Genomic DNA, 144,179 nt, shown 5'->3' with positions numbered 1-144,179 from the left:
AACAAGGGGAGTGGTGATAGTCCATTTACGTCACACCATTTTAGATCTTGAGCAGCCTGCTTGTAAGTCCTAGGCTCAAAAACAAATGAAATGGCTATGAAAAAATCTCAACGAGAAGTGATAATTGATCATATGACAAAAGAGGTTGTGGTAAAGGAGATGGTGGTTATGAAAGGTATGCCTTAAGAGTTTCTTGAGGAGGATTCAACGATAAGGTATCAACTAGTTCAACAAATAGGCATTGGTAGAATAGGAGATGTATTTGGTTTAGAATTCTTATATTGATTAAATGGAAAAATATCTTCATGAGAAACAACATCACGTGATACCATGGTGGAATAGGATTCAAGGTAAAAGACCTTAGGATAACCAATGGATATATAGGGCTTAGCACGTGGTGTAAATTCATAGCATGGTTCAGTATGAGTGGAAACATAGCATAGGCATCAAAAAACTCTAAGGTGAGTATACCAAGGGAGCTGCACAAAAATATTTTCTTAGGGTGTTTTTCCAAAGAGAACAGGTATAGGGGTTTGGTTAATTAAGTATGAAACTGTAAGAACACAATCTCCCCAAAATTTGATAGGTAAATTGGCTTGGAAAAAATCTCAAACAGCATTGAGTAGGTGTCTATGTTTTCTCTTAGCAACTCCATTTTGTTATAGAGTTGCAATACTATTTTGGTGTATAATCCCATGTGAATGAAAGAAAGTCCCCATGCTAAACTCAAGATAATTGTTACTACTAATGCATTTGATTTTGGTTTCAAATTGGGTCTGAACCAAATTGATAAAAGGCACAACAATGGTTAAAAAATATTGGGCACCAGTAATTGATGGAGTCTGATATCCACCTCATATGTCATAACAAATTAATTCAAAACGTGTAGAGGTAGATATTGTGCTAGTGGGAAATGAAAGTCTAGTTTATTTTGCAAGAGGACAAATAGAACAATGCTGAACATTGAAATAGAAAGGTTGGGTATTACATTATTGAGAAAAGATAAACATTTATTTGAGAGGTGACCTAATTGCTTATGCCAAACTTCATAAGAAGATGGAGATGAGATGTAACAGAATTACAAATATTGGAACCCTTAGTAATTTATTCCTTGAAAGCAAAGTAGTATAAGCCATTATGTTTTTCACCCACTCCAATCATCATTTTCAAAGATAGGTCCTAAAAAACATAACGATGATGCATAAAGGTTAATGAGCAATTGAGCGAGGAGGTGCATTTACTAATGGATATAAGATTGAAATGAAATGAAGGAACACACAAAACATCATAAAGAATAATGGAAAGAGATAAATGAACAGTCTCAATATGGATGACTTAGCATAGGTCCCATTTGACAATTTAATGTTGCTATTATCATTCTTGGATGGTGACATGGAATCTAATAGAGAGGGACAATGTACCATGTGATTTATTGCACCACTGTCAAGGATCCAAAGAACTTTGGAGGATGTCAAGTTAAGAGAAATACCTATTAGATTGACACTAGGACTTTCATTACTTCCTTGTGCCATGTTGTTTGTCTTGATGTCGTTTCAGCAAATTCAAAAGTTGGCAATGTTGTTCTTGAGTAAGAGAGAAATTTCCAAAAGCACTTGTAGATTGACTAGCATTAATTGAAGGTTTCTTCTTGAATGTTTTAGTTTGATGGCTCACACCTTGCTGGTTTTTCTTGTAAAAACTATGACTGGGTGGGTATCCCTTGATTTTGTAGCATTCTTCAATGGTATGCCCTTGTCATCCACAATAATCACATCTACAATCCCGTTTGTTGTTCTTTTGATTCTTCTTGGACCCTTATTTTCATGATCATTATTGTTATAAGTCTTTGCAGCCAAAGTAGTAGGTTCAGAGACTTGAACACTAGTTGTTGCAACATCGTGTTGCCTTTCTTCTTGTAGTACTAAAAAAAAAGCTTTTTTGATGGCTGGCAAGGGATCATGTGGAGTATTTGACCACGTATTGTGGAGTAGGACTCATTAAATCCCATTGAGAACTGCATGGTCTTCTCTTGATCTTGGTATTGTTAGAGTATTTTCATGGCTCAGCAACCACATTCAAGTATAGATCTTAGTGTTGCAATCTCATCCCAAAAACTTAGTGGCTCAGTTGGTAGGTTCTCTGACTCATCGGGGTAAAGACATGGGATCAAATCTCGCTGCCACCAGGGGTTGGGGGTTAAGGGAAAGGATATGGACTACCCCTTGTTGTGTAGCCCCATGAAGCAAAAAAAAAATCTCATCCCAAAATAATCTTGGTACATGATTCAATAGCCTTCATTTTTACATCAATGGTCCATCTTCTTGATATATAATGGGAGGGATCATCTTGATGTTTACATGACCAAGTACCCTCAATGCCTGGCTACATAAATTCAAAGTTTTTTGCAATTTCAATTAATCATCAAATTATTTTTTGAGTAAAAAATAATCATGTGCTTCTTTTTTCCAAACACACTAATTTTATATTTAACTATTGTTTCAAACAAAAGAGGATCTTCATCAATACTACAACTCAGTTGTTGCAATACCTCACCATAAAACATGGAAAATATAGGTGGAATCTTATACACAAGGGCAAAATAATTTAATATATCTAATTGCACTAGTAATGTTGGGATGCTCTGTGTTGCTACAAAATTCAACTTTCATCTTATCATATCATCTATCAACAACAACCCTCTCAAAATGCAAAAGAAATCTTGATAAATCATACTTGATGTTGTGATATTTTTTGGGAAAATTGTATATTAGTGCCCTGTACTTTTGACCTAGTCTCACTTTGGTCCCCAAACTTTAAAACGTGCCAACTCAGGACCTAAACTTTCAAAATGCACCAATTTAATACCTATTGTTAACCAGCTGTTAAGTGACATGTAAAAGAATACAAATTCCCTTCGAGTGCCATCTAATTTTATTTATTTACCAGTTTTTTGCATTGGTTCTAATATGTGAAAGATGATGCCAGAAAAGGAAATATTATTGGAAAATTGTTCTTTTCACTAGTTCTAATATGTAAAAGAAAACTCCCTCTTGTTGTTCCAATAGAGAAAAATGTTTGAGAAAAGAGAGAAGATGGAGAAAAGAGTAAACAAGTAGAAGAGCATATTACTATTGTAATACCATGTTTGTATTCTTGTTCTGAAGAAGAAGAAGAAGAAGAAGTGTGTTAGAGAATAGAATGGCTGTGTCATCCAGCCCCTTAAAGTTCTATTTATATTACGGCAACAAAATTACAAGAGAAAAAATTACAAGTGTCCCAGTAGTCGATTATTAGGAAACCTCTTCGTCACGACTATTAAGAACAATATACTAATAGTAATCAACTACTAAGGACAGTTTACTCGTTGTAGTCAACTACAATGGACAATATGCTGTTAATAGTCGACTACTAAGAAAAGGACTACAAGCTAGGTACCACCACAAGTTATTTGGTAATGGATGGCTTAACATATTAGAACAATATACTAATAGTAATCAACTACAATAGACAATATCTACTAAGAAAAGGACAATTGCACCTAAATCATTTGCACTCTCATATTTTTGCATCAGTACAAATTCATTTGCATTGCAGCCAAATACAGCCTTCACATATGGGCCCAAAAACGATCAAAATGACAACTATAGCAAATGAACTATTTTATGTTATTTATTACAATAAATATATAGGGGTGAGCAAGAAAAACCGAAAAAAATGAAAAATTGAATCAAACCAACAAAACTGAACGAAAGTTCTGGTTAACCGAACCAGTCATTTCAGTTTCGACTAACCAATATAAAAAACCAGCAGTTAACCAAATCGACTGGTATACATATATTTCTATATATTTTATTATATATTTATATATTTTTTATAATATATATTATAAATATAAAAAACCAAAAAATCAATAAATCGAACGATAGTTAACCAAACCAATTAATCGATTGACTTCAACTAGGTTTCGCTTAGCAGTTTTTTCAAAAACTATTAATACCGATTCTGTTTCAAAAATAGGCCCACAGTTCAGTTACCGTGAAAACCCCTATAAATATCAACTCTAAGTTTTCCGAAATTACTCTAAACATACCTAAAGTTGTTATCTGGCAATCATAGATACCAAAACTCTATTAGATAGCATGTGGGGCCATGTTATATTCAGACTTTGATAAATGAAAATCCAACCATTTAAAAAACTCTCCTTGTTATTGGCACACTATTGTAGACTTTGCAGTTTAGTTGATTAGTTGCTTGGATGGTTTATTTATTTCTGAAAGAATATTGGATGGTTTATTTAAATTAGTTGCAGGACATTGGGCTTGGATAAAATTAATGGTGGTTGAAACTCAAACAGATTGAAGACAATAGAGTCTATAAAATATTCGGTGATTATATGTAAACATGAAAGAATGGAGGCAATAGTGGTTGAAACTCAAACAAATTGAAGACAATAGAGTCCATACAATATTTGGTAGTCCACCGACTGGAGCATACTTGGTATTTAAGGATCAATGTATATATAAAATACTGAGGATGTTTATGTTATTTTGTATTTATCATTTTGGCTGTGTTTGGTTGCAATGCAAATAACTTTGTAATGATGCAAAATTATAATAGTATCAATGATGAGTGTCAATTCTGATTTATTCTTTTTTTTGTTTGATATCAGTTTAAATGAAGTAAATTAAGACCTGAAACAGAATAAAGCAAAATCCAAAACAAAATGAAGAGAGTGAAAATACAATGTTTAAAATACCATGGTTTTTAAAACTGGACCGAACCAAAAAAACTGGGAATTGGTCAGGTGACCGGTTCTGTTTTCCCCAAAAACTGGATTTTCCCCTAAAATCGTTGATTTTGGTCAGCGAACCACTGAATTGGGCGGTTAACCGTTTTGATCGTTTTTTTTAATTTTTTTATTTTTTGTCAGAACGGGCCGAGCTTTCGATTTGAATGGTCGGACCGTTCGACCCAGTAACCGGACCCCTCATCGATTCAGTCACTAAGTCGGATTTAAAAACCATACAAGGTTTTGCATTGAACATATTTATATTCACATTCTTCCAAAATGGAGTCTTAGGCTGCGTTTGGAAACGATGCAAATAAGTGTGAATGCAAATATGTAGAGTATAAAACGGTTCATATAAATTGCAAATTTGGGTTAGTTTTGCACTGACAAATTTTCCTTCTTACTAAACATACTTTTAGTTATAATGGATGCAAACACGAATTCCAATAAAACATATGCCTTTTTTTTATCAAAAGTCCACTTGAATGCAAATTTATTTATTTTTTCTATTGATATACTTTTACATCTTATTGTCGATGTAAATATGCCTTGAAAAAACGTATTTTCTTACCATTTGTCAATATGTAAATGTAATGTTGCCAAAGACAAACAAAAATAAACCAGAATACAAATTTAACCTCAACCAGAATTTACACTCCATTTGCATGTTTACACATGCAGCCTTAAGTTTTTTTTTTTTTTTTTTTTTTAATTCCGCTGAAGGGATAATTTTCATTTTCAAATTTGAGCTGGGCGTTCATTAATGTTATTGTAGGGCATGGTATCAGTAATCATCAATAGATCCTATCATGGAGATTTTAGTCTGGCTGAAGTCAACTAATAGCGTGTCATAAATTGCAAAAGTAATCTTGAATTCTTGATGCTTCAAGGTCTTCATGAACTTTTAGAATCAATGTGCCTACCACTACAAGTTCACTCATCATTCCATTTCACCGTAATTCCAATACTACTTCTTTGATATGACCTTTAATCTCTATTGGCTACAGGTTAGGATTTTCATATAAGCTTATAAAATCTCAAGAAATTTTCTTTTCTCCATTAGATTCTATTTTCAGGAATTATTTTCTCATTTGGCTACAGTTTATAGCTTATTAGCACCATTATATGATATGTTTTTATGAAAATTTTAATCATTAAATCACATATCTAAATCAAATAAACTCCCAAACAAATAAATTTTTTTCATAAAATAACATTTTGATAATTTCAAACTGCTATAATCCGAAAAAAGTGGCACCTTTATAAGTAAATATGGTATTATATGAGCACGACTTATACATTAGTTAAATATATTGATGAATCGAAGTATTGTGATTTCACAATAATATTTAATTTTAAGGCCCTGTTCATTTTTCGGTAAGTTATTTATTTGGGTAAATGTAATTACTTAGATAAGTTTTTCCTGAGAAACATTTACCCATGTTCTTTTATTTCTTAGGTAAATAAGGTAATGACTATTTTAGCCATAAAAATTCATTATAAAAAATGTCATTTTTGTTCTATTCTAGTGTTAGCAACTTTCCCCCTAGGTGGGAAAGTTATTTATCCACCTAGGTGATACCTAGGAAAATAAACTTTCCCTAATCCCCATGTAAACTTGAAAAATGAATATGAGATTCTTGATCAATGGGAACCAAAATCTCATTGACCAACTAGGGAACTAGATTACCTTCCACACCATGCTTCACATTAGTGAATGGGTATGATTGTTCAATTGGATTGAAAATCTCTTATAGTTTGCCCAATTGTTATCCTCATGCTTATCACATTATAACTTATTGTCAAAACCAAAACAACAGATATCCATTTTAGTAAATAAAATTATTAAATAAATAAAAATAAAAATTAAATGTTAAATTTCTTTCACCCCTTCTTTGGTTCATTTGCATCTAAATCCCCAATTAATGTCCTAACATGCAAAAACTATGTAAACAAAAATGAACAATTATACAATATAATCTTATTATTTTTTAGGGATAAATAGCTCCTCCTAGTCTACTAGTAGCCCTCCCCCCCCCCAATAAACCGCATTCTGCCCATGGATTTGGCATCGATCCACGATACACCCACCTGTACGGTAGAGCTATGATTTCTGGGTGTAGACTAAATAGTAAAAACCTCTATTTTTTTATTAATTTTTAATCTTTTCTGCAACTTTGAAGAAAAAAACTTGAAAATGGGGTATAGGCGAAGGTAGTAGGTTCTAGTCTTACATAGAGGAGAGAGACTTATAAGGAATCAAAGATTTTCTTGGTTGTGAGTGATTTAAGGAGTCAGTCATCCAGTGTCACTTTTAAAGGTAAAACACAAACCCATGATCTCATCAAAAAGTGAGTAAAATTGTTGACCTTTAAAAACAAAAAGCTAATCACTTTAATATGATATGCTTCTACAAGGGGTGTAAGTTGGGGATGGGGGATCAAATCCCATTCCACTTGGGTTGGGCGTTCTGGGGATCCCAGTTTGAAAAAAAAGTAGAAATACAAATATGTAGAGTGTAAAACCTTGAATTCTTTTTTTATAAATAATCCAGCAAAGAACATGTTTGGAAATAACTTTAAAATTAGTTGGGCCCATCTATAATTTTCCTCTGAATGCATCTAATCAACGAATTGTATTTGGGTTATTTTTTGATGTTCTCTGTATTTTTTTTCAGTCTTTTTTTTGTATTTTCTATTTTTCTGTTTTTCTTTTGCATTTTCCTCTTTTTCTTTGTTATGAAATTTTCTGTATTTTTGTTGTTTTTTCTAAATTTCCTTTGTACATTTTTTAGTGTTTTTGTAAATTTCAGTGATTTTTTTACGTGTTTTCCTCTATCTATTTGTTGTATTTTGTGTAATTTTCTCTTTTCTGTATGTCGTTGTATTTTCCTTTTTTTCTTCATTTTTTGTTGCATTTCCCTGTATTTTCTGTAATTTTTTACATTTTTTATTTTTTGTGTTGTATTTTATCTTCATTTTTCTGTAAAATGGTCTCATAAAATGATACAAGGACAGTTTGGGGATCTAAAAACGTTTTAAACAAGCATATGGCAGCCACATTAATATCTTTTCAAAAATTAATTGATGGAATGCTAATAACTAGGGAGACAGTTAGAGCTATGAATGGGCCGGGTCTGGTTTCGGACAGGGTGAATCAGTCCCAGACCGCTCCCTAAACCAATTATTAATTGGGATAATTAGGTCTGACCCGATTAGACCCAATACTTGACACATATAATTACACATGATAATAACAACTTAATTATAACTTCATTTTTGATAAAATAAGCTTAATAAAAATGATAGTTAAATAGTAAATTGTTTATTCTGTGAAAAAAAAAACAAAGTGTTTTAACCAAAATTATCTTATGTGCTCTCTATAAATTTACCTTTTTAAGCATAAAATATAATAAACATTACAATAAGGAACCATGAGCTGAACCGTAAGGATCAGTCCTGACCTAATTATTAATTGGGACACATACCACAAAACCAGAACCGATACAATCGGTTTGGTGGGTTCAATTCTATTGGCTAATCCCAACCCATTGATAGCTCTAGGCAGAATGCTAGAATTTGAAACTTCAGATGGGTCTCTGTTGCAAATGAAGGTTTAGAGAACTATAAGCAATGACATTACCCAAACATAGCCTATAAGCTATGTTTCCTGATGTTCAGCTGTAGCGCCCTATTGGAAAAATTTGGGCCATTTGAGAGCTTCCTCTGCTTGACACATTATCCATTCATTTCCTTGTTTATGTATTGGACTAAGAGAATAGTGAGTGTAATTACTTTTTCACCCACACATTCATAGTGAGTTGTCATTGTGCAGAAAGTTTCAAAACAGCTTAAGCTGATTTTTCTAAACAGCCAAAGTTTTTCCATCTTGTTGGGAGCCTTATTGGTAGCACATCAGGTTTTAGATTAAGGGGTAGTGACAGGGTGGGGTCCACATAAAGGCTGTCTACTAAAGTAGACCTTCAAATGACATATTGGGAGACGATTTGGGCTTTCTAGATTTTTCAGCAAACATAGCTTATAGGCTGTAAGTGTGGGGCTTACCTCCGAAAAGTAGAAACCATTGTGCTTTGGCCCTCCCAAACAGGACTGAATATCTTTTCAGGAAAAATCTCATGACAACAATAAACAAAGTGAAGGAAAAAGAGAAGAAAAGGCTAAAAAGAGAAATATTATAAAACTGTTTTTAGTGGTAGAAACAAAAAGAAAAATGTAGTACGTGGCCCGCTGTAATCATTGTGTAGAAAGATATTGTATTAGTTATTAAAGATTATTAGTATAAATATAGTAAATTTGTAAAAAAAAAACTCAAATTAACAAAAAAAAATTACTCCACCAATAAAAAGACTATGCCCAACCGACAGAAATACTCTTCTCATCAACCCACATTAACATTAGCTTACTGAGGTAAAAAATATAGAAAAGAAACTATAGGTACGAGGAAGAAAATGAAGTATTCCACTTGGGGTTTTGATTATCTCAATACGAAATTAAAGTACATGTAGAATTAAGAATAATATATATTTTTATTTTAAATGTTTATTTTTTTATTTTGTGGGTGTTTATGGATATATCATTTACTTGTAATTTTTCATTTTAAATGTTTATTTATACCTTTTTACTTTAAATGTTTCCTGTTTTTGTTATTTGGTTGAACTTTAATTTAAGGTCGAGGAAGCACTTACCCAGGTAAGTGCATTTACCAATAACCATTTTAGTCATAAAAATATATTATTACAAGGGGCATTTTTGTCCCATTCAAGTGTTGGCAATTTTCTCAAGGTGGAAAAATTATTTACCAATACCCACCTAGGAAATGGGCATCAATTAATGGAGCAAGTGGTACCCAGGAAAATAAACTTTCCTTAGTCTCCACATAAATCTAAAAAAAGAACATGGGATACTTGGTCAATGGGAATCAAAATCCCATTGACCAACTTTCCCCTCTCTCAAAATCCAAAAAAAGAATACCTCTTAAACGTTTTTTACTCTCCACCTCAGATTAATACCCATTAAAGTGTGACACATTAGCATTTGGTTTCAAGAAATGCTGGGGCATTGGGAGAAACAAGAATTTTATGTTTCCCCAAATGCCCCATGCACAAAAATCAAAGCATTTCTTTTTTCTACCATTTGTTTGATAAACATTAAAACCAAACAGTTGTTTCATTTTGTTTCATATGCAATAAATGTCAACGCCTATGTGGCATTGATGTGGTCGCATTTTTTCAATAAATACCCATAGAACTAAACACAACCTATGCCCAACTGGCAGAAATACTCTTCTCATCAATTCTCATAAACATTAGTACTGAGGTCAAAAATATAGAAAAGAAACTATAGGTACAAGGGAGAAAATGAAGTATTCCACTTGGGGTTTTGATTATCTCGATATGAAATTACATGTAGAATTAAGAATAATATATATTAAACATCATCATTTAAGCCATATTCTAATCATATGGGTTCATTTTGCCATTACATTCTATATAATGCCATATCCATTACAATTGTGAATGCTTAATTCAATTCTTACTACTTTGTACTTAGCCTTTTTAGCCCATTCAACTTGTAATAGATCATCTCTTCTTACATTGTACATGATCTTCTATGCCATATTCATATACTAATGGTAACCCAAATTAACAAAGGGTGATGGGTAGAAAACAATGTGGTATATTCCTTGTAAAATAGCAAATTAAAATAACTTCTATTAGTTCTACCTCTTAGTTATATAAATGCAACTTATATGAGAAATAAGTTGTATCTCTTACATTTTCTAAACTTCTATTATACCTATTTTAAGACAATAAAGTATAAAATGGTTCAAGATAATCAACCAATCTGTCAATTGCATATATTTGCTACATTAAAATCTGATAGAAGTGATCAATTACAAGGGGTCAGAAGAATCCAAACAGCAGACGGAAAGGATTTAGATGGAAGTAATAAATGATTTAAGGACCCATAATTTGATGATAAACATGACACTAAATGGAACAAGATTCATGTAAATGACCCCATATAATTATGACAAGTCTTCAGAGGATGATAACGTTTTTAGAACATTTTTAATTCTTATAATAATTTATAGCTTTTAAAATATCCATATTATATTATTTTTCAAAATTTATTTCATGTCATATACAGTTCTGACAATGTAAGTATAACCATGCCAGATCCATGGATATGTGTATATGCAGAGACAAAATACAAGATCCACTCCATTAGTAAGGGCCCACACCCATCACCCCAATTTATATTATAGACTAGAGAGTTGTCAAAACTGTGGGCCCTCTCTTGACTCCAGCCCTGTGTACATGTGATGAGTTTAAACTGCAACCAGACGTTCTCTAGCCCCCAACCAAGCTACTCCAAATGGTGGCAAGTACAGCTGTACAGGTGATGAGTTAGAGAGCAAAGCTACTCTTGTGATAACATTCCTAACCCAGACTAATTAGGGTTTTGGATTTGTAATCTTTAGTTTAAAACTTTGGCTCAGTTTGTAAAGAATATAAATACAAATATAAATACAAATTACACAATTTGTTGATGCGGAGGAGTGCAAATAGGCAGACTGTAAATTCTGGTTTACTTTTTTGTTTCAGTCCCTGCAATTTGATAACCCTCCTCACAACCTACCCTTGGGATTGCTGACGTATAAAGCGCAGTGTGTGGTTTTCCACTCACACTGTTATTGACTTTGTAAAAGTGTGTCATGAGTGCTCTGCACAATACAAACAGCACAAATGAAAAACAGATGGGCAAACAAAGGGTTGAGCCAAACCCCAAAGTTTTGTCCCTTGCTATTGAGGGTGATAGGTGGTGGGTCCCATTTTAATAGATGCCCCCTTCAAATGAAGTTTTCCTTTTTTTTCTTTATTTGTTATTATTATTTTTCTTTTGAATTACACCCGAATGAAATATCTTGACTCCAACAATGCGGGCAGCCAGGCACATGTAGAGAAAATCTCCATGTCCTTTTATTAATAGCTGAACTTGCTGAACTGAATGAATTATGGTTTTTGAACCCCCGTTGATTTGGATGGTCGGACTGTTCGGTCTAAGAACTATTCAGACAATTGGTTTTGTTTTATTCTAAATTTGGTTTTTGGTCAAAATTGCTGAATTAGTAAGTTGAACTGTCGATCCATCGATCCGTTTATTGGTTTTTTATCAAAAATCATTGAATCGGTAAATCAAACCTGATAATCAATCCGTTGACTCATAAACCGACGACTAAAATGGTTTTATTTTTGGGTCATTTTTTTAAACCATGGAATGAATTGTTTCTGTCTTTTATTAACTAAATCACTAAATAGGTTGTGAGCTTTTTCTAATGGTTGGAACTGAGTTTCTTTGTGTTGCTTACTATACCCTCAAATTTTTTATTATTTAACTATTTTATTCATCAAAAAGTACAGCAATAAGTCATTCAGTTCAGCCATTTTTGACTGTTCAATAATTGTTAAATTGACAAGCTGAATAAAATAGTTTCGATAAAATATACAAAAGGTAAATTAATCAACCAGACAAGCTATTCAGCAACTGAGGAGCTTGCCCCTATTATTCCACTCAGGATCTGCTGAGAATACTTGTATAATGGGCAATATATCCAATCAAGAGTGAAAAATGCTAGTGTTTCATAATTCATAGACAGAGGACCCACTTATGATGTGGGCCCATATGCCTACGTGGACCCATTTAAAAAATAAATAAAAAAAACTAGCGTGTTTTACTGTAACTGGTTACATGGCCCGGTATTCAGAACAAATCTGGACTCCTATTATTAGACAAATTGAGTTCAGCCCGTTCAGCAATTATATTAATTTCCTATGAGGAATCATTGACCAACTTTTTTAATTTTTTTTCTTTGTTTTCCAAAATTTTGAAACCAATGTGAACCGACTTGAAAACCGGTTCACAATAAACCAATTTGAAAAGATCTTGACATTAGGCTGGCCCACATTTTGATTGGCCCAGAAAATCTCAGGCTAACCATCCTCTGAAGTCTGAAATCTCCACTAGGCCAGGCCCAGCTGAACCTAAATTTGGGTTGGACTGAGCTGGCCCGCCAGAATATCCTCTCTGTCTCCTCCCCAGTCCCCATACTTACATGACACCGTCACCACGATGTAACGAAAGGCCAAGGACCGGTTAGTCCTCAAAACCATGATAACTCCAAAGAAAATTGGAACCCCAGTCCTAGTAGCGGTATTAATACACAGAGGAAGAAAACCCTAGAATTTGGGCTGTCTAATCAGTGGGTCCCACTCGAGAGAACTTAACTTCATCATTAGATTGCAATCGTCGGATTCGCACTGGAAATCCATCAGCACACTTGATATTAAAAGGCCCATTGAACTAAATAAGACACGGCCCGCAACCAATAACTTCTCACCATCATCTCCGTAACAGGAAAAGTAAATGCAGCATGCCAGAATTTATGTCATGTAGATTATAAGAGGCTCTATTTCCCAAGTGTTAAGAACTGCTGCTGGCGTCATAGTATCGGAACCACCTTCCCGGTGGGACCCGCAACCATGATCCGCGGAGTACCAAATCATTACGACCTATGCCCCCAACCAGCCCCCCACTACACTACACATCAAGAACCACAAATAAGTGCATAAATTCCCACGAGTTGGCAAGTCAACGATTCAGATCGTATCAATACACCACTGCGTTATGCTCGATCAACGGTCAAGATGATGTGTTCGCTTTCAGGGCATGATTTGGATCCGACTCGACCGTGGGGAAGTGGTACCCTATTTTTTAATGGTGAGACATGAAGCAGGTGAGCGAGTGTAATATCCGTGGAATAAACAAAACGAAGAGGGAAAGGAGATTATTAGGTACGTCTGGTGTCAGTAATTAGAAGGCTCCTGGCCATGGACGGTGGTGCCTGTTACCTCGAAAACCACGCCCGAGGAGTGGGTCCCACTCGGCATGGCGGAAAAAGCGTGACTTGTGGAGAAAACCGCAGGAGTCCCATACAGTGGATCGCGTCAGCGACGCTAGCCCCTTCCGACCGTCCGATTCCCTCCCCACACCATCAAATCCACGTGGTGGGACCCAGCCCCTGACAATTCAGATATTGACGTTTCACGAGCGTGAGTGAAGTCAATGTTGTCCAATGATGAAGTGCCACGTCTGCAGTCATTTGACGACCTAATCCCGCTAAATCCCGGTAAATCCCAATGGTCAACGGAAAAGCTAATTACCGCCACGTGTCGGGTCGTACGTGATCTATAATCTCGCCACGCCCGTCTTTAATCTTCCCTTCATGCTTGCAAAACAATGGCGGAGTTCCGTGAAATTTAGCAGTGTTCCGTTGAATTAACAGAGGGGCAATTCAGTCATTTTATGCAAATTCTTACCTTTGTTATTTATCTGAAGTCAAGATCTCTCTCTCGCTCTAACCTCGCAGTCTTTCTCCCAAATCTCTCTCTCTCTCTCTCAGACACATTCTTTCTCTCTCTAAGAAGTAAGAACTCTGGAAGGGAGGGGGAGGAAGGAAGTAAGAGGATGGATTTAAGCATGGTGTCGTACGGTCACATGGAGAGCGGCAAACCCGAGAGGGAGAATGGAGGAGGTGACGAGGGTGGAATGAGGCCGGTCGAGACGAACCGACGGTTCGTGGGTGAACCAGTGATGGAGCAGGTTAGCAGCAGTAATGGAAGGATGATGGGTTCCGTGGGAAGGGCTATTAGGTACAAGGAATGTCAGAGGAACCACTCGGCGTCGATCGGTGGCCACACCTACGATGGGTGTGGGGAGTTCATGGCGGCGGGTGAGGAAGGGAGCAAGGAGTCTATGAGGTGCGCAGCATGTGGTTGCCACAGGAGCTTTCACCGGAAAGAATTTCCCGGTGGGTGCACGGCCGAGTTCCAGCAGCGGTACCTGCATCACATCCAGTCTCCTCCGCCACCGCCACCGATGGTGCTGTACAATCATGTAGGACCCGCACAGAATCCTGGGTGGGAGAGACCGAAGATGGGTGGTGGTGGAGGGGGAGGTGGTGGGTTTCCTCCTATTCCAGCATTTCCAGTGCCAGTGCACCAACGTGTGCCTGTTGTTGGTGGTATGGGAGCTGTTGACATGAGGAATCTGCAGTATCAGCAGTATCAGCAGCAGCAGAGCGATCAAGATCGACGGTCGGAGACGCCGGAGGAAGGCGAGGTGCAGATGGGGTCGTCGGTGAAGAACAAGAGGTTCAGGACCAAGTTTACGCAGGAGCAGAAGGATAAGATGTTGGAGTTTGCGGAGAAGCTTGGATGGAGAATACAGAAGCATGATGACGTGGCGCTCAACCAGTTCTGCTCGGAGGTTGGAGTGAAGCGTCACGTGCTCAAGGTTTGGATGCATAACAACAAGAATGCGCAGCGCAAGAGAGAGAATTCAGCCACACCAGCAGCTGGAGTTGCCGCTGCCGCTGCAACAGAACTCATCGGCGTCTGAGAGCTAATCGATAAAACCAACCAACCTCTTTCGCTTGCTTTGTTTATTAAATGATAAATAAATATTTAGAGATGGTTTCGTGTTTGTGTATTCCTGTCATTCTAACAAAACATTCTCCCATCTATTCTAAACATCTCTCTCGCTCTCTCTCTCTGAAGCTCTTCAAACTCAGGTAGGTCTGTCTGTATCAGTTAATGTTGTTGTTTTTATAGTATCAGAAGCTTAACTAAGTACATGGCGGACTAAACTAAACTTGTGTTCTTTTTATGATAATTTGTTTGCTATAAGAAAAAGAAACAACGACAGCAGTAACAGTGCATTTGTTTCAATTTCAAGTAGCTAGGTGGACTTTTGTTTGGATCACGTAAGGAAAAAGCTCCAGCAGGAATAAAGGCATTCTAATGGGGTCCCATTTTTGGTTCTCGAGCTTTGTATTTCTCATGTTCTTTGTTCTGTCTTCATTTCTCTAGAGCTAATGAGACTAAACTTTCGATGGATTCTGGTTGATTCGGTTCTGATTCAAGGGAAAGCAGATGGGACCCATTTGCAGATCGATATGGACCCAAACAAGCTGGTTCGGTGGAAATTCAGGCCTGATTCCATCACTGGGTCTGCTTCAGATCCATCGTAATCAAGGGATGTAAGAAGAAATTTTAGAATTGAACTCTGGAGAGAAAGATCCATGTTTCAGACAAACAACCATGGCAGTTTGCGTTTAGGGAATAATACCTGGTAATTGTCCTAGAGTGTAACTACCACCACTGTCAGTAGTAGGCCTAATTGCAAAGAGATCTGTCACCATTTCAAGCAAGACAACGATCTGCAACGTTCCAAAAGAACAATTCTGGGCGTTTCAGAAGGAGAAGAATAAGACCCAAGGATGTTAACTCAGCTTAATTTGCATGTAATAACAACCACCACCATCACCACCTCTGGTCGTATTAGTTTAACTTTGCTGGATTAAGACTTAAGAGAACCAACTATATACAGAACGGAATGTTAATAAAGAATTGGAATTATATCATCTTAGCTTGTGATTCCCAAAAGTGAAATCGTTTCTAATATTTTATTGAATTCTGGTAATGATTCCATTTAAATTATTTCATACATTATGGTTAGAAAAGTGAATTGAGATGATTTCATTCATGCGTTTCTGAAAAGTGATGAAAACCCAGGCTTCAAAAAAAAAAAAAGTGAAAACTCAAGTTGGATGATAAAAAGAAAACTAGGGTTTAAGGGAAACAACACTCACATTTTTTCGGATTCTCTTAAACTTACCCTATCTCAGGAGTCCTTCGATATTTTTATGTATGATTACCATAGTACCCCTCTTTTCATCCTGGTCTTTAAACAAAAGAACCTGCAACCATTCGTTTGTAGGGGATTTACAGTCAGCTTCAGTCTGGTTTGGAGAATATTTCGGACGAAATAAAACCATTTTCAGGATAAAAATTGAGTTAGACCAAACCATTTTATTAGTCTGGTTTCTAAAATTTAAAAATCTGAATCAAAACCTTAAACAAATTTTAAAACTTTTCCAATCAGTTTTAAAGTTCATATCAAACCAAAGTTCAGTTTCGTGGTATAGACCAAATAATAAACGAGTCCGAATCTCCTGCCCACAAGAGCTCTGTCCACGTCTACCCACATAACATCTAGACCTGTTCATGGGTCGGGTGGTCGACGGGCCGACCCAGCCCCCAGACGGGCTTGAACAAATGTTTGAGCCTGTGGGCTGACCTTGAACCAAAAAGTCTGGCTGCAATAAATTCGAGCCGGACTCGGGATTTGCCAAAATAGCCCGACCCGAGCCAACCTATAGGTTAAACCCAAAAAACCCTAACCTTATATATCCTAACCCCTCTCTTCTCACTCGTCTCTTTCTCTTAGTCTTAGCTGAACCCCAATTCTCTCTTCTCTTGGTTTCTCAAATTTCTTTCTCCCTCAGCCAAACAATATCACAATTGGTAGAGAAGGCTGATAGAATACCAAGCTTCATCTGCTCCTCCCTCACTCTGTTGAACGAGATCGTTGTCACAAGATCGCCACCGGTAGAAAATAGTGATGCATAGCAAGGTTCGTCCGCTCTTCCCTCACTCTATCAAACAAGACATTGCTGCCAAGATCGTTGTCGGTGGAGAATCCTAACGGGATAGCAAGCTTCATCCAATCCAGTTAAACAAGAGTTATCTCTCTCTCTCTCTCTCTCTCTCTCTCTCTCCTATGGTCGCTCGTTCAATTCTCTTTTCTTCTTTGGGTTTCCTTAAATAAGGGTTCTTCCTCCCTATGCTTTATCAACGCAAACTCAGCACCAAACGATCATCTTTCGGTTAAGTCAGCAATAGGTCGGGCTTCGGGCTTTTTATTAGAGTCGGGCTTGGGCTCGAGCCTAAAAAAGTCCTGTTTATGAAGAGTAAAAACCCAACCTGATCTCGGCCCGGCCCGGCCCATGAATAGGTCTAATAACATCCCAGTTACACATGGAGAACATTTCATCCTTCTACATGGTATTATGCATAGGATAGTGTATTATGAGTAGACGTGGGTAGAGTTTTTGTGGGCAGGAGATCCCGAGTCATAATAAACACTCCTAGAGGTTATTTTAACTAAAAAACAAATGAAAAGGTGAAATAGATTATTGATGGGTTGTGGAACGAGAGAAAAGCATACAATAGGGGAAAGAAATGAATCAGGAGTATACTTTTATCTTAAAATTAATTAATAGGATAATTGCTTGTTCAAGGTTTTTTTTTTTTTTTATACAACTACATAGACTTGCCGAAAAAGCCAATCAGAACCCAAATGGTGCATATGGACCACTTCTATCATAATCACTAAAGGAGACCAAAATGGAAGATTTTCATTTTAAAAATAAAAAGTGTCTGGCGGGGGTCTCTAGAGGTATAAAAAAGTAAGGGAGTAATTCAAGTTTGCCTGAGTTTTGGCTTTTGTGCTGGGTTCGTTCAAATTTTGACAGAATGCAAGCTCAAGCATGCACCTGTTGTACTCTAATCAAAAACAAAAAAAGTGAGGGTAAGTTTAAGAGAATCCCAAAAAAGTAATAGGTGAAAAAACCTACAAACAACAATTCAGATTAATTTCCTGCCCACAATTCTCTATTCACACCCTATTCGCCTTGAATTGAAGTAAGTATTGTGAGATGAGCAGCTACAGTGTACTGTGGGTAGGGCATGGGAAGAGAAAGTAGGAAATCTGAGTTATACAAACAATCTTGCTCATTAATTGGAATACTATAACCGTTTCTGTGTTTGTTGTAAGCATTTTAAATTGTAAGCTCAACCCAAGCAAGTGTAACTGCTCCTTTTTAATTAGAATTAAATTCAACTTAATGTCAATCTATACTAGTGACAGTCAATGAAACTTTTTTGGTAATAATTAAATATTTTTTAAGAAAAAAAGATTACAAGATAAATGCTAGGCCAACCTCGAAAACCAACCAGTAAACAGCAACTATAGAATATACATAAACATCAAACCTGAAAGATCAACCAAAAGGAATCCAATAGATAACCAAAACATCAGAAGGTCTGAGCCAGGAGAGAAAACTGTTACATTATCACACTGGATTTGAAATGAAATATAATCGAGGGTGGGTTTTAGCATTTATTAGAAACTTTAGAGGAGGTTTTTCTTTATATTTTTTCTTTTTCGAATGTTTTCCTACTCATTATGGTGCCAGAAAGACTTGATACTAAAAAAACTTACAACCAATCGAATGGGCAACAGAAAAATAGGAACCAATAAGGTGGGTTTTCATCAAAATTCAGGTGGGATTGTGATTGGTCAAAACCTTTTCGGCATCATAGATTTTTCCTTAATAAAATGAGTTTAAAGTTATTTTGAAATTATATATTGTTAATAAAATGAATTCAATATAACATTTTGTTATACCTTTGCCTCTTTTGTAAATAAACAACATTCAAACGAACAATTTTACTAATAGATACATTATAAATTTTAGGAAAAAATACAGATTACCACCCAGTACTTTGGAGTAGTGACACTTAACCCTTCAAATTTTCATCTAACACAAAGACCCCTTGGAATCTCAGCTTCCAAAACTATGCCCTAAATGGATTGAGAAAGTTAATTTACTAAAATGTCTTCCAATATTCATAGAACCCAGATTTTCTACTCACTTTTTCTACCCACCCTCTACCAGCCATGAATTGCAACCACACATCTCTCAATTCATGATAGAGATGTGTGGCTGCAATTCACGATGAGTAGAAAGTGGGTAGGAAAAGTGAGTAGGAAATCCCATTTGAGATTCATATGGGTGAGAAGATATCATTCAAAATCATGAAAATTGGGCAAGGCAAAGCACCTATTCTAGAATAAACGCTAAATTTAACCCAAAATGTAGTAAATGATCATTATTTTTCTTATCAAAGCCTAACAAAAGCCACAAAAGATGTTTATGAATGATGCAACAAATCTCACCTTCGTTGACAATGCGTTGATGACTAAACTAATTTGCACTATGTTAATTAATTTGACCATGAAAAAAAAAGAAACATAAGTAAAAGGTTTATAATAACACGTAAGAAAAAGGGGGAAATGGTCCCACAAATTAAGGAAAGAATAGTTTGGGGAATTATATATGTTTAACAAGAACACGACAGTCACATTAGAATTTTTTTGAAGTTAAATGAGAGAATGCTAATAGAGGGGGCAAAGTGTTGGAATTTGAAAATTCAGGGGTTCTTTGTTGTAAATGAAAGTTTGGGAGACCAAGTGTCACTAACCCAAAAGCACATGGTGGTAATTTGTGATTAACACTAAATTTTATTTTATATATATATAAAAGTGTGGATGAAGCATGAAACTTTTTTGGACTAAAATTACCCTCTATTTATGTGTTTAAGAAAGGGTATAAAAGTTATTTTATTATAATTTTAATGTCAGCTTTACTGGATACTACAATGGCTATATTTGTGTATTTAATTTATCTCTAATTGTAAGGGTTAAAAATATAACTTCAGTTATTACTTTCCACCTCATTTAATCCCTTCTAATTAATTATTATACTTAAAGGTATTAAATACTATTTTCTTTTATTAAATCCTATATTTTTAAGTTATTTTTCATCAATAAATGCTACTAATTAGATCTATATCAATATTTTTAACAATATAAACCCATATATTTTAAAAACCGACTCAAAAACAAATCCATTCTTTATCCAAGTGGTGGCTAAACAATTCAACCATCCAAATCAAATTGATCAACATATGAACTCATAGTTAGTTAATAAAATTTTTAAATAGAAATATAATGTAACTGTGAGAAGGTTAAAGTCCATCATAACTTTGAGAAGGTAGTGGGTTAAACCAATAAGATGTAAAATATAATGTAACTTTTTATTCTTACAGTTAGATTAGGATTAGGTTAAAGTCCATCATATATATATGACTATACATTATTATGAGAGGAAAGTTTGAGACTTGGAGAAGGAGGTGGCTAGTTAAAGTAGAAAGTGAGAAAAAAGAAAGAGAAAAGAAGAAGAAGAAGAAGAAGAAGAAGAAGATGATGATGATGATGATGATGAAAAGAAAGCATCACTGGATTAGGCTCCACTCCATTGGATCACATAGGGGTGGATCCATGCTTAAACTAATTATAAGTAGATATTTTTTGCTGACCTATCTAGATTCGGGGCATGGTGGTCGTTTCTACGCCCATGAACTTTTTATAATGAATTGAAGAGATCATTAGTTGTAGGATTAGTATATATGCTCAAATCAAGTCTCTCTCATTTTCTTTGTAGATTTTGTACTCTAATAACACGAACTTTGCAAACAGGCCAATTTCGATCCTACAGAATAAATAAAAGTCCATTTTTGACCCCTAGACTTTAGTGAAATGGCCATTCATAGTAAAAAAACACATGACATTTGAAACAATTTAAGTGGATTCATTAAACAATGAGTAAAATAATAACAACTTGCTTATGTGGCATTGCTAAAGTTTGAAAATGCTACTTTAGACCCTAATGTTTGGAAATAGGCCACTTTAGATCCTAAAAAATCTATTAGTTAAAAAATAATTTTCATTAACCTTGAAACAAATTACTTCAAGGATTTTATCAAATTAGATTCATTAAAATAACAATAGTTAATTTAGTAGTAGATAATTAACATCAATTAAGAGTAAATTATTACTTAAATACTAACTTAATTAGTGTAACTAATAGTAAATTAACAATCACTTAATTTCCTTAATTAACTTAATTGACTTAGGAACTCAATTTTCAAATTAAGCTAATTTACCTAATTTCTTTAATTACTTTATTTACTTATTTACCAATTTATCACTTTGGCCATCGGTTTGTAGGCCAATGGTTCAATTGTCTAGTCCAAATGGATCAAACCATGACGTTTTGAAAAATGACCCAAAAACCATTTAATGAATCAAATAGTTTAGTGGTTATTCAACCATCTGGATCAGTAGTTTGTTGACCAAGTCAAAGCTTTTTTCACAATTCCAAGCCAAGTACAAAATGGAAGTAGACAATTGACGGGTTCCTAGAACAAATGATTTGTTAGGTCAACGATGACTTAAAACCATGCAATATGCAATAAAGTGAATTAACTAATTGACTATTAATTAACTAAGGGCTGTGAAAAAAGGTGGTCCCAAATAGTCAGTAAGTGTTTTGAAAAAAGAAGCACAAGAGTAGACAGCAAAAGGGGAAAGGGTTCAAATTTGGCTATCAGGTTTTGAGGAATCCAAGTAAACCCCATCGAGATATGAAACAGCTCCATGATAGCATTCAGCTATGAGGCCCGCACCCCCGTTCTCAAGCCCAGATCCCATTCCGCACCCCCATTGAATTTGAAGGAAGCAAGAAAGAAGACATAGGTTTATTTTTGTATCTTGACATAAAAAAACAGAGGGGAATTAATTTAAGTAAATTAAATAAACAAAGTTAATTGATATAAATAAGTAAATTAAGCCGATTACGTGAATTAGCTAATTGATTCAGTAAATTAAGCTAAGTAAATAGAGTAACTAAACAATCAAAGCTAATTAAGGTATATAAGTAAATTAAGTTAATTAAGTAAAGTAAAATAAGTAATTAAAGTAATTAAAGAAACTAGGTAAATTAATTTAATTAGAAATTTGAGTTACTAAGTTAATTAAGTAAAATTAAATGGTTGTAAATTTACTATTATTACGCTAATTAAGTTCTTGTTTAAGTAATAATTTACTCTTAATTCTTACTAATTAATTGCTATTAAATTAACTATTATTATTTTAATGACTCTAATTTGATAAAAATCCTTGAAGTAATTTATCTCAAGGTTAATAAAATGTATTTTTTAACTAATAGATTTTTTAGGGTCTAAAGTGGCCAATTTTCAAACTTTAGGTTCTAAAGTGACTACTTCAAACTTTAGCAATGACACATAAGCATATTTTTATTATTTTATTCATTGTCTAACGGATCCATCCACATCATTTCAAATGTTGTCTATTTTTGCCTACAAATGGCATTTTCACCAAAGTTTAGGGTTGAAAATGTAGTTTTGTATTCTTTATGGTCGAAATTGGCCTTCTTGCAAAGTTTAGGGGTTGTTAGAGCCAAAAATGTTGTCAGATTTTTCCTTGGGAAGACTACATCCCTTTGAAGAATCTATGCTACCTCCTTTACAACTTGGTAGGAGAGAGGCAAATCCTTTTGGTTTATTCACAATAGAGTGTTTCTAGCTTCACCACAAATGATGCTCCAATCTTACCATCCCTTTAAAATATGCCATGTGAAGTAGAGAAAAGATGCAACTTTATGGAATAAAATAAGTCTGATTATGATACTGAAAAAACTTGTAACCAATCAAGTGGTACTTATCAAAATTCACTAGTTGGGGGGCAAGATTGATTGGCCAAAGGTTTTCCAATTTGAGTTCTTTCTAGCAGAACTATCTTCTTCAGAAAAATCTCCATTTTTACCTTTCCTACATTGCACAAAAAAAATAATATGAGAGAATAGAAATGTGCCTAATCTTTTTCTAATCAATTTTAAATGTTTAAACCAGTGACCCATCACCCCAACAGAAGATGGGTTTCATTTGTAGTTGATTTTAAATATCGTATTCTATTTTCATCATTAATAAAAATAAGCTTTGTTTATTATGATGAATACATGACAATAGAGACATGTCCACAATTTTATAATCTTTTTGAACTTATATTTATTTTAAGAATATTATTATTTCATTATGATGTCATGAATTGACTAACCCATTTAACCTAGACAGTTGAACCACTTATCCACCTTTTGAACAATAAAACAATTTTGCTTCATAATTAATTCTAAATATTGTCATATTCATCACTAATAAATCTACTTCTTATTCAGCATGCTTATTTGTGATTCCAATTTTTCTATAATTTATAATATTAGAATGTTCTAATTTTTCTACAAAATTTTCATAATTTTTTATCTTTTTGTATTTTTATTTAATTATGGCATCATGGATTGACTCATTTGTGATTCGAATAATATGGTTGAACCACTAACCTACAACCTAAATGAAAGAATGCTTTTATTTTTTTGGTTGGGTTTAAAACATAGTTTTTCATACTATTAAAATTATTTGGCAAAAACATGTATATCTAATTAGTGGTTTTTTAGACAAAATTAGTGAAATTCAATGGTGAAAAACAAATTTAACTTAGGATTTAATGAGAGAAAATGGAAGTTAATACTTTAATCATAGGTTTAAAAAAGAGGGAATTAGATGAATTGAAAGTGATAATGATTATGATGTTGGTGACAGTTTCGACATCCTTATCAAAACCTACGCAACAAAGATGATTCTGAATTTAGTGAAAATACAAGTCTCTGAACCTACATGTGTGATCAATCATGAGTGGACACACTAGTGTTCCTTATAAATGGAATCCACATGTTTTGTCAGCCCCATGTGTATGGAACATCATCGTGTTTATTCATGATTGGTCACATAATCAAGTTTGCAAACTTGTGTTCATTGTAGATCCTATGAAAACAAATGCTGACCTTATGTGTTTCGATAATAACAAATTCATTGAGAGCACTTACATTTGTTAAAAGATAAGTTTGTAGTTGTATCAAATATTTTTTCATATTGAATTGAAGAGGATAGTTGAGATCACTAACGATTCAAGGAAAAGAGGGGCACTTGTACCAATTGATGGATTAAACACTCTCCAGGCAAGAAGTTATACTATAATGGGAAAGAAGAAGAAGAAAGAAACATCAAGTTTTAAAGACTACAACTTATTTTTATTTATTTATGGTTTGATATAATTATATGCAAGATGCATAACATGGGATTAACTAACGTACCTCGATTTGACCAAAACCTTAGAAACTAATGATTAAATAGCTAGGATTTTTCCAAATGATTAACTAAGCTTTAATTGTGAAATTTCTAATTGTGAAGGCTTGAGAAGTTGACTCCTTGGCCTTAGGATTCATTTGCATAAAGTTTTTAAGGTTGGACATAACCATTAGCCAATTGCCCATAAGATAGTAGTCAACTATCTATGACAACCAAGACTAGTGTCACCAAATAGTTAACTACCCATTAGGCAATAGTCAACTATCTGTGATAAATGAGCTGGTGTCACATTGACTTTGGTCAGTAATCAACTAATGACATAAGGATATTCAACTATATATATTCACCCGAGAACATATTGCTTGAAGTAATCAACTACCATGAGGTAGTAGTCGACTACTAGAGAGAAAATATTCTCTCTTGTGAGTAGTCACCTACTTGAACCAAGTAGTCAACTACCTATTCTTGACAAGGTTGAAGCTAACAACTACTTGGTCATACCAATCAAATAATTCATGAAGAACAAGAAGTTTTTTGGTCATTTGAAGGATAAATGGCTCTTTTCTTTTTCAGTAAGCCTTCAACAATGTTAGGAACAACCTCTAAACATTTATAAGAATAGTTTAGTCCCTTCCAAACAACTCTATAATAGTCACAAGCTCTCTAAGCATGACTTATGTTATTTATACATGAATTTAAGAAGAAAATCTCAAGGAAATGCATTGTGCTAAAATAGTTCTAACTGAAAAAAGAAAAATGGAAACAAAGCAACTTTGTTTGAAGATATTTTGAGATAAAAGAGTTTCATCATTGGAGAAAAATTTGAAAAAGCTATTTGTGCTATATTGATTCTCTCCAATAATCTTTAGTCTCTTCAAATACTTAAACCATAATTATTTGTACCCATTCTTTTTATTTCTTAGTGGCATTTTTTAATGCTTTATTTTTACAACACTTCATATCATTGCTTTTTACTATTCTTGTTTAGCACTTATTGAGCTTGATAAGGCATTAGTTGGGGAAAAACCTATAAAACCCAATTCACCTCCCTCTTGGGCTAGGTTAACTGAGCAAAAACAAAGACAAGTGATGTAACCGTTTCTAGTCACGTACCAATTTTTTGTAATGTATCAATTTTTTTTTGCTAAGTACCTCATCATTTGACCTGCTCCCAGGAGAGGATGGTGGAGCTCCTTGGTGGTGAGCTACTTGGTGACGAGCTCCCTGGTGGTGAGCTACTTGGTGACGAGCTCCCTGGTGATGAGCTACCTAGTGACGAGTTACCTGGTGGTGGGCTACTTGGTGACGAGCTCCCTGCTGGTGAGCTACTTGGTGACGAGCTCCCTGGTGATGAGCTACCTGGTGATGAGCTCCCTGTTGGTGGGCTGCTTGGTGACGAGCTCCCTACTGGTGAGCTACTTGGTAACGAGCTCCCTGGTGGTGAGCTACCTGGGTGAATTCGTCATTTGACCTGTTCTTTGGCAGCCTATAACTCAGGGGATGGTGGAGCTCCCTGGTGTAGCACAACCCGACTGCCCTCTACATAAGGTGATCTCCTCTCCTTTGTAGGCGGTGGGAGATGAGGAACCTGCGAGAACTCCATCTTTTCCTCCTCTTTGTAGGCGGCAGGAGCTGAGGAACCTACGAGAACTGAATCAGAGGACCCGGGGGTATTTACTCGGCGGGGACTCTCTGATGCCTAAGTTAGCATTCTGATTGCAGAGAGCTTGGAGAGAAATGGGAGAGCTAGAAAGCAGGGATTACCTCCATTTTTCCATTCTCTCCCCTTGTCTTTGGGGGTCCCCATATAGTGGTGTCTTGTCAAATTAGGCGTAACCGCCTCTGTCTCTCTGTCGTAGCCGTTACTGCCAGAGATGAGGTGGTGGGTGTAGGCGGTTGCTGCAGAGTACGGCTCTGCTAGTCAAGGGACAGCTCTCAGGACTGGTAGGCACGGCGCCACCTAGTGAGAGACGTGGGTGCAGGTCTCCGTATCTGTCAGGTACAGTTATCAGGCAGGAGATCTTCCTGCGATACGCCGAGCTGCCCCTAAGTGTTGAGCTCTTCGCAAGACGCCAGGCTGCCTATGGAGTGGCCAGCTGCCTATGGCGAGTTGCCTATGCCGAGCTGCCCCTAAGTGGCGAGCTCTCCATAAGACGCCAGGCTGCCTGCGGAGTGACCAGCTGCCTGTGGTGAGTTGCCTATGCCGAGCTGCCCCTAGCTATACCCAGCTCCCCAAGCTAAGTTGAGCTACTTGTGGCAAGCTCTACCGAGCTGCCAGTGGCGAGCCATGCCGAGCTGTCTGTAAGTGGCAAGCTGTTGCAAGCTCTGTCGAGCTGCCCAAGCTTCCCGAACTGCCTAATTGTCAAGAGGCTGCACTTGGTTTGCATGGGTTGCCAGGTGTCACAATTTCACTAGAGGGCCAAATCCGCCCTCATCAACAAGTAATCAAGGCATGGTATATACTAGTGGTTTTGTTGCTTTTTAGTTGAACCAAATAATCAAATTTGATTAAACTACCACCTATATAAATTTAATCATAAGTATATTTCAATCCAACCATTGACTTGGTTAACAACCAAATAAATGTATTGGTTGAACTTTTGACCTAATTGACTAGGTTAATAGGACATTGGTAAGACATTAATTCTTATTCTTTGCATGTTAGCCAATGTTTTAAAAGGAAACCAATAAACAGAGTTGTTTTGGCCACCAATTTTTGGATTAGCAATTCAACCATTCAAGTTAAGTGGCTCAAATTGTTTTAGTATGTACTTTACACACATACACACACACACACAAGCATACACACATTGTTAGATAAGAAAGAAAGAAAGAAGAACAGACTAGTAGAAGTGATTGTGTATTAGCAGCAATGATCATGACTAGCAATGGTGACAATGACAATAGATCTCTTAGATCTTATATCTCTCTCTAATCTCAAAGATCTCTTATTCCTTAGTCCCTTTTTAATCTCTCTCTACTCTTTTTTGTTATTTTAATTAAAAAGTTTAAATGTTTTTTTGTTGAATCATGAACCATTGTCTGGGTCAAATGGATTAGCAATTCAGCCACCCAAGTCAATGGTTCATTAACTGATTCGACGATTTTTTACAAAAAAAGCCAAGTCAAGTGGTAAATGGAACTAAATAGGCGACCGGTATTCATGTCAAAGAGTTCGACTCCCTAGGTCAACATTTGTTTTAGAACCATGGTTTTAACCATTTCCATCATTAATAAAAATCAATCTCATTTTTCATACTTTTTTTTAATATGATGAATATATAATATTAAAGTCATACTCAATTTTTTATAATTTTATAAAAACTGTTATATTATTATTATTATTATTTAATTTATAATTTTCATATTGACTTGTTATATTAAGAGGAAATACACTTCCAATTGATTTTTAGAACGTTGGTTTTTTATCAATAATTTTTTATCCTATGCTCAAATCAGGTTAGATTAGTCGACTTCTCACCTAACCAAATATCTAGCATGAACATAGGTATAAATTGATGTAGCTAATTAAACCATTGAATCATTTAACCTGGTCAATGGGTTCATGGTTCAAACATTAATTCTTTTTTCTTCTAATTTTAATTTTATTCCATCATCGATAAAAAAAAATAACTATTATTTATCACACTTACTTTTTAATGTGATGAATATACACATTAATGTAGCCACATTTTCTGCAAATTTTCTATTGTTAAAACTTTTTGTTTTTCAATATATTTTTTCACTTCTTATTACTTGAATTATGACATTATAGGTTCAGTCATTCAACCTAGAAAATGGTTTTGATTTTAAGTTACTTTTCAAAATATTGATTTTTATACTGTTAAAATTAATATTGTGGATTTAATTAATAAAAATTAATGATGAAAAAACAAATATACCTCAAGAATAGGATTTAATGGGAGAATGAGAATTAATACATTAGATGTGGGATTCAATGAGAGAGAATAGGAAAATGGTTTCATTTTTTTTGTTGGTTTTAAATTTTATATTCCACTTCTATCATCAACAAAATATTTATTATTTATCATACTTATTTTTGTTTAATATGACAAATAAGTGGAATTTAGTTATGAGAAATAAAAGTACTTTAAATATAAGATTCAAAGAGGGAGAATGGGAGTTATATCTTAAATGTGAGATTTAATGAGAGGGAATTGAATGAACTAAATAATAATAGCCAAATTACATTTTTGTCCTTACAACAAAGAGGGATCATATTTCAAAATGAAGGATATTTTAATCAAAAAAAGTTTCAAAACCCTAAGCCCCATATGGGATGTTAGCTCACAAAGGAAGCTTACATCACCTGCGTCATCAAGTCTCATGAAGGTACGCTTCTGAAAGCCACAATAGAGAAAATTATGAGCTCCTCAGTAAAAGCAGCTGAGTTCTAACTCCATTCAACTTGCTCCCAAAGAGAGGAGCCAGGTTTAGCTGAATGCTTTAGCTGTTCAGCGGGCTGTGGAACCAATGATAATGTTCCATGTTAGTATTTAAATACATAGGTCCCGTGTCTTTTACAGTGGGGCCCATGAACTTATTACTGGCATAGAACCTCATCATTGGTTCGACAACCCACTGAACAGCTAAAGCGTTCAGCTAATCCAAATTATAAAGAGAGCAGTAGTCTTCTCCCCCATTCAAGGCTCATCAATTGAAACAGATGTTCAGAATATCTCCAAAGCTTCAATCACGAGTGGTTGGCTTGTTACTCTCTGGAAGGTGCTCTCTATTCTGATATCAATTCACTTCTTTAAAAAAAAAAAAAAAAAAAAAGCATGTGGGCCGAGATAGGCCTAAAGTATTGGGCCTAGACCTGGCTTGGAGATTTCTGGGCCTGAACAGAAAACCTAGCAAAGTCCAAAACTTTGGAGGCCTGCATGGCTAGAAATAATCATCCCTACCTTTTCTGTCACTAGTCAGTTAGAGGAGCTAACAATATATAGCTATGTTCATGTTAGATATTTTCAAAACCCTAAGGCTGTGTTTGGTAAATTTGCAAAATCATGACAGTATAAATGATTTTAGTGTATTTTTATTTCAAATTTTAGCCTAATTTGTTTGATTGCAGTACAAATGAAGTAAATTAAGACATGAAATAGAATAAAGTAAAATCCAAAACAAAATTAAATAAGAATTTGCATTTTTTACATTTGCACTCCCATGCATTTGTACTAATCCAAATAAATTTGCACTGCAACCAAACACAACCTAAAGTGCACTTGTTTTATTTTAAAAGACAATATTGCATTTTACTCTCCGCAAGGTGCACTTGTTTCATGATTGGTCAATTAATCTTGAGAACCTAAGTGTGCGCAGTGGTTTTTGTATTTGTACTCTTCTCTTAAGATCATGCATTAATCTCAACCATTCAAGCGGTGTATCTAGACTCAACAAGTCTACCACATCCAAAAAATGTACGAATGAAGACAAAATATTACTATCAAAATGATCTCCTAAGAGCGAAGAATCAATCTTGGCCATCCAAACAATGCAAGATTTCAGCTAAACCTAGCCATTCAAAGCACCAATTCTTTTAAAAAATCTAACGAAGTGATTTACCCAACAACACCTAAAATCCGGGCCATCAAATTGGCATCCCCATCATTGAAATGGAGTATCAATATTCCACTAAATCTAACATATCCAAAATCCCAATTATGTATCAAATTAACTCAAAATTGGGCTACGACAATAGTCTCTAGGCGTGTCAATCGACCGGTTTTAGATTGGATCCAATTCGATCCAAACTTTTTCAAATGAGATTTGAATAATTCGTTATAATTATTAGATTGGTCCAATAAAAAATAAATTATCTGACCTGTTACAGGCAGGTTTAGAGATCAGCGAATTCAAACTATACACTGTTCACACACGTACTTTGGGCCAGGCCCATTTAAATTTTCCAAAAGCTCAGTCCGAGAAAAGAATCAATTTTGGCCTGTTGCTGTTGGCCATTAAAGCAATGCACCAAGATTTCAATTAAGCTTGGCCGTTCAAGTAAAGCACCGAATTAATTTTGTAATAGAAGAAAAAAAATCTAAACCAAATAAAAGTGATGCACCAAATATCATCTAAGTCTAAAATCTGGGCATCAAAATGGCATCTTCAGATCAATCAACTAATTCCAACCATCCAAATGATGCTATAGTTTTGTTTAATCCACTGTTCGGCAGTAGACAACCTGAATGGCTTAGATCTTTTCATTTGGCATCTCATTAAGTTGGGATGAGCTAAAATAGTTGAAATCTTGATATTGGATGGCCGGGATTAAATGACAAATATTAATGGGCTATTTTGATGGTCAACGCCTAGATTAAGAGATCCAAGTCATTCGACTATCATACCGGAAAGACATCATATCAAAAAAAAAAAAAACATTTTGATCAATCAATCAGTATCATAAACGTGTTAATCAAACATATGATATTTATTAAAATTAGTAAGTGTGCATGTATTTTACATGTGGCAATTCTAGATGATGATAAATATAATAATAATATATTCAAAATTTTCTATAAACTTTATTTATTTTTTATTTTTTGTTTTTATATTTCTTTTTGTTTTTTATTATTAATTAAATGCATATTACAAAATCCAAATCTGATTACATAAAAAATTTCATCCAAATATGTGATCAGATCGAATTTTGAAGTTTCAAGTATCATTGACATGCCTATTTGCTTGACTAGACTCTTCTTTTTGTAATGTTTTGGCTTTTTGGTGTATTTTTTTTTCTTTTGTTCATTTATTAAAAAATGTTAGATTTAAATAGAGGGAATTGGATGAGGTGAAAAATAGTAGTTCAATTTATAATTTAAACCTTACAATTAAATAGGGACTAAATTCAAGAAATGAGTATTTTAGTCAATATTTTAAAAGTCGAACTAGACTAGAGGTCGAATCATTTGGCCCAAGAACCGGTCAGGTCATTGGTTCCATTTTGGCCTTAAATTGCTACTTTACAAAAACATGTTGAAATGGTCAAAGAATCGCTAACTCGAATGGTTTAACCATTAAAATGTAACCCGATTAATGGTTCTCAGGTTACTTTCAAATTAATTCTAAATTTTTTATTAATTTTAAAATAGAAATTATAAAATAAAAAATTTGAAAAAGAAAATTTCATATCTCATAATCCTATGTGATTATTCCCAATAGCCAAAATTAGTGAGGGCTTTTAGTTTTTCCATTTTGATTTTGAATTTTTTTCATTTTTGTGATTCTTTTTAAGTTGTAACAACAAAAAAAAAATTGCAACTCTAATGAAGAAATTGAAAAAATGATACAAGAGATGAAAGATTAAGCACTGATCGTATATTAAAATCTAAGATACACCAATATAGCAAACGATTTGGGATTTGAGAGAGAAGTAAGAAGAGGGCAAACAATGTTGTAGTGGCGATAATGATGAATATGGAAATAGCCATCGATGGTGGTTTCTTCATCTTCTTCTTCTTCTCTTTCTTTTTTTCACTTTTCAACTTTAACCAACCGCCTCATTCTCAAAGTCCCAAACTCCCTTCTCATAATAATATATATATGCATTGGACTTTAATCTAATCTTAATCTAATGATCAAAATATAAAGGTTACATTAATATCTTATCAGTTTGACCCACTCAAACTGGATGGTTGAACCGTTGACCCAAAAACCAAATGCCAAATCGGTTTTGTTTTGGGGCTGGTTTTTAAAACTTTGATTTTAGTAAAAAAAGTTATACAATCTTATTCATATTTTTAATAATAGTGTAAATATAAATTATAGTTGTATTCAATTTTTTTATAATTTTTTGTATGTAAAAATAATTATGATATGTCACACTTACTTTTTGTTTAATATGATAAATACATGATATTATACATGTGCCTAAATGTTTTTTTTTTACAAAATTTATGTATTTTTTATTTTTATGTTTTATTAAATTTATTTATGGCATTAAAGGTTAAAACATTTAACCCAAAAGTTGAACTATTTATTATTAATTTTTATATTTCATTTTTGGTCAGTTCTAAATTATGTATTTCATTTTCATTATCAATAAAAATAATTGTTGTCTATTACATTTATTTTTTTAACTTGATTAATAAAATTATCATAAATGTGTCTATTTTTTGTAAATGTATATATTTATTTCTATTTTAAAAATTTTATTACCTAACTATGACTTCATAGGTTGATCAATTTGATTCAAATGGTTGAATTTCTTAGCCACTAATTGGATAAAGAATGGTCTTGTTTTTGAGCCAGTTTTAAAATATATTGGTTTATATTGTTAAAAATATTGACATAGATCTAATTAGTAGCATTTATTAGTGAAAATAACTTAAAAATACAGGATTTAATAAGATAAAATAGGATTTAATACCTTAAATATATGGCTTAATGAGAGGAAATTAAATGAGGTGGAAAGTAATAATTGAAGTTACATTTTCAACCCTTACAATTAAAGATGGATTAACTATACAAAAATGATAATTGTAGTAGTCATTAAAGTTATAATAAAATGAGTTTTATACCCTTTCTCAAATAAATAAATAGAGGGTCATTTTAGTCTAAAAAAAGTTTCACGCTACATTCACACTTTTATATATAGTATAGATTCACAGTTGGATTTTGGTTGGTCAAAGTTATTCCAGTACCATAGAGTCATCTTCTATACAATTAAGAATAATCGTCCACAATGATCAAGTTGTCCATCTTGAAGGAGCTAACAGAAGTGAATTGTGGACCTTTTTGCTATCTTTAAGTTGTATACAATGATCAAGTTAGATTCTATGTTGTAATCTTAATGATAAACTACTCAACTAAATTTATGTGGATAATAGACCCTAATCTCACTCCCCCTCCTAGCACTCAGGTGGTGGACTACCATAGTTTAACTGATGTCACAAGTAGGGGTTCATATTTCATGTGGTCAAATAATCAACAAGGTAGTCATAGGGTCCCAGAAATGTTGGACAAAGTACTAGCTTCCGCTTAATGGCTTCAATGGTTCCTTGAAGCTAATGTTATGAATAAATTTTCCACTCATTTTGATCATGTGATGATCATCCTGGACACTCATTTTAACAAATGAAGAGGTCCTACACAGTTTTGCTTTCAGCCTATGTGGTCTAAAGACCTTTAAATGTACATATATAATCAAAATAGAATGGCAACAAAACATTACAGGATCATCTATACACAAATTACTTTTCAAGTTGAAATAGTTGAAAATAATGCTAGAAGAGTGGAACAAACCTTCTTTTGGATTTACTGTCAAAAGCTTAAAACAGTTGGAGGATGAAATCAATCAATTTCAAGAACAAAATCATGAACTGATGAACTTTGTTGAGTTTATCAACTTGAACAAAGAATATGAAAAATTGTTTCTTAAGGATGAACAACTATGGAAGTTGAAATCAAGAGAGATCTGGTTAAGAGATAGATGGAGATAGAAATCCGTTCTTCCACTAAATGATGAACTTTAGAAGATGGATTAATTATTATGAGGGGATTAGAGATACAAATGGTAACACTTTAAAAATAGAATATGTTCCCGTAGCTTTTCAAAGGCTAGTTGAGAAGATTGGAAATTAGAGCTTTAGACCAGTAAATAATGAATTCATCTACCTACTTTAAAAGAAAGTGAAAAGAAGGAATTATTAGTAACACCATCTAACGGTGATGTGTGGGAGGTTGTTTAAGAAATGGAAACCCACTTTGCCTTTGGCCTCACTACAAGAAAAATCATTTTTAGCCACAGATTTTCCAGCAATGGATCAAAAACCGTGGCTAAAATACTATATATAGCGACCGAATAAACCATTCGTGGCAATATTCTCATTTCACTCATTCAGTGTACCTACGGTCTTATGGCCCGTGGCTTAAATGTAAGTTATTGGGACGGCTTTTTAGTTAACCATTGCAATACTTCCTCAATTTTGACTAACAAATGATGAAACTGGGCGAGTTCTAAAATTTTGTTGGCCACTTAGGAAAAATAAAGAAATAAAGAGAAAATGAAATTACCTGCGCATTCCTTCTCCCATGTCTTTCTCTCAGCTCTCCTATTCCCTCTTTCGTCTTCCATTCTCTCTTCCCTCTTCTCTGTCTCTCTTTCTTGCTCTTTTGAGTTTATCTTTCTCGTCATCATCACTCGTCTGGGTTGCTGGTTCCAGTACGGTCTCTCTGCTCATTCTAGATCGTTCTTTATTGTCAATCCGGTCTCTTTGTTTGTTCCGTTCTCTCTATCAGTGTAGGGCACACTTTGGATTCTTCTACCAGTAAGCATTCTTTTGCTAAAACTTATTTTTGATAGACCTTGATTTGTGTTGGGCGCTCTGTAATTGATTAAAGGGATGTTGAAAATTGGAATGATACATAGGAACGCATAATACATTTTGCTTCATCTTCATTCTACTTTTGCACAAAATAAAGAGCTTCAACTTTGTCTTCTCATTTTACTTCTGCACAAAACAAAGTAGCTTCATCTTTGTATTCTCATTCTACTTCTCTGCAAAACAGTGTAGCTTCAGCTTTGTCTTCTTGTTCTATTCCTGCGCAAAACAGAGTAGCTTCAACTTCGTCTTCTTGTGCAGTATAGGAGGGAAGAACCATGGATTCAACTAGATTTTTTGAGATTTGTTCAGAAGTAGATAGTAGATCTAATGGACAAAAAGAACAACAAATATTCTATTGATACAGGTTAGGGCATTAAGATTTTAGCATTATTTATGTTGAATAGTAAACGAATCAATCTAATTTACTTCATTTTAGGCTTTCTCTAATCCGTTAAACAGTAAGCGAATCAACCATTCTAATCTTTTCCTCCTCCAAATGTCCCCGTCTATTCCAGATGATTTTAGCGGATGGCATTAGGTGTTATGATCTTCAATTATTGATCCTTATTCCAATATATCTTATGATCTGGAATAGGGAATTTGCAAGGAACAACCATATGATCTATTTGTGTAGGCTCTCAAGGAAAGAATTCTTGACTCGAGGCTACCAATGATCATTGGATCTTTGCAAGGAGTTTCATGAATATTGCGGCACTGCAGTGGAGAAATTTGAAACAGATGGTCAAGTACTATATTAAATATCTTATTTGTCTTCTTTATACTCTATAACATTTTCCCTCTTTATATAGTTAATTTTTTTGCTTCTGTCTCAACATGTCTCCATTTTGTTCCAGTCAGAATAGATCTAATTATTTTTGTCTAGTTGTATTCCACTTGGATCAACATGTCCAAAAAGTGCATCATTTGGACCTAACCTAGCTATTCCAACCATGTGGCTCCATTGTAAATCAGACTAGCAAGTTAAATTTCTTGTTTTTGATGGTGCTTGTATACTTTTTATTTATTGTTTTCTTTGTAATATCTATACTTGTTTACTTTAATTTAAGGTTTATATATTAATTCCTTTACATACCAATTTCAGCAAATGGCAATTCCAAGGAAATTGATGAAGTAGCAAAAGAGTGGGAGCGTGCAATTCTACAAAATACGATGGATAAGGAGCTAAACAAGTTAAATAAACGACTTGGAGCAAAAGAAGGTTTTATTGGAAAGTTTTTCTAGATGCAATTTAATGCTTTAAGATATATAATATGACACATCAAGGAAACATTTGCTAATAAATGTTGTGATAATTCTTGTTATTATCTTCATTTTCTTTTCTAAGAAAATGCAAACTGCAAAGTGTATAAAAAATAATTAAGGCATTTAATAGGAGGTAAAGGTTATGAATGAGGAAATTAAATTATAAGACTGGCACTTGATGCTTATCAAATTGGAAGATCTGAAAAATAAAAACTTTATCCTGCAGAATTTCAAACTAAACTATCTTAAATCTTTCTGGCATGGACTCCAGTGACTCTACTACTAGTTTTGATATTAATGGATTATTTGTCTTGTTGTTTGGTGTGATTTCTATGTAATCGTGTCTATCCATTCTATCAATTCATGAACTCACATCCATAGCACATGAGTGTGATGAGTTATGAGATATTTCTTCTCCTATATCATGTCCTGCTACATCCAAGGGAATTTTTCGAATTAGAATCAAATATTTATTTAAGTAGCTTTTATTGTTTTTGACCTTTGCAAGGGTTTGAAATAAAATGCCTACATTTTTGTGTTCCTCTTTTAATTTTGTTGCTATCTTTAAGGTTATATTTTTATAATATTGAGGTTCGAGATGAAAATGTGTTATGGGCCTAGGAATAGGATCTCGTCATGGGTCGGTCCATGGAAAACCCTCTTGTTTTCCCTTGTCTCTTCCTTTTCTTAAAGTACCTATCTTGGCGCCTAAGGGGTGATTTGTTCAAAAGATCACCAACTCTCCTTACTCTCTTCTTGACAAAATATTCGATGCCTTCATTCAATAATAGTGGCTCCTTAAATAGGAGATTACAAGAGTCCTGCTCTTAGGGAGACTCCTTGCTAAATAGGGAGACCTCCAACTCTATCTTGATAAGATAAGATAAGTCTCTCTTAATCCTAATCTAATAAGATAAGATAATCTAATCTACTCACTTAATAAGATAAGATAAGAATAACAAGATAGTTTAATCTAATCTGCCAAATGGATAAGATTGTTGTTGCCGAATCGGATAGGATGAGAACACAGGATCATTGCCGCTGCTGCTCCCAATACGCGTCTACATCATTATTCCTCTCCTGAACTATGAGATTGTCCTCAAGCTCGAATTTAGGATGGGTGTCTTGAAACACAGTCAAAGGAATCCCGGATAGGTAGAATGGCTTTGCCCTTCTGGATCGGGTTCCAATGAAGAGGGTTCATCCTCATCTTCCTCTTGTTCCACCAGGAGGCTGAAAAGTCTCTTGCAATTGTGCCCTATTGAGTAGAGTTCGTCACAATTAAAACATTGTCCCCTCGCCATGCGTTCCGCCATCTCAGCCCTGGACAAGTGCTTAACAGGGGCTGCAACGACGCTGCTCCCCACACTGGATGCTGATCTGGAATTGTTGCTCGTCCGTGGCTTCCGTTCTTGGCTGGCTGCTGAATATGGAGCCATTCTGAGTGGTTTTGGGGATGCCCATGCTGATGGGGGCTGCCCCATACTGAAGGTTCCGCGGCTGAGTTGTAACTTGCGTTTGAAGGCACGAGCTATATTCATGGTTGTGACTAGACCTGTTCATGGGCTGGGCCGGGCCGGGTTTTGACTCTTTATTAACAGAAAAATGTTAGGCTCGAGCCCGAGTCTGGCCCGACCAACGGGCCTACAACTTGGGCCCAAGCCCGGCCCGAATAAAAAGCTCGAAGCCCGAGCCTGAGTCCGAAGCCCGACCAAATAAAAAAATTTGAATTTTCCCTATTCAAATGGACATTTTATATTTTAATTTAAATGTTTTTCCCCTATTTAAATGAACAATGGGCCTACAAGTGAATCAACAACCTTCTCAAATCAAAAAATTTATTCAAATGGACATCACATAGGGTTTTTACTTAGGTTTAACTATAGGTTGGGCCGAGTTTACTTAGGTTTAACTATAGGTCAGGCCGGGCTATTTTGGCAAAGCCCAAGCCCAGCTTGATTTTTATGCGGGTTGGGCTTTTTGGCCCGAGGTTAAGCCCGTGGGCCAAAAAGCCTGTTCAAGCCCGTCCGGGGGTCGGGCCGGGCCGGGCCGACCCGCCGGGCCACCCAGCCCATGAACAGGTCTAGCAGTGACCAGGTTGGGGGGCGTTGCATCTCCACATCCACCCTCAAGGGTTCTGCTAACCCTGCAGTGAGCATGTCTACCTGTTGGTCCGGTCATACCGAAGCTGCTCTAGAAAGGTGGGTCTGGAATTGGCGCTGGTATTCAGCCGCCGTTCCCGTTTGTTTGAGGTTGATCAGTTCACCTAAGGAGTTGCTTGTCAATAGGGGCCCAAACCTAAGAAGGTAGTAGGATTTGAATTGGGTCCAACTGAGCCTGGGTTCTTCCTGTTCCAATTGATAGAACCAGAGTTGCACTTCCTCTATTAGGTGAAAGGCGGCTAGGCTTACCTTGTCTCGGTCATCTGTCCGTTGTTTGCGAAAAAACTGCTCGCACCGGTACAGCCAACCCAAGGGATCTTTGTTGTCGTTGTACGACGGAAATTCCAACCTACTGTACTTGGGAATGACCACGGCCCCCTAGTTGACGATCTGCTACTTGCTGGAAGATTCCGACAGATCCGGTCGGCGGCCACTAGTGACTGTCGCCCCTTCTGTGTTCCTCTCCTTGCTAGAAAGGAATAACTCCATCAGACGCCGTAGCTCCCTGACTTCGTTGATTTCCCGTACTTCCGAGCTGGTCTCCATGAGCTGGTGCTCGAGTTCATGGACCCTGGACGATAGCTGCTCCAGATCACCCATGACGCCTTGCTCTGATACCAAATTGTTATGGGCCTAGGAATAGGATCTCGTCACGGGTCAGTCCACGAGAAAACCCTCTTGTTTTCCCTTGTCCCTTCCTTTTCTTGAAGTACCTATCTTGGCGCATAGGGGGTGATTTGCTCAAGAGATCACCAACTCTCCTTACTCTCTTCTTGACAAAATATTCGATGCCTCCATTCAATAATAGTGGCTCCTTAAATAGGAGATTACAAGAGTCCTGCTCTTAGGGAGACTCCTTGCTAAATAGGGAGACCTCCAACTCTATCTTGATAAGATAAGACTGATAAGATAAAATAAGTCTCTCTTAATCCTAATCTAATAAGATAAGATAATCTAATCTACTAACTTAATAAGATAATTTAAGAATAACAAGATAGTCTAATCTAATCTGCCGAATGGATAAGACTATTGTTGCCGAATTGGATAGGATGAGAACACCGGATCATTGCCGCTGCTGCTCCCAATACGCGTCTACATCATTACTCCCCTCCTGGACTACGAGCTTGTCCTCAAGCTCGAATTTAGGATGGGTGTCTTGAAACATAGTCAAAGGAATCCCGGATAGGTGGAATGGCTTTGCCCTCCTGAATCGAGTTCCAATGAAGAGGGTTCATCCTCATCTTCCTCTTGTTCCACCAGGAGGTAGAAAAGTCTCTTGCACTTGTGCCCTGTTGAGTAGAGTTCATCACAATTAAAACATTGTCCCCTCGCCCTGCGTTCCGCCATCTCAGCCCTGGACAAGTGCTTAATAGGGGCTGCAACGACGCTGCTCCCCACACTGGATGCTGATCTAGAATTGTTGCTCATCTGTGGCTTCCGTTCTTGGCTGGCTGCTGAATATGGAGCCATTCTGAGTGGTTCTGGGGATGCCCATGCTGATGGAGGCCGCCCCATACTGAAGGTTTCGCGGCTGAGTTGTAGCTTGCGTTTGAAGGCGCGAGCTATATTCATGGTTGTGACTAGACCTGTTCATGGGCCTGGCCGGGCCGAGCTCAGGCCGGGATTTGACTCTTTATTAATAGAAAAATGTTAGGCCCGAGCCTAAGCCCAGCCCGACCAACGAACCTACAACTTGGGCCTAAGCCCGACCCTGATAAAAAGCTCGAGCCTGAGTCCGAAGCCCGACCAAATAAAAGAAATTTGAAATTTTCCCTATTCAAATGAACTTTTTCTATTTTAATTTAAATGTTTTTCCCCTATTTAAATGAACAATGGGCCTACAAGTGAATCAACAACCTTCTCAAATCAAAAAAATTATTCAAATGGACATCACATAGGGTTTTTACTTAGGTTTAACTATAGGTCGGGTCGGGTTTACTTAGGTTTAACTATAGGTTAGGCCGGGCCGGGCTCAGGCCAGGCTATTTTGGCAAAGCCCGAGCCCGACTTGAATTTTATGCGGGCTGGGCTTTTTGGCCCGAGGTTAAGCCCGTGGGCCAAAAAGCCTGTTCAAGCTCATCCAGGGGTCGGGCCGGGCCAGGCCGACCCGTCGGGCCACCCAGCCCATGAACAAGTCTAGCTATGACCAGGTTGGGGGGGTGTTGCATCTCCACATCCACCCTCAAGGGTTCTGCTAACCCTGCAGTGAACATGTCTACATGCTAGTCCGGTCATACCGAAGATGCTCTAGAAATGTGGGTCTTGAATTAGTGCTGGTATTCAACCACCGTTCTCATTTGTTTGAGGTTGATCAGTTCACCTAAGGGGTTGCTTGTCAGTGGGAGCCCAAACCTAAGAAGGCAGTAGGATTTTAATTGGGTCCAATTGAGCTTGGGTTCTTCCTGTTCCAATCGATAGAACCAGAGTTTCACTTCCTCCATTAGGTGAAAGGCGGCTAGGCTTACCTTGTCTCAGTCATCTGTCCGTTGATTGCGAAAAAACTACTCGCGCTGGTACAGCCAACCCAAGGGATCTTCATTGCCATTGTATGACGGAAATTCCAACCTACTGAACTTGGGAATGACCGCGGCCCCCTGGTTGATGATCTGCTACTCGCTAGAAGATTCTGACAGATCTGGTCGGCGGCCGCTAGTGGTTGTCGCCCCTTCTGTGTTCCTCTCCTTGCTAGAAAGGAATAACTCCATCAGACATCATAGCTCCCTGACTTCATTGATTTTCCGTACTTCCGAGCTGGTCTCCATGAGCCGGTGCTCGAGTTCGTGGACCCTGGACGGCAACTGCTCCAGATCACCCATGACGCCTTGCTCTGATACCAAATTGTTATGGGCCCGGGAATAGGATCTCATCACGGGTCGGTCCACGGAAAACCCTCTTGTTTTCCCTTGTCCCTTCCTTTTCTTGAGATACGTATCTTGGGGCCTAAGGGGTGATTTGTTCAAGAGATCACCAACTCTCCTTACTCTCTTCTTGACTGAATATTCGATGTCTTCATTCAATAATAGTGGCTCCTTAAATAGGAGATTACAAGAGTCCTGCTCTTAAGGAGACTCCTTGCTAAATAGGGAGACCTCCAACTCTATCTTGATAAGATAAGACTGATAAGATAAGATAAGTCTCTCTTAATCCTAATCTAATAAGGTAAAATAATCTAATCTACTAACTTAATAAGATAAGATAAGAATAACAAGATAGTCTAATCTAATATGCCGAATGGATAAAACTGTTGCTGTCGAATTGGATAGGATGAGAACACCGGATCATTGTTGTTGCTGTTCCTAATACGCGTCCACATCAAAATGTTTGAGAGATTTGATACTTTTGCACGTAAGTAGCATTTTGGGAAGAAAATTATGGAACTTGAGGATCAGAAAAGAGTTGTGCAGGGGAAGAGGTTTTGACTTTCGACTTTCAAGTTTCAAGTTTCTACTTTGAAATGGAGGAAATTGACCAGACATTGCATTGTTAATTATTCTTAGAATTAAGAGAGGTCTCACTTTGATTGCTCAATGCCTTTGTATTCTATGTTTCATAAGTTCATATGTTTCTATCCCTTTCAAAAGAAGAGGGTCAACACTCAATAGAGCAGAATGGGAGTCACACTGCATCACATGGCCTAGTCTCTATCAAAAGGGACCCAAATTGGAACACCACATAGCATTAGTAGTACTAAGGCATCTAGTAAACCCTCTTTGCCTTTGGAAACCCAAGAACCCATTTGCCTTGGTTTCTGGTGCCTGAGATGTTGAAGGGAATATTTCCCTTTAATGGTCTTAGCTAGAAGCAAAAAAATGGTATTATGGAAAAGCAAGGTGCAAACTAGCTAGTTGGTAAGGTCTCCTGCTAGTCATAGCAGATACTTAGGATTGAATCCAGCCTGCAACTGGGTTGGGGGGTTATGGGTTGGGAGATGGGCTACCTCATTGTGTAGCCGTTCAGAAGATATAAAAAAATGGTATTATGGGAAAAAATACTAAAATCCTTAAAAATATTATATTCAAAATAAACAATAGCAGCAACAACAATAATAACAATAAAATTTCTACTTAAGGAAACTCAATGGAGAAGGTGATGTAATTGTTGACTGATGTGGTAAAATAACAAATCTGCAGTAGTAACCACCAGTAATTGCCTGCCTATTTGAAAGGCTTAAGTAAGCTTCAGAAATCAAGGAAACGAAATTTATGATAAAAAACCATAGCATACTTTCTAAATAATCTAATTTCCACCATAAGCATTTTAACATCAGTGAAAATGAGGAATAAATCCTTTTTCCAGCATGCCATACTTCCTTTTGTCAAAATTTATTCAATTGAATCTCTGGAAATTATATTTGTAATTACATGAATTGAGAAAACATCTTCAATTGGCATTAGGAATGGCTTGTCAATTGGTGAAAACATCTTTAATTGGCATTAGGAATGGCTTGTCAATTGGTGAACGGGATCTGGTATGTACTCAACCACAAGGCAAAGCCAAATTCCTTGGAAAATCAGACCCCTAATCAAACTAGCTGAAGCTCTAAGTTTGATTTGAACGCCTCATTCAAATGAGTAACTAGGAGTTCCAACATGCTATGGCTGGGATTTGGGAAATCTTGTTTAGATTGGGGATGCCAAGGATCGGTTGCTAATTTGTAATATGCACTCAGTTGTTTTCATTTGTCTTTTGCCTTTTGTTTTTGTTTTTGTTGATATTTTTGGTGTCGCCTCTCTTGGTTGTATTCCTTGCGTATAGCTTGGTGTAGCTTGGTGTTGAATGAATATATTTACCCTATTGCTTCTTAAAAAAAAAAAAGAGTATGAGATTGGTGTCCCCTAAAAAGCTTGAACTCCATGAGCTGCAAAGAATAAACTTTAAAATATTGTTCACTAAAGTTAGAAAGAAAGAGAATATCCATTTTTAGAGAAACAAGAACATCCAACCTTATTGTTATTCAAGCTACCTAATAAAACAACAAACAAGCAAAACAACAATCACAAAGAATCTTTTATCACATTCCTGAAATATTCTTATTTAGCATTTTTTGTTCTAGTTCCAAGACTAAACTCAAACTTGGTAGAGATAAGACAGCCCTCCTACACTTAAGGAGGACCTAGAGAACTAGTCCTATACTTTTCTACTAAGACTGCGCTTGAGGGATTGGACCAGAGTTATGGGCCTTTTTGAAACACACTCCTCACCTCTATTACTCGGATTAACCCATGTGTAAGTTGGAAGCCATTTGCCAACATCGCCAGATGGTTTGAGAATAATAATCCTCTTTATTATGTACTAAGAGGAGTTTAATTATGTGGATATGAACAAGAACATATATAGTTTGGAGAGCTTGGGATGGTTTGGACTCAAAAATCTTGTCTAATATAATCCAGGCCAAAAGATTATCTTTGGCTTAGTAGAGTACAAACAGTTCTAATACTTTCTATATGAATTTTAGTATTAAAAAACCTCAATTAGGAAATTGTTTTTTATCCACTACTATTATAAAACCTAGGGTTTAAGGCTGCTAGCAAGTGAATTGGTGCAAGTCAAGAAATGGGGCAAGGCAATTGTATTAGACTCAATCAAGAGTGATATGTTTGTTAGCACATGCCACTAACATGACAAATTTATATTTAACAGATTTAAACCGGTCAATTGCTAGAGTGATGATCAACATCAAACAAAGAAATAGATCTAAAAAACAAAACTAACTGGACTAGAATTTGATAAAAAATAAGATATTGTATGAATTTACAAGTTGGAAATCATACATGAAAAAACCATTCAAAGAATTCTAATGACAGCAAACAAGGTTAACCTACAATTTTTAGCAACTAACTATTGGTTGAATCATCTTGCTCTCCAGCATTACCACCATAATGTTGATCATGTTCTCTATGTTCTGGTGCACGTAGTAGAATCACATCTTGATCCTCTTTGAATCTCTACTTTCCATATTCTAAATCAACAGGTTCTTTGGATTTCTCATTTTCAAAATAGTATGAACTTGGAGTTCTTGATTGCTCCTTAATCCTTAATCCTACGTAGTGCTTGAATCTCTGCTAAGTTATCATCATTTAAACTTAATTGCTCCTTAATCCTACGTAGTGCTTGATTAATCTAAGCATCTAACAAACTATTAAATTTCCATATTTCATCCATTCCCTCCAATTGATCTAGCCCATTTTTCCTTATAACTGACTCAGAAGTCACTTCCAGAGATCCTGGACTAAATGAACTATGACATGGTTAATTTAGTACATTTGTTCCAGAAGAAGAGCTTGGATTTTTGGGAAGTATCAAAGCTGAAACTTGGAGTAGAGAGAAGCCTAAAGATATGTTAGATATCGATCCAACATTGTACCTTCCCTGCAAAATGATAACAAAATTTGTTGCATTTGGTGAAACTAGCCGAATTGAAGCATGAGGAAAAGTGATGACAAATTTTGAAATGATCTATTGTAATAAAAGCACATGCAAGAGGGTGGCAGGAAAATGTGGAAAATAACTTTATGTCCAAAGCACCCTTTGCACTCTTTCATTCATGAGAGCCATATCCTCTCATGTGCACAGAGATAGACATGGACACCAAAAGTGAATGGTAGATTAAGATAAAAGGAAATGATTTGGTCTATGTACTGCCATTTCTAAACAATGTTTTAATATTTCTTTTGCTTACTCAATGTAAGAAAATATTTAAATAAATAAAAATAAGGAACTAACAAATTAAATGATGAGTTTGATGATTATTAAAAGGATTTTACTTACAATACAACATTTCATTCAATGGTTTCAAGTAACAGAATTATCATCAACATGCATTTGTCTATAATCAGTTATCAATAACTCACCTCACTAACTTCTTTATAATGAATAAAAACAATGTGCTCATATACCCTGCAAGGCAACAAAAAAAATATACTGAACAGAGCATGGTGTTATCAACTACCATAAAATTGAAAACTTTATTTCTGTTGAGTAACTATGAATCATATTACCAAGATGTGTGAAAATGTTATTTGGAGTAGAGAGAAGAAATGATAAAGTTCTGCAAAAGCAAATCAATTTATATACCTTCATGTTTTTAGTCATAAAAGCTTCCTCAACCCTTTTTGAAGTCCTCCCCCATTGAAATCACTAAACTCAAGAAAATAGACTATTCACTGAGAAAATGGCTAACATCCAAAATATTCTAATTATTTCAAAGACATCAATAGATTCTTGATGGTAGAGAAGAATTCTCCACCAGATTTTCCCTCAAAACACCCAACAGACATATCAAACTAGTCCCATCTCTTGGTAGGCTTCTTTTTTTAAGAGATTTTTAATCAGTTCCATCATGAATAAAATGGACACTTCAATTTTGGAGGAAGACCTCCCTCAACCTGAGATAGTCTCCTCCCCTGGTAGCTAGATCTTATTTATATATTTAGATTCAATAGAAATGACTTATCTACCCCTAAGTAAGTTGGGACAAATACAACTAAATAGGAACAGGCATGTAACTCCATACTTATAACACAAAATAAGACAAAATAACACATACTTAGAATAATTATCTAACTTGAGAGTGGATCATAATGTTGATAGAAGTCTACTATCAATAGTGTTTAGCCCAGCTGGTATTCTTGTGCATCAGATGACTTCCATTAAGCATGACGAGTAAAACTGTCTACATTGATCTAAATATTTACAAGTTTCATTTATCGGAAATTTGAAATATTTAACAGATATGACAACAAATATAGGGGCTACTAGTTATATCTACTGTCTATAGTATTTAGCCCAGCTGGTATTCTTGGGCATCAAATGACTTCCATTAAGCTTGATGAGTAAAATTGTCTACAATGATCTAAATATTTACAAGTTTCATTTATCGGAAATTTAAAATATTTAATAGATATGACAACAGATGTAGGGGCTGCTAGTTATATTGATATGCAATTGGCGACCAAGTTGTAGGAACAGTACATAAGCATCTTTAAAACTACCAAGAAGATATAAAACATATGAATATGGACTCTATTGAGATAAAACAACTCTAAGATTTTAGAGATGTTCATTATATGGTCCAAATAGTCAAATTGGACCTCACCAAATTGAAATTGGGAGTTTGGTCTGGCTGGACTTGAGAACGGTCTGGTTTAGTTTGGGAAAATTTTAAAATTTGATTTATGGTTTCAGCCTGGTTTTCTGAATTTTAAAGGGAAGAGAATTTCAATCTGTATTTTTTTTTTTAATTTCAAAAAACTAGACAAAAATTGTAAACCAAAATTTAAAGGGAAGAGAATACAAAAGGAAAGTGATAAGCTATCACCTAAGAGAAAACCAACTACTAAACAAACCTGACTCTTCTGAAAACCAAAGAAACACACCTTAACCCCCTTACCCAATGACTTCTACAGGCCTCCATTTGATCAGAAACCAAGAATCACCTTGCAGAATCCATCTCCCTAATCCTCCCCCTCAAACACTTCCTCCCACCCTTCATCATCTTCATTTCACATCTATATGAAATGGATTTCCATTCCCAGTTTTGCAAGTAGATTCATCATTGTTCTTTTTTTTATATGCTCATTATTTTTCTTTGTCAAAGAAATTCCAACCCTCTTTCTGTTAAGAATGTCAATTAATTTCTTATAAAAGAAAAGCCATTAGAATTAGAACAATTGCATATCACAATGTAGTTCTATTAATCAAGATATTAATGAACTAAATTTAGATCCGGGTATGTCTTATTTGGTCCTTTGAAACAAGTCTACTTATTTATACTGGTTTTGTAACATCACCATTTGCTTTCTCTAGAGCTCAACAATATTTTGATTGTTGAAAACTGTAGTGATTATACCAAGTGAAGCCCAATTAGTGATTGAAAACTATAGACCAAGCCCTGAATGGCCAGCCAATGGAACCATTGAGCTCTAAAACCACAAGACCCGACTAACACTGTTTCAAGGAACTATGCGAGTTAAGCATAATCATATATTTTAGATTATTGGATGGTTTTGATAATCCATTACTTAGTTATTAATTTTTGTAGATTCTTCTATTTTTGGTATTGGGGATCTTGCATTCATTAAAGAACATTCCCTTTCTCTGTCTAAAAATTTGAATTTGGCTCTTGTTAAGTCTTTTGGTCTACGCAATAAGAGTTTCAGGAAAGGCAAAAGAGGTCCTACAAAATAATTTGATGACAAGAACAACTATCACAATAGGAGCAGTGTGGGAAATTCTTATGGTTTAAAATAATTTGATGACAAGAGCAAAAAATTCAAAGAACCTTCATTCAGACTAGAAAATCAACTATAATAGAATGTAGAATTCACTTTACTATTTCTGATTAAATCAATGGTAAGTGTATAATGCATATAAAACTCTTAAATTATTTAATTTATATAACTAATTATTGACATCAATCCTTTTTTATTCATTTTTGTTGAATTTGACAGACCAAAGTTTATGATCCAAAGTGAAACTCTTGAGTGTGATGCACGTGCATATTTGCATTTATTCAGATGTGATGAGGATAATTTTGTTAATTTTCTCTTCTTTTTTGGTGAGGAAAAGAATTTATAGAATGTGTATATTAAATAAAGACCATTATGGATATATTGTGTAAATGTGTCCATGTTTTATTTGTAAAAACTTCCTTTATCATATAGGTTTATGGTGAAAATATATATTTCTTATTGTAATAGCATTCATTTAAAATTTAAATGAGAAATAAACATTTTTTTCTAACAACCATTGCTATAAGAATGTTATAGCAACCATTAATATAAAAATTGTGGTAATACAAAAGAAATTTAATACTTTTAGCGACAATTTTATTTAAAACCGTTGCTATTGCTAGTTATTCATAAATACCCCATATTCTATTGCCATGGGTAAAACCATTGCTATATCAATTTTGTAGCAACAATATATAATAAATCCGTTGCAATAAAGTTTTAAATTAGCAATGATTAAAACCGTGGCTATACATATATTTATAGCCACACCAATATCCTCCACGATAGAAAACCGTTGCTATAACCTTTAGCAATGGTTTTTGGGAGCTTTTTGCAACGGTTTTTTCCATTGCTAAAAGCCAAATTTTCCTGTAGTGCCTTGATGGTTACTCCGCATTCTTTTTTCCAAAAAAAATGAGAAATAATAGGGGAAGATGTTTTCAAATATGGAAGTGGAGTTCTACAAAACAACTAAGTTTCCAAAGGAGTTGAACTGTATAAACTTGGCATACATTTTTAGAGAAACAAGGTTGAAAATATCTCTCAATTTTGATCTATCAATTGTCATAATGTGGCATACAAGATTATCTCAAGCAAATTTTGTCAAGGGTATTGACAATATCATTCTAACCCATGAAAAGAAAAATAAAATGAAGAATCACAAAAGAGGTCTTGGCTAGGTAGCAATCAAAAAATTGAATATGTCAAATTCCTATGACAAGCTTCATAGGGATTTCATCATCCATGTTTTGAACCAAATTGGCTTCCCAAATCACTAGGCTTCACTAATCCATCAATGTATTTCATCCCCTTCATTCTCTATAAAAATGAATGGATTTTCCCTCTAAATTATTCTTTTTGAAGCATGGGATTAGACAAGGTGATCAACTATCACCATATTTATTTATCTTGTTAATGTATGTGTTATCCTCTCTCCTATAATAGGCAAAGTCTTAGGGAAGTATAGAAGGGATCGAGTTGGCAAGGCAAGCTACAAAAATTTCTCATATGTTCTTTGTAGATGATTGTTTAATTTTTTTTTTGTAAAGTTGAAGTAAAAAATGTTATAGGTATTACAAAATATAATAAAAACATTTTAAGAAATATCTAGTTAACAAGTTATCTTACAAAATAGTTCAATGTTGTTTAGTAGCAATATTCATAGAAGGAATAAAAGAGTCATACTTTAATTTATTGAAATGAAGCAAATGAACTATTTTGGAAGGATAGGAAGGAGAAAAAGATGAAGCTTATAGTGACTTAGTTGACAAACTAAAACAAAAGCTTTTATGGAAGGGTCCATTTCTCTCAAGTTGACAAACTAAAACAAAAACTTTTATGGAAGGATCCATTTCTCTCAAGTAAGTAGGACCACAATTCTCAAGTGTCTAGCAAAAGCTTTGCCTAAAATTTCAATGTCAACAACCTTGATCTCAAAAAAAAAAACTTATTGATATGGAAAAAATACAATTGAATTTTTGGTGGCAATGGAGCTCTAAGAGGAACATAATCCATGCTGTCAGTTGGGAATGGATGTGTAGGCATAAAAAAAAGGGAGGACTTAGTTTTAGAAAGACAAGTGCTATAAACAAAGTACTGTTTGCAAAACAATTTTGGAAGTTCTTTAAAAAGCTAGATAGGTTGTGGATAAAAATTACAAGAGCTAAATATATGATATGTGACTTAATTTTTACCCCAAACCCAAAAGAATCATACTCACTTTATATGGAAAATAAATGGTGGTTGCTCTATAAAAGTCTTTCATAACTCATGGATTTCATCTATCTCTAGAGGATAGATAAATCAGGGGGATCTAGACCAAAAGCAAATGTATGAAATGAAAGTAAAGGATTTGATGCTTCAAAGTGGTTAGTGGAATATACAACTATTACAATAATTGCTTAACTTCAATACTATCTCAGAAATCTTAAAAATTCATCATTGTACACACCTGTTATAAGGGGATAAACTTATATAATATTGAAGTATTTCCATGGACTAGTTGTGGTAGTAGGACTATAGGCTCCACAATCACCTAGATAGTAGTGCTTGTCCAAGGAGGACCACTAACTCTCTTTGTAGAGGCCATAAGCCACAAACATCTTTACACTTAGACTTGAGCCATGGATACCCTTTGTGGGACGTGAGACAAAGTAGATAAAACCAAGGTTTTAAAAATGACTTGGAAATAGAATCATTCTAGCTATCAGTTTTCGGGTCAGTAGTTTGACCATTTGGGTCGAACGGTTTAGACAGTTTGAATTAGGGCAAACATTTCTCATATAAAAGTTGTATATGAGAAAGGAAAATAGATTATATTGTTGACTGAGAAAGAAAAAAAAAAAAAGAAAGAAAGAAGAAAAGAAGGAAAGAAAGAAAGGAAGGAGAGAGGGAAAAAAGAAAACGAGAAAAAGGAAAGGAAAGAAGGAAGGAGGGAAGGAGGAACAAGGGAGGAGGAAGGAAGGAGGGAAGAAGAAGGAAGAGGATGAGGAGGAGGATTTGACGCTCACCGGCGATAGCGAGGCAACGACAAGAGATGTAGATCTCAAATTTGAGATCTCCTTTTCTGCAATCTTCTTCTACTCTTTGCGTTGGATCTCAAATTTTAGTTCGTTCTCAAACTCTCAGTTTCTCCCCTTTATTATCTGCAACTTTTTAAAACCATGAACTGTTGTCCGGGTCAAACGAGTTGACAATTTAACTACCCAGGTCAACGATTTTTTAACCAAGTCAATGGTTTTTGACCTAGGAATATGTTAAGGATGAAATGTAACTAGTTGCTTGGACGATTTCTTGGATGAACGGTCCAATTGTCTGGGTCAATGATGATTTAAAAAAATTGGATAAAACAAGTCACGATCTAAGGGGGAAAATAATTGAAAAAGTTGTTTGTACGAGAGATCTTGTCTCCCCTAAGATGACACATGGTAGGATCCTGTAAGTGTGGGAATCAGAGTGAATATATTCCCTACATCGCAACTCAACATGTGTCCTCATCAGAGCAACCTAGGGACTAAAGCCTTTAATTAGTTGAGGAATATTCTTGAATTCTTGATCCTTACCCATGCATAAAGTGAGCCCTCCTTTTGTCTATAAATAGTAGGATTCATGACGTGAAAATGGGACATTCAAGTCATTAGATATCTTTGGGGTCATTCCGTGATTCAGTCACCAGTGACCTAACCCTAGAGTTCTTTTAGGTTTAACTATTCTACTAGTTTGAGTAGTTGAGCATTCTAGCCTTAGCATCACTCTGTCTCTTTATTCCCTGAGAGTTCCATTCTCATCTCCCCAATGTAGTCTTGCCTTTGATGCCTTGTTCTTCCCAACATCCTACACTCTACCTCTAGAACTTGGACCATCTCCATAATGCCATGCCTACACCTACTAATGGACCAATTCCTCTAGAAGAACTCAAAGTCCCACCAATTTTCAGTCAAGCCAACATATTTATGTTTTACTAGAGATGGGCATTCCCCTTTAGTACAGGTGGTGGCTTGGAACCAAATATGGAAGATGAATGTTCCTTTTAAGTCCCAAGTTTTCCTTTGGAATTTTTTTGGATGCAATGATCATACAAAAATTACATTTATTGCATGATGATAAAATATGCATTATGTGTCAATAGTGCATGAAAACACCTCAACACTTATTGTTTTACATTCCATTTTGCAAGAGCAATGTGGCATGGACTGAATATATGCATGAATGCAGACATCCATGAATATGAACACATTTACTCTCATATTCAAAAATGGTTGGAGATGCTATCATCTTAAGTATCCAAACAAGATAACATGTTTTCTCTCAGAAAAGTTGGCATAACATTGTTTAGTCTAGGAGGCAAGGAATCAAAAATTACATGGCAATTAAAAACTTGATCCAATATGGGTGTTGGGATCAATTAATAACTACAACCATATGCCAATGCTAACCATAACTTCCATAGAATGAGTTAGAATCAACAAGAACTTCATTCTCTTTATACACTATGGAGTATATAGATATGATATAGAAAGAGATTTTGCAACATATGTGATAATACAAAGTGAGTGCAGGGTACTAGTTGCAGTAATAGCTAGGGTGGAGGAAAAAAAGCTATTATCAAGGGACTTCAAAAAGTCAAAAGAAGAGACATCAATCACATAATTGTTTTTGTGATGCACAAGTAATGGTTCATATTATAAGTAATGAATAATATAAGTGTGATTGGGCTTAAAAGTTGTACATGGGTACCATATGGCATCTTATGCAATTTTCTGATATATGTAAAGTTTGATATATATAAATATAAAAACATAACAAACTAACACATGGATTAGCTACAAAGACATGTAATAGAGGCATACATCTACCTCTTAATGGTTTGGATGCAAATATGTTTATGAAGCTAATATAAGTCATTTTCTTTATGCAAAAAAAAAAACATCATCATTGTCATCAACCGATCCTTTTCTCCACTATATGGGGTTGGTAGGTTGAAAATTGCCATACTTTAAGGGGGTGTTCTTTTTTTTTTTGGATTTTAAGAGGGGGAAAGTTGGTCAATGGGATTTTGGCTCCCATTGACAAAAAATCCCATGTTCTTTTTTCAAATTTATGTGGGGACCAAGGAAAGTTTATTTTCTTGGGTATCACTTACTCGATGGGTAAATAACTTTTCCACCTAGGGGGAAAGTTGCTAACACTTGAATGAGACAAAAGTGCCCTTTTTAATAATGGATTTGCATGGCTAAAATGGTCATTGCCTTATTTACATGAGAAATAAAAGAACATGGGTAAATGTACTTACCTAGATAAGTGTTTCCCAAGAAAAATTTACACAGGTAACTGCATTTATCCAGGTAAGTAATTGAAAAGCAAATGAGGCCTAAATTTATAATATAATTCATAGTCTCATCATCATTATTCAATCTTTGCCCAACTATATGGGAACTTATAAAAAAAAAAAAAAACTATACAGGGTTAGGTAGATTGGTTAGTTATATTTAATCCTATCTCACCGTTTCATTCTGTTGAATATCATATTCATTGTTAAGTTATGAATACTTAAATCATACACGCGCCATTATTATTATCATCGAAACCTTGTTTCAACTTTCAATCATACATGACTTTCTACATGAATTCTATTTCTATGAAATAGCAATCATCATCGTCATCATCTAAGCCTTGTTATCATTATCATACATCATCATCATCATCATCTAAGCCTTGTTATCCCAACTATACATCATTATCATCACCTAAGTCCTCTCCCAACTATATAAAATATGAAAGTGATGTATAATGGTTATCATGCATGCATTGTTAAGCCTTTTGAGACTAAACGATACATGACAAACATGATATGCAACATGACTAATCAAACTCTGCCATGTCAACCATTAAAAGGTGTCGAGGACTAACATAGCAATCTACAAACAAATGATGCACCAAAGTCTTCTATTCAATCTCATTTTCTTGACAACCAGTCATTGAAAAATGTTTTTTTTTTCACATATATATATTTGGTCTGAATAACTCGATTCTCAACAACCAAACAGACCGTCAAACATCCACCGTCCAATACGTGAATTGAGAATATTCTCTCTACCATATTCATCCACTAAGTGGGCCCACATAGCGGCCGATCATCCTTTGCCAGTTGCCACCCGTGATAATAAATAGTTGTCGGTATAGAAACCTACAGTTAGTTTTCCATTTCGGTGATGTTTAAATTTAGAAAATAGCTTTTCGCGTGGTATTGGATTGCAAACCGTTGATCCAATGTTTATTAAAAGCTTGTTTTTAGATTCTGATCGAACGGTTATAACGCAGCAATATACGGTCCGTTTTATTACTGATGCTTCACTTTTCAGTGTTGAGCTCCATAGCTGTCTGTCGGAGAACGAAAATCTCGGCTTCTCTCTCTCTCTCTCTCTCTCTCTCTTTCTTTCACTCTCGACTCTCTAGACTGGAATAGAAATTCCATTAACACGATCGATCAACTACTAAATTAATTTCCTAGAAATCTGTTAGTACAAATCTAAACTGTTTTACAGGAGCTCTCTCTCTGGTGTAGATTTGCTTCCACTGTTTCTACTGCTTCTGTAGCGTGTGAGAATCGTAGAAGAAAGAGATAGAGGAAAGATTTATATTTCCTTTTTTTTTCCTCTGTATTTTCTTGAATTTTGTCGTTTTTTTCCTGTATTTTGGGGAAAATGCGGGATTTGTTTAATGGAAGAGACTGGAAGTTGCGGTGGAAGAACAAGGAGAGCAATTAGAATTCTGAGATTTGCTATTAGGGCTCAGAAGCCTGGCTGCAATGCACGGGTTCAGTAGACTCGGTAATGGAAGGGCCAATGGAGTAAGCCCTCCATTGTCGACGACGCCTTCGCCTCCTTCGTCACCAAGATTCCGTCACAGCCGGAGCAAGAATGCGAGCTTTGGCAGCCGCAGCCCGAAGCTGCACGCTTTTGCTGAGCGGCTTGTCTACATCGTTCTTTCTGCAGTTTACCGGAAACGCGGTGTTCTGCTATTTGCTCCGTTGGTTTACATCTCTGGTATGTTGCTGTATATGGGTTCTTTGAGCCTTGAGGTCGTTGCACCGGTTGTCGTTGTCAAACCGGCTCCGCCAGGTTCTACCTATCGTAGTCCTCAAGTTTTTGAGAAGCTTCGGCCTTTTATGCAGGACGATGGCAACCATAGCTCCAATGCGGTATGCCTGGGTAGATTTTCTCTTTGAAAATGATCGGTTGTTTGCACTTTTTATTGTTTATTGTCTTCTATATATGATCCTTAATATGTGTTATATGTTTTTTACCAAAAAATATGTGTTATATGGGAAGCCGAGTTTCTGCATCTGCAATTTCATAGAGTTTGAACGGTTAAGCAGCAATTATAAGTTATACTTACTATATGTTTTTTTAGTAAAAGTAGTGATATATCCCAAATATCTGTAATGGGGAGGAGCGTATGTTTATGTAGTTAGGTTTCAGTTTCCGTTTGCAACTTTGTTTGTTCATTCTGTTCATCGTAAAGCAACATGACTAAAATGAATCAATAACAATTACTTAATATTCCCAAGGTGTTAAAACTATTTACTTTCCTCTTGGTTTGGTTATTGCGTTGCATCCTCTTAGTTTAGCTGTGTTAATTTTATTTTGGAAATTCCCATGAATAAATTCGTTGTTTCACTTCCTATTGATGTATGGTCCAATGCATATTTCAGTAGTGGAGAAACAAACTTTGATAAAGCTTAGAAATCCACTATTGTAAGTTTATCTTGGTTCTTGGTAGAGAGATCCTTCAGTCCAAGTGAAAATACTTGGTCCACTGTCCTGGCTTACATTGCTCAATTGATTGAAGGCTACAGGTTTGCAACCCGTGAGGGCTCAGGTTAAGGATTTGCTAAATTTTAATGGGACTGTTCTGAGGACCCAGGTTTGATATTGTGTGAATTCTTTAAATCGGGTACCTGACTTGTACCCTTGTAAGGCTAAGTGAAGATGGATCAGGTAAGGAGATAGGAATTCCAATTTCTACCAATAAATGAAGAGGTTAAGTGGAGTTTTCCCCTATCTTTCTTTATTGTTTCTTTATCTTCTTTTAAAATCCTGGAGTCTGATCAATGTGTTTTCATTTTGCTATTTACAAAAAAGGGAGGCCCATTTCTTCTAAAATCATAGCTACTGCTATAATAAGGAAAATCCCGATAAGAACAATCATTGGCAGTAACGAAGGGATCAATGCATCTGGTGAGATGGTCCAAGTTATTCATTCCCATTTTGAATCCTTTTATGCCTCCCTATCTTCAAGCTGATTAGGAGTTGGACCATGATAGGATTCTGACAAATCTGGCTGAATGGATGGACACAACCTTTCAATGAGAAGGAGATAACAAGTTGTTTTTGGATCTTGAAAGGGATGAAGCGCTGAGGCTGAACAGTTTCTCTACAGGTTCAGTTGGATTGTTAGAGCTGAAGATTAGGGACAATAAAGAAGAAGAATGAGAAGAATGGACAAAAGAGAAGGGAGAAGAAAACACTTAGTTTGAATATTGGCCCTGATTAGTAACTCACACCACATTTAACACTCCCCCTCAAGCTAACCAAGATATTAATCATGCCCACCTTGCTAAGACCATCCAATGAATTAGTTTTAGATGCTTCTTTTGTAAATACATTGACAACTGACATTTGTTTTGGTAATTCAAAAGAAAGGGGCTACATAAAGCGAGGGGTAGCCCTACCCTGAAAGCTGGTTTTCTTTCTATGGTGCATAATATAAATTTTATATCATCATCATCATCATCATCATAGTTTTCAAGGTGCCAAGGTGAAGCTAGGAGATAGGGGTGTCTTGTTGCTGTATTGCCTAACCTCCTAGGTGGGTGGGTGCCTATATGTTGCCTTGGTGATGGAATTTTTATGTAGAAACCATGAATCACCAAGAATTTTAGGATTCCCTAGGTTCAATAGCAACCAATAACAATATTTCATTGATAATTATCAGAGAACTTCATAAAAAAGTATAAGTTTCATATTAAACCATAAGAAATCAACATATTTTTGAGAAGAAAAAGAAGAAAGAAAAGAGAAACCCTATTTTTGTCTAGGAAAAGGGAAAAGGGGGTGGATGGAATGTGTTGATTGGATAGGATTTTAAGTTCTTCTGTGCTTATTGGCTTATGTTTTGAAGTCTTTAAGAGTTCAAGACAACATGCTCCAACATGCATGCTGATTAACCCTAACAATTTAGAAAATAATAAAAAGAAACTAGTATATAAACCCAGAAAATAAATATTTTAGTTTAGTAATGTCTATTTAATTATCTCTCCCAGCTGGTGTATCATGTACTGATTGAATGGTGAGACAACCTACCTACTAATCTCTTGTCCATTTGTTTGCTGTATTTAGGAATGGTTTTTGCTCTTTTTTGGGTGCAGATGGAGTCACCCTTTTAGCTTAGATGGATTGTTTGATGCGTCTATGATTAGTTGCCCAAATAGAAGGGGCAGAGTTATGTGGAATGCACAAGGGCAGTGGTGATTTGGACACTTACGGAAGAAAGGAGTGCAAGAATTTTTGAGGACAAAGAGACAAGTTGGGAGATATTAATTGAAATCATCACTTTAAGAATAGCATATTGGGTGAAGACATTGGAACTTTTCTTAGACTTCACAGTAGATGATGTTAGTAGGAATTGGGGGGCAGTTGGACACCTTTGGAGTTTGGGTAGTGGGTGGGTGGAGCTGAATTTTGATGGAAGATGCATGGGTAATCTCGGGCCTTTTGGAATTAGGGTAGTAAGGGATGAGGACAAAACCATATTTGCAATGTACTCAGGTCCAATAGAAAGAGATTCAACAAGGACAGAAATTTTGGCATTAGTATTTGGGGTGCAAAAAAGCCAAGGAAATGGGAGCTGAAAGATTGATGATTGAAAGTGATTTGAAGGTTGTAATAAGTTGGTTAATGAAGGAAAAAGAAGTGGTATGGAACTTAAGAAATGAATTTAGATAATTCACATGGTATCAAAAGGCATGCAACTACAAATTAGTTGGATACAATGGTCTGCAAACAAATTTGCCTATGGTTTGGCTAAATAGGGGTCAATAGACAACAAGTGTTTTGGGCTCAAATATAAAAAAGGGTGAGGTGGGGTGAGATAGTAGAGTGACTAGAGTCTAGGCTCCTTGTTGTAATCATAACCTCTTGTTGTAACTATTTTAATTAACTAATGAATGAAAAATTTCTCTCTGTTGCTGATAAAAAATATCTATTTAATTATTATTATATAAAAAACAAAGCATATATAAGTGTTTCATACTGGCTTGTACAAAATAGGTAGGCGATTAAACGAGGCAACCATCTAAAGGTGCCTTGTTGTCTAGGCGTTGCCTTGAGAAAACCATCTATTGGTGCCTTGTCTAGGTGTTGGATGATGATAATGATCGTTAGATTAAAAAATAAAGATACAACAGAGAGTTGTGGGCACAAAACAAAGCCCAAATAGAAACTATTCACTATTTAAGAACTGCCCAGAACATAGATTGTCTTTGAGTTCCTTGCTTTGCTAGACCATCAGCCAAACTGTTTACAGATCTCCTTATCCACCTTATTTTGATCATCATGTCTTTAGAAATCTGCTCTTTAGAAATCTGCTTGAATCTCCTGAATTCATTTCTTAACTTCCATATGATTCCTTCCACCTTTTTCAGCCAGCCCACAACTACTTTTGAATCACCTTCACTAATCAGCTTAGTAATCCCCATTTCTTTAGCTTTCTCTACTCCATAGACTGCTGCCAATAATATCCCGTTGGAGCTTTCTCATTAGAATCTCCGTAGAAGTAACTACATTATCCATGAATGGTAGTAAAACTTTTTCCTCCTTTTATTCAGTGAGAGAATAATCAATTTGTTTTCACCAGCAAGTGGTAGCCACTTTCTTTGGTTTGACCTCTCATAAAATGGAACTTTGCTACATTCTTTCTTGAGCATTATAGTGTTACTGTGTTAGTGTGTCATAGACCTACTCCTTTTCTATGCTTATGGCTTACTGTTTCTGTGTTCGTTAGCTGAATGATCCATCTTTTTTAGTGAGGTGTAATTTACTGCCATTAAGAATTGCCTAAAGTAAATCTAGAATTTCTTACATTGTACTTCCTTTTTTAATGAAAGTTGCTGTTATTGATCAAAATAAATTTGCAGTTGATGACTGCATGGCATGCAAAGTCACATCAAAGTTGGAAGCATTGTGTCAACCAGAGTATTTCTCAAGCAGGTTTGAGTTTTACATAAAATTGTAGCAGTCAAACTAGCTTTCTTCTAGTTTAAATTTGGTACCACTACCACATCCATGATGCATTTGCAAATGAAACTTTTCTTATTTAGTCATTTACTGCAGTGTGGAGTATTTCTTATCAACATATATTATGTATTCAATGTGAAAAGCTTCTATGTTCAAGCAGTCAAGCCTTATATTGTTGAAACATGAGAAGGATAGCGTGCTAAAAGAGCATCGCCAGACACAAACATACATGTGTTTGTGTATGTATGCTGTTGAATTATTTTATTCCTTCATGAACGGTTGTCTATATGCTGAATTCGTAAGCTGTAGCTGCATTAGTGGTGGACCATTTAGCCTTTGTTAAAAGCTATTTGAATGATGAATTCTATTCACCATTTTGGGTCATGGCTAGCGTACTCCCTGTAGATAACAACATTCTTCATTGGTTGAATTCTGACAGTTTGCATGCCCTAGCACATTTCTACTCAGCCAGACTCATTAGTGTGTGCCACAATGTCACACCAAATAGCTAACAGGCTGTGCAACTGAAAAAGCAGGAAAACATCCTAATTGATCTGTGCAGTAGTTTCTTTGCTTGATTTCTTTTTGGGTATTTTATGTATTTTTTGATTGTGAAAAATATATTGATTGTATTGTCTTAACATTCAAAAACAATTATATCTTGTGCAGGTGTAACCTTCTACAGCAATATGCTATAAATTGGGCTAGCATTTAGCTCCTGAAAAGGAGCATAAATAGTTAGAAGTTGTACATGAAAACATATTCAAATGCATCCTGAGAAGACCTTGAGGAGATTATTGATGTCTTTAGGTTTAGAATGTTTTGTATCTTGGCATTTTGGGGATTCATGGATGTTTGTTTTGATGTCTGAATTTTGGGTTACGTGGGAGGACAGAGTCTCATTGACTTTTCCATGGCCATCCTTACTCCATTTAGAGTGTACATTTCAAGGCGCCAAGGCGAGGCTAGGCGACCACAGGGCACCCAGGCGCCTAGGTGTCGCCTAGGCATTGGAATTTTAAAATATTAATTTTTTGAGTTTCTACTTTATCTATGCTTTTGTAAGCTATTTTATTGGTTTTGTGTGCTAACTAGCAAGCATGTACACAAACTATTAATTCTATAAATCATTCAAATCAGTATAAAACTATAAATTTTATATAAGTAGCATGTACACAGTACACTAACTATACACTAACTAGCAAGCATGTACACTTAACTATTAACTAAAAAAAGTAAATAAATAAGTGCAGGAACTAGGAAGGGAGGAGAGGAATATAGGGGCGGAAGAAGAAGAGGAAGAAGAAGAAGAAGTATAGGGGATTAGGGGCAGGGAGGAGTATAGACCCCTGTTTTCTCAAAAAAAAAGGGACTGGTGAGACTATTGACTGAGAACAGTCAGGGGCAAAGCCCCTGTTTTTTCAAAAAAAAAAAAAGAAACTGAAACTAGGACTAGCGACTGAGAACAATCAGGGGTGGAAGAAGAAGAAGAAGAAGAAGAAGAAGAAGAAGAAGAAGAAGGGAGGAGTATAGGGGCAGAGCCCCTGTTTTTTCAAAAAAAAAATCAAAAAATGACTGAAGCTGGGCTGGAAGAGGCAGAAGCTGGGTTGGAAGAAGAAGAAGAAGAAGAAAAGGAAGAAGAAGAGAAAAACTTACCTGCTGAAGCTGAGGTGCGATGGAGTTGGGCTGGGGAATGAAGAAGGAAAAAAACACTTTGTATTTTGTCTTAATAATAAAATAATGATAGTATGTAACTTCTTTTATTTTAAAAGAATAAAACATCTAATAAAATATCAAAATAACAAATAAAAAAAGTTATTAGATGTATGTAGGCGCCCACCTAGTCACCTAGGCACCCACTTAAGTCTCTGGGCAGGCGCCTAGTATACAAAATCCGGGGCGTTTGGCGTTTGGGCGAGGCCCCCATGGAAAACTGCCTAGTCGCCTAGGCCTTGACAACTATGTGCAAGACGTGTAGAGAACAGTTGCATTGTTGAAGCATAAGGATCAAAACTGGATATAATCAACCAAATTAAATTATGTATGCAAAAGTTCTAAAAAAAGAATATGGAAAACATAAAAAGTAGGATTCAGATCTAATGTTGAGAAGAATGATCCAATGCTTAGATTAATCTGTTATGATTGCTGTGTGTTATTGAAATGAACAGCAGAGAAGTATAGGCTAATGCTGGATGTAAGAGATGTTGCAGTGAATTCAAGAGAAGGTTGGAAAGTTTGTTGAAATTCACTGTTTTTTTTTTGTAATAAAAATAAAATTATAAAAGAGGAAAAAGAAGAGAGTACAAGAAGGGGAAGGAGCCCAAGGTCCTTGAGAGAGAAAGAACAAACAACCTCCAGAACTCAATGCAATAAACAAGGCCGCCTGGACTCAAAAATAGAACCAAGAAACCAAAAGCCCAAACAAAGAGACCTACTAAAGCCACAAATCAGAACAATGAAAAACATGAGACTCAAGAACAAGAAACAGAAGAAAAAGAAAAACAAACTCCAGGATAGCATAACCAAACAAATCAAATCCTCGAGACAGCAGCATAGATCTTTGATGGACCAATACCAGAACCTCCCTCAAACCTTGCATCCTGCAAATCACTGACCACTAATGCTTCTAGAATTTTTCCTGGTCTTAACAATCTTCTTGCTTGGTTTAATTCTGAAGGGGCTCCCTATTAACCTATAAAAGCCTTAGAAACCAGAATGTCCTGTTTCTTACTCTGTTTCTTAAACCTTCTATTTGCTAGAATATTTTTCCGGAGTTTCAGTGACCATGAGGGTTTCTTATTAATCCTTTCCAATTCCAGCACTGTATTTTTCTTGAAAGCTGGGGAGCAACCAAAGCTTCAGTCTTTTCACCAAAGTCCTCTACCAAATTAGATGTAATTGATCTATTGTGGCCTTCATTGACTAGTGGAGCCTGCACTTGAAGACCTCCACTCTTCCTAACAAGCAACATGTAACTTCCCTCCAATTCTTTGAACATCCTCCTGGTAAAAGATTCACCTTCCAAAATGAGAAAACTTAGAGTTTTGGGTGTAATAGATTTTTTGATGGTCATGACTAACAAGAAGGGGCTAGACAATATGGGGGCAACACATCTGCAATAATCCGTAAAAATTAAGGCTCCAAGGGAAAACATAAAATACAAAAAGGATGAGCAGAAGGTGGCCTGGAGCTTTAGATATCATCAGAGAGCCGAAAAATTAATAAAGGATCTGCAGACACAAGTGGATTCCAAGGGCAGCCAATTGGTTGGCAGGTGACTTAGCAAAACAAGGGGTGTGAAGGGATCAATTGCACTGGGGTGAAATAAAACATAAAAGGAAAAACTTCCATATGACCTAGGTTGGGAAACCAGTCTGATGCTTGATTACCCTCCTCACTGATGTATGCGTATCAAATCTGTACCATAGATTATTTTCTCCGGCAACATTCTGACATTCAGATCAGATATTAAGTTTTTAATTCTCCATAGTAGATTGATATATTTGTTTTCAATCTGTCTATGATAATTTTAAGATCACCTTCTATCCAAATCTCTCTAAACCCACTTTGAGCTGTCATGTGAACTACCCTTTCTGTCCACATTTTTTTTTGATGAATAATAGAAAGTTTATTGATTCAGAAGCAAATTAGAGTGAGTTCATACATCATCCCAGTGAGAGGCGCGAGCTGCAGCCCCTCCTTGAAACTTACAAGTTAACTAGGAAAGAAAAACAAGAATCACAACTGAGCCCAAAATAATTCTTCCCTATTTACCCCTTGCTTAGCTAACACATCTGACAAGGTATTTGCTGATCTCCCCACCCACTGTACAGTGACCAACATATTCCTTGTCAACCAACTAAATTTCTTCATTTCATTCTTGTATTGCCACATAGCCTCTTCAGAATTTTTCAACCAACCCACCACCACTTTGGAATCCCCCTCGATTATTAGTTGTTGTACCCCCGGCTGGTTTGCAAATTGGACCCCTTGTACAGCAGCTAAAAGTTCTGCCCTGATGGAATTCCCAATTCCCAAAGGACCTGAGTAGAGCAACAAAATCTCTCCCTTCTCATTTCTCAAAGCACCCCCCATTCCGGATAATCCTGGATTACCCATGCTGCTTCCATCAAAGTTCAACTTAATTGAGCCTTCGGGTGGAGGAGACCAGCTTGTAATTGATTTGGCCTTTAAAGATGAGCACCTTGCTACTGCTAACCAATTTCTCCAAATATCATTAAAGGAGAATGGACGAAAGATTTCCAAGGTCTTCAGCCAATGTATTGCCCTGTTTAACACAGTCTTTCAAATCTTGGCTGTTCCTTTCCTTATCTTGAAAAATTCTGAGATTCCTTTCTTCCCAAAGAGTCCAAGTCAAGGCAGCACGAGCACATCTCCACATAATTCTCCCTATTTTTGTAGGCCAATAAAAGGTAGAATGGTTGAAAAGCATGTGAACTTCTGCTGGTAGACTCCAACTACCCCCAAACAACGAAAGTAGCCAAGCCCAAAGGTCTGCAGAAAAGGGACAAGATACTAATAGATGGTAACAATCCTCACCGTGAGCTCTACAGAGGATACACCAATTAGGAGAAATACAGAGAAAAAGGTCTTCTCTTTTGTAGGTTGTCTAAAGTGTTTACTTTCCCATGGAAAACTTCCCAACAAAAAGCCATAATTTTTGGGGGGGACTGGCCTACACCAAATTTCTTTTGACGGAAAGGGTTGGTGAGTAGAAAGTTGAGAGATGGACTTGAAAAAAGAAGCACAAGTGAAGGTTCCATTGGGTCTAGGAGTCCAATATCTGGCTTGGAGGGATCCAAACAAACCTGATTAAGACACCCAAGCAAAAAAGAAAGATACTCAATTTCAGCATCCCCAAGTCCTCTACGAAAACCAAAATCCCAAGTAGGATCTAAGGGTGTTCCCAAGGGTGAGACAAATTTTGAGACCACCTCTTTTTCGTACAAAGAAATAGAAAAAAGCGAGGGGAACAAATCCTTTAACGGTGAGTCTCCTACCCAAATATCCTCCCAAAAAAGGATAGAGTTGCCAGAACAAACTTCATACCTGATAAAATTGAGGAATTGAGGAAGGGTGTTGTGAATAGCCTTCCAAGGTGCTGCTAGGTTAGCTTGCCTCGATACACCAGCATCCCATCCATTCTCTGACCTCCCATGAATGCTTCCCACCACCTCATGCCACAATCTCTCTCTTTTCAAAGGCCATCTCCACAACCATTTCCCTAACAGAGTTTGATTCTTTCTAATTGTCCTCCCAATTCCCAAACTCCCCTCTTCTTTACTTTTGCACACAATTTCCCAATTAACCAAGTGATCATTTTTCTCTTGTCCCGGCTCCCATAAGAAGTCTCTCATCAACTTCTCCAGCTTCCTAGCTTCCCTAACTGGTATCCTAAAGACAGTCAAATAATAGGTAGGTAAGTTGGCCAAGGTAGCTCTTATTAGGGTAATTCTTCCTCCTAAAGAGATATAGTTCATCTTCCAAGAGACTAATCTTTTCTCAAAATTTTCTAACATTGGGGTCCAAAATCTACTCTCCCTAGGATTTGCCCCCTAAAGGAAGCCCTAAATATGACATAGGCCAAGCAGAGGTGGAACGCTCAAGACACTCCGCAATAGCCTCGATCTCCCCTACCTCCAAATTTATACCTGCTACACAACTCTTTTCTAGATTTATTCTCAAATTAGAGACACTTTCAAATCCTTTTATTAGCTCCTTTAGGTTTGCTACCTTTTCACTAAGACCTCCTTCACAAAAAATCATTAGGTCGTCTGCAAACTGAAGGTGGGTGACGGGGACTTGGTGTCTCCCTATTCTCCAACCCCTGATGGCATCTTCGCTATCAGCCTTAGTAATGGTCCTACTAATCACATCAGCTACTAAGGTAAAAAGAAATGGTGAAAGTGGATCCCCTTGCTTGACACCCTTGCAAGTTGGAAAAAAAATCCCTCATCGTACCATTTACCAGAATAGAGTAGTGACAAGTACTGTTACACCCAAAGATCCAACTACACCACTTGTCCCCAAAACCACCATTTCGCATAACCTCTAATAGAAACTCCCAGTCCACCAAATCATAGGCCTTTTCAAGATCCAATTTACAAATGAATCATTTCCTATTAGACCTTTTCATTTCCTCCACACACTCAATCGCAATTAAGATCTGATCTGTTATTTGTCGCCCTTGAATGAAAGCCCCCTGAGTTTCACTAATGATGGTAGGGAGGATTGTTTTGATTCTCAATGAGAGCACTTTAGCCAGAATTTTATAGATGCTTGTCACCAGACTAATAGGCCTATAATCTTTTGGGTGGTTGGCATCATTCTTCTTAGGTATCAAGGCCAAAAAGGTGGCATTAATTCCAGGGCTTATAGTGTGATTGTCTGCAAATTCCTTAAAGACTTTAGCTAGATCCTCTTTCAACACCTCCCAACAGTCTTGATAAAAACCCATTGTAAAGCCATCTGGACCCGGAGCCTTGGATCTATTCATTAGAAAGACAACTTTCTTAATCTCTTCTTCCTCGAAATCCCTTTCCAGCCACCTTGCCACTCCTTTATCAATCCTTGGCCAATCCACCCTTTCCATGACTGTTCTCTCACTCAAAGGCCTTCTATAAATCGATTTGAAGTGGTCCACAAATTTTCTGGCTATGTCATCCTGGTTGGTAATCACCTCCTCTCCTATCTCTAGCTTGGTCACAAAATTCTTTCTTCGTCTCCCATTGGCCAAATCATGGAAGAATCTAGTGTTCCCATTGCCTTCCTTAATCCACTTGTGTCTAGATTTTTGTCTCCAACTGATTTCTTCCCTCAATAACACTTCTTCCAACTCCTTTTTTAATTGTCTCCTTAACACTCTGTCCTTCTTGGTTAGCCCATTGTGAGATTCCTTTACATCCAAATTCTCTATTCGAGAGATTAGGCCCAATTTTTGCTCCTTAATTCTACCAAACTGATCTCTATTCCACTCTTTTATTTTGGCTCTCAACCTTTTTAATTTCTTGTGGAACTTGATCCCCTTCCATCTTACCCCCCTCTCCTCCTCACCCCACCACTCCTTCACTTTTTTCACAAAATCTGGATGGGTAAGCCACGTATTTTCGAATCTAAAAGGTTTGGGTCTTATAGGAAAAGACTCAATTCCTATTTGGATAGGACAGTGATCGGAGGTGACCCTGGGTAATGCCCTAGCAACCAAGTTTTCCAAACTATTCTCCCAAGCAAGGTTAAAAAGGAATCTATCCAACTTCGAGCACAAAGGGGTTTCCTGAAGGATGGACCAAGTGTAACTGGCTTGCAGCAGAGGTATTTCCTTCAGTTCATAATCTTCAATAAAACCATTAAATTTCCTCATGCTTGTTGAGATTACCTGTTGGGGATTACTGGTTTCATCAAAGAATCTAACGACGTTAAAATCCCCGCCCAGGCACCAAGGACCATCCCATAGCCCCTTAATTGCATATAGTTCCTCCCACATCTCATTCCTCTCTCTATAGGAATTAGGGCCATAAACATTGGTTAAGACCCATACACACCCATTTTCTACATTCTTGCACTTAATGGAAACTGAGAATCTGCCTATCAATTCTTCCACTACTTCCACCACATCCTCCCTCCATAGTGTTACAATCCCCCCCGAGGCTCCCCAAGAAGGAGACGAGCTCCAACCTAAACCTATAGACCTCCAAAAACTCCTCACCCATCTCCCATCTAATTCCATCAGTTTGGATTCTTGTAACATCACAATATCAGGTTTTTCCCTTCGGAGTAGGTCTTTGATTGCCCTTCTCTTCCTTGCACTCCCTAACCCTCTTACATTCCAGCTAATAATTTTCATCGATACAAAATAGCAAAGGACCCAATAAGAGGCCATATACTCCTCATTTTAGGCTCTTCCTCCTATCCCCTCTACCACTGAATTCTAAATCCCCCTCAATGTCTGAGATTAGCCTTTCCACTTCAGATCTTTTTTTCTTATTTGTTCCTCTTTCCCCCCCCCTCCCAATTTCTCCATCCTTTCTAGCCAATGTTTGAGAAAGAATTTTACCCTTCTCACACTTATTTTTGCTACAACATCTTTCTACGAGTCCTTCCTTTTTATTTTGTTCCTCCATCATTGTACAGATCAACTCCCAAATTCTATCCGCCTCTCCCTTACTACTTCCTTCCAACACCCTCTCTCCTCCTTCCACTATCACCCTCTCTCTTGCATCAGAAACTCCTGGATGGGAAGTTGGGATATCAGTTACAGGCATAACAAACAAGTCAGTACCTAAAACAGAATTGACACCCATACCTGATAGAACGGGGGTAGGACTAGAATCACTGAAAATGACTTGTTGATAGGCGGAACATGGTTTTAAGGCCTTTCCCCTTTTTGGACAAGGTTGGGAAGTAGACATGGTAAAAGAATCACTTCCTGACGACCTACCCACTTGGAAAACCTTTCTCTGTGTTTTCGACTCTGGAATACCCGCATCCATCCTCACGGCCGATTCTTGTCCCTCTCCCCCAACATCCTGTAATTCATTAGACTTAGGTTCATCTCCCTCGACGAAGGGAGGAGGAGTTTTCACAGCTTTAGAACCAATTTCTTCACCATTCCTAGTCTTCCCGCCACCTGCCTCTTTAGTCTCTTCCTCTAAGAACAACTCTGTATGCAAACTTTCTGTTTCAAGAAGATCATTGTTGCTTTTCGGAGACAAACTTCCCAGACTTAGCATTTCGTCTCTATCAGAATCGTCGTTACTGTTTTGTTCACTCAACCAATCTTCAAGCCCTGTTCTGTTCTCATCACTAGGCTTCATGTATCTCGGGTTGTGCCTATTTGGTGAGAGACGGTTCGCCAGGTTGGATGGGACCCATTTTAGAGAGCCTCGAGACTGCGAGTCTTGAGACTTTTTTGCGCCTGAACTGTTCGGTCGAGAGGAAGGGTTCGGGGTTGAAGAAGATAGACGCTTTATCTCGTCTATCAGCTCATCCCTCCTCCCAGTCACGTGCTTACTTAACAAGTCCCTCGGCCCATCTGTCTTATAATGGGCCTTGGGCTCAAGACTATAGGAGCCCAACTTTAAGTCCTTTATTTGAAAAGCCTTCTCCGACCCACCATAATAGGGATCCACTCGATTGGGCCCTTCTTTTCGTCCCACGTGACTACTGAGTCACGCCCCCCTGTTTTAATGGTCGAACCAGCAACCTTCCTTGTCTGAGATTGCTGGTTCAGCCTTCTCCCTTTCGACAGTAGAAGCTTTTTGTCTTTTTCCCTTGACACCGCCTGCGCAAAGGATCTACCATTTGTCATACCCTCTTCTTGCTTTCTCCAGGTTTGACCTTCCAACTGCCCCAAAGCTTTTTGGCTTCCCAGAATATGTTGGCCCTTTTTAGTGAAACATCCCTTCCCATTTGAATTACCCAATCTCACTAGTCCACATAGTGCTTTTTCTTCCTCCTCCTCCCCTCCTACCAACCGAGCCTCCTTCCACAGCCCTGCTTCAATGGAGGAAGCTAACCACACAGAGACAAAGCTCCCCTCTGTTCGTACCTCTACCTTTCGTGGAATTTCTTCTGGCTTCACACCACTTAGCAATTAGCAGGATTGCTACTGAATAGAGATCGCCCCAGAAAGCACCTTTCAAGATTCCTCCACACAACATAGCTATAGACTCTGCTATTTCTTGTTTCCATAGATGGAATGGCAAGCCTATTACACGCACCACCACACCATCTTCAACAAACAAAATCCTTGGAGTTGGATGTTGGATTCCATTTGAAGACTGTGAATGATCCGAACTCAGCCTGAACATTGATAGCTAATATTTCCAAATCATTCTCTAATGGATCTAGGATGGCTTTACAGTTATCGAAGGGGCTTACTATGAAGACACTCTTCAACTTCAACCTGGTTGCCAGTAAGTCAGCTACCATCCTCCAATCAATAACCTTTTCCTTGGCTTGTATCACAAACTTACTATCTCACTCCTCTCTCTCTAGACCTCCCACCATTCTGCAATGGCCTTTTGTTTTTGCCATGACCACTGGCCCTTGTTGTACCCTGCTGTTACTGAAATAAGCCTTCTCCTCCCTTATGGAGGCTTTTTTCTCATTTGCTACTCTTTGAACTAAGAACTCTTTGAGCAACCAGTCTACTTCTCCCCAGCCTTGGTTCTGTTTTCCTGCTGGTAGACACACCAGTTGCCTCTGTCCCTTCCCAAAAAATTCAGTCAAAGCTATGAAGAACCCCTTTCTATTCCTCTTATATTCAACAACATATCTTCTCCCTTCTAGTGTACTAAAACCCTGCCAGTTTATCTGATTACCTTTTGAACAGGCTCCAGCTATGAACTTTCTTAGCCACTCGATCACTTCTAATCCTTCCAGCAATATTGTACCCTTTTTCTCTTCCCTTACCTTCAGGCTTACCTTCAGGCTTACCTTCCCCTTGATTCTCATCTCTTCAAACAGGAGATTTTTTGCTTCTATCTTCAAGGATCTCCTCCACTGACCTGCCTGCACGAACTCCATCCCCTCCATTTTCCCTCCCATCTTAGTTCCTCACCCTCTCACCAAGGAAATCCTTGGCTTTCTTAAATGTTGCAAAAAGGAAGATGCACACAAGACCTTGTGTTTATCCACCATATTTATTGTTGTGACTACAGTGTTTACTTTCCTACTCTAATTAAATTCTATGCAAAGAAAATACCACTTGCCCAACTTACATACCTAAGCTAACTCCTACTACTTTTAATAAAGACCCATGTTTATATTCATCTTTCCCATTAAATAGTCCTAATAACACTATAGAAGAAGGAATTTAATGATTGGACTCCCTGGTTGTTTGTTAATTTTATGTGGGCACCTATGCATACCAAGAAGGATCCAAAGTAGGGAACACACCCAAAGTTCGTTTGTTTAGAAAGAAATAAAGAAGGATACTGTCAACTCTAAGAATTTGACTAATACAAGGCTCAATAGAAAACATTGGAAGGATGGTAACTATAAAAGTGGCATGGGCTGGCTGGGTAAAATGTTGAGAGTTATAAGATGAAAGCTTTGGTGGGAAAACAAGCATAGGTTGCTATGAGAATGAGTTCCTGAGGGGTGGAAAGTGAAGGTACCAGACTTAACATAAGCCTACTATTTTGTGAGGTGGAGAAAAGAACAATTCTACAACAGAAGGCCTAATCTACAATTAATAATGGAGAAAAATCTTTGATGGATCAAAGTTAATATCTTCAAGAGGACACTATTCGCCACCAAATGCTGGATAAAGATTCCTGCAGGATTTACATGGGGAATCAGATGATCAAAACTATGTATCAAATACAAGTAATGCATGTGATGCAGATCTAGCTAGACCCTTCTGACCAAATCTAGTGGTATGGCTTAATAATGTCTACCTTCCTGAAGCATCAACCCCCACTATAGCTAGTCCTTTTCTTTTAATCAGCAACAGAAACATTTCATTAATTAAAATTTACAAGAAATATACAATGAAGAATCCCCCAAAAACACCCAACCCAATGGAGCATAGCAACTTCTATCTCCCCCAATATAATTTTTTATAATTCAGCTCAAAAACCTTGGTTTCTATTAACCCCTTGCTTAGCTTGCATATCTGACATTCCATTTGCTGTCTTATAATCCATTGAACCTTAATTTGTAGATTTCTAGTCAACCACTTGAACTTATTCATCAGATTTCTGTATGCCCAACTGGCTTTTTCTTTATTCAGTAGTTATTACCACTAGTTGAATCCCCATTACCAATTGGACCCGAAAACATTGCAACTACATTTCCCTCCTCATTTCTGAGCACATCCCCTATTCTGAGAAGCCCTGAGTTTCCAACACTACTGCCATCAAAGTTCAACTTTAAGAAGCCCCTAGTTGGTCTTGTTCATGCACATACCTCCCTCCTCTTTTTTGAAGACAACCCCGCTACTACAGTCCAATTTCTTATAATGCCATCCATAGAGAATGGTAAAAACAGCTCAAGAGTATTTATCCATGTAGCTGTCCTATAAGTGACAGTGTGACACTATAGCTAGTCCTTTGCGTGCTTTGGTCTCTGAAATTCCTGGAGCTCTCCCCTGATCATTGATACCTTATTTCAATTGTGCTATTCCCTTTTGATATCTATTAATAAAGTTTTGTTTTACCATAGGAAAAAAAGAAAACCCATCCATTCAAGGGGTGCTAGACTACCAAACCTGAAAAAGGCTTAGCTCAAGAGAAACTGCTACCAGCCCACCAACTAAGTCATATGGATGTTACAAAGTCCAGAAACAAAGCATTTCTAGCCAATCCAAATAGGTGGACACCTAGAGGCCCAATCTTCTAGGCAACAATTCTCTTCTCTTAAGCTTTTCTTTGCAGTTGTCAAGGCGTCTAGGCGATTCTAGGTGACAGTGGAATGTCTAGTCACCTGGTGTTGCCTAGATGATAGAATTTTACAAAGAGAAAACTATATCCCACATTAGTTCCCTAATTTGCATACCAAAAGTATGCATATAAATTGAAAAAGTAGTAATGCTTAACATTAACTTTCCTCTCAAAACATAGCAAAATCATCATATCTAAAAGTAGAAGCATTGGCTAAGGTAACAATTTGAGAACGTGACTGAGAAAGAGAGGACAACACACCTGGAGGAGTCCTAGTCATATGACCAGAGGATCTAGTATCAATAACCCAAGTAGATGATGAAGATGGCTTATATGAAAGACAAGCCTTACTTGATTAGGCTGGGGTGGAGTGTTATGTTAAGTAGTTTGCAAGAATCTCTCATACTCATCATGCGATATGCTCACCATCTCTTTCCTGGTAGCACCTGTAGGAATGGAGGGCAAGGTTTAAAATGTCGATGTCGATGGAAATGTTGCTTACCAAAATATAGGAATATGTCGGAAACATTGAGGGGAAATATTGTAAAAGTTAGAGACATTGTGGAAATATTATGAAATATGTGGAAATATGCAATGATATTTTGTAAAATGATAAAAGAAGCATTAATACATATTTCTAGACTATTATCTTATTCCCAACCATTATATAAAGCTAAGAAACTAAGATCAATAACAAATTAGTAAATGTCGATTTACTGATTTATTATGCATTTTGATGTTTTTACAAGCTTATCCGATATTTTCTTTTCTTATTTTTAATTCCGATTTATTATAAATTCTAATATATTTATTTCACACTAGTAAATAGAAATACATTTATTCTGATTTTTTAAATATTAAAGTTATAATACATTATGTTTTATTATAAATTTAATAAACTGATTCTCCTTTTTGTAGTATTAACTATTAAAATTATGATAAATTCTGATTTCTTATAAAACTTAATGAATTTATTATGATTTTTAATACTAAATTTATAATAAATTATGATTTAGTATAAAATTTAATAAATTTATTCTCATTTTTTATATTAAATTTAGAATACAATTTAATTTAAAATTTAATAAACATTTTCTGATTATAATAAATATTTTAAAAATACTAACTAGTTAATATTTTTTACATGAAAAATATTTTATGTTTTATGTTATAAAGTAATTAATTTATTCTTTTGTTTTTAGTTTTTGTTAATTATTTTTTATAAATATTTTATTTGAAATATTAAATAGAAATTATTAATGGAATAATTTATATTAATATACTGTATTATATTAATATAATATACTAATATATTATATTATTAATGTACATTAGTCGACATCATGTCGACATAATAGGAAAAACTAGGAAAATCTGTCTTTTCTTTTGTTATTTGGACCAATTTGGTTGACATTTCCGAAATATAAGGAATTGTTGACCGAAATAATGTAATTTTTATATTACCATCCATTTTCATGTCGGTGAGCCTCGACATTGATATATGTCGGGCGACATTAGCAAAATTTCGCGACATTTGAAACCTTGATGGAGGGTAATTGATCACTCTGTTGATTGGAACGTCTTGCTTCCTCTTCATTTGTTAAATCGTGGTTTGCCCTGGTAGATGGTGGGCCATGTAAATAGTAACAATTAATGGTATGGCCTTCTAGTCTGCAATAAGTGCACTTTCGAGAACCATGTCCTCCCTCTGGCTCTCAACCCCCAACACCACTTCGACGACTAGTGGTTCTGATCCTTTTTGTCATTTCTTCTAGATCGACAACCAGCATTCCTTCTACAACAACCTTCCCCCTGTGTTGTAGCTAAAGCATATCTATTAGAGTTGGTAACCATCTTCATAGGTCCCATGATCCTGTGAAGATGAGCAAACACTTATTCTAGAGAGGGGAGATTTAAGTTGCCAAAAACCTGGTGCACCATATATTCATATTCTGGCCTCAATTCTGAGAGAAACTGTGCCATATTAAGTTCTCTTTGCTGCTGTTGAATTCTAATGTCAAGGGTCAATGGCTGATACACGTTAAGATCATCACAGAGACTCCTCATGCTAGCATAGTACTCCTTAGTATTCTGTTGCCTTGTAGTATGGTAAAGTCCAGAAAATAAAGAAGAAAGAGAAGAACCAATAGGGGAGATCACAGCCTTGTTTAGAACAAATTGCAGAAACTTATAGATGCTCTGATATCATGATATCATGCACAGAAAGGAAGAAAATAACAGGAGAAACAAGAAAAAGAAGCGAAGTGGAAGAAAATCTGAAACCAATTGGGAGAAGTGTCCCTCCTGTTCCTGCTCTTATTCCTGTTAGATAGATAGATTGCCAAGGATTTTGTTATTACTATTATGCCCCTGATTAAGTATGGGCCCCAGCTAAAGGTAGGACAAAATAGACTAATTAATGTGACATAAAACATAATGAAAAGGACAAAATCCCCCTGTTAAGTTGACGGCTAACAAGCATGGGTCCTGCATTGTCATCTTGAGCTTGTGCTAGGGCCTTCTTTGGGAATGGAATTGCTGCATCTTATCATGTGTGGTGACTGGTCAGAAAATGGTGAAACAGGATTCATGTTGAGTTTCATATCTATTTTGAAGGTTAAGCTGTAGGGATAAAAGTCCAATACCCAATGTGAGTAATTTAAGAAATGCTCAACCTGAGCCTGCCTAAGTTGCAGTTAGACTCAACTTTAGATGATACCCCCATCCACCTATTTATTGCAACATTAGGAAGAGAACTGATAGGGATTATTTGGTTTACATTTTTTTTTCATTGACTCTTGATTCATTGTTTGTGCTCCCAAATAGCAATTCTGAAATTGTATCAAGTCATCATGTTATTCTTGTTTTATTATTTGGAAGCTAAATGTTTTTCTTGCTCCAAGGTTACTCGGAATTGCCACGGTCCAATGGTTTCCTTATAATTGAAGCAAATGGTGGTCTGAATCAGCAACGACTATCGGTGGGTCCTCTCATAATTATAAAATTGGCATCATAGCTTTTGATTGTGTGTAAGAGATAGCTGTATCTGTTTCTGTTTTTTGTTTATTGCAAATTTACTGTGGTTTATTTTATTTTTTTTTCCAATTTTGTGTTCTATTCTTAACTCTTTCACTTGCATTAACACTAACTTTAGCAAAATATGTGAGGACATGCTAAATTTTTTCCACATTGATTGAGTTTGTAAGGTCTCAAGTATCAGCTTGTTCCCTTTTGAACAAGGGTATGTGAGGCAGCTCATTATCACTTGGAGAACTGCTTTGATTCTTTTTAATACATGGGCACTTGCTAGAAAGATTTATCTTTCAAGATTTCACCTTATTGCCCTTGGCTTTTATGCTTCAACTTCAATTTGTCTGATGAATTTTGTCTTTGATCTACACAGATTTGTGATGCAGTGGCAGTGGCAGGATTACTAAATGCTACACTTGTCATTCCAATGTTCCACCTAAATAGTGTTTGGCGGGATTCCAGGTGAATCATTATCATTATCATTATCATTGATAGATAGTGGTAAAGTATTGTATTCATAATCAAAGAAAAGGGGAGGGATCTCCAAGTATGCAAGTTTTATATGTATGCACTCCTATACATCAAAAGAAGAGAAAGATTAAGGGTCTGTTTGGTTCACAATAGGAATCGGAATCGAAATCCTTTGGAATTGGAGTCAGAGTGATCCATTCCCATTGTCTGTTTGGTTCAGACAGGAATGGGAATGGAAATGGAAGTCAACAGGAATGGGGTTTCATTCCCAAGGGAAGGGCAGGGAATGGCCATTCTCTCAAATGGGGGAATACCATTCCAGCAGGAATGGGAATGAAATTCTGATTCCGCCCAACCAAACAGTTGGAATCGGAATAGCCCATTCTGATTCCGATTCCAGACCCCTATTCTCATGAACCAAACAGGGCCTAAATCTTCCTATGATTCAGGAAGATTGTGCTGTAATTCCATTGTGATTCTTTAGGGAGTCATGGAGCTTAGTTGTTATCCTGCTGATGGAGGGAATCTCTTCCTCCTTTCCTTTTGATTTTAATGTGGGTTGGGGATTCCCCTCTGAAAGATCAATTTCCTTCCTTGTTTGCTCTCTCCAATTACAAGTCCAACTTTATCATTCATTCATCCTAATAAAATATCTTCTTATAAGGCAATTAAAATTGTAAAATCATTTTTTCTGAAGGATAAAAGATTTTTTTTTTAAAAAAGAGATTACATGTGAAAGGTGACAAGAAATCACCCGAGAGGAAAACAGACACTAACAAACATACACCCAGAACTGCCTAAAAACATAAAACAATCAACACAAAATAAAGACTCCACATTAACCACCTTCAAGCAACTCCAAACTCAAAGACCCGAATCAGAACCCATACACCTGATCTCCATACATCTCCTCCCCATCAATTTCTTCATCCCATAACTGACACCCTTTCCTTGACTTTCAATTTCTTCAGTCTTTCTTCCATCCTCTTTCTCTAGAACACCTCAAAAGCCTTCATAGTGAACTCATCTCCCCCCCAAAAAAAGCCAAGACTTTTATCAATCTCGACTTCTCTCTCAACAATTTTCTTGGTAGGGATTATTCTAGATCCCTTCTACTCCTCAAGACTTCTATAATCAAATCTCACTTCAGAACCGACAGCCAATTTGTTTTCTTTTTCCACCTGATAGTTTAAACTGGTGAGAGCTCGAGAATCCGCCTTCCCAAACTCTTCAAATGATGAATCTATAACCTTCCCCCCTCCTCTTTTATAAACCTTTTAGAATTTTTTTTGTAGGTCCAGCACCAACCAAACCATGTTTTAACCGAGAGAATACCTTGGTTATGTGAATAATGTGAGAATTCCTAGCCCCACAATTTCCTGGGAACCTCTTCAACAGGAGTAACAGAGTCTAACTCTGTTGCCTTCCTTCTTCCTAGGTCCACACCTAACTTTTGTACCACCACCTCCTCGAAGACGTTTGCAGCTTCCACCACACCTAAAGCTTTCTCAACCTCCTCCCTGCTTCCTGAATCTACATGAAAGTTACCATTCAGCTCTTCCTTAAATTGTCATTGAACAGTATCTTTTTTCTCAGCTTGGGTAGGTGAGCAGCAAACTGCGTCCGGACGGACATTTCCTCCATTGTCACTTCCTGAAATGCTTCTTGAGTCAGCCATGACAAACCCTTTCCAGACCTCATTTTCCTCCAGCCCAACCTTCTCTTCTTTACTGTCCTCCTTTAGGCCGCTGGACAAAACTTTATTCACCTGAGAAATCGAAGATGTAGTGCCAACATCCTCCATCAGAGCCACTCCTTCAGCTTCTGCCACATATTGCTCGCAGCAAATGGGTGCATTCTTGCCTATGCCAGGGCTCCGAACAATATAGCTTCCTGTGTTCCCCTCCACTATTCTCATCCTGGCTTCCTTATTCCCTTTCTTGAACCTGAAAATCAACCATTCCCAGCAATCTTCCTTTCCCCTTCAAGTTCTAACTGGAGAGGGTTTGCACGATCCCATCCATCTTTTTGAACATTTAAATGAAACCCAACTCCACCTGTTACACTTCAGACCTGACACTCTGATCCACCTCCTTTCTTTTGATTTTTGAAAGTGGGCCCTAGTTAAACCAGCAATCGGATCCTCAAAAGAAAGCATCGAAACCTTTCCAACTCCTTCATCAGGTTCCATCCCCTTATGTTTTTGGTTCACCACGTGTCCTTTAGTCTCTCGCCCCCCTCCTGCTACATTAATCTATAAGGCACTTGTGCCACCTTTAATTACTTCTTCAGCCGATTGCGAGTGGTCCCCACTACTCAATACCTCTACCGGATTCTCCCCTGAGTCGGCCCTCTCAACCTCCCTAATGTCTCAAAACTCAAACAGCCCCATCCCATCGACCCCACTATCAAAATTAGCAACATTTATTCCGGAAATGCCCTCACCTTCAACCTCTGGCTTTTCCTCTGTTTGGATCCCAATTGACTTCAACTTCGAACCAGTTGGTGTAAAGGGATTGCACCACTCCTCCCATGTAACCATGTTGTCTAACCATCTACTAGGTTAAGACCCTTCCACCACCACTCTTAAGTCATACGGTTCATCATAATGAAGGAACAAGATGGGCCTCCTTTACCTCGATTAGGATATGCACAAAAAAAGAGGTTTTTCCAAGCATTGGTTCTTGAATCAACAAAACGAAAACTACCACAAGCATCTCCAATAGCCCTGAACGTTTGAAAACTCCACGTGTGCAGAGGGATGCCAAAAACATATATCTAGACAAAACTTGAGGGCTCCAAGTTTCTTAGAGCCCCAATTAGAGGGTTCTATCTTCCCAACCTTAACTATTGATAACTTAACTGATCTTATTTGTGATTAAGAACATCAAGAGCTTCATCTTCACAGCTAAATGAAAAAAGAAAAGAACCTGCATTGACTCTCCTCACCTGGAAAGGATCATCTTGTTTCCATTCAGCCAAAGCCCAAGTATACACCTCTTCCACATCTGGTTCAGAATTGACAAATCGCCCAACCAAACTTCTATTGAGCAGCCTGAGCCTATCGAAGGTTCCTTCAGTTGAACTCATGAACACCTCTTTCATAATTCCAGTCTCACAAACACCTTAGATCTCTTTAGTATGAACACAACCATCTTTCCCTAAAACATAAAACTTTCTGTGTAGGAATTAAGAATGTAAGACCCTAAGATGGACTTGTATGGGCTTGCTTCAAGGGGCTTGGTACAAACATTGCTTGTAGAATTAGGAATGCAAGACGTGTTACATCACATTAGCTATTTGAAGTAATGCACTTGAGGAAATTAAAAGATTGTGGTTTTACATGCCTTAAAATGTTTTTTATGTTTGATTTTATTTTTAAATTTTCATTTAAACACGCTTTATATGTTATGTTTATTTATTTTAATTTTAGATAATAGGTTTTTTAAAACATTTATTTTAAAACGTAAGTTTATATTTTTTATTAATATTATGTTTAGTATATATTTTTTTTTGCATTTTTTTGGCAATTTTTTTGACTTTTTGGCTTTTTTTTTTTATTTTTGTGCCTTGCTTCCGAAAGGCGTGTGCCTTGTGTCATGCGTCTCGGGTGCAATTTTCCCTTTGTGCTTTTAAAACACTGCTTGAGATCCTAGACCACACAGTTAAATGGAAAGAATGAGATGGAGAAGTTAAGTATACTTACAAACAGGGGACTAAATGGAAATTTATGTACACAAATACACTAGTGACTTCTACCTAAAAATACTGAAGGAAATGTAAATGTAGAATAAAGTAGAACACTACCTACACCTGAGACTAGAGGTGTCCATTGGGGCAATGAAATAATTGTGAAGTAGATGAAGGGGTGAAGAGGAAAATGCACATAGAGGTCCAATCATGTGATCTCAAACATCAGGATCAATGTCCCAAGAAAACTTAGACCAGGAAGCAAGGCAAGTTATACTTGACTTGGATAGAGTTGTAGTATTATTGTCAGAGATAATGAATTAATAAGTTTCCATAATCATGAGAAATAGAGACCATCTCCTCCTTGTCTCAGCTGATGGAGTCATGTTACTGGGAGGATCTTCATTGACTGTGGCATGATTGGCCATACTTGAAGTTGGATCATACTAATGGTTAACTAAATATTTATCAAGATTACAATATGTTCATTTATATAGTCCACCTCATCACCTTTGCCTCTACGACGAACTCCTCAATACTACCACCATCATGCCCCAAAACAGCATTTTGGAGAGCACATCCTCCTTTAGGACCATGGCCAACACCTTGTACATCATGACCAACCCCTGTAGCGGTTACTAATGCTGATATTTGAGATGGTATGGGTTTCTTCCTGTATTGAGGAATCCCTCCTGAGATGTGACTTGTGAGAACACCTCTAAGAGATATGGAAGATCACTACTCTCTAATATCTTGGCATGAATAAGTTTGTACTATGACAAGAACATTGAGGTTTTAACATTGTTGCCAGTTGCATCAGCCTTGGAGGCATGAGATGCTACCTACCTCTCTGCCGCCAAGGCTGATGCAACTGAACCCTCATGTTCTCAACAAGGGTTGATATACATTTATCTTATTCCTAAGATTCTACAGGGTAGAGTAGTACTCTTCAATGCTTCTCTCACCTTGTTGAAGTAGGAACTGGGAAGTTATCATGGTAGAGCTGATAAACTTGAGTTGCATTGTTTTGACCCATGTTCAATCTCTTATCATGTTCCAAATATCTTTGGCTGTATCTAGGAACATGAGATTCACACTTATTTTTGTCTCCATATTGTTCCAGATCCACATTATGATCTGGGCATTTTATTGCACCTGTTTGTTATAATCCAGAGTCAATTTTTGGTTTTAGTTCACTAATATACTTTAGTTTCCCTTTTCCTGTAAATTATACTTAAACTGTTTTTCATTAGCAGCAAATTCCTTAGCTGACTTCCACTCTGGAAGGAGTGGACAGACAAGGTTTTATATGGGGTGGTTATACTTTGGGTTAAGGAAAGCATTATATGATGTAGGTCTCTTAAGGGAGTGGGGTTTGGAGTTTTTTTATTCTTTTCTTCATGTATCTCTGAATCACCTTGTACATTTTCTTCATATTAATAAAAATTTGTCAAAACGAAAAAAAGAATAGGCACATCTTTAAGACAAAGTTTAGTCTAGAAATAAATTAATAAACAGAAATTTACTGAGTGTGTACACTGATTGTTAGCACGCTCTAGAGTTAAAGAAATGAACAGAGATGCAGTTGGTTCCAACTTGTGGTCAAAATTGGATCTATGTAAGTTGGATGTGGAGGTTTTTATTGTATTTCATGCATAGCTCATATTTTTCATTTGTATGGTAAAAACTCTCCACCAAATTTGTAACTTTTGTTCTTTTAGTTAAAAGTTTGCCTTTACTACAAGAAAAATACAACACTTGGGCATGTTCAATGCAGACAGAATTTGGTTTACTTTTGGGCTTTAAGACATGCTTTGGTGAAGGCGATGTGGTAGTAGGCATATTATATATTGAGCATTAGCTTCCATTTTTCTGGTCTTTACAGGTATCAGATTCTTATAAAAGAATTGTTAATTGGACCACATCAAGAATGAGATGGATACAAAATATTTGATGGTTATTCTTTGAAGTAATGCTTGATAACCTTGTTAGCGTTGTCATTGTCTATCTACCCTTTTTTGTTGTATTCTTGATCTGACCTCTAAAGAAAGAATCCTTTAATTAATCTACAATAACTATTATATTTGCTTTCCTTTAATTTGTTGAAATATGGAGGATCTACCTTTTTTTTTCTATATTTTGATTTGGTTGATTACTTATGCTGCAGTAAATTTGGAGACATATTTGATGAGGATTTTTTCATATATGCTTTGAGAAATAATGTGAATGTCATCAAAGAACTTCCAGAAGATGTACTTGCACGGTTTGACAATAACATAAGCAACATTGTGAATTTAAGGGTTAAAGCCTGGTCTAGTCCAACTTACTACATACAGAAAGTCCTGCCAAAACTGTTGCAGATGGGGTATGCATTTTCTTGTTCCTCATGATTGTAATATTAAAGGCTTGATCCTTCTCTCAAATGTACTGCTGATACTCTTTGAAGTCCAGAAGTATTATTCTGAATTTCTGAAAATGATAAAAGTTTCAATTTCTGAAAGAAACTAAATTATTTTTTATAGTAAAATAAAACTTTACTAAAAAAGAAAGAGAATACAATAGGAAGGTAATAAGAAACCTTATACCAACTATATGGGGTTGGCTACATGAATCCAGTTTTGCCTTTCCATTCTGTTTCATGCCATTCTGAAGGAAACTAAATATTACATGCTAATTTAGTTTCTTTTTTCTTTTTCTCCCAAAGTACTAAAAAAATCCTCAAGATTTAATGGTCATGTATTCTATTATAAGATTATTGTTATAGGACAGGGTAGGCACTACAAATTTTAGATCTAGTAGTGGCTTTTGTGGGGTTTAGGAACTTTGGGTGATTAAGGGTAAAGAACAAGGATAGAAAATCAAGTTGACAACATGCTGTCCACTGAAAATGAGTGAGAAGTTAGAATGGTAAGATCTCTTGCTGTGGTAAATAAAAAAGATTAAAGAAATTCCTGGAAACAACCGGAATTCATTAAAACAAACTTTCTTTTTATCAAATAGATCCTCCTTAAATCACAATTATAATTAATTTATTTTTTTTGATGGATCAATTATAATTAATTTATTTTAGAATCAAATTATGAATTCAGATGTCCCTTTATAGACTTCAGTTTGGAATAGGAAACTGACTCTAACTAACTTCTAGTTGCTTTGAAACTAAGAACCAAAGGTAAATTATAGGGAAACTTAAACAAGGGCTTTAATGTGCTAGAAAATAAATAAGTAAACAAATAAGGACTTAACACTCGAAGAACTCCAATAAAACCTTACTAATCTTTACTAAAACTAATTTAATGTGAAGACAGCATAAATTACTAAAATAAATAATTAGATATTTTACTATAAGTTGTAATTATGGAACTTATATAAAGAGTAACAATTATAAAAAAATTATATAAATAGTAACCATAAATGGTAATTCTGATGTAATAGTAAATTTTTGAAAATTTAAAACCCTATTCTTAAGACACCTACAATTAGAAAATACCTGTAAAAGCATGTATAGTGGCTTAGTGTACATGCTTATAAAGGAGGCCCCTATAAAAGATCAGGGGCGGTAGTTCTCAATGGGCTGAAAACTTCTTGCCCATATAATGCAGGTCAGGTGGACACAGGAAGCCCATTTCAGGGGCCCAACTTAAAAGAGCAAGTTTTAAAAAGGCACGTGACCAAGGGCATGCCTTCGATAGATGGTAATTACCATTTTATTTTCTTCCTCTTCGAGTTCAATAGACCAAGCAATGGGAGGTTTGATTTTGTGCATTCTGGAGGATCGAAACAGTGGATTGCAACATCAAGACTAAAGAAACTGTCCCTAGAAAAGCGCAACCCAAGATGTATTAGATGAAGTGATCTAGAGGAGAGTAGGAAGGATCTCTCTGAGAATGAAGACTTCAGCAATTCTGAATCGGATGATTCTGTGAGCCTGGGTAGCATTGATCTAGGCAGATCGAAGGACATCACTGAGGAAGATAACTTTGAAATGGAAGTATTATTTCACGAGGATGAGGGAGCTGATTGCCAAAGTGTTGAGGGAAGTCCGAAGTTTACGATGGAACGACAGAAGGCAACTATGGCTAGGACGCAGCACGCAGGTTCTATCTCTACTCGCAAGGGAGATTAGCCCTTCAGTCTAGGAAGAACAAGTTTTTGGTTTGGAAAGGAAAGACTTTAACCGAATGGTCTGTAATGTACTGCTTAAAGCCATACAAAAGTAGAAGACTAACTCAGCTGCTGAAGTTGACAAGTTGCTGATTTCCTCCAAAAAATCTCCTATGCAGATCAAACAACAGGAAAAAAAGATTAGGCTTGCCCCCCTTTGCCGGTCCTTCTCCCTCAGAAGAAGCTCACCTGGTCCCCAACAATGTAGGTATTTTTGTCCATTCAGTTTTAGTTACTAATGTTATTCTTGCGGTTGAAATAGATATTCCAGCATCCCAAGAGGAATTATTAGGCGGGGAAGAAGGCAGAGAGCTTAGCACTGGTGAAGGTGAGAGGAGTGAGGTAGAGTTGGAGGTTAAGAAAAAAGCGGGAGGAAGAATTAGAAAGAATATGGGAGCAGATCTGGGCATTACTGGAGGGGTATAAAGCAGAGGAGGGATTAGATGGCAGGGAACATGAAGCAAGTCCTCAGAACAAGGAGTGTTACAGAAGTTCTAGGTTGGCGAGGAGGTGGGTGAAGTCAGTGGGTCGGCTAAAAAGACGGGAATATGAAAAGGAAAAAGAGATCAGAGGTGGAGAGACTAAACTCAGATATAGAGGGTGATACCGAGTTTAGTGGAAGGGGAGAGAGAAGGAAGGGTTCTTTGTGAGCTGGAACTAGGTTAGAAAGGGGTATCTGAAAGGAGCCTTACAATGAAAATCATTAGATGGAATGTGAGAGGGTTAGGGAGTGCAAGAAAAGGAAGGGCAATTAAAGATTTTCTGAGACAAGAGAAACCTGATATAGTCATGTTACAGGAAACCAAGTTGGCAGAATTGGATAGAAGATGGGTCAGAAGTGTGTTGAAATCAAGAGGAACCTGCTGGACTTTAGCTCCCTCTTGGGGAGCCTCGGGAGGGATAGTTACTCTATGGAGGGAGGAGGATGTTGTAGAATTAGTGGAAAGTAGAAGATCAAGACTGTAATCAGTCTTGAATCCTAATAGGTTTTAGGTTTACAAAACAGAAGAAAAGTGAGAGAAAGGAGAGAGAATAGAAGAGAAACAGGAGAACACAAGTGGTTGAAAGGAGGGACAGATTCTAACAGATCTGCCGCCGCCACTCTCTTAATATTTATAGGTTATGTTTAGTACATAATGGAAAGGACGCATCTGCCCTTAGTACTTACATAATAAATAAAGTAAATAAAAGCTGAAATAAACAACAACTGAATTAACAATCTGACTCAAACTGACACTACTATAACTGAAACAAATAACTACACTGCTGTCCTACGAACAATGGGGACCACTGTAGTGGGGCCCGCATCAGTGTTCTCTACACTCCCTCAAGTTGGGAGTAGATATCTATCATTCCCAACTTGGATAGGTCTGTCTCTAACTTCTTCCTTGGTACAGCCTTGGTGAGGATATCTGCGAGCTACATATTAGATGTGATGTACGGAAGACACACTTCTTGTGATGTGACCCTTTCTCGCACAAAATGTCGATCAACTTCGATATGTTTAGTTCTGTCACGCTGCACTGGGTTGTGGGCTATATTAATAGCTGCCTGATTATCACAATACAACATTAAGGGCTTTTCATAGTCAATACCCAACTCTTCAGTAGTGACCTCAGCCATAAGATTTCAGCCACTCCATTAGCTATTGACCTGTATTCCGCTTCAGCACTGGAGTGGGAAACAACACTCTGCTTCTTACTCCTCCAAGAGACAAGGTTACCTCCCACAAGGGCACAATATCCAGAGGTAGACCTTCTGTCATCAACACTCCCAGCCCAATCGGCATCTGTATAGACTTCCACCCTCCTGTGATTATTGTTCTACCTCTACCCGGGCATCTCTTCAAGTATGCTAATATTCTCTCTGCCGCAAGAAGATGAGAAGTTCTAAGGGAGTGCATGTACTGGCTAACAACACTAACTACATAGCTGATATCCGGTCGAGTGAGGCAGAGATATAGGAGCTTTCCAACCAACTGTTGGAACATAACTTTGTCTTCAAGAGGCTCCCCACCCTCTGCACTAATCTTGTGATTTTGTTCGATGGGTGTCTCAGCCGACTTAACACCCAACTTTCCAGTTTCCACCAACAGATCTAGAACATATTTTCTCTAAGAGATAAAAATCCCCTGCTTGGATCTAGCAACCTCAATACCCAAAAAGTACCGTAGTGCACCAAGATCTTTCACCTCAAATTCTTGATGAAGGAGCTGTTTGAGGGACTCAATCTCATGACTGTCATTTCCTGTCACCACAATATCATCAACATATACTGCTAGTAGTGTCAGAGAGGACTCCACCCTCTTGATGAATAGTGTATGATCTGATTGGGCCTGTACATAACCAAACTTCCAAGGGCTAATTTGAACCTATCAAACTAGGCTCTAGGTGACTGCTTCAAATCATACAATGCCTTGTTCAGTCGGAAAACCTTCTTACCTGTCTCTGTATCATAGAATCCAGGAGGCAACTGCATATAAACCTCTTCTTGTAAGTCTCCATTCAGAAAGGCATTTTTAACATCCATCTGAAACAGGGGCCAAGAATGATTTGCTACAAGGGATAACAGAATTCGGATGGTGGTCATCTTGGCTACTGGGGCAAAGGTCTCCAAGTAGTCTATACCATAAGTCTGAGTGAACCCCTTTGCAACCAGCCGGGCTTTGTACCTTTTAATAGAGCCATCAGCATTATGCTTCACAGTGAACACCCATCTGCATCCCACCGGTTTCTTTCCTTTTGGTGGGTCAACCAGTGCCCAAGTATTATTCTTTAATAGGGCATCCATTTCGACTTGCATTGCATCTTGCCATTCTGGAACTGATAAGGCTTCTTGCACTGTTCTTGGAATAGAGACATCGGCAATGGAAGTGAGATAGGACCGGTAAGATGGAGACAGACGATCATAGGATAAGAATTGTGAGATGCTATGAGCTGTAGAAGTGGTGCAATGTCGTTTCCCTTTGTGAATGGCAATAGAGAGATCAAGGTCATCCACAGGAGGGGAAGTGGCAACAGTGAGAAGGAACCTTATACCGAACAACAGCTAAAGTCTCTAGGGATGTGCTTGATGAGGATGAGAGAATAGAAGAGAAACAGGAGAACACAAGTGGTTGAAAGGAGGGACAGATTCTAACATCCTCCATCTTTGTCTCTAAAAGAGAGGCTTAGCACAGAGTGTAGATTTGGTGCTCACAACTAGGGGAAATGGAGTGTATCCTTCCTCATGGATGCTTCAAAGTTCATGGAATTTGATGCTTTTTTGGGTGTGTAACTAATGGGCATGGGAGAGGTAACTACGTATTTCCTAATGGAGGTGGAGAAGAGAGTGAGAATAGAAGGGAAGAATTCAAAGGGAGCTATTTAACTAGCATGTGGATTAAATGAGCACACAGGATCTTCTGGTAAAGGCAGAAAAGCGGGAAGGAGGGGTAGAAGTGTAGAACTACTCCTTGAAGTTGGAGGAAAGCGTGGGGGTAACAGGTGTAGGATATAAACATAGAACCAGCCATAATCTTGTGGAACATCGTAGGTCTAACTTCAGGTTGATGGTAGCAGGCTTGTATGTGAAAAATTGGAAGGCTGATAGTCTTTGTTTACTGGAAACAAAAAAGGATGGAAACTCAAATAATTATTAGTGTTTGGGGGAGATTGCAACTGTGACTAGGTGTCATTGCCAGATGAATGTATGGCTGGAGGTATGGTAATAGTATGGTATACTAATGTAGTTGGAGTGAAGGACAAGGAAATAGGGCAATTCCTATTTCTCTCATCTATTTTTTGGTAATAAATAAAATGAAAACTTTTACTAAAAAGAAGATAGATAAACAAACAGGTGACAAGATATCACCCCCAAAATAATACCCAAGACCCACGAAAACACAACCCTTCATCCCTTTCTTTAGTTACAATAGAAACGAAGACAACAAAAAACGAAAAGGTCAAAACAAATCCCAGAAACCAATCAAGACCCAAGAACCCTTTTAATAGGCCCCACCCCAATACAGTCCTTTCAATAACATACCCCTCAGAAATCCTGTTCAGACTTTTCTTCATTCAACGGATATCTCTCCTCCAGGTCCTTGAACAGCTTCCTTGTCATTTCTTTCCCTCCTAACACCCAAGGTCCTAAAGCCTTGTTTGTTTGAACTGCAGTTTCCACTACCTTGTACACATCTACATTCTTTTCTACCTTTCTAACTCTGTCAAACAAGCCACCACCTCTTCTTACTCATCAGAATTGTCTTCCTTTGAGATCTTGTCCTTTTCCTCATCTTTTTTTCTCTTCGCCTGAGTTGTCTTCCCCTTAACCAGCATACTGTCCCCTTCCCTCCACCTCTCTTTTGCATGGAACTTTCTAATTGACCTTTATGAAGAAGTCCCACATCCTCTTTTTCAACCTCAAACTTTGACTTATCAAGGTCACTGCTTCCGGCAAAGTTCTTTCCTTTAGTTTTGGTCTTCAAAACCCTTCTCTTATATGTCCTCTTGAATTTCCTGCAAGGACCAACCCCAAAAATGCATTCCTTGAATTGGTGAATAACTTTTGTAACATGAATTAATTGTCCATTGTTTGGAACTTTGGCCTTTCTCGACACAACTTCAATCCTCAAAGGTTTAATGTTCCCTTCTAACATATTTTCTCTATTTTCCTTCTTAAATTCACCCCAAACTTTCCAATAAAAACCTATTTGACAGTGGGTAGATTTGGTGAGACCCCTTGCGCCAATGGAAATTCATTTTCGATGGAGCAATCTTTTCCTTCTTTTTTCATATTCAAGTTGCTAATATCAGAGATCAAAATTAAGTCTTCAGTGGCCAAATCCAAAGTTGTTCTTAGCTCTTTAAATAAAATGTTGGCCTCCTGGTTTTTCTGCCTAACCTGCTTGCATCTTTCAGACATGTTTGATCTTTAAGTTCTGTTCTGTTATTCCGTACCACCAGTAGAAATCTGCTGAAACAAAAATCTTTAAAGAAAGGAGAAAAGAAGTGTTTTTTGAGAGAGAAGAGAAGAAGAGAAGAGGTTGAGAAAGAAAGAGAGAGCAATCGGATCTGGCTGCCCTCTCCCATTAGTATTTATACTTTAAGTAAAACTAGGTACAATGACTGATATGCCCTTCTATGGTGGCTGATTCAAAAAACTCAAAAACACTACTCCAAAGGGTCCCAACAAGTATGCTGTGGTCCGCACTCCCTAACTAAACAAATAATAAACAAAATCAACTAATAAAATTGTAAAAAATCCTCAACACTCCCCCTCAAGTTGGTAGTATATGTCAAACATTCCCAAATTGCGTAGGCCATGTTCAAGCTTATTTCTTGCAACCCCTTTGGTAAAGACATCTACAAACTATAATTTAGAGGAGACATAAGGTAGACATCCACCATTGATTTTTTTTTTACTCTTCCATGAAATTAAATTTCCTCCCACAAAAGGTACATTCCCCTGATGTAGATCTCCTGTCATCTAGACAACTTTCCTAATATGCATGTGTATAGGACTCCAATTTCAAATTCCCATTATCTATGAATAAAATTCCTCTACCAGGATGTTTCTTCAGGTATGCAAGGATGTGTATAGCCTTTTGCAACTAACCTTGCTTTGTACCTCCCCATGCTGCCATTGGCCTTGTACTTCACAGTGAACACCCATCTACATCGAACTGTATCTTTTTCTACATGAAGATCAACTATTTCCCACATCTGATTCTTAACCAAAGCCTCCATTTCTTCCTACATAGCTATTCTCCGCTCAGGTTTGGAGAGAGCCGCATTGGCATTCCTTGGTATAGATATAGAGTCTAGGGAAGAAAGGATGGCATGATAGGAAGGAGATAGGACACTGTAGGAAAGATGATGTGAAATGCAATGGGTTGTACACAATTTCTTTCCCTTGTGGAGTTCAATGGGAAGATCAAGACCAACTACAATATCAGTGTTAGGTACAAAAGTATCATTAATGGAACTAGAAGCAATAGCAAGCTCAAGGGAAATAACCTGGAATTATATCAGCTAAAGATGGAATCTCGGATGGATTGACGGAGTGTGATGCGACTTCTCCTGGTGTAGCATGTGTGGAGTCAACCCTTTTGCATTGGTGCTGAAAGAACTGAGGCAGGTTGTAATGGGTCAGGTAGTACCACTAGAGGAGTTGATGGTGGAGCTAATGGAGCAGATGAAGGACTAGGAAGAGGAAGAGGAATAGGCTATGAGCTCTGCCCCCAAAACACTCCCCCTAAGGAGAACCACTAGAGAAAAAGTATGTAGACTCAAAGAAAGTGACATCCATAGTGACAAACCTGATCCCTGACATTGGATCGTAACAACAATAACCCTTCTGGTTTTGAGCATACCTAAGAAAGACACATTTCTTGGCCAAAGGATCCAACCCTATGATGTGGACCAAGAATGTGAACAAAACAAACACACCCAAAAACCCTCGAAGGTATATGAAATATCTCCCCTTTTGGAAATAGAAGGTTCTATTGGCACCTTAAACCCAAGGATGCGTGATGGTACATGGTTGATCAAGTACATAGTTGTGAGAACCACATCTCCCCAAAAAATGAATAGGGACTAAAGCACACACCATAAGATTTCTTGCCACCTCCACAATGTGTCTATTTTTCCTCTCTATTATCCCATTCTATTGTGGTGTATAAGTACAACTACTTTGATGAATCATCCCATGCTCCAAAAAATTGTGGCCAAATTCTTCTCAAAGTATTCTTTGGCATTGTTTGATCTAAAAATCGTAGTCCTTCAAATTGTGTGAGAACCATCTGGTAGAACTGTTGCACCAAAATAGGTACCTCATCATGCAATCTCATCAAATATATCCAAAAATACTGAGTGTAATCATCACGGACAAAAGAAAATAATGGTAACCACCTATGGAAGAAAAATGATAAGGGGCATATGAACAATATCAAAAGCAGAACTTCTTTTATCACTTGGCTTAAAAAAATGTCTATGATGCTTCCCCAACTAACAACTTTCACATTCTAGACTAGACAACTGAACGGGTCAAAAAGTTTTGGAAACAATCATCGTAATGAATTGAAGGAAGGATGACCCAATACCTAACAACGGGGGACCAAGGATAATCTCTAGAATAGGAAGCTATGTTGGCAGGTTCCAGTGCAATAGCCCTTTCCTCTAAGTGGAGCTGTTGGTCTATAGTTCTAGACAATGGATACTTCTGGAGGGACCCTCTCCATTCTCCTTTGTCCTTGTTGTGTCTGTGTTTCTCCAATTTGTTGGAGCTGACAGGCTCTTACAGCGCCCCTCATGTTGCTGCATTCCTAACTTAGATTCCCGTTGGGAGAAGTGAATTGTACAGCCTCAGCAACATCTGTCATCACCTTCTCTGAATAACTAGGCTCCTTCACAGTTCTGACCAAGTCTTGGGCCACTTCAACTTGTCCTTCTTAAAACTCTCTTCCAAGAAAAAATAACTCTGTATAAAAACTCTCTTCATTCAAATTCTCTGGGCTGAACTTGTCCACACTGCCTATATTTGATGACTCAAATTAATCTGCCTTACTTTCTTCATTGCTAGACACCTCCACCTCTTTGGAAAGCATCTCCTGAACAACAGATGGGGGTTGCTTAAACTTGAGATTGTGACGTTCTGGCAAGCAAGCTAGATTTCCTTTGCTTGGAACACAGGACCAGGTGGAAGTTGCCACCCTCCTGCTATTCCCTCAAGACGAGCTGTGAGTTTTGGTCACAGGGGACGATGATGGACCAATACTAACGTCCATCACCGCCCCAATCTTCTTGGTCACTGCTCACTTGAAGCAACATGTGCCTCTTTTAGGCCCAGGCCCACAACATTGGTTTTAACCGGCCCGTTAGTCTTGAGTGGGCCTTTTCCTTCAACACCCTTCTTATCTCACACCTGACCATCAACAAAGTCGTATGTTGGGCCTTTTCCTTCAACTACAATCTTCTCTTGCATGTGACCACTAAGAGAAACACCAGTTGCACTCCGGTTCACTACAGCTTCCCGACTTGAATCAATGGATTGGCCAAAAAATGGTTTTCTCCTCAGCCTTCTAATTTTGTTTTGAAATTTTGAACCTCCTGCAAAAGCTTGCTACCATTAAAGCCACTTTGACGGAAGCTCCTCTGGTATCCCAGGTCCTTTGGGCATAGGTCTGTAATAAGGCATGGTGAAGAAAGGACCGTGGCTGTGTTTTCTTGGCCAATAGGAGTGGGTGACTCCCTAATGGCTGAAGTATTAGCTCTCCGTCCAGGGCTGAGATTGGTAAAGCAGCTGGGTCTTCAACAGATTGAAGTGGAAGGGGACTCAAAATTGATGATAGGGGGACTGCAAACAGGTACTGAGTAGGGGTAAGCATAATTCAGTTAAAACCGGAAAACCAAACTGAAATTTCACTTTCAGTTTAATCGGTTCGGTCTAATCGGTTTTTTGGTCAGGTTCGTTTTTATTATTCGATTATTTTGTATTTTGGTTTTCGGTTTCGGTTATCATAATTGATAAATCAGTTAACCAAAAAAACCGATTTAATTTTACTCATTGATAAGATTAGGGGGCATTTGCATCATTTGAATCTATCATTTACTCAAGATAGTGGACATCTGTCCCAATTAATTACTTAATCAATAGGGTAGTACATTTACTACCACTAGACTACCAACTTGCTACTCATAACCTAGTTCCAACGGCATTGTCAATCTTGATGATAACACTACTCGGCAACCTCCCCGAGAAAGCTTCTCAAAACAAAACAAACCCATCCAATGTGGGTCCCGCTTGGTCCTACACGTCACGCCTTCATAAACCCCTCCTCAATCAGTTCGTCACTTCGTCTTCTTCTCTCTTCTCAAAACAAAACAAACCCATCCAATGTGGGTCCCGCTTGGTCCTACACGTCACGCCTTCATAAACCCCTCCTCAATCAGTTCGTCACTTCGTCTTCTTCTCTCCTACTCCCTTCTCTGCAAAAGATAGGAACCGACTGTCCATCTTGGAACTGCCTCGCGCTTCCCGGAACCAATCTCCGGCACGCTGCAGTGTCAATCCCTTGAGGCTTCCCTGTCTTGTTGAGTATCAACCACCGAGTGCCACGGCTGCAGGCTGTGGGCTTCCGCTGCGTCTTCTTTGCCTCTGTTGGCTGCAGTTGCATCTTCTTTGCCTCTGCTGGCTGCCACTGTGTCTTCTTTGCCTCTGTTGGCTGCAGTTGCATCTTCTTTGCCTCTGCCAGCTGTCGGCCTGCTGCTGAGGGCGTCTTCTTCTTCTTCTTCTCAGTTTTTGATACAACACAGAAGGATTGACTTAATTTCAGTTTTAACCGAAATATCTGAAATAACCAAAAAAAATTCGGTTCGGTTTAAACGGTTTCTATATATTTCGGTTTCGGTTCTGTTTTCCATCTTATTAAATCGGTTTTTTGGTTCAGTTTTGAATCGAAAAAACCGAATGCTCATCCCTAGTACTGAGGACTTGGACTCACAGGCAGAACTTGAGGAAGAACAGGGGACAAACAGGGGACAAACAAGGGAGATTTATTCTGGGCTGAACTGTAATAGTAAATCTGCTAGGGGTTGGAATCCCTAGTTTAAGGGATTGGACGCCCTTTGTATCCTTCAAAATTTATCTAATCTTAATGAAAGTTATAGTTTCCTTAAAAGCAAAAACTAGGGCTTGAAGAGAGTGCTTGAACTGTAGGGCTCATAAACAAAGTTAAAAGCAGCCATGTAATTTTCTTTTAAAAAGTTGGACACTTAAGACATTTTTGACACATCTGAAACATGTCTGACTGTTTTCCTTGCTGGGGCCACATGTTACCAATTTAGACCTATTTTAACATTAGGGGAAAGGTTCAAAGTTAATACAAACACTATCTTGCCTTTTAGGTCCTGTTTCAACATTATCAAACAACACTTGAGATTTAATTTCATGTCTGAAAAAATTTTGAGCAGGCTCAAAGTGGTAATCATGTCCATTATAGGCAATAAATCCTAGTACTCAACAGATCTGCAACATTGTCATCAACTTAAGTCGTACCCCATACAGCACTGTAGTTTTCACTGGGTAAATATGTTATAATACTACCATTCAACATATCTCGGGAATAGTATGTTTTAGTGGGTCACTTCACATGGGAGGTATGGAAGCAAAAGAAATGTTTACAGTTACGGGTTAGGTAGCTGAGCTAATCTAACATTTAATGAAGGGCAATTTGACACAAATGTTATATAAAATGTTATTTTTTTCACAAAGTAATTAAGGTTCTGGTTACCAATTGAAGAGTAAAAACTATTATTCCTTCCATATGGTACATTTTTTGAATAATGCATTATGCTTGTCCAGTAGACATTCTAAGGAAGGAAAAGCAAAATTAGCAACATGATTAGATTATTGCAATATGGTGGTACAGTTGTGTCTTTTCTAAAGGGATGTTTGTGCTAACAAATTCAACTCTTCAAAATTTACCTTGATCTTTTATCCTGACATTGGTAAACTAGTTTCTAGGTTCTATTGTTTTATTGTCTATTTTCCTTATATATGGTGGGATAGTGGGTATCACTTTGCTTAGTTATATGACTTGTATCATGATTTGCCACAAAACTTAACATCACTGCAAGTAAATTAATATTGGAATTCTTCTTTTCATCGAGAATGTGCCTTGATTATAAAAATGAGATTTTTATTGATAGAAAAAATATTTATCAGCTTTATACAATAATTTCTTACCTGATAAGATTTCTTTAGTCCTCGCATTCTCTGGTTTAGTCATGGGATTATGTCATTTTGTTTTATAGAAACATTTATTTCCTATGGTGCAGAGCTGTTCGTATTGCACCCTTCTCTAACAGGCTGGCTCAAGCAGTTCCTTCAAGTATCCAGGGTCTTAGATGCTTGGCCAACTATGAAGCATTAAGATTTTCACAGCCTATAAGAACACTGGCAGAAAAAATGGTTGATCGGATGGTTAAGAATAGCTCCATGAGTGGTGGGAAGTATGTATCAGTGCATCTCCGGTTTGAAAAGGTGCTTGTCCCATTAGAGAATTGCAGTTTTAAATCCTTATGTTTTTTGTATTTGTACTTTTATAGTATTTCTAAACATGGGTATTCCTTTCGTTGAAGGATATGGTTGCATTTTCATGCTGCATATATGATGGTGGTGAGGAAGAGAAACGAGAAATGGATATTGCTCGAGAACGAGGTTGGAGAGGCAAGTTTAATAAAACTGGTCGAATAATAAGGCCTGGAGCAATACGAATGGATGGAAAATGTCCATTAACTCCATTAGAGGTAAATAACTGTGACTAGATTTTTTTTTTTTCAAAAATATTGATTTAATGTTGTAATTAATTAGCAATCAATAATTGTAATAAGTTAGAAATCAAATATTAAGTTATCATAATTTTCATTTTAAGTAGGACATGAACCATAATAATTGAGTTTCAGTTATCTTCTTATTGACATTTAGTATTCAACTAGTTGAAAGTATACACAGCTTAATTTATTGAAAGAAATAAAGTATACACAGCTTAGATGAACTAGACTTGAGAAATTAACAAATGCCAACTAGTAATGGGTCCCTGCCCACTGTTACCTATTATTTATACATTTACTTAAAGAATGAAAGTTACAAGTATGTTCATCATAACAAAAAGTAAAAGACCAAACTGCCCTTAGCACTAAATTTCTAAATTACTATATCTCCCTCAAGTGTAGCACAGGTGTCAGTCATGCTCATCTTGCTTAATGTAGTATCTAACATAGCCCATTTAACTCCCTTAGTCAATCTGCTAGTTGGTGGTTGATCTTTACATATGGAAGCACATTTCATTGGTATGGATTTTTTCTCTAATCTGTTAACTTCAGTACACAGTTGTCAAGGCATGCCTAGGCGACAAGGCACCCATGGAGGGTCACCTCACTTAATTGCCAAGGCATTTAGTATATGGTACTTTTATACCTTTATGTTCTTAATTTTTAGGGAGTTACCAAATACCAAACCCAATTGGGCCTGAAAAACTGAGACAAATGTTGCTATTACAGTCTGTAATAACTCCAATTCCTGAGGCCCCAGGATTACCAAGACTGCAACTGTCATAATTGAGTTTCAATCTCTAACACTCTAAGCATCTCATCTATTGTAATGCCACTGAATTCATCACACATGAGGTCCCAATGCTCAATTTTAATGTAGATGAGACCAATCAGCTCTCCCACCTGCAACACTTTGTTTTCAAAAATTCTGTTACACCCAAAGAGAACTAAGAAGTGGTTTTCATACCTGAGCAATATAATGACAAGTCATGAAAAAGACCAGGTGACCAATAAAAAACTTAACTTTTGGGGGAATAGGGCCAGACAAGAAAGCTTTATCTGGAAAAGGATGTATAACAGAGAAATTCAGAATCTGGAGTCCAAATTCAATTAATGCACATGATTAGGAATCCAATAAATGCACAAGATCAGGAAATTCAGAATCTCTCACTCCCCTTCTCAACCCAAGATTCCAAGACAGGCCACTATTATCAAGGGAAACTTGCTCAGTGATAGGTTTATGTTTAAGGGAAGAAAGGTTGTAGATTCTGGGGAAAGAGAGGCAAAGAGGAGGGTCTCCCCACCAAAGATCTCCCCAAAACTTCACTGTGTACCTGAATTAGCATAGTAGAAGATCAAGACTGTAATCAGTCTTGAATCCTAATAGGTTTTAGGTTTACAAAACAGAAGAAAAGTGAGAGAAAGGAGAAGGAATAGAAGAGAAACAGGAGAACACAAGGGGTTGAAAGGAGGGACAGATACTAACAGATCTGCCGCCGCCACTCTCTTATTATTTATAGGTTATGTTCAGTACATAATGGAAAGGACACATCTGCCCTTAGTACTTACATGATAAATAAAGTAAATAAAACTGAAATAAATAACAACCGAATTAACAAACTGACTCAAAACTGACACTACTATAACTGAAACAAATAACTACACATGCTGTCTTACGAACACAGTGGGGACCACTGCAGTGGGGCCCACATCAGTGTTCTCTACACTCCACTGACTCCTCCCGACGAGAACTCTCTCCAAGCAGATAGATCCTGTTCGTCTCACGGCCAGTCCCAATCACCTTCATCGTCTCCAAATCCTGAAAAACACATCGGTCAGGGAAAAAGGTTACTGAACAGTTCATGTGTTTGGTAATACTACTAACTGAAAGCGGGTTAGTATCAAGCTTAGGAACATGCAAGACAGAAGATAAAGAGATAGTATTCGAGAGCTTGATGTCCCCCTTGCCCGAAATGGGAACAAGAGAGCCATCAGCAATGGGTACTCTATCTCGGCCAGAGGACAAGTGATAAGAGGTGAACAATGATGTCAAGCTAGTCATATGGTCGGATGCACCTGAATCTATTACCCAACAGTGGTCAGTATTACCTGGAGCTGAAGCATAGTAAGCTGAGGCTCGAGTACCTGAATGTGCAAATGCAGATGTGGCAGGAGCTGATGGTGACTGAGATGGCTGAGCTGAACTCCCAACTTCCTTTTCCAACTGTATGAGGGCAGCCCGAACAGCAACTAAAGTCTCTAAGGATATGCCTGATGAGGATGCTGAATCAGTGTTCACGACCACATGAGTATTACCCTTCTTATTTCTTAGTTTTGCTGGGACCAAGTGATGATGTAGCTTCCAACAAGTATCTTTTTGTGCTTGGGTTTCTTGCAATGTTCACATTACCAGATCCCATTTATCTTCCTTCTTCCGGTCCCTTTCTGGATCATCCCCTGGCTTAGGTTTAATAGCTGTCAAGGTTGGGAAAGGGGGCTGAGGCTGCATCATGACTTTCCTCCTGGTCTCTTCACTATGCACCAGGGAGTATGCTTGAGAAAGGGTCACACTATCTCTTGTCAATATTTGTTGTCGCACAATGTCATATTCTAGATTCAAACCAGCCAGAAACTCAAATACCCTATTCGTCTCGACTTGCTTTCTGTGAGTCTGTGCATCTTTGGGACTCTCCCACTCAAGGGTCTCTAGATGGTCAATCTCATGCCACAAGGATTTCAAGGTAGAGAAGTAGACAGAAACTGGCATCTCTCCTTGTTTAAGGTTGTTCACCTCACACTTCAGTTCATAGGCTCTGGCAACATTAAGGGGTTGGGAATAGGTTTCTTTCACAACATCCCATATCTCTTTCGCTGTCTTTGCCCACAAGTAATTTCGGCTGATATGTGGTTGCATAGAATTACACAGCCATGCCATAACCAAATAGTTCTCTTGAACCCACTTGGTGTATATTGGGTCCTCCTTGGAAGGTTCTTTCACATCTCCCAAGAGGTAACCCAGTTTTCCCCTTCCTCCAATAGCCATCATGGCTGATTGAGCCCACTCCAAGTAATTTGACCCATCAAATTACTTTCTCCCTGACCCTTAAACTCCATCTTTGATCAAGAATCAATGGCTACAAATTGGTAGAGCCACTAAACCAGAAAACAGGGTAAAACAAGCAGGTCTGAAATCTGATCTGAAACCAACACAAATCGGATCTGATCCAAAATCTGATTTGAAATCAATCACCTATCACAGTATATGCAAGAAATCAACTCAAATCTGATCTGAAATCAATTGGCATGCATAGTACCAGGCAGCCTGTTAATCTGAGATGCTATTTTTCTGAAATCACTACTATGGGGCCCATTGTTGCGAGAGTAAAATTAGGGTTTCAACTGTAGGTCTGAAATAAGTGCTCAGCTGCACTCTCCAAGCAGTCCGCACAAGTGGGACTTGTTGTAGGGCAATATGAAACCCTAAAAACTGATCACCTCTGAGAGGGGGGGGGGGTTTCGGCCCAACAGTCAAACCCTAGAAACAAACTAAAAAACTGTTTTGCCTCTCCTTCTAGATAGGTCCAACCTATCTCGACTGATTGCAGTCTCTGAAATTCAATAATAAAAAAAACTCAAATGTGCCTTGATTACCAGCTCTCTGCAAGCCGTGACATGTCTTCAACTGCTGCGAACCTCTTCTGGTAATCTCCAAGATTCAGCCACCGAATACTTCTTCATAAGCTTCCAGCCCTAGCTAGTCCTCGTGTGGTCGGCTGGACTAGACACACATGAGAAGCCCTAGATAGGCTCTGATACCAAGTAGAAGATCAAGGCTGTAATCAGTCTTGAATCCTAATAGATTTTAGGTTTACAAAACAGAAGAAAAGTGAGAGAAAGGAGAAGGAATAGAAGAGAAACAGGAGAACACAAGGGGTTGAAAGGAGGGACAGATTCTAACAGATCTGCTGCCGCCACTCTCTAATTATTTATAGGTTATGTTCAGTACATAATGGAAAGGACACATCTGCCCTTAGTACTTACATGATAAATAAAGTAAATAAAACTGAAATAAATAACAACTGAATTAACAAACTGACTCACTGACACTACTATAACTGAAACAAATAACTACACATGCTGTCCTACGAACACAGTGGGGATCACATCAGTGTTCTCTACAAGCATATTGAACAAATTGTGAGAAGGTAGGGAGTAAAGACCAAATAGCTTTCCAAGGGCTTTTAAGGGTAGAATTTATTGGCAGTCTCAAGGAATCTTTTAACCTAAAAGCTTAAGCTGTTAGGAGAAGTCCCTGAATGGGTTTTTATTCTCTAACATGCCGCCTCACACAAAAGCCCACTGGGCTTGAAACGTGAACAAGCACAGGCCCACCCATACCTTGTGCTGAAATTTAATTAATTATAATGGTGGTGATGAGGATCGAACACTAGACCACTTGGTCAAACAAGCTTGGGTACCATCTCAAGGAACCATTCAATCTCAAAGCTTGTGTTGTTAGGTGAGGTCCCTGAATATTATTTTATTCTCTAACAGGTGGCCGTGGCCCAGAATCCCACCTATTAGAATCAGGCCCATATATGCTTTTGATCGCCCATACCTTTTTATCCTTAATTCTCCCAATTCCTAGACCACCATCCTCTTTGCACATACTCACATTCATCCAGCTTGTATGATGCTTTTTTTTTCATTCCTCGGTTTCCATAAGAAAACCCTAATAATTTTCTCAATCTTTTTCAATACTTTAGAAGGCCCTGAAAGTGAAGGAAGTGTGTTAGGAGGTTTGAGAGGGTAGATTTGATGGGGGTGATCCTACCCACTTTTGAGATGTACTTATTCTTCTATTCTATGTCACTAACTTTTTAGTGAATCTCTCAATCCTAGAGAGAGATACGTCTTTTATTGCCCCCTAAAGGTAACCCCAAATACTTTATGGGCAAAGATTTTTCCTCACAACTCAAGAAATCAGCACACTGCTCCACTTCATTACGAAATAAATTAATCCCTACAAAGCTGCATTTTTCTTGATTAATTTTTAGTTCAGACATTGGCATGAATGCTTCTGATCACCTTTTACCAATGTCTATCACCATCCATAGGGAACCTCCATAGCCATTTTCCTAACAAAGCCGAATTCTTCTTCCTCAAATCTTTCCCCAGTCCTCTTAACTTTTCACTCTTCCTCTTTGTTTCCCAATTCACGAGGTGGTTCTAGATTTCAAATTTAGATGCTAAGGATTCATTTAGCTATTCTGTTGTAGGACTGTCCCCTTGTCACTGCGGTGTCACTCACATATACATTGAGAGCTATAACATGCCCATAAGTGTATATTGTGCATGATTCTGAGTATACCTAGGCTTCATGACAACTCAACTAAAATGATGAAACTAAACCCTTAGTGACTGACTGTTTCAACCCATATATTTTTCTAAATTTGCACACCTTGCCTTAATGTCTTGGAGAAATAAAACCTGGAAGAGGCAACATATACACTTCATGTAGATGACAACTCAACTAAAACGATTAAACCAACTATTTATCGGGTTGTCGGGTTAGGCCGAATGGGTCAGGTGACCCAAAAGAGGATGGGTCGGGTTTTAGGGATGATAGCCCCAAACTTGGCGGAATCCTGAGGTCCTTTAGTAGCTCTGGCATTTTGAGTTTGATTCAAAGGAAGACGGGAGATACTGGAAGATTAAGAGATCGAGCCAAAGGCTCGTGGAACCCTTTGTCATTACAAGATGATACTTACAGGGGCCCAGAACAAGCGAATTCAGGGGACACCCTCTCAGGAACAGAAGTCGTGCTAAAGGCTAGTGGTGCTCGACGTACATCGGCTACCTCTGATCAGGGCTGTCCCTTGAAGATTTTATACCATCCAGAAGAAATATTGAAGAAAGTTCAAGCCTGCAGCACCGAAGAACAGAAAAGTAGGGTGGAAAATTGGTTCAAGAGAAGGAAGGGTGACAAGAGAGTTTCCAGGGCTTAGCAGACCAAATTTTAAAAAGAGTGGACTAACAGGAAGAAGATATTTGAATGTGGCCAGAGAAAAAAAAAGGAGAAGAGTGGACTTGGGTGATAGCTAAGTACAAGAAAATGGTAGGAAGAGGATCGTAGGTGGAAAAGGAAAGACTTCCAACGACTACCCATACTTTCCTGTGACTGGTGTTGTTGGGAATTTTCCTTAGGTTAGTAAGGAGCTTGATGGGATTCATGGTTTCTCCAAGCCTGAAGATGCAGTTGAATTGACCCTAGAGGCTAGGTATGAATTTGAAAAAACAGATTTGATGACACCAGAATTTCCTGTCTCTGCAGAATAAGAGAGGTGGGAAGGGGGGGAGGAGACAGTTCGGAAAAGATGTTAGCGCTGATTTAGAGCTGGAGAATGAAGGTGAGGATACAGGAAAGGAAGAGTTTGGTTCTGAAGAATTACCTGAAGGACAGGGCGAGAAACTTGTAGAGGATAAACTACCCTACAAGGAGGTTAGTTAAGGTTGGAAGGGCGATTTGGGTAGAGGGAGCAATTTTCAGGAGGAACAGATTAACGAAATGACCAATAAGAAGCCACGTAATTTAAGAAACCATAACATTGTACATGCGACAGATTTTTTCAAGGCTAAAACTTGGCTTGGCAGGGGCAGGACCTACAAAGAAATACAAATGGTTGTACAAGAGGAAAAGAATCAGAGGTAATGGGACATCTGGTACAGTTCATAGGGAGGAAACAAAGCAAATTTAGTCTTTCAGTCCCCCTTCAGATGAAGGAACAGCAGGAAAGTGAGATGAGCGAGGTCGAGCCTGATTCTGGTGTGAACAGGTTGCCACAAAGTACTGATATTATTGATGGAGAGTCAGGTGATGTAATTCTCCAGAGATTAGTGGAGAGAGGGGTTGTGATCGGGAGAACGGAAGAAGAAAAACAAGGAGAAGGAGAAGCTTCAAAGACTGGGAACGGGAGTAGAGAGAGAGAAAGAGCAGAGCAGATTCAAAAGGACCAAGAAGTCAAGGAATTAATACAAAATGGGAAGGTGAATTTCAATAAATTGGTGGAGAGGGAGGTCAAGATAGGAAAGTCTCTCGAGAATAGCATTTAAGAAGTTTGAAAAAAAGAAAATAGAAGAGAAAAAGAAAAAAGGAAGAATATTTAGAAAAAATCAAGGGGTGGGATGAGGAAGGGGGAGAAGAGGAGGGATTGGGCGAGATTGAGTGATCTTGGGGTTGGTGGGAAGACAGGGAGATGGGGAGGAAGATGTGATTCCTTAGCTGGATTGCGAGGGGTATGAGAGAAGGAAGGAGGGAGGAAAATGGGTAGAGCGTTGAATATTTGATAGCAGGAATGGGCAATCTGATCAAGTCTCCAAAGCTGATTTGATTGAAATTTTCTGGAATTTCCTTGATTTATAGCTTTGTAATGCAGAATGCTTTTCATCTTAAAGCTTTGAGAATGTATGATAGAGGTACAGAGGTGACTTGTAATTGGTTACAAAGAATAGAGGTGACTTGTAATTTGGTCAAGAGAGATGCAAATGTCTTTGCTGATTTGCTAAACAAGGGGTGGGAAGGAACAGTTTATTTTGGACTGTGATGTAATTCATTCAGGGAGGGGTTAAGAGAGTTTATCCCTTCCCCTTTCGTTCTCTTCTGTTCTACTTAATATCTTTTTAATTAATAATATTGCCTTTGTTATTGGTCAAAATAAATAAATACTAATTAAGTAAATAAGTAGTATTACTTTCGCAAATGATGAAATTAATATAAATACTTATGATGATTTGCCACATTTTTAGAGGAAATCTAGTGTTCTTAATAGAGAATTGCTTTCAATTATTATGCATGTTGAATGGTATATAACGCTAGGGAACTAGCCAAAAGTTAGTTCCTTATATCATAAAATTCTTATCGCCCAGGCATTATCTAGGTGAGGCACCCCCGTGTCACCCAGAATCACCTAGACAGCCCTTGACAACTATGCAAGATACTTGACCTATATTCAAGATTTTGTAGTGCCACAAGGTAGAAGTGATCACTAGCTCAGCTTAGAAGCCCAGCCTGCAAATATATTTTATATATTTATATATTGCACATATACACTATATATGCATGCATATAAATTGCAACATATATATATGTGCATATATTATACCGTATAATATTAAATATAATGTATTTAGAGACATAGGCCCAAAGTCCAACCCATGCTTGGGCTGCCTAGGCTGAGGCAGTAGCCCTTGTCATAGGTGCTAAGCCCTGTCTAGGCCTGGCCTATGATCACCCCTACTACAAGGTACCACAAACCCTAATGCAAGGTAGAGAACAAAGAGAAATAGGCCCACTCCAACCTGTTCACAAATTTCTCTGCTGTTGTCTTGACTTTTCAGAAGATTCTCTAGAAGTTCCTTCTATGAAATTCTGATCAGAGCTCTCTCCAGAAATCTCTGCCTAAACCAGGCAATTGATCCTTACTGATACACGACTTGTGAAATGTGCATATAAAAATCAGCAAATAAAAACAAAAATTTATTGTTTAGATGGGCGTGGGGGAGTAGAATAAGTGGAGAGAAGAAAAGATGGAAGAAGAGAAACTGTCATGGGGGTTGTGGGAGTCCCCTTTTCTATTTGTGTAATGCTGTAATGGAAATTCACAACATGCCCCCACTGCAGCATTAATATGCATATTGCTGCATCATAGTCATCTTAAATCAGATTATCATATGCACGTTAGCTCAAGCTAGAACCCTCATTCACGTGTCAGTCACTGTTATTTTCCGTGCAAAATATCTTTGGCATTTTTTTTCTTTTCCTGTGGTAAATATCCAAATGCTATGTACTTTGAGGCCTTGACCATGTGGTGATTTTCTACAAAATACTAGAGTGTACCATATTATTGTACATCCAGATGTATTTTCTTATTTTGTCTTGACTCTTTGTATGTGTGGTACCCAGAAGGGTAATATTATAATATCCTCCGATATTATTTATTATAGTGAATAACATTTCTCTTGGGTCGGTTGGCAGATTAGAGTGCCCTTTTCCAATTAGTGGTTTCTTCTCTTCCCTCTTTCATTTCCATTTACAGCTTTGAGCCTTTGGCAAGACAAATCAACTTTAAACTTTCTCTCTATTAAGTATATCTTCTAGATTAGAATAGATCAGATTTGATGGTTGTGATTAAATCAGGATGTGTTTGTGCACTTGATGCAGGCTTTTATTTCATAACTCTTGGATTCCATTCTTTCATATAATAGAGTATATTTGAGGGATCTTGTAGAAAAAATTGTAAATTCTACTTAATGTGATGCAAATCAAATGCAGTTCAATTCTCCCAAGATTTATAATGATGATATTAATGGTTCTAAATATTTTACAATGTGGATATAGTTGGAACAGTTGATACATAACTAAATGCTTAACTATTGGGAAAATTTTTGTTGTTTGAAAACATTTATGGAGTTCTGTACTGGAAAAACATTAAATAACATTTGTGGAGTTGATTGGTTGAGACCAAGGTTCAAAGTATCGATGCAATATGCCCCGTATCGGGCGTATCGTATTGTATCTTTTTGTCTCAATATCCCTATTTACAGGTGTTTTGGGACCCCCATTTATTTCAATAAAAAACACTTAAAATCATCTCCAGAAATCAAGTTTTGAAAAAAAGGCATTGAGCGGTGAGTTTTTAGTACTGATACTCCCCTGCCAATACACGGGCGTATCGATACTTTGAACCATGGTTGAGAACAATGACGTAGAAATTCATCTTTTTCTTTTTAATGTATACCAATCGTACTTTTCTATTTTCATTTAATTCTGATCTCTTTTCTAATATTTTGAGAAGCACATTGCATGACAAATTCCCTGCTTAGCAATTTCCTGGTCTTGTTAGAATAGATGGTATAAAAGAACAAATGGATCTTCTTTGTATTGGCACCAAATCTGTTGAGTTTTGAAGCTTAGATGGAGCGGTAATTGCATTCTAAAATAAGATTGATGCTTCTTTAATTAATTTATTGGGTTATGCAGGTGGGAATGATGCTTAGAGGCATGGGGTTTGACAATACAACTTCAGTTTATATTGCTGCTGGAAAAATCTATAAAGCAGAAAAATTTATGGCTCCACTTCGGCAGTTATTTCCACTCCTAGAGACAAAGGAGACACTAGCTTTGCCAGAGGAACTTGCTCCATTTAAGGTATCATATTGCCATGATATATTCTGTGGTTTCTGCATCAAAAATCTAGAATGTATCTTGTCTTATGTGATTCAAGCATTTTTGACTGATTACTTCTAGTTGAAGACTACCTTCCATTGTTTGCAGTGCATTGCATTTCTCTTCTTTTCATTTAGGTCTTCAATAATTTGAGCAGGGCCACATGGTTGTTCCATATTCCTTATGCAGGGCCATTCATCTAGGTTGGCTGCTCTTGATTATACCGTATGCCTTAACAGTGAAGTATTTGTCACAACTCAAGGTGGCAACTTTCCTCACTTTCTGATGGGGCACAGGCGCTACTTCTTTGGTGGACATGCAAAGACAATAAAACCCGATAAGAGGAAATTAGCATTACTATTTGACAGTCCAAATATCAGGTTAATCTTATCACTTGCTTCTAAATTTCCTGAAAGTGATGGCCTTGCAGTGCAACTGTCTTATATCCAAGATATCGTTAAATGGTTGTGTTTGAGCCATGTCTTTTGGTTTCTATATGTTGATGCCTTTTGCAGTAAAGCTTGTGTTACTTAAAGTGGCATTTGGTTAAACTTTTACTTTTGGACTTTTTAAAGCCCAAAGTTCAATGCCGGATTTGAGCTTTTACTTTGGACTTTTGGCTTACAGGCCCATTTTGTAGATTTTGCTTTCCAAGTAACTGTAAAAGCCCCTCTATATCTCACTGTTTCCTTTCGTTATGGATGGTACATCCAAGGTTCAAAAAATTGTTACATATTGGCCCGTATTGGCTGATATGCCCCTACAGGAGTTGTATTGGGTCAGGGCCTGGTTCAGAGGGTAGGCGGCACTTAAATTGACCCCTCTGAACCAGTATTGAAAAAAAATAAATAAAACTTCAAAAAAGGGCCGATATGCCAATAGCGGCGTATCGCCCTGTATCGATACTTTGAACCTTGGGTATATCAACAAACTTCCAAGTCTAATTTTATAAAAGGGCATCCATACTTCCATTCAGGTACAAAGAGAAGGGCATCCATCTCTACTTGCACTTAGGGGTGAGCATTTCGTTTATTTGGTTAAAACCGAACTGAATAAACCGAATATTAAAAAACAAAATGAAAAAATGAGAACAAACCAAAGTAATTGTAAAAGGCACATACATACCAACAAGCTTTTTTTTTTGGACTTTCGGCTTAGAAACCCATTTTGTAGATTTTGCTTCCCAAGTAATTGGAAAAGCCCACCTACATCCAACTGTTTCCTTACCTTTGGCATATCAACAAACTTCCAAATCTAATCTATAACAGGGCATCCATCTCCAATTGCACTGAGTTCATTTAGCCAAGCACAGTTGAATGATTTCTATCTGTGAGGTATCGAAAATGATATCCTGGCCATCCTAGGCATAGGCTGGATATGATCCTGACCTTTGAGTTTATTTCTTTTTATTATTATTATTTTTAATTTTGGGCACATGGTGGGCTGCTCTCAGACTTTAATCTGCATGCTGATGCTTGCCATTATACCAAGTAATGGCCCCTATTGCTAGGCGAACCAATGATGAAGGAAAAATATACTTTTATCCTGCTTATTCATATCATTATCAACTTGTTATGTTCAAAGATAAAATTGTACATATATTTGCGTTCCTACAACAATTTTTATCACTGTAACACTTCGTTTTTTCTGTATCCTCTCTAATTGTGATCAGTCATATTTGGAAAGGGTATTGCATCTTGCTATTACCATATTATTAATCTCTAGTGTATTAGTGTTTACTTCCCCCGTTTTTTTGTTATTAATGTGAGTTCTTGTACAATTTCAAGCATTTTATGAAAGAAAAAGTTATTGCAGGTGGGAGTATTTCAAGCGCCAGATGCAAGAAATGCTTCATCACAGCGATTTAAAGGGCATTGAAATGAAAAAACCTAGTAGCTCACTCTACACCTTCCCCATACCAGATTGCATGTGTAAACAAGTAGAACCAGGAAAATCAGATAGAAGCACGCCAATCATTATATAACTTGGAAAATATATACCCTGTTTTACTGATACATGTAAGTTATTCATCATCTGATTGGTTGTGAAATTATTATTTTTTCCCATGTAAGTTTTGGGAGGGTTGTCAAGGTCTTTAGTAGGTTCATTACCACTGTGACTATTGTAATTAGATAGTCCATTCTTTGTATATGACACGTGACTCATTATGAATTATACAAATTCTTTCTAATGTCAACTTCACAAATTGCCTTCAATGTTGTGTCTGAAGTATCTCTGTTTTTCCACGTTGGCATCATTATGCAAGGTGAAGGCCTTAGTCCATCTGACTACTTTTCATCCCTGGAATTCTAGAAAAAACAAAATTTACTATATCAAGATCCTATTAATCCTTCAGTTCACTGATGTTATTGTTGCGCAACGATCAGTTGGAGACATTTGAATTCTTCAGTGCCTTGAGTTTGTTTCAATGCAGGCTTTTTTATTACATTGCTCAGACAGTCAGGCCATACCCACCGTGGTGACTCCATTTTGTAAATTAATAATGCTAGTCCTTTAGTGTGAGTTCATTACCACAGTCAATAATCTAGAAAGCAGTTGATGCTAGAATGAGGCTTTACCCACCTGGCTGAGCAAAGCCTAGATCTGCTGCTCGTACTGTTGTGTAACGTGCTATTGTAACAAATCACTGCGAGATGGCAATCTGATCCGGGCCTCAGAAAACGGCTTTGCATGTAAGAATCATAGTTCAAAATATCATTACACCTTTGTGTATTATTATTTTTTTAGTTTTTTCAAGATTCAGTTCTAAACATACTATTATATATATATATATATATATATATATATATATATATATATATTATTTAAAAAAATGGATTTTCAAAAACACTTGTAAACAGGTGCATCGCGGACCAAAAGATACAATACGATATGCCCGAAAAACTTCAAACTTGGTAAGATTGTTAGGACAGGCTGGAACAAATTCAGGGATCCCTATTTCTTGCAAGGATGGAGGCTGGGAGTTTTAGTCCTGTCAGGGTATGGGGCAGGGATGGGGATCCCCATTGCCATTCCTCTGTTTGGGTTCTTGATGGGTCAAAAAGTATCAAATGCAGGTATTTCAGGACTCCGATAAGTTTTAGAGCTTACCAGCATGCGGCATGGGTGAATGGCTAGTACACTATTTTGTTCCTCCCATGTTAGCCATATTGGTTCATATTGCTGATACAAAACTGGGACTCTTGGTTCACTTGTGTTCTTGTTTTTCACTAGTAAGTGTGTACGTGCTTTGTATGTGGTAAGTTTTCTATGATGATGATGATGATGATAGTAAATAATATGTATTCAAAATTTTTTACATTTTTTTATATTTCTATTTATAAAAAATATTCTTATTTGTTACGCTTATTTTTGTTTAGTATGATGAATACAATATTTGAGAGGTGCCTAAATGCTTTCTATAATTTTTGTTTGTATTTTTTATTCTTTTGTTTTTTCATCTTTTTTATTTTTATTGATATTTAATTATGATGTAAGGGTTCATCCATTTGACACAAAAAGTATGAGTTGTTGACTTGCCACTCAAAAAGTTTGTATTGGTATTTAATTATGTTGTAAGGATCCGCCCATTTGTGTTTTCTACTTTTTGTGTTGGTTTTAATTTTGTATTTTATTTCTATCATCAATAAAACAATTATTCTTTATTACATTTATTTTTATTTAGTATGATTAATTAATATAGGATTCAATAAAAGAGAGTTAACACCCTAAATATAAGAATTAATGAAAGGGAATTAAATGATGAGAAATATAATAGTTCAAATTACATTTTGTGCCCTCACAATTAGAGAGAGAGACCAAATTCACAAATATGTATTCTAGTCAAGAATAAGATTCAATGAATGTGTTAATTCCTTAATTATAAAACTTAATGAGAGGAATTTGAATAAAGAGAAAAGTGATTGTTCAAATTATATTTTTATGAGTAATAAAAAATTGGGATATTTTAATTAAACAAAATTTCCACTCCGCACTTTTAATAGTAGTAAATTTTTAATCATATTCATACCATTAATTTCCACTAATTACAACTATTAACTCTCCTAAGTCAATTCCTATTTTCTCTTATTAACTCCCAAAGTTTCTTTCCTATCAATAATTGACCATCAGCTTTTATGTTACAAAAAGCTAGAAACAAAAAGATTCCAAGATTAAGTGAAAATATTATTTGTCTTAATTATGTGAGTTATAGGTTTTAGCATACATTTTCTTCCTTTGATTTATGTTCATCAACAAAGCTAACAAAGAATTACTTATTAAAATTTATATCAGTATTAATAATAATTATATTGGTATGAACTAAGTTATACATGCCACTTACCACATGCCGGATGTTTTGGTACTTCATACTTCACACAAGTTATTAAAGCATGTGTTATATATTTCTATAGTTTATTTAGTCATCTAAGACCTAGATTTAGTTTGTTCTTAATGTATTTTTATATTTATTTGAGTTTCCTTAACGTAGTCATATCCAAAGCATGACCTGATGTCTTTTAAAATTACCTTCCCAACAGACTGTGTGACATTAGGTTTAGATTTTAATATCCCAATCAAACCATCAGATTTGTTCTCATTAAAATGTACCTTAATGTCCAGGTTTCTTATTCTGTTTAATCAAATTGATTATCGTTTAGATTGATAGTCTAAATCCCATAGCTTAGAAGTTAGGAAGCTGCATCATTAAAACACACACATTCTGCAATACTAAGCTAGGTCAACTAGGCATTATCGTTTAGATTGATAGTCTAAGCCCCATAGCTTGAATTTGAATATAATCCATTTGATGCACCTTGGTTTCCCAACTTTCCATGTGCATTATGCATAGCACGACCACCACCACGACCAATTCAAGGGCAACCCTGTATGACAAGCATAACGTGTAAACCAACTAGAAAGAGACCTAATTGGTTTGTAAATTATCACTCGTACAAAAATCTGGAACTTCGACACCAAAAATGGTCCACAATGGCACCTTTTTCTAAGCTGTTTTTCTCCCTAATTGAACCAACACAAACCAACAAGTAGCACAAGAACCACCCACGCAATTTTATTATCATGAAAATTTACAACACAGGATCATCACATTCGTATAAAGCAAACTGACATCTGCTCAATCATCAAATCTGATCACTACCCTACAGGTATGGAGTCATAGCCTCAAGTCTGTAAAAGAGATGGGGCTTTAGCCTAAGCTCATATATGCTGCATTAGCTATCCAATTACCTTTGCTTTTTAGGCCTAGTCATTCAATTACCTTGGAGACTTGAACACAGAATGAGGCCCCATTTGCATGCATGTAAACTGAATGAAAACAAATGATTTCTTAAAAATTGCTCTTTCAATATTGAAACTTTGGTTGCATGAATGGCTGTGGTAAATGATTTCCAAAACGTGACGTGAGTACCAATTGTAGGTAAATGGTATTTCTAATTTTCTGAATAGAGAATATCTGTATTTGAATCCTCCAACCAAATATTTCACGATCATATAGATTTTCTGAAACACCGCAAAATTTAGGAACATGATTTGTTTCCATTCATTAAACGTGTAAAAAACGTAGCTGTCATAGCCTCTCTGTTGGTGAGTTTAAAACAAGTTGTAACTTACCTAATAACCAATTGACTATAACAGAATATGAGAATGCCATTGTCTCTACCATAAAATGTATAGCCTCGTTCCATATGTATTTTATAACATAAAAAATAACAATAACGAATTAGACAAGAAAACCATGAATTTATTGGAAGGTAGATCGACCATAACCTAGTTTGCGGTCATATCAACTCCAGATGAACAGTTCAACAATTAATCTCATTAAAGTTCAAGACAAAACCCTTTTAGGAGCCCATATGATATGTATGGGTGATTGAACTTAAAATGCTGAATTTCTTTGGCCTTAGTACCTATGTTCCAACTTCTCCTTCTCCTGGTAGTGCTGCACATACCTGCACCCAACCAAGTATAATCAGATCTCTGAAGTCTTTTGGGTGCATTAATTACATCAAGGTATATGGGAGAAAAACCAACATGGCCTTATACAAACTTCTCCCGGATCAATGAATTGAAATAGATGTATGAATTAATATTTTGTAAAACAGAAACATATACAAGGAGATCTTACATGCATATGACTAATCAAAGGACAACAATTTCATTTAGTCCTTGCACACTTAACACTGACATTTTAAGTACACATGTTAACCTTGAAGATGCCGATGCCAGGGAATAACTCCAACCTACTCAATATGCAATGGTATCTGTCCTCTTTAAGTAGGTCATAAACGTGCACAAAATGCCTTCAAAGAATAATAAGATGACAAGCATAAACTGAATAGCATGAGTTGGTTCTCCATGTAATTTTTAATATTTGCTATTGTGCGACCATGCTTCTACTTTATTATTATTACTTTTTTCTTGACAAGTAATGGAAATTTATTAAGGATAAACAGAGGAAGGCACCACAGAAAGCAACAGCCCCAATAAAAATAGAAGACTATATTCCCCCAATCATTACAGAAGTGAGAAAAAGGATGATCAATCATAAAAAGGGAAGACCATGGAGTTCTTTCAGAATTGATGCCCAAGAGAAGACGACAGTTTTCAATTTTGGCAATCTGAGAGCTTTCATTGCTTCCCTTAAAAAATAATGTAGCTCCTCTCTTTCTAAATTTGCAAACAGATAGCAAACAGGGTTAAATTCCACAGGATTCTCCATTTCTCTTTGAAGCCCCTTGTTGGTCAGGAGTTGATTAAACTAACCAGGTAATTTGGATGAGTTACTCTTGTCCAAATAAATTGATGAAATGCCATCAAATAGAAAAGGGAAACTTGCAGTGCATGATTGGGTGCTAGCAAGATTCCAAGGAAGAGGAGCAAAAGCAAACAAAAATTTCTCAAATCCATACTTTTGGCAATTAAGTTGTCAATGGTTAGAAATTTGTTCAAACAGCCAGCTGACATCAAAAAGATTCCTGACCAAATAGAAGAGGGATACTTGCAGTGCATGATTGGGTGGTGGCAAGATTCCAAGGAAGAGGAGCAGAGCACACAAACATTTCTCAAATCCATACTTTTGGCAATTAAGTTGTCAATGGTAAGAATTTAGTTCGAACAGCCAATCAAAATCAAAAAGATTCCTGACCATTAATGTAAAAGTACACTGTACAATTGATGCAAATACATAGCAGCACATGTCCATCATGGCTCCCTTTATGAAATATGCAACCTCTAGCTAATTGGGCTGCAAATGGTATCCATTCTTCGGAATTTGAACTCCAAGTCAACCTGGTTAAGGTGATGCAAATTTGACTAGATCGAATAGGATCCAGATAGGGGTGATCAACCATAGCCCAGTCCAGAAATTTCAAGGCCATGGCCTTTAGGCCTGCCCTGCAAATATATAATATATAGATGTATTTAGTATTTCATATTATATTATATATAAATTGTGGATTGTGACAAGTCTCCTGTAGGTTGCAGCTCACTGGATCCTAATAGTTCGGAGTAGCATTTGGATAAGATAATGAGCTTCGGCAATTTCCTTGGTGCCTTTTGCAGATTGGATCAATACGGATCCAGCTAGTGGTTACCATTTGTAGCCCAGCCCAGCCCAGCCTCGAAAAGGCAAGTGCAAAAGTGGTTTAAAATGCCAAGAGAAGTGCTCTAACCCAGTTCCCTTTGCTCGCCTTTGGATTTTAATTCTAGTTCAGACTTGAACAATGCTTTTTCTAGTTGCTCTTTCAATAGTCTGGGTTAGCTCCTAGGTTGCAGAAAATCCAAAAATATCTCTGATTTCTATTACTTGGTAGCATCTAAGACCTTTTCCAAGGGATCTCTTAGCACAAGGAGGGGTAGATGAGGAGAGGCAGTGGAAGGGTGAGCCGTGATTACCCTATCCAGTTTTTGGCTTGTTTCTTTCACTTTAGACCTCTGATGTTCGGTTTTAGGAGTGTTTTGTTCGGGTATATTTGGTCAGTTTTCTGGGCCTAGATTGGTATTCCAGTGGGAATAGATCTAGGTTTTTTTGGATGTTTTTGGTTGTTTAGGTTAGTTTTTTTTGTTCTTTAATAAAATTTACTTTACCTTATTCAAAAATATCATATGATCTATAACAATTAACAAGGGATAGAGGAAGTCAAGCAACTTCTACAACACTAATTTCAAACCAAGGATTTGGGCGCACTATATACATATACACACAACTGAAGAAACTAGGTTCTTGGGTGTCAAACAATTTCCAATGGATCCCAACACCAAGTTGAGTGTTAATCAAGGTGAGCTCTATGATGACCTCAAAAGGTATAGAAGACTTGTTGGCATGTTAAATTATTTGACAATCACCAGACCAGATATCTCGTTCGTAATTAGTGTTTCCAGTTAATTTACATAGAGCCTTCAAGTTTCATAATAAGAGGTGGTAATCAAGATAATTTGGTACTTGAAGGGTAATCTATGCCATTGTTTATTGCGCAAGGCAATGATCATCTGGATGTGGAGTGCTATACAAATGCAATAGGGCTGGTTCTTTTGGTGACAGAAGATCTACCACTGGATCTTCATAGAAGGAAACCTTATTATGTGGAAAAGCAAGAAGCAGCGCAAAAGCTAAATAAAGGTTAATGGCATGCATTACATCTCATCTAGTCAAGCTACAAAATCTTAAAGAAATTGGTATTTTGTCCAGCTCCTATGCTTCAAACCTAACCTTTCACAAAAGAACCAAACCTATAAAAGTAGACTGCCACTTTGTGAAGAAGAAACTACTAGATGGAGTTGGTTCTAATATCTTTTTACAGTCTGAAAGTCGGTGGGTAGATCTTTTCACTAAAAGTCTAAACCAGGTACAAGTGAATCATATATTTAAAAGAAAACGGAGCTCTATGAAACTGGACATCTAGATTTGTAAATATTGAGTGAACATTTAATGGAGGGAGGGAATCATTAACCACATTTTTTAAATAAAACGTCACAGACTAGCTTCTTGAAAACTGCACTGGGATCAAATCCTGCTGGAGTTTCACTAGGATCATATTCTAACAACAAACACATAAATTGTAAAATGAATGTTTTATCTACTAAGTTAGTTGCAAATGAATGCTCTTACTTACCAATCAAAAAATGAATGTCCTTAATTGTACCAAAAGCCAAGAAGTTTATATCAAACAGTTATACAGGCTGAAATGATGGTGGCTCAGTTGGTAGGATCTCTGACTCGGTGTGGCAGATAGGGCTGTTCAATAACAAGACCCAAACCAACCAAACCGACCAACCCGGTCCGATCCAACCCAAGTTGGCCGGTTTTTCTTCAGCACCGGTCGGTTTCGGGTTACAAAAAAACATAAACCGATGGTCATGAAAACCGAAACCGAACCGACCCAAACCTACTTAGATATATATTACATATAAAATTTCTGATATATAAAATATCAGTTTTAATCCATCAAATCATTTTTAATTTCCAAGCATCCAGCCTTTGCTTACTTAGACTTGACTCCTTTACCATTCACACCAAGAGAATCATTCACCAAACTGACCCAAATTGATTCAAACCACCCAGGTCGGTTTTACTTGGTACTGGGTCGGTTTCAGTTTCATTTCTAGGTAAACCGACCAGGTTGGGTCGGTTGGAAAAACACCAGTAAACCGACCCAACCTGGTCGTGAACAGCCCTAGTGGCAGAGACCTAGGATCAAATCTTGCTGCTACCATGGTTGGGAGGTTTAAGGGGATGGGGGATGGCTGCCCCTCGTTGTGTAGCCCGATTAAGCCAAAAAAAAAAGAAATTATGTATTTGGTGCATATAAATCAAATCTAGGTACTAATTGCAGCCTCCCATTCAAGGTTCAAAATATCATTATGTATCGAGCCATATCAGCCGCTACGTATTGTATCGGTGGCCTACCGATACACCCCTACAGTGGGTTTTCAGGGTCTGGTTCAGGGGGTACATGGGCCTTAAACTGATCCCTCTGAACCAGTTTAAAAAAAAAACTAAAAAAAATAAAAGTGAACATCAATACAGGCCAATATGCCCCAACCAGCAGGCATATTGTCCTGTATCGATATTTTGAACCTTGCTCCCACTCATTATAATCAAACCACCACCACCCCACCCCTCCGCTAATGCATAGTACTATATAGATAATGCTGTACAGGATGTCTACTTACAACATTTTTTTCCTGATCTCCTGATCAATAACCATCAATTTTATTAGGCAGGGATATACAATCATTGACAGACCTCTCCCTCTTTTTCTTTTCATTTCCCTTTTACAGTTGTGCCCAAAACATTTGATCTCTCCCTGTCATTTGCTTTGTTAAAGCATCAGGCATGCTATTAACTGACCTTTGCACCCATTGAGATCTTACTTCCATCTCCCTAGTTAGCCACTTAAACTTCCTGAATTAATTTCAGAAAGACCATGGACCATTATCATCATCATCATTCTTTAGCCATGCTACCCCGAGTTTTGAATACCTTCATAATCAACTTTCTTATATTCATCATCTTAACCATTTTCACCCCTTCCATAACTGCCATAATTTCAGCCCTTAACAAGTCTCCTATGCCAATTGGTCCTGAGATTATTGCCACAAAAATGGCTCTCCTCATTTCAAAATATTCCACCTATTACAGAATATCCTGGATTCCCCATTTTTTTTTTATTTTGATCGGCTCCTGGTTTCCTCATGTTTCTCCAATCAAAATTCAATTAACAAAATCTTTTTTCTGGTGCTGTCCAATCTCTATGTATCTTATCCATTTTTAAGATTGATATTTCTATTCTTTCCATTTTCTCTTGATGTCTTCTGTGGCAGAAGGGAAAAGATTTTCATCATTTTTAGGCAACAGACCACACTTGCTTATGATACATTCTATTAGAACTTTGCTTCTTTCCTTTTCGTGGAATATCCTTGCATTTATTTCTTCCCAGCTGGTCTTTGGGAGCACTTATTTAAGTGCTGGGACTACACAAAAAGCCCATTTAAGTGATTAAACACATTTGGCAAATAAGTGCTTATTTTTTAAATAAGTTACTTAAAAAAAATAAGACTTGAGTGGCTTCTTTAAGTACTTTTTTGAATTTACTAGGACAAGAGTGTCCCCAATACTTTGCTTAGTTCCAAAATTGCCTGTCTTCTCAAAACAATAGAAACCCTATTGTTTCTCTCCCAAATCACCTCCATACTTGCAGGCAGTGGCAACTGGGTGGTTTCTCCCCCATACAGGTTCGATCTCATCCATCTTCTTGCCTTTTTTTGTTTTTTTTCATTTTTCCATATTTCTCATGTCACTCATATCAGATCTCCCATTTTTTGGATTGCTTACAGCTTTGGCAACCAGGGCGATTTCACCTTATTGTTTTCATCCAAGTGTGTCAATATAATATCTAAAATATCCAACATATGGTTATGTTAAGTTAGGGATATAATTGTCATTTTCACAGAAATAAGTACTTATAGGATAAGAAGCTCACCTAACACTTCAGCACAAATAAGTACTTATATGTATAAGCAGTTTGAAAAAGACCTCCCAAGCACTAATAAGTATTTATTTGAGTTGACCAACCACTTATTTCCCAAACATAGCTTAAATAGATACAGCTCTAATGCAACTCCACATAATTTTCTCCATTTTCTTTGGCCACAAAAAGTTCAGGGAGCAAAAAGATTTGGTACACAAAATGGCAACATCCACTTGCAATCAAATAGAGAGAAAAACCAATCCCAAATATATAAACAAATGGATAGAAGATTAGTAAGTGATAGCAGGTTTCACCATTAGCTTTGCAAATGACCCACCAAGAGGGGGATAAGCATGGTAGAAGCCTCCTTTCTAGAAGCAAATAACAGGTGTTAAATCTTTTCATGATAAACCTTCCATCTAAAAGCTCCAATCTTAGGGGGAATAGATCTACAAAAAACTATCCCATTAGCCAAAACTAAAAATGACACATTTGAAAAAACCACACTTTCTCTAAAAACATTTTTTTACAGTACAAAAACAAGTAGAACATAATCATATATCATACAAAGATCAAAATACCTTCCATAACTAAAGACTAGGCAACTTAAGTCTATGTCTTATGTCTTAAATCTCCAGACACATACAGATACAGCTTTTTCTTATACATTTATAGATATGGGTTTTAGAGAGGAGTGGAAAAACAGCACACGAATTGCTGATCCCATGTAGGTAGAATACGGAAAATGGTAATGGAAAGAATTGTACTGACAACCAGTGAGAGTCTTACCTGAAAAAGAATCAACTGAAATTTACACATTGTAATATGAAGTCCCAAATGTGTAAAACGAGAGATGAATACTTGGTCCCCTAAAAATTGTTGAGAATAACACATCTAGATTCGTAAATCATTGAGTTGAAATTTCACAGTTTGAATTTATTCTGTTCCTTTCTTCTTTATGGACGTTCACATACACGCTCCCAATACCATATCTTCTTTTTCTTTTCCCATGTGTTTCTATCAAAATCCATCAAAATGAAAGCCTTTCTTATATCCTTATAGGGAGAGTAATAGATATGAGCTAAAAGTAATCCCGAGAAACTTGATATTAGATTATAATTTATTAATTTCTTTGTTATCTGGAGAAGGAGGCACGTGTAATCCCAGTATGCATAGAGCATTTTGTAGATTAGCCCACAAAGCAGATCATATCAACAAAAACATATGGGTGGAAGTTGAACTTGACTGGATTGTCAGGACCCACCCCCCACATACAATTTTTCCTCTAATGAAGTAAGCAACAGCGTCACCCAATCCTCCTCAGACAGTAGTACTCTTAAACACAAGCATAGAAAAGCAAAATTGAATAAAATTTGAGATGCATAAAAATCCAAAAAACAAGGGACCAAACAACAGATAGACCCAAAGGTGGAACTATATAAATTTAACTGTATATGCCTTATCTACAAAAACTCTCCCAGTTTCAAATGAAGTGAGCAGATCCAAACAACTAAGTGATTAACATAAACAAAAAGCATAATAACCACTTTAGGAACGAACACCAACCCAGTAAAACCAAAGAAGTTAAAAGAATTACAAAAACCCAATTCCTAATAGAACGTTTTATTAAAAGGTACAAGAACCCTAATTTGATTCTCGGTATTCAACAAAATCTCAACGAGACAGATCCAAACGACTAACAGAAACATAAGACATAATAACCACCTTCTGAAGGAACACCTACCATGTAAAACCAAAAAAAGAATAATTTTGAACGCTTAATGTTGCCAATCAAATGTATATATATAGTTATCAATAAGCACAAGAACCCTAGTTTAATTCTGGGTATCCACAGAATCCAATTTGAGAGAGAAAAAGAAAGAATAAAGGGAGTAAAAGATACGAACGTGTATGTGCCGACGAGAGGAGTAAGCAAGAGAACGGCGCTGACCCAGTTTTCAGAGATCTTCTTGTGAATCTTGTCGGGTAAATCCTTCCAAAGCCCAGGCATCACCTTCTGCTGGAAAGGGGAAAGTGAGTACACAACCGCCTTCATGCGCACCGGAGTCTTCCCCATCGTCGGCTTGCGAGCGTGCGAATTGGTCTCTCTCCGGTCTCCGCCGTAACCCAAACCACCCTTATCTCTCTCTTTCTTCCCCAAGGGCTATAAAAGCCTAAAACAATGTAGCTACTTCTCCGTGGTTTCGGACCACATTAAAAAACGCCATTTTTTTGAACCAACCCGGTGGCCTGAAACCGGAAGGATCCAGAACTCTGGGTTTGGTTTGACCAGCCTACTATCATCTTGGGACTTGGGAAGTGGTCAATGGATTGAGTCTGATCCGAATCAGGGTGGATCCAATATTACCCTAATGAATAAATGTGCAGATTAGGGGTGGAAACGTATCCAGATTTTCAGAGCCATTCGAGCTCGACTCATAAAAAGTTCGATTTGATTAAGTTTAAATCAAGCTTTGAGTCAAGTCGAGCCAAGTCGAGCTTGAGCCAAGTGAAACTCAGCCTATGAGGCTCACGAGTCTAATTGAGCCTGATATATATATACACACACATATATGCATATATATAATAAATATTTTTTATTATTGTGTAATAATATTTTTATTTTTTATGCATAATAATAAACAATTGTTATGATTCTTATTTTTTTGTATGTAAATTAAAAATAATTTTTATATGTATACATTTTTTTAATTTTTTATATGTATAATATAATATTATAGATATAGTATTTTTATTTTTATATATATGATAATAAATAATTTTATAATTCTTAATTTTTTGTATGTAAAATAAAAAAATAATTTTTATTTTTATAGCAAGGTTGGCTCACAATTGGGCTTGAGTCGAGCCGAACTCGAACGTATGAGCTTCTGAGCTGAGTCAAATTCGATCTCAAGTCTCTAGCTTGAATCTCAAATAGCTAGATGTTCGGCTCGGCTCAACTCAAATCCATCCCTAGTGTAGAACCAGTACTGAACCATGGCTAAACTATACTTTTTACTTGGAATTTGACAATGAATCTAATTATTTGTTAAATTGACACATTTAGACTTTATAATATGATAATAATATACCATGAGAATAATAGATATTTTTATGGCAAGAGAGAAAAATAGGAATGGTTTTATCAAAAAGAAAAAAAAAGACAAAAATAAATATTATACTTATTGTATAGTCTGGATTAGGTAGACACTCTGGTGGAGTCTAAAGAGTTGCATTAATGAGAGAATAACTCCCACACAATGACACAATCAAATCAACTTAGCTTGCCATTTGCAAGACTATCAGCAAAATAGTTGGTTGACCTTGGAATCCATCTGAAAAGAATGTTCATTGTGGAAGCCAAAGCCTTGTACCCTCATGAGCTGTTGAACGATGAGAGTAACATCCCTCATGAGCTGTTGGAGGAACACCAAATGACCATCTCAACTACTGGCTTCCCCAGTAGTTCCCTAGGTCTTGTGGCTTTGTCTCTTTCAGATAAAAATGTATATGGTGCCTCAGGAACAATGCCTTTATGGCCCATGATATGAATACTTCAGTCTTCCAGGATTCAAGATACAAACTGCCTCTGTTGGGGTAGGCCCAAGTCAAAAAGATTCTAGCTATTCAATCGGCAAACTTTATTTTCCCCCACAAAAAAAGTATTGAACATTCAGAAGTAGACAGAACATTTGATGGTCAGAGCCAATATGAATCATGTGACCAAGAGGCAACCCATCATTCAATTCTTTGGTGTAATATGTGAATCACATACATCAAAGCAGCCATTGCTATCAGATTGTTCTTACCAGTAGTAGAACAAGTTTACATAAATGTGTATAACAACACCCACCTCATCTTTGATGCCACCAACTGGTAATACCAGACCCTGTAGTGTCATCTCTCCTTTCATTGTTGTGTCTGCTCTTACTCTTTTTTGACTGAAGAGTGACACCAGTGATGTTACTGAGATCACACCAGCTGAGGGTCCATTCTTTGGTGCAGCCCCAGCAAGAAAATGTATATGAATATCTGGTTTGGTCCCTCCATCAAATTGATTTCCCCAGCAGCTACCAACTTAAGATTTGCTGCCCTTGCTCTTACCTATTAAAATAAAAAAATAAACTTTTCAGTAAGAATAATGGAAAGGGTGGAAGATAAATTTGTCCCTCAGAAAAATGCAAAGGATAAAAGCTGAACCAGCTTTTTTGTCCCCTTGCTCTCACCTATCACGCATGAGGTGGGATGATCATAAGCTGAAGTTTTCATGTCTTTGCTAAGGGGGTATTAATAACAACTTTATGTAGATGCTTGATGGTTAATGGGTACATATATATATATATATAAGTTATGCATGTCCATCTAACTACATGGTCATGATATATGTATGATACATGTGTGAATTGACATTTGATGGCATTTAGGCAGACATGAATACATGTGATCACACCATCTAGAAGCTGAAAATTTTACTTCAGTTAGGAAGTCAAGAAAATTAGATCAGTTAAAAAGATTTACTTTCCTGAAGATATCAATGAAATTTTAGAGAAATAATTAAAAGACACACTGAAGAGGGATAAGAAGTTGATCCCATATGGTCAGACAATGCTTGGCTGAATTACTGAGTTGATTTCAAAAGGAACAGGGATTCCCCATGGTTTCCCATGAGCCCATGATCGACTCTGCTGCATGGGCAAGTGCCCTGCTTGGGGCCCAACCTGTACAACCTGATGTTACCATGTAGTAAGTTCAATCATACTTGAATATGGTAGGGGCTTCTCTATGTTTTCCCACCAGAATCCTTCTCATTATATGAGTGACATCAAGATAATCATCAGTGAGGGGCCCAATGTGAAGTTCACTGTTATCGTCATGTCCCTGCTGTCAAAACCATGGGGCTGCATGTTGTAAAGGTACTCAAAAGGGCCTATTGGAGAATTGCTAACAGCTACACCCACAGATGCTTTGGTGTATTTGACATCATCAATATGCATCCATCCACATTACATACTTTCCTGTCTTTTCATTGTATATCACCTTTGGCCTTAAGTTGAGCGATTTGCATGCCTCCATTGTTACAATTAGTCAACACATCAATCTAAAGAGTTGACTACTTTTCATAGCCAAGTCAAATTTTCTTGATAGAGAAACGATACACTTAGAAACCTTGGCACATTTTGCCTAGAGGTTTGAAAACCTTTACTTTAGATTTCAAAGATATTTTCCTAATTTTTATAACATGATTAAGCTCAAGAAAGATAAGAAACCAAACCTAAAAGGATTATAGTTTCTAAGGATTATTGAGTTTAGTATTGTTGAGCATCTATGAGGTGCATCATATAATTTAATTACTTCAAAATTCTAGAAAATATAAAAACAAATAAATACAACTTGATGTATAAAACTTGACTCTTTAGTGAGTTGTTGTAACATATCAATCTTTAGCAACTCCAAAGCCTTTAAGTTTTTGAACAACCTTGATGCTTGATTTCTTGGAGCTTCCTTAGCTAGAGAAATGATGATGATAGTGTAGATTCACATTGAAGCATGAGAGCAACTACTTAGCAAAGCTTCCACTTGATCATATATATCACTTTTGGATCTTCGTCCTTGGTACTTTCAATGTGTTTGTTATTATATATAAAAAAAAAAACATAGGGTCAATAGATACAACTTATTGAATAACTTAGTCAAATTGGTTCATCTAATTATCATTTTTTACTTTTTAGTGCTTTAATCACTTATGAAGTATTTCCAATTAATAAATCCCTTGATGACGACAAAGAATTATAAGTTGTTAAGCTCAAAGAAGACTATTATAAATCTTTGTTTTCTTTTGTTATTGGTTGATACCTTTATTTTTCTAAAAATTTAAAGAATAACTAAGGGTGAAATATCTTTTAAATTATCTATTAAACTTAACAACTAATGCATTTGATAGGGGTGGTCTTAGGCCATTTTGAAAAGAAAGGGGTAGTTTTAGTATTTACAAGAAACATTAAGGGAGGTTTAAGACTTTTACCCATTATTATAATCATCAATAAGAATCCTAGACTCAAAAAGTAATCAATCTATTTTAGAAGCCTAAGGAAATAACTTCTGGACCTTTCTAATATAAATATCTAAGTTTTTATGGTTATGAAGAGTGAGTAGTCGACTATCTATAGTCATCTACCCATGACAACTAAGGCCAATGTTTGTGAAGAAATAGTTTAGTAGTCAACTATAGCAAATGGTGAGTTGACTAACCATGACAGTTGAGACTAAGGTATAAGATACTAGTCAACCATTAGAAGGGATTAGTTGACTACTGGAGAAAAAAAGATTCCCTATTATTATTGGTAGTCAACTACTAGTATTAGTTGACTATTTCAAAAAAAATGATTGTTTAAAGGCATAATGGCTATTTCCTCTTATGGTATGCCTTCTGTCTTGTTGGGAATTTAATCTAAACATTTTCTAGTATGGATTAAACCTTTACAATGACTCTCTAAGAATAAAATAACCTCAACCACTATAAATTAGTGATTTTGTCTTGAAAAAGAACAAGAACTTGATTAGTATTCATATATTGTCATAATAGAGCATTATTGTGAGCAAGTGTTATTTTGTGAATAAGAGATTTTTGTGCTAAATTAGTTATAATGATAAAACTGAGTTGCCTTCTTGGCTTTTTTTTTTCTCATTAAGATTTGTAAATCTCTTCAAGAGTTGAGCCTATATTTGTTTGTGCTTTCTCTTGCTCTGAAATATCTTATTTTGTATCTATTATTATCTGCCTATTGAGAGGCATATTTTTTATTTTGAGCATATACTCTAATATCTCTTGTACTTGAGGTGTTCAAAAGTAGAACACCATTATAAGTATGGTGGGCACCCATAAGTCAACTGTTTAGGTTTTGTTGACACCTAGAAGTTCAATCGGTAAAGGTCTTGTAGGCACTTGGAAACCTTATTGGTTGTAAGGTTTTATTGGCATCCAAAAACATAGTTTTCTTAGTGGAATCCTTATGAGGTTGCTTGAGGAGAGGCTGAAGGCCTAGGTTTGGCCAAACTTCTATAAAAATATTTGTGTACTTTACTTTCTTGAATTTTTCACTTTATTTATTTATTTGCTTTAACTTGTTTGCTTTACTTTCCATTGCATTTGCATAAGTACACATACACAACCTTCCATTGTACTATTCTTTCATTTATCATCTTAGAAGGCTTTACTTTGTGGGAAAATTTCTTACTACCTAATTCACCCCCTCTTGGGTTAGGTTAATTAGGCAACAAGTGATATTAATTAGAGCAGGTTTACCTATGAATCAACTTAACAACTAGGTGGTTAAAATGGCCTCCCAAGTGAGTTTATCCTACACTGAGTGGTAATTCATTTCTAGGCCTTTGTTTTTAAAGGAGTAGATTATTGACTCTATGTGTTCTAATGATAATAAACTCATTGAGAGAACTAATGGTATGCTAAGTATACAACTAATCTAAGTAAGCTTCTTTGAATTATAATTGTGTTAAGAAAACTTGTTAATGATAAAGAAGAAGAAATGTAAGCATTTCTTGATTCAATTGTTTGAGGGTTAAAATTTCTACACCATTTCCAATCTCTCCAATGAGGATGCTTTAAGGAAATTCAAAGTTGAAAAGGCTATAAAAATATTTTAAAGGCTTTGGAGTTTCCTACAAATATTTATGCTATAACAACTTAACAGGGAGGAAGCATACATGGGCTATGGTTTAAGAGCCACATCTTTAGAAAGTTCTCAACCATTGGATAAACTTGGGACACTTTTTGAGACTTGTGTTAGTTTAAAAGGTTTTCATATATCAAGCTATTCAGAATGGTATATTTATACAAATTACTCCTTAAATTGGACACTTATGAGACTTGTATTATTTTATAAAGTTCTTAACCATTTGATAAACTTGGGAAGTTTATCCTAACAAGGATAACACTGATGTACTACCAAATTGCTGGAGTGGCTTATTGTAGTTGTTGGGGTTAGTCTAAGCATGGACTGACTTGATAATGATATTGCACTAGGTCTTGGACTGACTTGCTTTTAATATGCCAATTAGTTAGATCCTCTTAAGGATAAATACCTAAGTATGTTATAGAAATTTAGGGTATTACTTGAATGAGTGATCATTGTGATAAGATCAATCCCTTTGTCAAACAAAATGAATATTAGGGTTTACACTCTTTGTGATGGAAACCTAAAACTGGTAGTAGGGTTTACACTCCTTTCTTATGATTAGTGTTTTGATTATTTTGGGCCAAGAGGTTAAGGACAAGAGACCATTATAGGGCTGAAATCTAATAGATTTATCTCATATCAATGCATTATCATTGGGCTTCATAGGGTTACTAAAACCAATGATCACTTAGACTTAAGTGTTGGGGCTAGACTGAGCTGAATTCGATTGGCTTAGGGGTTTATTGCCCTTGTATAGTGAATTTGGCCTAAGTCTTTCCACACATGGATGAAACCTATGTTGGCTGATATGAGGCCTTTGTGGGTCTCATGCCATACATTGTTCAAGCCCAATAAGGCTTACAATAGTTATGTACATGAACCACTTAAAGAAATGGTTATTAAACCATTAGTAGTTAGATTAGTCAAGTTGTCATGTGATATGAGCCAAATATGGGTATGGACCTCCATTATCTTAGTGTTATTAAATACCTAACCTAAATCTGGTTTGGATTGGCCCTAATTATAGTAAGAAATAGGTCTATACATGGGGGCAAGAGGAAGAGGTTGACCTAGACCTTTGTAGTCACTCTCTTGCACTCTTTCTCTTCTTTCTAGCTTCTCATAAACCCTTGTTAACCAGTTAAGGAAGACATTGTTATTCTACAGCTCTTTTCTGTGTTTTTGAAATAAAAACATTAGATTTGAAGTGGTTTCCACAACTACACAAGTTCCAACTTGTTGGGGATCAAATTCAACTAAGAAGTTGTTCTAGGATCGAGTTCCAGATACAATTGTGCCATCTTCAATTAGGAGGCCAATTTGGGTTTGGATTTTGGGTGTGAACTACTACTCTGGGAACTGTAATTTATGGACTATGTATTAGGTATGCTCAATTTAATTTTGTGTTTCAAATTTGGTCTAGTTCAATGCTAGATTGATCCAAAAAAATTGGGTTTTCAAATACCAAGAAATTGATTCTCGGCTTCGGGCTAAAATTTTTTTGTAATTTGACCAACAAGCTTAACAGGTTTGGACATGAATTAATTGAATTTTAGTCTATTAAATAGAGGCATTAGAGCATTAGGTTCAGTTTTAACATTGCACTTGAGCATATTTGAACCTAAAGTCAAATCGACTAGAACTAGTCCAACTGATTTTAACCAGGAAATTGCTTATATTGAGAAATTGGTTCTTAGTCTTGGGCAAGGATCAAAGTATTGATATTAGGAATCATATCGTACAACTTGGATATGGATACAAATACGAATACGCTTGGAAAACACATGGATACAGACGAAAAATATGGAAACGCTTGGATACACTAGAGAAATGCACAAAAATTCCATAAATATATCAATAATATTAACTTTAATGTCAAAACAATTATAAATAATATATAAATACATAGGAGCTTTATATTTTAATGGTATATATGAAGAATATATTACAACTAATATAGTGAGATGCATAGATATTATACAATTTTATTGATAGTGCATCAATAAAAAATGTAAGACATATTATATAGATTCTTAAAAATTAATACATGCACAAAGCCATTATTATTTTATTTTCTATTAAAGTCCAAGGCACAAAACATATGTAACTATTCTATTTGAATTACTATATCAGTATTTCTACTTTACTATTTTTATTGTTTAACATCAACAAAAAAATCAAATTTCAAATGTTTGGTAAACAATATTTTCTTTTTTTTAAATAAATATGTTATTATAAAATGTAAAGTATTAGTCTATAATTTATAGAAAATATATATTCTTAACTTAAAATATATCAAATCTATTAAAATTTTGAAGATATATATCATATGAAAATTCATAAATTTTAATTACTAAAGTAATTATTCCTTTATTAATTTTTTTTTATTTTATAAAAATTCTAAAATACAAAATTATTTTATATTTATATAATTTTAGATTAATGGAATTGACCAATTTAATTTATGTTATATTCTCAAATATTTTGTAAATAATATTTTTATTTTTTAAATAATAAATACATTATTATTTAATGCAATTAAAATATTAATTAATAATTTATAAAAATTTGAATATACATATAATGTGCAAATTTAGAAAATTTAAGTATTAAAATAATTATATTTGTATATATTTCTTGAAATTAAAAATCAATTTTTGGTATATATGTAGATTTGATAAATTATTTATTCCACTGTTCATAAAATACTATTTTAAAAATTATTCTTTTTAATTTATTGTTCAAGTTGTTGAATATTAGTATATATCGTTTATTTGGGTTGTATGTAGATAACTAGACTTTAATGTTGATAAAGGTTAATGTATTTCTTTTATTATCTAAAAGTGGAAAGTGGCTCGGTGGTTGAAGAGGCATATGCTCTTAGTCATTGAGTGATTTAAGTTCTATGTTTGAATCATGTCAGCCTCATTTTTTTAAAGTGAGACGCGGTTTGTAATTGTCAGACGAAGGCATGGAAACGGATGTGCGATACACTGTCATATTGGTCATATCGGATTGTATCGCCCGATACTATACGATATGCACTAATACAGTAGTGTATTAAACCAATACGTATGACTGGAAGGATAAGTGTCCAGTCGTGACATATCTTATGCCAGTGAGGTCCTATACCAATACGATAGGCCCTGTATTGGATGTATCATTTTGATATTTTAATTCTTGGTCTTGGGACAATGATTTGAAGACTGTCTTTATTTTCTATCATTTTTTTTTAGAATAATTTTGTGGTAGAATCTTTGATTTGATTCATTGGTTGGAGTGTGGTGGAGATTGAATTCTTTTATGGTGGCAAGATTGATTCACATCATGCAATTTCAACTTTGATATGCAATTTGTAATTACTTATTTTTATTTATCTTAGACAAATTATATTAGTATTTTCCTTTGTAAGTAGTAGAAAATTTAGGGTTTTCCTAACTAATTTACATTGGAGAAACAATTGGAGATCACATGCATTTGGAAGAGTTCAAGATCAATGCACATAAAGTAGTTTGATGACTAGTTGTAATTTTCCCGTATCAGATTCAGATCACCTCACTCTTAGCTGAATTTATTTTATTTGCATATGTTTGTATAGTTGAGTTCTAATGTTTTGATTGCGAATCTGAACTCTTAATAATCAGATCATAAATATTGAAATTGGTGCATGTCTTGGACACCAAACCCTTAGCTGAATTGACCTATGTTTGGTCCAAATTGTTAGGCCGAACCCATGGTTCTTTGAGGATTGTAATAACCCTTAAGATCACAAATTAAGTCATTTTCAATCTTGGACCAAGGGTTTGATGGTCATTGGCCCATGTTTGGAAAACCTAGATTAAGTTAGATTGAACCAAGATAATCCCATATGATTTAGGCCATGTTTGATGATTAAGTACTTGTTAAAAGAAGTAGAAGTACTTATTTTAACAACCTCTTAAGGCTGTTTGGTAACCCACATTTCAAATCACTTATTATGTTTTTAAGCACTTACTGGGTTGAGAATGTTTGGTAAGCTACTTTTACCATAAGTGCTTATATTGACACAAATGACAATTTTAGCCCTCACTTCACTCATACATATATACAATGTTTTCAACTAAGAGCCCATGTGGACTCCACGTGGGCTGCCATGTGGATTCAATTAATAATAAAAATAATAATTATAATTAATATTAATAAATAATGAATAATAACTTATTTTCAGATGCATAAACATTTTTCAATTTATATCTTAAAAAGAAGTAAATCATGGCAAGCTTGCAATTTTGTCCACTATTTAAAATTTCAATGGAATCAATTTGTAGTATATACATGAAAATACCGATGCATAAGTAGCAAGCCTTCCTCTCTTATATCTAAACAAAACAAAATATCAAAATTCATGAAATGCCAAAAGAAATCAGTCCATTTTCTACTGACTCAAAGATTTTCTTTAGAGGAAAAAAAAGAGTACTGTAATCGCGAAAATGAAATAGAATGCAAAGTTCATCTCTTCTACGCATTGTTAAGAAGAGGACCAGTAGAAAGAAAAAATAATTCTGAGTTTCTTTCAAATTAAGCAACAACAATTCACCGATCTGAGTTTGTTAAGCAATCGACAAATGCTTAGAAACAGAAATCCACACGTTCGACCATAATAAATCAAAATAAGCTTGGCAACACCATGAACACAATCGAATTCGAAGCAGGAACTCACACATTCAACCATAATAACCAAAACTATATCGACAAACCGATAAACAAATTAACAAAATCACCAAGTTCAATATTCAATTCGTCCAATGAAAATGTAATAAAAGTAGGCAGGGGTGAATCGATTGATAATCATGACAGGTGAACGATACTTGAATCGATAGATCCAAAAGAAAAAGAAAAGTAAAGAAAATTAAAAAAAAAAAGAAAGAAGTGCAACATGGATAGAAACCACAATACCTAAACCCGTAGGAAGCACAAGTTTTTCAGTTAGAACAGAGAGTTCAAGTTAGAAAAAAATGATTAAATGAGAAAAAAACTTCAAAACATAGAAGAAAGAGGCCAAATGATAGGTCCGTCAGCCACTGTTCCTCACTGTTGATCGTTGCCAGTGGACCTGCAACTGGTGCGCCGTTGCTAGGGTTTGAGGTTTGAATGAATGGAGAAAGAGGAGGTATAACTCTCGTGGGGGTATTTTAGGCATTATAAAAATATAACAGGGACTGGTTCGTCCTAGTTTTTGGAGAAGTAAAAAAAAAACCAACTTGAAGTCACTTTTTCAAAGAAGTACTTTAAAATAAGTACTTCTTCCCCACTTTTCTACCAAACACTTATAAGTACTTAGAAACCACTTAATGTGTGGTCCCATGTCTTAAAAGAAGTACTTGTTAAAAGTACTTTTTTTAAGTGTTCTCAAACACTACCTTAGACTAGTACCAGCGGAAGAGGGCCCGTGCTAAACTACTGATGGATATGTTATGTATAACTAATCAAAGTGTGACATTTTTATAAAAATATAAAAAATGTACAAAGAAAAAGGTTAATTATTGAGTTTCATCAATTTCTAACAAGTTGGAAACGCCAAATCCCATCCCAATACAAATTGATAAGAGTATTTTGATATCCTATTTCATCATCATCCCCTATCACTTCCAATGATCCAAAGGAAGAATACTTTTGGCCATAAACATACCAATATATGGAGGTCATCCCACAAATATCCAATGAATCATCAACAGGTGGGAAAAGTTGGGGTTCACAAAAAAAGAAAAAAACAAAAACATCTAGTTTACATGATGTTCACTGTTTACTATTGAGTTATAGTTCCTATTAGTTACAACAGTGACATTAGAAATTCCAGATGCTCTGTAATCAAATTGATGAAACTTTATCTAGCAATCACAGTGTCCACTTTGCAGCTATTTCATCATAATTACCATTGTCACTCAAGTACAAGCGAGCAATGCCAAACACAAGAAGTGTATCTACAAGGATAGCATTTCAAGGGTTCAATAAAGAGAATTACCTCTTGAACCATGTCAAACGAAAACTTCGGTAGCAAAGAGCATGGCAAGACTTGGGTTCAAATTGCTGAATATTGATCTAACTGCAAGTAGCACCTTTGTGATGTTTAGAGCAGGACTTTAGCCATCATTCAAGATCCCCATACTTAAGTTTCCTTCAGCATCAACATCGTAGTGGTAAATCCTTGTTTTGAATACTACATGCAGATAGAAATAGGAAAGTCACCTCCTTACCCTATTGCTGAACATAGGCATAAATGTGCTCATTGGGGTCTAAAACCAGGGTGCACAGTTGCACAAGTTCCATGCAGATAAGTTCATAAAAAACCAACTCATTTGATAATTTATCCACTCAAGAGTTAGGCCATGTTTGGGAGTGCTTAAAAATAAGTGCTTATTTGGGTCACGACCACACCATTAACAATTATTGGTGTTTGGGAAATAAGCCCAAAATAAGTGTTTATTTTAAAAATAAGGGCTTATTTTTTAAGCCCTAATTTCTAGCTTTTTTTAAGTGCTTATACAATAAGCACTTATTCAATTTTTTCTTCCAAAATTATCTCTAGTTGAATTTTAAAATACCACTTGTAAAATTTCCCTAGTTGAATTTTATAAAAGTACTTTTATAAAAGTACTTTCGTAAAAGTGTTTTTATGAAAGTACTTTCATAAAAGTGCTTTCATAAAAGAACTTTTGCAAAAGTGTTTTTGTAAAAGTACTTTTATAAAGTGCTTTTGTAAAATTTGTAAAAAAATGAAGGACAAAATAGAAACAAATGCTTATTTAAGTGCTTATTGGAGAAAAATACTACCAAATGCCCAATATGAAATAAGTGCTTATTTTTCAAAATAAACACTTAAAAAAATTGATTGCCAAATGCAAATAAGTTTTTATTTGAATAAGCACTTATTTTTAAGCACTTATTCAATAATCACTTATTTTTAACATAAGCATTCCCAAACATGGGAATCAGAAGGCGGAAATGGCCATTCCCGACCCCCTCCCCCAGAATGGGATTCACATTCTGTAGTTACGGACACCATCAACGCTATTTTTGGGAATGTGATTCTATTGCTTGTGTCATCAATGCCATCAACACCAAAATTGTTGCTTATGTCAATGTGGTTTTGTTTTTTTTTGTTTTTTTTTTAATGTGCTTGCTCACCACCTAGAGGTGTAAATCGGTCCGTGCTGCTCGCGGCCCGGCATGAACTTGGACTGGCCTGGCATGATGGCCTGTGGGCCATGCCAGGCCCAATCGCCCAGCATGATCATGCGGGCCATGTTGGGCCTAGGGTTTTAGGTCCACGGGCCGGCACAACATGGCACGACTGAGTGGGCCTGCGGGCGGCATGCTAGGCACAACCCATATATATTATTTATATATTATATATTTATATAATATTATATAAATTATAATTATATAATAATATAGTGCATAATATATTAATAAAATAAATAATTTTTTAATTTTATTATACTAATTTATTTAATTATTGTTTATATAAGCAATTGTATACACAAAATTCATATAAAATAAAAAATTTGAGCTTTTATCAGTTTTTTAAATAAGTAGCTTTGGTCCAATGCACGACCTAACTTGGCCCAAGGCTCGGCCCACGGGCCATCTTGGCCCGTAGCACGGCACGGGCCCACACGAGCTTGGGCTGTAGGTTGTATCAGGCCGACCCCAAAAGTTTCACTAGAGAGGGCGACAATGACCCACACTTTGCACGGGGCCGCCCACGAGTCGTGCCATGTCGGCCCGGCATGACCCACTTTACACCTCTATCACAACCTAATGTGTACGCATTGTATTTGACACACAAACCAATTCCAACCTCTTAATGAACCAAATAGCATCAATTGGAATTCGATTCCGGTTCCTGTCTAAACCAAACAAGCAGGGGGAATAGATTGTTGTGTGATTTATGCAAAGTTAACATGCAAGTGTACCTTAGTCAAATGTGCGTATAATGATGAGAAAAGTGTCGATCCCACAGAAACTAGATCATAGTACCAAATCGATTTTAAACTAACCTAAGTTGAACTCGTGAACCAATTGAATGAATAAAAACTAAAAGAATTAATGCAAATCTAAGAACTTAATAAAAACTAAATTGATGGATGAATGCAGCTAGGGTTTAGATTTCATTAAATCAAGGTTACATAATTACCTATTTAATCCAACTCAAGACCGAAATTATTCTAAGGTATATTAAAGTTATTTGCATGTGATGGTGGATTTTCCTAAATTAATTAATAAGCTTTCCCAAGTCATATTAATCCTTTATTAATCCAATTCTACCATCAAATTTCTAAGTGGTTGTCAAAAGGAAAAATAAGCATTAATTTCTTTGGAAACCTCTAATCGTAGAAGGGGATTTGACTCACTAAGCTTCATTGATTCCCACACATGAGCTAATCAGTTTTTGATATCATAGTCTATCATGCGATTTTTATTGCCTAGGGATCTAATTCATAACAATCATTTGGTCAGTCATGCATGAATCATCAAATCATTAAAATATTGGCCAATTCTTTTAAAGCATTAAGCATAGCGATAAAAATTCCTCATGCAAATAATAAATGTATTGAATTGAATTAAACAAATAACTATATAATCTTAAAATGAAAATCCATCTAAACACTAACTAAGAAAATTTAGCTAGACATCATTAAATTCAACATACTCAAGAAAATTAAAGGGGAAACATAAAAAGAATACATCAAAGAATGAATAGAATAGCAAGAAAACTTTAGCCTTTAAAGGTAGAAGACAAGTGCAACAACTAAGCCTTTCTCTCTCTTGAATTCAGATTCTTCCTCTCCTTCTCTAGCGTGCTGAAATTGATTCATCTTCCATTCTGATGTGCTAAGACTGCTTCCTCTTTTCTTCTCTGTTAAATTCTCTCTAAGGATGTGCCCATTTTTCTTGAGTCTGTGGTCCTTTTTATAGTTAACCTCCCCTCAATTTCTTCTCAATGCAGACTCCTAATTCAACACAAATTAAGTCTCTTAGTCTTTATCTCAATTGAATTCCTATCTCTTTTGCACTGCCAAATGCTAGGCACAAAACTTGTAGTTCGAATTTCACTTGTTGGCGTAGGAATTAGGTTGAGTGATAAACATAAGAGTTGTAAACTCAATCCGAGTTGTAGGCAGAAAGTTATGCCCAAAATGCGGGAACTATATCAAAACATGAAATTTCTTGATTTTTGTACATACATATCAAATCCGATTTCAACGGATTCTCTCCTTCATGGCTACATCATGGAGCATCATTGCTGCATGGTCATTCCTCTATGATTATCTTGATCAATTAAATCGAATTCCTGCTTAAAATTGCACAATTTAAGCTCCAAATAATCTTGCAAGACAATTTCATCATAACTAATGCAATACCATGCTAATTCCAAAAACATTATTACCCAAAATCATCAAGTTAGATGTATGAAAATATGTACAAATATAGGCTAATCAAATACCCCCAAACTTAGCTTTTAATCGTCCTCGATCAAAATATGAACAAAAACATACTTAAACTCATGAATTGATCATTCTTTGCTTATCTTGATTTTCCAAAGTATATGCCTCAAAGTTTGTATAAGGTATATAACTTAGAAAGTATTCAAAATACCATCCAAGAATTATCATGAATTTTATGCTAACAAAATCTCATCATGAAAATTGAAGTGTGTGTGTGTGTGTGTGTGTGCGTGTGTGTTTTGCCAATTTTTGAGTGTTCTGCATGCTTCTTAACTCAAATTATGCAAACCAATGGATCTTTGAAGTTTTTGGATATTCCATAGGCTTGCTCTTCATAGTCCTTCTCTACTAATATAGACAACCATAAAACTTTAGATCAATAGGTCTTTATTAAGTTTGTAGTGTGAGGCCTAGGTAGGGATTAACAAAAAAAGGATAAGGAATTACAAAGCAAGAGAGCATAGAAGGACATGCACATATAAATGTACTCTCAAGATATTTCCATATTTTTTATTTTTCACATGTATTACAACCCCCAAATTTATTTCTTTTGATCTTCTTGGGTAGTGAATAAATTTTTCAGTAATAATTTTAGGCGCATGATATATTTCTAAAGCCTATTTTCTTTCTTTCTCAACACTTTTTTTTTGTTTCTTTTTCTTTCATCTTCCATTCTTTCATTCATCAACATCATTGTGCAAAATTAAGCTCTCTTTAAGGATAGATCATGTTTTTTTTGGGTTTGACAGATTAAGTATAATGAGTGTTAAAGAAAAGAATTTGAATGGTGGCTAATCATATGCTTTGCATTTGACATTCTTTTGAAAAGGCTCAAAAGGGTAACTAAGGATTGAAATATATCAAGGTTAGCTTGAAAAGTTTCAAACGATCCAAAAATGGCCCAAATCATCTCTAAAGTAATATGTTGTCTAGGATTTCTCCTCAAAGGCTAATCAAACAAGTTCTAGAATATCACATAATGATCATATTGTTCCATATAGATCACATAATCATTCGCCAAGTTGCACACAATTCACAAGATCATGGCATAATGTGCTCAAAAATTTCAACTTTCATGATACAATAGAATTAACACGAGAATCAATTAATCATCAGGATTAGAATTTATCTTCATTTTCTAAGTCATATTCGATTTCAATCAAGAATTATCATAGGGTTTTAGTCATCAAGAAAAATTCAGCAATCACAAAATTAAGCTAAAGCATATTTCAAATTTTTTTTGGTGCAATCATATCATTCTCTCAGGTTCACAAAAATTAAAAAAAAAATTTGCAATCTTCTCGCCCCCCCCCTAAACTTAAATTTAACATTACTCTCAATGTTAAGTAAATTAAAGGGTGAAAAGAAGGGAAAGAAACTTCCTTTCGAGTTGGTCTTGGTTTTAGCTTTACATGCTGAAATTTCTTGTCTATAGACTCCAAAATTGCAACCTACATTTCATCAATCAAAAGAAAAGAAGGAAACAACAATAACAAGAAAAAGCAAAAATTAAAAAAAAAACTTAAAAGGAAATAAAGAAACATGAAACAATTAGATTTTCCTAAAATGCATAAATGAAAAAAAAACTTAAAAGGAAATAAGTTATAGTCGTTAGTTTCATTAGATACTTCAATTGCACCATGAGGAAAAACTCTAGTTATTATGTATGGACCACTCCATATTGACTTTAGTTTGCCCAGAAAAAGCTTCAATTTAGAATTATAAAGAATAACTTTGTCTCCAACTGTGAACTTTTTCTTTTTAATGTGCGCATCATGCCATGCCTTGGTTCTTTCTTTATAAATTCTAGAATTCTCATAAGCTTGGTGCCGCCATTCTTCAAGTTCATTCAATTGCATCTTTCTTTGTTCACCTGCAACTTGCAAATCAAAGTTAATCAGTTTCATTGCCCAATATGCTTTATGCTCTAATTCAACAGGGAGGTCACAAGCCTTACCAAACACCAACCTATAAGGAGACATTTCAATGGGTGTTTTGAAAGCTGTCCTATAGGCCCAAAGTGCTTCATCCAATTTCATTAATCAATCATTCCTAGATAAGCTCATAGTCTTTTCCAAAATACCATTCAATTCCCTATTTGAAATTTCTACTTGTCCACTAATTTGGGGATGATAGAGGGTAGCAATCTTATGGGTAACATCATATTTAATTAATAAATTATCAAACTGTTTATTGCAAAAGTGTTTACCTTCATCACTAATGATAGCCTTTGGTGTACCAAATCTAATAAAAATAATTTTTTTTCAAGAATTTGATTATAACCTTAGCATCATTAATGGGACATGCAATTGCTTCCACCAATTTACTCACATAATCAACAACAACAAGTATATAATCATTATTGAAAGATTTTGAAAAAGGACCCATGAAATCAATGCCCAAAACATAAAAAATATCACAAATAAGAATATTGTTTAGGAGCATCTCATTTTTCCTTGATATATTACCTGTCCGTTGGCATCGATCAAAAGAACTTACATAGGCATAAGCATCTTTGAATAATGTAGGCCAATAAAATCCACTTTGTAAAACTTTTGCTGCTGTCTTGGATGATCCATGGTGTCGACCTGCTTCTCTGTCATGACAAAAGCTAAGTATACTCTGCACCTCTTCCTTTGGTATGCATCTTCTCACCATGCCATCTACACAAATCTTGTATAAATACGGTTCCTCCCAAAGATAGTGTTTTACATCAGATAAAAATTTTTTCTTTTGATGAAAAGAAATGCTAGGGGGCAACTTGTCACCTACAAGAAAATTAGCAAAATTAGCATACCACGGTTCATCATTATCATGCACAAAGCATAATTTCTCATAAAGAAATTCATCTTGCAAAGGGTGTTCATCCATACTCTCCACATACTCCCCATCCAATCTAGACAAGTGATCAACTACCATGTTTTCGATGCCTTTATTGTCTTTGATTTTAGGTCAAATTCTTGCAACAATAAAATCCATCTTATCAACCTAGGTTTTGCATTTGTTTTAACAAGTATATACTTCAATGCAGAATGGTCAGTATAGACAATCACTTTAGACAAGATCAAATAAGGTCTAAATTTTTTAATAGCAAATATTACAGTAAGTAGTTCATTTTTAGTTGTTGTATAATTTCTATGTCTCATTCATGGTTCTACTTGCATAATAAATGGTATGAAATTTTCTGTCTATTCTTTGTCCTAAAACTACACCTAAAGTATCATCGTTTGCATCACACATGATCTCAAAAGGAAAATTCCAAATGAGAGCCAAAACTATGGGAGTTTGGATCAATTTCTCTTTTAAACAATTAAATGCATGCAAACAAGCGCTATCAATCACAAATGGTGCATCTTTCACTAAAAGATTAGTTAGAGGCCTAGCAATTTTAGAAAAGTCCTTAATGAACCTTTTCTAAAAACCTGCATGTCCTAAAAAACCTCTAACGTCTTTCAATGATTTTAGAGGGGGAAGTTTCTCAATTAGTTCAATTTTATCTCTATCCACTTCAATACCTTTAGAAGATATTTTGTGGCCGAAAGCAATTCCTTCCTTAACTATAAAATGACATTTTTCCCAATTAAGAACAATGTTAGATTTCTCACATCTTTTAAGCACCAAAGACAAACTATGCAAGCATGCATCGAATGAAGATCAAAAAACAGATAAATCATCCATAAATATCTCCATAAAATCATCAATGGAATTCGAAAATAGAGATATCATGCATCTTTGAAAAGTAGCAAGGGCATTGCACAAACCAAAAGACATTCTCCTAAATGCAAATGTTCCATAAGGGCATGTAAATGTAGTTTTCTCTTGATCTTTAGGAGCAATAAGAATTTGGTGATAACCAGAATAACCATAAAAAAACAATAAAATTCCTGACCAGCAAGTTTTTCAATCGTTTGATCAATAAAGGGAAGGGGGAAATGATCTTTTCTAGTAGCATCATTCAATTTCCTATAGTCGATGCATACCCTCCAACCTGTTATTGTCCTTGTAGGGATTAATTCATTATTTTCATTTTCGACTACAATGGTCCCACCCTTTTTTGGCATAACTTGCACAGGACTTACCCAAGAAGAATCAAAGATAGGAAAGATAATACATGAATCAAGCCATTTTATCACCTCTTTTTTTACTACCTCTTTCATATTAGGATTTAACTCCTTTGGGACTGCACCATAGGCTTGAATCCTTCTTCCATCATGATTTTGTGCATGTAAACTGATGGACTTATTCCTAGAATGTCGCCAATGCTCCATCCAATCACCCTTTTGTGTTCCCTAAGCACCCTTATCAACTTTTCTTCTTCAAGACCTGTCAAGTAAGAAAAATAATCACAGGTAATGTAGATGAATTCCCTAAATAAACATATTTTAAATGTGAAGGAAGAGGTTTAAGTTCAAGAGTAGGAGACTTCTCGATTGATGGCTTGGCTTTTGAAAAAGAGGAAGAAATATCCAAAGGAAATTTTTTTTCTCTTTTTGTCACGAATCCTCTTTGCTTTTCTCCCAAATAGCCTACGAGCTCCTTATGCCTCTCATCTAAAATTTATTCATTCACATTAAAAGATTTAGCAATGCAATTTTCTATAGGATCATCTAACCTAAATGTATGAAATTTTCTTTCTACCAAATCATCAATGCAATCTATCATTAAGACTTCTTTTTCATCATTAGAATGTTTCATAGCCTTAAACACATTAAAAATAACTTTCTCATCATTAATCTTAAGGCTAAGTTTTCCTTGTTGGACATCAATTAAAGCTCTTCCTATGGCAAGAAAAGGTCTCCCTAAAATTAGGGGCATATCATAATCTTTTTCCATATCCAAAACGATGAAGTCAATAGGAAAAATAAATTTATCTACTTTTTTACCAAAACATCTTCCACTACTCCCCTTAGATATTTGATACTTCTGTCAACCAATAATTATAGAGAAACATTGGTAGGTGTTGGCTCCTTCAACCCAAGCTTCCTGAAGACAAAAAAATGCATCAAATTAATGCTTGCACCAAGATCACATAAAGCCTTATCAAAATTAATTTTGCCAATGGTGCACGGAATAGAGAAGCTCCCTGGATCCTTGAGTTTTGAAGGTAATTTATTTTGTAGGATTGCTGAGCAATCTTCATTAAGTTTTACCATCTCAAATTCCTCCAATTTTCTTTTGTTTGAAATTATTTCCTTCAAAAATTTGGCATAACTTGGCATATGAGAAATAGCATCAAGAAGATGAATGCTAATATGCAACTTTTGAAACACCTCTAGAAATTTAGCAAATTGCTTATCCAAGTTAGCCTTAAGAAATCTTTTAGGAAAAAGGAAGAGGGAGTTTGTAGGATTTTAAATTAAGAGTAGAACTTCCCTTTTTCTCCATTGATGACTTGTAATCTCCTTCTTTGGCTTCAAGGTTTCGGCTTTCTTCCTCTTTTACCTGCTCATCATCTTTTTCTTATTTTCTAAGTTCTTTTCCACTTCGTAGAGTGATGGATTTTACTTGTTCCCTGGGATTCTTCTCGGTATTGCTAGGTAATACTCCTTGTGGCATTGCCAAAATTGCTTGAGCAAGTTGTCAAATTTGAGTTTCTATCCCTTGAATTCTTGCCTCCGTACTATTGATAAATTTTTCCATCATATCCTCTAAATTTGGCTTCTTCTCTTGTGAATTTTGTTGTTGTTGTTGCTGAAAGCTGAGAGGTGCTCTTTATTGGTTATTACTCCAAGAAAAATTTGGATGGCTTCTCCATCCGGGATTGTAAGTTTTGGAATAGCGATTGAAATTGGACCTATTTCCATCATAAGAAACAAAATTAACTTGTTCAAAAGAAGAAGAAAATGGATTTGCTACTTGACAGTCTACACTAGCGTGTCCCCCTTGCCCACAAAGCTCACAAGAAGGGAAGGGAACAGGAGAAATACTCATAGCTGAAACCCCCAAATTTTCTAATTTCTTATTTAATGCAACAAGTTGAGCCGATAAAGTAGTGATAGAATCAACATTATAAATTCCAACTCCCTTTTTATTTTCTCTCATTGCCCCAATGATAGCTATTGGCTGGCATCTCCTCCAAAAGTTCATATGATGAATTTATCTACAAAGTATGGACATGATTGATGAAACTAATTAAGGAATTAATGAAGATGAGAATTGTGTAGCCTAACCGATTCATCACTCTCTTTCATAATATGAAAAAGTTTTACCCTAGGATAGGCCAAGAAGTGAAGAATTTTTTCTCATAACTAGCTTTGATCATTATGTTCAGTTCACTCTGAAATTTTATTTTGGGCAATAATTTACAAAAATAATCAATAGTTAAGTAGGGACTTGTTTGTTTTAAAGTTCAATCGATAGACTCTAATACATCTCAATACATTGAATAATGCATTTTTTTTAGTTTTTCTTTTTCAAAATTTCAAATGGCCTATTTTTTATGTTATTTTATTATAAAATAAAATATTTTTTTAAACCACTTAAAACAGGCGTATTGGCCTTAAAAAAATATAATATGATATGCCCAATACCAGACGAGTCATATTTTATAAAACATACGGTGATGGATCTAACAACCATCAATATTTTATAAGACATATAATGAAGGGTGACAATATCTGTTGGTAATATTGTATAAGATATACAATGACAGTTAACAATATTCGTTAGTATTTTATAAGACATATAGTGATGAATCCAATATTTGTTGGTATATCTATACTATCTATAAAAGTACGAAAAGATGTAGCTGGCTTCTAGAATTTTCACTAGACCAAAATACCTTATATCTAAGGTTTACATTAGAGTAGTGGTAACTATGTAATCTTATTTTCTCATTTAATGCTTATCAGGAAATGACTCCTCTTTCTCATTTAATGCTTATTAGAAAAAGACACAAAACTCGAAAACTCCATTCTTTTTGTTCATAATTGTAATACAAGTCAATGGCAAAAGTGTTATTTAACATCCTCATTTAATGCTTGTCAGGGAAAATACACAAAAATCCCTCTTTTTGTTCAATAATTGTAAAACAAACCATGGTAGTTAATGAAACCTCCCTTGAAATTTGGTAATTGCAATATCCTCCCCTAACTAAACATCTTGACATAGTTGCAAGTAGACCCCCTTTGTAAAATCCTCTAACAAGAGCCACAGAAATCTCCAAAATACTCATGCAATTATTATTGAGGCTGGTTTATACATAAAAAATGATATAAATATTATAAACAACAAAAAAAAAGAGAGTTTAAAGTTTCAATTTTATCTTTAAGCAATTGATATGAAGGGAAAATTTGAAAAAATACATCAATTTCGAAAAAGAGATTAGAAGGGATTGGGGTAGTGATTGATATGAAGGAAAAAAAATTGAAAAGAAGCATTTTGGTCAAAACTACATGTAGGGGTTTAATTGTTTCTATGAAACTAATTGAGACCAACATTTTTTGCAAAAAATTGAGAGTTACTTTTAAAAATTATATTCTGTTTGGTGTTTTAAAATGCAAAGTTAGATTCAAAGGTGAGATTTAGCTTTCTTTAAACTCACTATGGGAGATTTGGACTAACTTTTGCTTTTGTAGAAGTAGTATGTATTTTTTTTTTTTACACCAAAGAAGGCTATTCATCTAGATAAAACTTTCAGTGAACAATCATGGAAAACCAAAGAATGCAAAAAATTAAGAACAGTGGACCAGGTACAAAATGACGAGAGATTAAGGCTGTGTTTGGAAAAGATGCAAATAAGTGTGAATGCAAATATGTAGAGTGTAAAATGGTTCATATAAATTGCAAAGGTGGGTTAGTTTTGTATCGACAAATTTACTTTCTTACCAAATAGACTTTTAGTTGTAATGGATGAGAAAATGAATTCCAATAAAGCATGTGCTTTTCTTTATCAAAAGCCCATTTGAAAGCAAATTTACTTCTTTTCTATTGATGTATTTTTACATCTTATTGTCAATGTAAATATGCATTGGTCTGTCATTTTTTAATGCATAAATATAATGTTGCCAAACATAGGCAAAAGTGAACTAGAGTGCAAATTTACCCTAAACAAGGATTTACACTCCATTTGCATCATTTTCAAATGCAGCCTAAGGGTTTTTTTAGCTAAGATATGCTCTACTTGGTTTCCCGAACCCTTGGTAAAACACACTAAACTATGGGGGATGCTATTTAGAAGGACCCTATAGTTAGCAATGTGTTGCTTGATGCGCCATGGAGTGTCTTTTTAGACTTTCAATAGAGAGTTAATCACCAATAAATAAAGCATATCCTTCAAAAATAATATGATGGAAGTGGAGATTAATTGCTAATTTGATACCTCCTTTTAAGGTCAAAGCTTTAATCTCCATAAATGAATAGAGAGGGAAGCCAATGGAACGCACCACGATGAGAGTACTACAATTAATGGTGTCAATGGACCGGTTTTGGATTGGGCCCTATCCAGTCCAAAATCAATTTGGACAAATTGGATGGACTAACAAGACATATTGGACTGGACCAATCAGGTCCAAAATATTTAGATTGAATTGGACCTGGACGATCCATAATAAATTTATAATGGATTGGGTTGGATTAAGCCACTATTTGGTCCATTGATATAAGATAAGAATATAGGTTTCAATGGACTGGGTTTGGGTTAAAATCAATCTAAATCAAAACAAAATTGAACAGATTGGATGGTCCAGGCATTGAATTTGACAGGTCCAAAATATTCATTGGATTAGATTGGACGTAGCCCATTTATAATGAACTCACATTGGATTGGATCAGATTGGACCAAATTCAATCCAATTGACACCCCTAACCACAATTATCTCTAGCTAATAGACCAACCCCCACTTTGATAGAAGTTGTGATCCCATCAAAATTAATATTAACATGTAGGGGGGCAGGTCATATCCACTTTGAATGGTAGTTAGTTGATCATAGACCAATTTGAATGGTATTCCACTTTTAGATTTAGTGGAGAAAGGAACCAGATTCTTAGAACCTCTGGACATTAAGGCCATATTTGGTTTGAAGGAAAATGTAGGCAAACATAAGAAAAGTTGTACAATGTTTATAAAGGCTTCCTTACCTTTCCTTTCCTTTCCCTACTTTTTCCTTCAAACCAAACACAACCTAAAAGAACAAATGATCAATGGATTGTTCTTGCAAATGATAGATATTGCACGTACAATCACAATTAATTCCCCTCTTGGCGATCTTAGTTTTGATAGGAATAGAGAGATAAATGCATTTCCAAATGAACAAGTGCACTTGAGGTTGGAGATATCTTAATTTCCAAAACTGATTCCAAGTCCAATTACCATAACCAATGTTGGCTTGAGATGAGCTAGGGAGATTGTTGATGAAGAGTCTAGAGAGCAGAAGCTGATGTAAAGAGCCCAATAGAGGAAGGCATCCAAATAAAAATATCTTCCATGGAGGTTCCATGAGAGGGAAGTGGAGTGCAAAGGATGGCTTTAGCTAAGGAAGTGTTCTTTTTCTGGATTTTGAGACGGGGGAAAGTTGGACAATGGTATTTTGGTTTTTATTGACCAAGAATCCCATGTTTTTTTTTTTCCTTTCAGATTTACGTGGGGAGTAGGGGAAGTTTGTTTTCCTGGGTAGGGTAAGTGATATCCATCTCCTAGGTGGGTAAAATAACTTTCCCACCTAGGGGGAAGTTTCCAATACTTGAATAGGACAAAAATGCCCCTTTTAGTAATGGATGTTTATGTCTAAAATGGTCATTACCTTATTTACATGAGAAATTAAAGAACGTGGGTAAAAGCACTTACCCAAGTAACTGCATTTACCCGGGTATGTAACTATCCGAAAAGCGAACAAGGCCTAAGTGTCGAGTGAACAAGGCCATAATCAAAGTTGTGTTCCATTTCCCAGTGTTTGACATCATTTTGAGCCAACCCTTCAATCCATGGATCTTCTAGAGTGTTAACCGACCAACTATAACCAATGATCCATTTAATTTAAGATATTTTTTTTGATAAGACCTACACCCAAATGCTATCCTTCTCTGTTAGGAATCTACAAATGAGTTTCATGATCAAAATTGTACTAATATCATGAAAGACAATCCACTAATATCCTTATATCACATGATGGAATCCCAACTCTTCAAGTATAAATATTTATCTTTGTCCAAAGAACCCCACCAAAAGTCATGACAAAGAGAGTTCCAATGATTTAAATCAACTGCCGACAGTTTGGTTTCCATCAGAGAGAGTGCATTCCCGATCATTACCTTTGTCCGACAAAGGGGTCGATCCTGTCACTATGATCACCCACTCAGATGAATTCTCAGACTGTCCCAACATACCTAGGTTTTGACCCCCTCTAAGGATCTCACTGATTGGCATATCAAAAACAGCCTAATCCGATACCTAGTGAAGTACCATAATCGAGTCTAGGGGTCAGGTGTAACATTCTAGTTTTGCCCACTTATCACCAAGGTACAGGGCAATACTGGAATTCTGGTCCAATCCAAGGTTCAAAGACTGTCTCTTACATTTTTCACCAATGCTAACTTCCGAATCTGGATGTTCCCTCTACCAACAATCTCCCACAGTATATGGTACTTCCTCTCGATGTGCTTTGACTTCGAGTGGGCACTTAGCCTAAGCAATGGCTCCAGTGTTGTCACACAATAGTGGAATTGGTGATGTGTTGGATGGAATTACTCTTAATTTTTGACTGAATTTCTTCATCCATACGGCTTCTTTGACAGCTTCACTTGTGGCAATGTATTCAGCTTTGGTGGTGGAGTTTGCTGTGGACCATTGTTTGGTGCTCTTCCAACTAACTACATAGGACCTCATCGTAAAGATGTAACCAGATGTAGACTTTCTATCATCTGGGTTTAGTTGGAAATCAACATTGGTATACCCTTGGATCTGTAGTGAACTACCATCGAATACCAGACAAAACTCTTTTGACCTTCGAAGGTATTTGAGTATTTTTTCATAACTGTCCAATGCTCTTTTCTTGGGTTTGACTAGTATTTACTTACCATACTCACGACTTGAGTAATGTCTAGCCGAGTGCACAGCATGTCATACATGATGCTCCCTACGACTATAGCATAGGGAACTTCTCTTGTATCCTCAATCACCTCCGGATCCTTGGGAGACATACCCCTAGAGAGAGAGATTTCGTGCCTGAAAGGGATAAATCTCTTATTGGAGTTCTCCATGCTGTATCTTTTGACAATTTTATCAATGCATATAGACTGGGATAATCCTATTATCCTATTCGATATATCTCTATAGAGTCGAAATCTC

At 36.3% G+C, this 144,179-nt stretch overlaps 2 protein-coding genes, 1 long non-coding RNA gene and 1 pseudogene across 5 annotated transcripts; 3 read left to right on the top strand and 1 right to left on the bottom strand.

Annotated features, from left to right (window-relative positions):
• The first annotated feature begins 14,094 nt into the window (after positions 1-14,094).
• LOC148852615 (zinc-finger homeodomain protein 2 pseudogene) lies at positions 14,095-15,522 on the top strand (annotated as a pseudogene). Its single transcript, XR_016099322.1, has one exon. The product of XR_016099322.1 is annotated as a zinc-finger homeodomain protein 2 pseudogene (transcript).
• Positions 15,523-34,623: 19,101 nt separating this feature from the next.
• On the top strand, positions 34,624-36,392 carry LOC148852614 (uncharacterized). Its single transcript, XR_016099769.1, has 2 exons — positions 34,624-34,912; positions 36,072-36,392. It is a non-coding gene; the product is annotated as an uncharacterized LOC148852614 (long non-coding RNA).
• Positions 36,393-53,977: 17,585 nt separating this feature from the next.
• On the top strand, positions 53,978-106,436 carry LOC148852613 (O-fucosyltransferase family protein). 2 transcript variants are annotated; one of them, XR_016099691.1, is made up of 10 exons: positions 53,978-54,825; positions 58,822-58,894; positions 74,232-74,308; positions 74,732-74,820; positions 80,687-80,884; positions 93,501-93,705; positions 93,804-93,971; positions 104,035-104,202; positions 104,378-104,600; positions 106,036-106,436. XR_016099691.1 is itself a non-coding variant. In XM_088947028.1 (10 exons), the coding sequence occupies exons 1-10, from the start codon at positions 54,433-54,435 to the stop codon at positions 106,202-106,204; spliced, it is 1,731 nt and encodes a 576-aa protein (XP_088803154.1). In that variant the 5' UTR covers positions 53,978-54,432; the 3' UTR covers positions 106,205-106,436. The 2 variants fall into 2 exon arrangements, 1 of the variants encoding a protein (XP_088803154.1); XM_088947028.1 differs by having other exon boundaries at positions 104,410-104,600.
• A 3,524-nt stretch (positions 106,437-109,960) lies between these two features.
• Positions 109,961-117,894, bottom strand: LOC148852612 (cytochrome b-c1 complex subunit 8-like). Its single transcript, XM_088943648.1, has 2 exons — positions 117,617-117,894; positions 109,961-110,189 (listed from the first exon to the last, which is right to left on the bottom strand). The coding sequence occupies exons 1-2, from the start codon at positions 117,784-117,786 to the stop codon at positions 110,141-110,143; spliced, it is 219 nt and encodes a 72-aa protein (XP_088799774.1). The 5' UTR covers positions 117,787-117,894; the 3' UTR covers positions 109,961-110,140.
• Positions 117,895-144,179: the final 26,285 nt, after the last annotated feature.

Source organism: Nelumbo lutea, chromosome 5, assembly GCF_056320005.1.
Source record: "Nelumbo lutea isolate HS-2025 chromosome 5, American lotus-T2T, whole genome shotgun sequence".
Taxonomy (NCBI): domain Eukaryota; kingdom Viridiplantae; phylum Streptophyta; class Magnoliopsida; order Proteales; family Nelumbonaceae; genus Nelumbo; species Nelumbo lutea.
This window is presented reverse-complemented; position numbering and strand designations above follow the sequence as displayed.

Coding starts and splice junctions, on each gene's coding strand:
- LOC148852612 (XM_088943648.1), bottom strand. CDS start 117,786: ATGGGGAAGACTCCGGTGCGCATGAAGGCGGTTGTGTACTCACTTTCC. Junction 110,190..117,616: donor CCTCTCGTCGGCACATACAC/GTTCGTATCTTT, acceptor GGTTGGGTGCAG/GTATGTGCAGCACTACCAGG.
- LOC148852613 (XM_088947028.1), top strand. CDS start 54,433: ATGCACGGGTTCAGTAGACTCGGTAATGGAAGGGCCAATGGAGTAAGC. Junction 80,885..93,500: donor CCAAAACTGTTGCAGATGGG/GTATGCATTTTC, acceptor CCTATGGTGCAG/AGCTGTTCGTATTGCACCCT. Junction 93,706..93,803: donor TGCATCTCCGGTTTGAAAAG/GTGCTTGTCCCA, acceptor CTTTCGTTGAAG/GATATGGTTGCATTTTCATG.